Below are 143035 nucleotides of genomic sequence, written 5' to 3'. Positions count from 1 at the left end.
TAGCATCTTTCAAGATATCGGAGTTATCCCCTTTACCGAGACTTGCGTGTCCTGAGTTAATCTCAGACTTTATGGTCTCTGCTAGAGGGGGTCTCAGATTTCATGGTCTCAGACTCGCGGTCTCGGACTCTCGGACTCGGATAAGCAGGTCTCGGGTTTGGGCCTTTTCAGGCTGGGCCTGGGGACTGCTGAATAAATAGTGGGCTAGTCCATGACCCAACAGAATACAAAAAAAAAAAAAAAAATGGTTAAAGGTGTGGATGGCCGGCCGGCCATAGCAGGCACTATGGTGTTGTGCCAACCCCAGTGCCATTGGGGGTGGCCAAGACCACCCCCTGTAAGACTCCGGGTAGCCGTGCCACCCCTAGAGGGCCTCGCCTATCCACCACTAGGCCCTCCAAGGGTGGCACAACCACCCACAAGATTTTTATTTTATTTCATTCTATTTTGTTTTTTGTTTTTTAATTTGTAAGTTTGATAGAAAAAAAAATTTAAGAAAAAAAAGTGGTCTTTTTGGAAAACCTTGTCAATTCTCTCAAGAATAGCTATTTCTCTATATAAGAGATTAGTTATTTTCATGGAAGTTACTATTCATAGGAATAGGACCCTACCAAAGAAAATTATTATTATTCCATAAGAATAACCATTCTATTCCATGAGTCTATTCCACAAACCAAACGAAGCCTTAGAGTTTTATTAAATAACTTGTGCTCACTAATCACTCACTAAAAAAAATTGGGAAAACTTTATAAAACTCGCATGAACTTTCACTCGTTTTGACATTACTCCCAAAGTTTAAAAACTCTCAATTAAGGGTATCGACTTTCAATTTTTCTCAATCACCCCATTCTATTAGGATTTTTTATTAAATCTTATCAAAATTTTCAAAATGCCCATATATATATATATATATATATAGTAAAAAATATTTAAAAAGAATTTTTTTTTTTATAAAAAATAAAAATAAAAATAAAAAGTAAAGAAAAAACCTAGATCTTTATAATTTTTTTATAGAATGGTTTTGGAAGTTTTTTTTTTTTAATAATAATAATAACACAGCTATCGTCGAGCTCCGTAACTTGAGCTTGTAACCAAGTAGTGGGACATTAAAAGTGGGTGGAGGTATTGGGTGGACTGGGGTGAGGGTGCTCTGGTGTCCAAATGGTTTGTTCACATTCGTGAAGTCATTGGTGGCACGCACACCCCAACGCTTGGGTCAAAGGCCCCCATCCACTGTGGGTTGGGTAGCTTCTCTTTTTTTTGACATGTCCACACAAGATGGGGAAGTATGACTCAAACTAAAGACCTCCACTTCATTAGGTGTGATCCCAGCTAATTAAGCTACCTCTTAAGACCCATGAGTAGGGTAGCTATCCTTCAGGCTTATTCAAATAAAGACCACCGATTGGTGTGGCCCACTAATGAATTGATACCCATCCCAACGTGCTGCCTGGGTTTCCCCCCGGTACTAACAACCACTTTTTGAGATGAATCGGATTTATTTGTTTATAGTTTAGAGAGTTTTTTATTTGTTAATGCAAAAATGGGAAAAATGTTTCCTACTAGCAGATATCTCGGCAACCAAACACCTTTTTGTTTTTTTGCTTTCTTCAACTTTCTTCCCTATGTGACCGAGACAACACCATTCAGGCGGTATTGCCGTTGAAATGGATAAAATAAAAAAAACACCGAGATAAATGCTTTTTTTGTCCATGTAATTTGGGTTTTTGACAAACAGGTTCTTGAGTTTTAAAAAATTATTAACACTCTTTGGGATAAGAAAAAACAACAAATTAGTTTAAGTTGTTAAAAAAGTAGACGGAATCCATTAATGTTACACATCAACACAAATCATGAGCAACCAAAATGAGTAGTTTAACCACCCTCAAATATGCTCAGAGAAGATGATCAAACCACTCTCAAGGCCATAGGATGGCTCAGCCACCCCTACCATTTAGCATATTAATGGATTTTGCCGACTTTTCTAATGGTTGAATTAATTTGTTCATTTTTGCTTAGCTTAGTAAATGATTAATCACTTTTTAAAACCCATGGATTTATTTGTCAAAAACTTCGAAAAAAACCTTTACCAAAAATGTATCTTAAAAAAATGGAGAGAAGGTGATGTGACACGATTGTCCAAAACCCTAAAAACAGACGTGCTGATCCATTTAAAAAAAGAAAAAAAAAAAATTGAAGCAATTAATCTCATTTCTGTATATTTCACTTTAAATAAAAATGAGTAATTTCATGGTAAGAATTAAATATTATTGTATCACCATGTAATAAATATGTTAGCACGCTATTAAAAAAACCAAAAAAGTAAAGACATCATTTACACCGTCACTATATTATGAAAACCAGTGTTTTATCCGCTCACTTTCTTTCATGTTGCATCCCGCTAGCCTTGCCAACTGGTGTTTTTTACTTTGGAGGAAAAACGCTCAATGGCACACCATAACATGGAAAACCAGCGGCTACCCTATCATTTTCAATTTTCATTTGTGTTTGGGACTTCAAAAGAAGATTCACTCAAAATATCAGATTTTCTTTCATGAGGGGGCATCTTAGCTTGTGAACTAAACGAAAACATTGATTGAACAAAAGCATTCTTTGCATGTTGTTGCAAGTACACCACACTAGGGTTAATATCTTACAAAATAGAGGACAGAAGGCATTTTAACATGTCACCTATAAATCATACTCTGCACAAATCGCATTTCCTAGTGTTCTTACACCCAATTATTCCCAATTTTTGGAACCCTGGCTAATTGGGACCTAATCTCAGAAGCTGGAAAAATACAAAAAATAAAATAAAATAAAATCTTAGAAGCTGTAAAAAACAAAAAAAAAGGGAAAAAAGAGATCCTGCCTAGTTGTCAATTTCATAACTTACATATGCTGCCTTAGCCGTGGCACTATCCTCAATTTCCTAGGCTAGTTTACAGTTAAATATACAGTACAAGAGGAGAATCTGGAATCATTTACCCCTAACCCTACTCCTGCCCCTCCTATTGTATCCGCTCATTTTCTTTCCCCGTCGGTTCTCAACAATCCTGCTAGTCTGGTCTTCCACAGTGTGTTTTGAATTTGGCTGAGAGAGGTCCTCTGATAACTCTTCATATTGCATATTAGAACTGTCCGGACGGCCCTCCGCTACGCTATCGACATTTGGGACCTCCATAGAAGATTCTGTCAAAAGCTCACAGGTTTCTTCCATAAGGACATCTGCTGCAGCTATCGTATCATGGCTGGAACTATTGGGATTGTGTTCCGCATCACCCGGCACAGGATTTTGTTCTGTATCCCGTCCTGCAAGCAAGCTGAACAAGAGAAAGCCCGTTTTAGTAAAAATGGTTTAAAATAATGTAGCATTAGAAAAGAATGGGCCAACCACGCTTTCACCTGTATCCTGAAGAAGGGAAACCATTAGCAGCAATAGCACCTCCTGTTCCAGCAATTTCTTTTGATGTTAAGCATTCAATGTCATGTAATGCTGAATCTGAAATTGCATTCAGCAGTAGGAGAATTAACAGCAAGGAACACAAATTGACTAATTTTACAAAAGCACAACCCCATGTCAGGTGAATAAACAAATAAAGATATTAAGTACACCAGGAAATCAAAATCTACATGGGAGTCATTCAGAAACACTCTGATCTAACCAAGGAATCTAGGAAGGAGAAACTACACTAGACCGAGCAAACATAATCTAACTGACCTTTCCCACCCCGTTCAAAATGTGAAAAATAAGACACCAGCTAAAACAAACACTCAATATATTGTCAAGTCAGATTCAATAATCAGAGTCCAAGATTTATAAACAATATTCAGTATCTAGTGTTATAGCCTCAGTTCAAACTACATGTGACTAGTTAAACAAACATGTAGAACTAATTATTTATCCAGAAAAGAGAAAGATTAGATTCAAACCTTCTATTCTACCCACAACATCAGGACCCTTTCGACGTTGCACAAAAGCCATTGCTTTATGTTCAGCTAGCACTAAAAAGGCTACTCCTAGTATAAGAGGTATAATTATTCCAAGTGCTTCAGCTGGAATAGCTATGTACGGCTTAGATTTTATTCATTAATGATCTGACCTGGTCGACCCAAGCATGATATTTCACTAATGATCTGGCCCGGTCGACCCAATCATGATATTTCACTAATGATCTGGCCTGGTCAACCCAATCATGATATTAACGATGGGACCTTTTCTCAAAAAAACTCCAGATCCTTAGAAGAGTTGAAGATAGTGCAACATTGAATCCTCTTATGTTACTTTGAATGGAATCTTAGCCTGCCTCGCTTTCTTTACTCCATAAGGGCATAAACGAAGTCAGGGATTTGCTTCTATTAATCCAGAATAGGATTGTAAGTGAATAGAGCAGCTCGTGAACAAGCTTGGCTTAGAATCGGTTCATTTATTAAATGAATAGAGCTTGAATAGATTTTCAGGCTCATTTACTAAATGAGCTGAACATGCCAAAGCTCAGCTTGAGTCAGATTAGGCTCACGAACAAAGCTTATATATATATTATCAGTATAGTTATGTTAATATTATAATTTATATCTCTAATAGACTAGCAGTATAGTAAATATTTTTTTTAGAATATTAATGTGTCATATATTCAATTAGTTTAGTTGGATCCCAAGTATCCTCTTTCCCATAGGTAACCCATATTATATACCCATTTCACTTGTTGAACAATGCTAGTATCTTCCTTCATCAACCTCTTTGAAATCAAAGGTTGCAGAAATGAACACCTCGGAATAATTCTCTTCTCCAAGCTAAGCAGTAAAAGATTAGGATTCTTGGAAATTAGTGAAGGCTTCATCTTCAGTTTGCTCACAAAGAAACCCATCAATTTCTTGATCTTCTTCTCTGAAGCAATCATACACATGGTTTGCCCTTTAAATGCTTGATAGATCTCATCCTTTAACAAACCAAAACTTCTATAGGCTTCCACCTTTTGTTCCCACTGTTTTACTCATTACTGCCAAAGAACAGAAGGCTAGACCAAAAGCGGCTTATTTGGATCAAAACCCAATTTCATAGGTTCACTAACAATCTCACGAAACCAACAGCGACTTCGGTAGCAACAATTTGGGTTGAGAGAAAACATTATGTAGCAATTAAAGGTCAGCGCCCATCAGTGGGCAGGACCTCAATTGTTTACAGACAATCCATATCAGAAGCTCCCCACTCACAAAAAATGAGAACCCAAATATGAAATGGGTATTCTTGTCTTTGTTGAGAATTCTTGTTCTGTCTGTTGCATAGGAGTGTTGTGTATGCCTGTTTCTGTACTGTTTTCTCAACGAGTGTCTGTGAGTTCGTGTTGGTGTTAGCAGTGGTGGTGTTGAGAGAGGTTAGTTGCATCTCTAGTTGGTAAGGGACAGACTTAGGTGGTCGCTGGTCAGTGTATGGCACTGTTAATCGATCCATGGATTCCCTTTCCTTCTACAAAAGGAATTTAGGAAGCATTTAAAGAAAAACGCAGACTCCCATCTATTATCTCACTCTCTCTGCACTGCGGCCATTCCTCCCCTGCACCGCAATGCTCCCCAATTTAAGTCTCCAAACACAATTGCTTGACAGTGAAGAGCAATTGGACTTGAGAGTTGAGGGTGCTCATTAGGTGTCCCACACAAGAGAAAAAGATTAAAAATCCCCACAAGTGAACACTTACAAAACAGCAAGGTGCTTTCTTTTTCTTTTTGAGTCCCGCATCAATAAGAGACCACAAGAGAATGTCTATAAAGAGGGAGGCTAATAGGGGATTTGAAAAGGAGTTGCTGAAGCGTTCAAATCACGCTGAGCTCACTCCCATTAATATTAACATTGCTTATGAATAAAATATATTTGTTCTTTTTTTTATTTTTATTTTTCTAAAACCATCAAATTTTATGGTTTAGAATCAGAATTTATTAAAACAATTAGTCAAGCTTGGCTCGGGTTCAAGCTTAACTCGTTTGAATTTTTCTTTCGAGTTCGAGCTCAAGCTCATATAAACATTCAACAAGCCAAGTTCAAACAGGCCAACCTCGGCTCGGCTCAGCTTAATTTTTTTTTGATAAGTAATGATGATATATAAAAGAGCACAGAGGGGCGCAACCCATATACACGGGAAGTATAAACAGAGAGCGCCTAGGAGGGGGAGAAATGAAAAAGAAAATCAGAGAAGCTAATCACTAAAGGAGCTAGCCAAGCGGCCGTCCAAGAGTAAAGCGTAAATAAGAAGAAATGAGTCAATTCCTCTATGGTCCTAGTGGAATTATCAAAACATCTAGCATTTCTTTCATTCCAAATACACCACATAAGACACAGAGAGATCATCTTCCACACAACCGCGCTTCGAGAACGTCCTCCCGACCACCAGCTAGCAAACAAAGCCCTCACCCTGCACGGCATGACCCAATGCAACCCAAATCGCTGAAAAATCATGTGCCAAAGAGCACTCGCGAGCTCACAGTGGAGAAGAAGGTGATCGACTGACTCTCCGGTCTTCTTGCACATGCAACACCACTCCACAACCACTATGTTTCTCTTACGCAGCATATCATGAGTCAAAGTTTTGCCTAAGGCCGCAGTCCATCCGAAAAAAGCCACCCGCTGAGGCGCCTTAGTACGCCAGATGCTCTTCCAAGGAAACTCCTCTTGATTACAATCATTAGTCCAGAAAATAGACATACTATATCAACAAACTAAAGCATGCAACCCCAGGACGAATCTACAGTATGAAGCAAATAAGCCACATAGTTCAGAAAGCAGAAAATCAGTTTGAACAACTGATTCAAATTGGGAAAAAATATCAGGGACCAGCCAAATTTCTGGAGATTTTTCTTTTAGAGCAAGTAAAGGAAATTCATTGAAAATGCAAGGGGCACAACCCAAATACATAAGAAGTATACAAGATAATAACACCCAGAAAATCAAGAATGAGAAAAACGAGTACAATAATCTGCAAAGTTAGAGAAAAAGAGAAGGGCGTTAGCAGAGATCCGGGCTCATTCTCTCGCAATCCTCTAAAGCTTTGAGCATTCCTTTCTCTCCAAATGCACCACATTGAGAATTAAGGAATTACATCCCAAACAATATGAATATCATTCCAACCAACCCTTCTTTTTCAACATGGCATAACCCACCATACTCCAAACATTTGAAATACCATATTTCACAAATCTCTCACGACATCACAATGAAGAAGAAGATCCGGGGTTTTCCCGCTCTTTTTACACACACCACCAATCCATCACTAGGATGTGATGCTTGCGGAGATTGTCTAAAGTGAGAACTTTTCCTAGGGATGCTATCCAAGTGAAAAAAGCAAACCCCAATTAGACCTCCAAATGCTCTTCCAAAGGAGGAGTCAATAGTGGGAAGAACTTTGTAAAAAGATTTAACCTCAAAAGTTCTTTTTGAGGGCATCCCAACATAGCTTATCATCTCCTCCCCAACCCACCCTAGCCGAATACAAGACATTGAAGAAAGAGGAGATTGAGTCCACCTCCCAATCATGCACCAACTTGATGAAACTAATGTCCCAATGAACCACATTATTACTAACAACCCTAAGGTCAACCACTGGAGCATCCCTATTCCTAGCAAAACAAAATAATGAAAGGATTCCTTCAAAGGACGATATTTACACCACAAATCATACTAGAACCAAGTACGAGAGCATCACCCGCCTCAACACTAGCATAACTAGAGAAGGTGTCCCACCCCCTCCTAATTTGTTTCCAAAGACTCACCCCATAGGGTCCAGTGACAGTTTTTGTGCACCATCCACCCACCAAACTCCCCATATATATATCCACTAACTGCGCCAAAACGCCTCTCTCCACAGATAACCTCCCTAGCCACTTTCCCAATAGAACCTGATTAAATGTGGTCAAACTCCTAATCCCCAGACCTCCAACCTAAATAGGAGTACAAACCTTCCAACTAACAAGATGGAGTTTTGACTCATTATCCAAACCACTGCACAAAAACTCCCTCAGTAATTTTTCTAACCAATTAGCAACACCAATTGGGATAGAGAAGAGGGAAAGGAAATATATGGGAAGGTTGGAGAGTGTGGTCTTAATAACGTTACTTGACCACTTGTCTCTCGACCGCTCTTAGCCAAGTAAACTCTTTTTCTTCTAGCTAATATTCTCTCCATGTTCTCAATGAGAGTATCCCAAATAAATTTAGCCTTTGACGAAGCACCTAACAGGAAACCCAAATCTTTCATCGGCAAAGACGAGACTCTGTAACCCAAAATACGAGCCAGCCCACTCACATTCAGCACATTACCCACAAGAACCAATTCAGATTTAGCCAGATTAATCTTCCACCCTGAAGCAGCTTCAAAACAAAGGAGAACACATCTCAGGTATCAAACATGGTATGGAGCAACCCGACAGACAATGAAGGTAGACCCCTAGAACTATTGAAGAAACCACTAGGCGTACCTTAATCAGAATGGAGAACCGAACTGTGGACATGCGGTGCGCGATCCACTTATGCCATTTCCCCCCAAAGCCACATCTCCTTAACACGTAAAGCGAAAGGTCCCAGCAAACGTGATCATAAGCCTTCTCTAAATCAAATTTACACAAAACTCCCGTCTTGCCTAATTTGATATGGCTATTTTCAAGAGAATTTCAGGAAAAATAATTTTGATTTCTATAAAACAATTTTTGGAAAAGGAAAATTTACCAAGCCAAACATAGTAAATTTTGTAAGCTAAACAGCTACAAGACTTTACTTTTTCTTGTCAAAGCTTATATGCAAGCCCCCAAACCAACAGCTAGACCATGAAGGAAAATAAAAAGGGGAGCAAAAAGAAGATGATATTCGTGACCCATGCAACTTTTGATTGGGAGACGAAACTCATTATGCAGAAACCGATATTCGTGACTCATATAAAATCAGCGTAACTGCATCAATCATTTATATTCGTGACCCATATAAAATCAGCGTAGCTGCATCAATCATTTATAATAAATAGGTACCTCAATAAGTAAATGAGAGACGAAACTCATCATGCAGAAACTGATATTCATACAAATAAATGGAAGTCATTTAATGAAATCGGCAGAACTTATTAAGACATTGGGGCTTAAGTAGAAATTATTCAACATTTGCTTCAGGAAAGAAGTGCATGTATAATAAATACAATGATACATAAATAACAAAGCAAAAGAACATATAACTCACTGTACCCTATTCATTTCAGAAAATTTCAGAAAAATTAAAATTAAAAAGACAGTAAACAGCTCATAGGTCTAGCACAAAAAGAAGAGCTATAAAGCTAGAACTGTATGATATTAAGCACAAGTTCTGCACATCGTCAACACATAATGTAAAGACAATTTTATTTGTTTTTATTCTACCTTTCCTATAGGATGTAAACATACAATTTAAAGAGATTTCTATTTTAATTTTATTCCATCTTTCCTGGTTAAATGTTAGCATATATGTGGCGTTAGGTTCGGGGAGTTTAGCATTCCCCCTCATGTGAACTAGGATTCTCGGAAATGTGACTAAACCAGCATTTAAAAAAGATCATCTGATAGGATTCCCTGGAATATAAGATTCTCATGTTTGGTTTACTCCTAGACATCCTGTAGGATTTATTTATGTTTCCCTATTGTTATGTTTCTTTCTTTAAGTGCATAAAGTTTTTTGACACAAAAGTACTAAAAATTACATCGAAGAAAAACTCTATATAAACCGTGATTTTTGTCTTATTTTCCAATATATAAACTGTTTATACTGTTTGATTTATTTTCGTTATTTTTCATCAATGACTAATAAAACTTGTCCATTTCTTTATTTTTCATCAATAATTAAATATAACATGATCATTTCGTTTTTGTAGGATAAAATAGTTCCTCACTTTTATATACATTTTTTTATTTCTTTTCTTTATTTTTCATCTATAGCCAAATAAAACCTGTTCATTTCCTTTTTTTTGTGCAATAAAATAGTTCCTTACTTTTTTATACATGATCACAATCAAACCCATAAAAGTAGCATTAAAAAATAATCATAACAAAATTCTCGCAAAGAACTTTTCTTGTATAACCACGACAATATCCAATAAAAAAAGAAAACCAAATAGTAGCATCAAAAAGTTAAAACGTTTTGTAAGATTGGGGATTGAGAATGCGAGAGAATGTTTAGCACGCGCACAAGGTGTTTACTGCAACTTATTAATAATAAATATGGGGATTTTCGTCCTTTAGAAGAAAAAAAAAATTCTCAACATCGAGGGAATGTGAATTCCCATCTATTTAGAAGCAAAAGGCAATTAGGTTGGGAATCCTGATTCTATGCAACCAAACAGGGTACTCTTAGGATTCCTGGGAATCTTAAAAAATTACACCCATCCAAACACCAGAGTAATGTAAAGACAATCTCTAGTCTTTTTTTTTTTTTTTTTCTCTCCTGCAAGGCAATTGATTGGTCTAGAACTCTCACCTTGTATGGTTCCTCCCACCATAGAGTTACGTTGCTCATTTGTCACAATAGCATCCTTTTTTCCATCAACATTGACAGGACCAGCATCACTATGATACACAGCAACATAAAGTTACAAAACCAGAAATGACAATTACCTTACCAAGAAAAAGAAAGGGGGTGGGGGGGTGGGGGTATTAAAGAGAGTATCTATATTAAAAAGCTTCCAAACCACATAGGTATAGCATTTGTCCTAGGCCCTTGTATGCTAAGCTACAGTAGCAACAAGCAAGATTCTAGCTAGAAAATGCAACTCTAATTAATATGACGCCATTCCATTTTTCATTTGAATTAGTAAGATCCTTCATAAGGAGGCCATATTTATTTTGACACAATATAAAGGAAGTATTGATGCACTTTTAGAAGCTGATATATATATATCCACTTCATGTAATATAGATTTTGTCTAAGGGGGGTGGCTAAAAGTTCTTCATATCTCTGCAGGTAGAATTCAAGGGGTCCTGCTTTGTCTAGACATACAAGGTGAGTAATTTAAGATTTAAGACAAGATATAGGAGTTTGGCTCATGGGGCTACTGCTGGATTTAAGGGTCTCCACTTTCCCCCATCTTCGCTTTACAAATCAACTTATTTTGTTGTGTGAAAGCCTCTCACATTCAGATTGACGATCTCCCTTCCCTACAAATGACTTTAGCTAATACTCACGAAGCCAAAATTTTTGGTATGTTGAGTGAAAAAGAACATACTACTACAATTATAAAGCATCATGCATTAACTATGAAGTAAAACTCATGGCATATACATTACAATTTTAAAGCTTAAAATGTAAGACCGTATATGAAAAAAAATTACAACTAAAAAATAATGGATGGCAGCAGCTTCCTAAGAATAATAACCACAAACCAAAACACCCAACTAACCAGTGTGATACGGTATTCATATCTTCTGATGATTGAATTCCTTCTCCCTGGCTCACCATCCCTTCTGTGCCATCCCGTGAGCCTACATTAGATGGTTTTTAATTAGTTAGGGAAAAAAAAGCTCACATTAAGGATGAAAGAGAATCAACACACTTTGTACTCATGCATATGAACTATCTGACGGATCATATCAAGGCAACAAGTACAACAAAACAAGACAAAAAGCTTGTAAAATCATCCAAAACAGAATGAAAGTGTTAGCATGCTTGTGAACCTGATTGCATTGTTGGTGCACTTCCAATTAGTTTAGGCTTTTGGGTTGGAAATTCTAACATGTAACAGCCTGGTTGTTCATGAGGTTGGTTCAAGTATTCGTGACCCCCATTCTTTAATTTCAGTTTTCATCTCAGTGTTTGTTTGTGTATCTGCAGGCATATTGAAGGCCTGCATTCGGTTCAATGAATAGGTGGGCCTGACGTGAGGGGGCATGTTTTGGTGTTGGCGACCTTGACATACATTGCTCACCGACTTCCTATTAACTTAAACTTTTGGTTTGAAAGCTTTAACAAAAAGCAAATATGTTTCTCACAGTTGTCAATAAAAGCCAAATAGATAGCAAATGATCACAAATTGCAATACGTTTGTACAAAGAAAAATTTCATACTGAAAGCAACCACTCACCAAGATGGAACCACTCAGAATTGATTAGTCCATGAAAAGGTCCTCTAACATCCTCTATATCATTTTTAGTAAAATACAAAACGTATGCAATTTCAGGTTTTACATGCTTTAATTGGTGGATAACATCCTGTATTACAGCCTGAAGAGAAGCCTCACTGAAAACTTAGTCAAAGATAGCTTGTGGGGTGCCAGAGAGGGTTTATTTGCTGCCGAAAATTCGTGAATGGCGGGGATAGAGTATATTCTTTGGGGAACTGAGCAAAGTAATGGCATTCTTTGAAGCCATGAGAGAGCTTCCACTTTCTATTGACTCTCCTTCAGATGGGATGAAGAATGAGAAGAATCCAGGTCCAAGGCCGAGGGTGCTTCTTGAGCCATCGGGGGAGGAGGAACCTCCGAAGACATGGGATTATCCTGTGGGTAAGAACTGAGCTGTTTCAAATTCGTGTGGTGGTGCAGTCAATGGAGTTGGGCCTACTCATGCCGCAGATGTTTCATCACGTGATGCTACAATTGAGGGTAGAGTTGTGCAAAGCAAAAAGGAGGATCTGTTTTCTCTCCTTTGGGCGTGGAAGGGCAGTTTCAAGAAGGTGCTAGGAGATTTGGACCAGGTGATGGCCTCAATTTTGGTTGGGCAGGTGAAGGTTGGGTTGGGTCGTAAGCCCGTAGGGCGCAAGAAGGGTCCTTGGGCCTTTAGGCGAGCGCACAAGTCCAAACTCCAGTTTTATTCCAAAGGGCCTCTTAAGCCCAATTCCAATATTAAGTCCAGGTTCGACCCAGTTCCAGAGACGTCAGAGACTTCGATGAAGGATATGCCGGATGTTCCTCCAACGGTTAGTCTAGTCCCATGGAGGTTGAAGACTTTGATGAAGGATGTGATGAAGGCTCCTCCGATGGTTGGTTTAGTCCCGAAGATTTCGGCAAGGGTCTCTACTGGATCTACTCCGATGAGGTCTAGTGTCGCCGATGTTTCTTGGACAACAAGCTCGTCGTCAGCGCTCACCTAGATAATTCCGATCAGATTTTGACATTTTATACAACAAAGGCTCAACCCAGGGATGAGGGAACCATAAACCGGTGAAGAGTCTTCTTCGGCGTGGCTTTCTCAACCCTCTGTCCCTACCAGTTTCTATGAGTCCCAAGCAAGGAAGCTTCAGGTATGCCCTCCACCCCATCCACTCCAACGGTTTGGGTCTCTGGTGTAGTCTTGAATAATGGGTTGGCTCAAGGAGGGCTTCCTAGGACGGAGGATTCGCCAAGTGTTGTGGTTGAAGGGCCTCGGGCTTGGTCCAATCCCAAAAGTGGCCGATTGGATTCAGTCCATCTTCAGAGTTGGTGGATAGTGAAGAGGACGACATAGATTTCTGCGGTGGGGAAGACGGAGATTTTCCTTACCATTTGGGTGATTTCCCTCTGCCACTCATTTGGACTGGGCTTTGATGGGGGATCCATGTGGGGGAATTCCCCAAGTGTTGTGGTTGAAGGGCTTCAGGCTTGGTCCAATCCCAAAAGTGGCCGATTGGATTCAATTCATCTTCAAAGTTGGTGGAGAGTGAAAAGGACGACAAAGATTTCTGGGGTGGGGAAGACGGAGATTTTCCTTACCATTTGGGTGATTTCCCCTCTGCCACTTATTTGGACTGGGCTTTGATGGGGATTCCATGTGGGGGGATCGATGTCACCTTAAAGGCTACCCCTCGAAAGGTGAAGGGTAGATTTGTGGGTTTTCTTGTTGTATCGTTTGGGTTTCTTCTACTCCTTTTGGAGCCTCTTGTGTATACTGCTTGTGTACTTAGGAATGCCTTATGCTTTTTAATAAACAATACATTACTCATAAAATTTAAAATCAATCTTTCTTATCTCCACTGAAACCTCTAATAGCTCCCAGCCATATGAGTCTATAGAGACTTTATTGATACACATCCAATAGAACAAGCACATTCTTCCAATTCAACTTACTACATTAGAACTTTTCTCCAATCTGCTTCCTCCACCTATAAGCTGCTCATACCTATAGGCTTTCCAAAAACCAGCAGATAACTTCTTTTTTTTTTTTTTTTTTTGGGATGATTAATGTGAATATTATTGAAAAAGTGCAGAGAGGCGCAACCCTAATGCAAAGATATATACAAGAGAAACCCCTACGGAATATACAAAGAGCACATATTCAAGAACTCTTCTATAGTCGGGACAACAATACGGTGGTGAGCCAACGCCTACAAGTGTAGCATAGAGATCATATTCTTCCTCATCCCATCCACCGAACACTCCTTATCCTCAAACGTTCGGGCATTCCTCTCCCACCAAATACACCAAGTGATGCACAAAGGAACCATCCTCCAAATGACTTTAGAGATATCCCTACCCCCCACCCGATTCCAGCAAGCAAGCAAGTCGAGGAAACTTTACGCCATGACCCACTCAATACCGAACAAAGTAATGACATAGTTCCATAACCGAGTAGCCACTTCACAATGAATCAACAAATAATCTAAGGATTCCCCATTCTTCTTACACATACAACACCATTCCACTACCACAACACTTTTTTTATTTCCCCTAAAATCATAAAGTAATTTTTGCATGTAGGATCCTAACTGTATAAAGATTCTAAAATCCTAAGGGCTATCTCAGCTCAACTGATTTCAAATCTCCATACTGCCAGATAGAGTACTCATACTTCCAATTAACAAATTATGGTGTGCTGTGTAAAAATCAATTACTGATAAGAGGTAGTGTTTCACTTGTAGCCTATAAAAATTAACAAAAAGATAAAATGAATAAACACAGTTTAACAGCAATTTGTAACAAATAAATTAACAGAAGTACTAGCAAAGAGTCATTATGTTGCTTTGAGGCAAAACTTAAATGATCGTGATAGAAGATTACAAAGATCACCTTCTTTTTCCTCAATGATTCGAGTGGCTTCCAAATCCTTAACAACAAAATGGTAAACTATGTTAGATATTCTACAACTTGACCCTTATTAGCCTTGAACTATAGAAAACAATTCTAACATTTGGTATCCACTAGTTGCAACAAATTTGGAAAAATGAATATGAACAAATGAATTAAATTTCTTGTATGAGCCTAAGAAATGAACATGCATCCAAGTAATAAATAACAATTTAAACTACTAATCCACTGCTCAGGTACCTGATTTTGTTCAGAAGCAATTACAGCTGGATTAGGTGACAAAGCCTCCTTCTGCATCCCATCTTGTGTTGTCAAAACTGAAGGGGCAGAAAATGACATTCCCATGTCTTAGACTAATTTAATTTCTTTATGTTCTCCAAACTTAAGATAATTTTGACAATTAGGCAATCTATTCTGTGATTTATGACAGTAAATTACTGGAATAAGCCAAATAATTTCCTTCCAACCAGTAATTAAACGCATACCAGGGAAGCCATGGGATGTCGTTCGTTCTATGGCCAAGTTCAAAGATGCATCTACTGGTTGTGTAGAGGTCAGCATTTTATCTCCCATACTATCATCTAGTTTTTCAGTCACTAAAGAATTAGGGCTACTTTTATGTTCTAAAGAAAATGCAGACCGATCAATTTTGGAGGAAGGCAGCGTCCTTAGCATCTCCTCTGTTGCCTTTGATCGCACTCTTCGTATTTCCTCCTGGATATTCCATGACCCAGTGCCTGGAGATTCCCTTTTCAGCTGCATTCAATTTTAAGCACATGAACCACAATAAATTGAATCAGCAGAACGCAGAAAAGATAATACATCTAAATATCATTTTCTTTCTTGTGTTTTTTTTCCTTCTTTTAATCTATTAGGACTACAAACACAAGGGGAAAACTAGCACAAGATTGTTCCTTCTTACCAAAAAGTATGATGCCATTGTTCCCATGAATATATGTGATTTAACTTACCATTAACTCTAAAGTGCAAGGATGATTACCAGATAAAGAAAGAAAACAGAATAATTTGCTTCCTTTCTTTCATAGATGCTTTACAAGTAGAAAAATTAAAGGAGCAATTCCAGCTTAAAGGATGAACTCCATTTTGCAGACAAATATATATATATACTCTAAAAGCCAACAGGGCATTCTCAACCTAAAGCTCACCCACAAATCTATGTATAAACACGCATATAGATGTATGTACATACTCATGTATGCTTGGCGTGAGTTTTGGTATTCATAAGTTCATTTAATGAATATGCTCTCGTCAGTGCATGTAAGCACGTCCCGACATTCCTAGGCTGTCAGTTGGCTTCTTAGGCATCGACCTTAGTTTTTTTCTTTTCTTTTTGGTGTTCTACAATGCGTTTATCTAGACAGTTCATAGTGGAAGCTAAATGGTTTGAATTCACAATGGAAGAGGGGTTTTAACATTTCGCGTTTTGAGAGTAAGGGCATTGAGCAATCGGTATCCATGGGTAGAGTCTTGCTACCATGGAGTAGTTGCTTAAAGCACAGGCCTCAAAGGAGTTACAAAGTCCTCCAAAGCGGGTTCTAAAGCTTTTATTGTCCAGAGGTGTGTGCAAACAAATTCGGACGTTATTTGGCAGTTAAGATATATGCTGGTGGTGGTCAGAGGAACTTCGTGGTTGTTTCTAAAGGTAGAATTTTTCAGACATCCTTCAGTGATGACAGAAAGCTCCTCCGCCTCACTTGAACGAGGTTCCATCAGCGCCAGCGTTGATCAGCCACATTTCTCACTTTCCTGACCCATAATTTAATAAATTCCCCCTTTAAATTACAATCCATCACCCTGGCAGAATTCATTCATAAACTGGGCATATATTTTTTGTAAAGTGTCCACATACTTTCATCATGGAACAAGACCTAGTTTTCACATTGAGGGCATGTTTCTATTATTATCAATTTAAATACCAAAGTCTTAATACTACCCATCATAACAAAAGGAATAGAAGAATCAGCATCAAACACTATAATATACAGAAAATAATTTTGCAAAGGCACCTTCAAAGAGGATGTAGATTTCCCACCAACAGAAAATGGAGTTTCTTCCTTGTAAAGCTGTATCCCTATTGGGGATGGATATTTACATTCAACATGGTTTTCAGAAGGAGAGGCCCATGGAGGACGTCCCTGCATGTACGTTCTGGCCATATCCACTGGTGAACCAACTTCAACTTCAGTAAACTGCATCATTAAGAATCAGTTTTGAGATGCAACCAATAGGGCATTATGCCTACATAAACAAGCTTTTTATGTTTCAATAATTGTACTCCAGTGCCTTTTCTTAGAAAAAAAATTTTAAAAACAAAAAAATTCTAAATCACCAAGATGGTAAATATCAAGAAAAATTGACATATCTAACAATTTTCTAATGTAAACTCCTGGAGGCATCAGCAGTCATAATTGATACATTTTTAGCCTTTAGATTCAATATATTTCTATGTTTTTAAAGAGCAGGCATAGACATTTATAACCTTCAATTAAAGCATCATTACTTACATCAATGAGAGCTTTCTCTACAAGAAAAAATAGACAAATTATTGTGACATATATAGGCCCATGAATAATACAATTGCTAAACCCGCCCCCGGATTAGAAAAGAAGAAAAAAAAAACTACTACTCTTAACCCCCCTTAACTTTCAACTCCATTGTAATGTCCCCCAAACTAAAACAAGTTCAATTGACCCCTTAACTACTTGCCCCTTTTCACTTGGCCCTTTGATGTTCAAAATCGCAATGAACAAGACAGAGGCATGCCCTCGGTATAGAAAGTGAAACATTCTTTCTTTTCATTCGGCAAGCAGGAAGAGTGAAAGTCAAGTTTAGAGAAAAGCACTTCCACTGTAATGGGTTACAGGTACATGGAACTGGGATTGACTTAGAGAGAACGGATTGTGCCAGTACAGGGCTCGATAGGTAGCCTAAGTAGAATATCTCCTTTGTGTTTGGAGATGGCGAACACTAAAACCCATAATAAGGAGATAGGGTACAACACGAGAGAAATTGACTAGGGGGATGATGAGTACATCACCTATTTCCCTTCCTAAGGGCCATTGGCAAATCAAGATCCAGAAGATTGGAAGGCAAATGCATCATAGGACATCAAATGTCTATTATACCCACCAATGAGATGTATAAAAATACCAATATGCCTTAGATTAAAAAATCTCTGGCCGTGACCCACGGCTGGTTGTGGGTCTCCAGCGTCTCCTCTTCCATGGAGACCTACAGTTGGGTCTACTTGCCATTTCTTCGTGGAGTTCTATTATTTCCATTTTGCGTCACGAGCAATGTTCCATCGAATTTCACAAAAATTTCTCAATAAATAGAGCTAAGTGAAAGGAGCAAGTAGTTTGGGAGGTCAATTAGAACCTTTTTTTTTAGTTTGGGAGAACATTGCAATTAAGGTGAAAGTTTTTTTTTATATAAATAATTCCTTTAATTGAAAAGAGCAGAAGGGCGCAACCCTAGTACACAAGAGGTGAAAGTTTACGGAGATAAGTATTGTTTCCCCAAAAAAAAAAAAAAATGAACCACTGCCTAAGGTGGACAACAAACACCCACCTCACATAAATTAAGCCCACTTATTCTAGGCACTCTTGCAAAATGTCCTTGTGTGTCTCAGTAGTTGAAAATGAGCAAGGGTTTCTCTAGACAACTCAAGGACAAAAAAGCCACACTGGCAACCAAATGGAATGAGATATAAGCAAGAAAAAACTACAAGGAAATAAGTTACTTGGATAAGTAGGCTTACTCAACTTAAAACGTACTGAAATTGACAAGACGATGAAGTTATAATTAATACATTTACCAGAAAGCACCAAGCAAGTAAAAAGAAGGTAAAGAATTGATGACCACTATAGACAAGCTAAAACTCTGATAAAACTAGGGTGGACAGATATAGCTTTCAAAAATGCACTCATATTAAAAACAACAGAATAGTCAATACAAATCAAACTACTAAGAGAACACTGATGGAGGGTTAAAATGAATAAATTATGTGGAAATTCTGGAAAACAAAGAACAAATCAATCCAAGGATTCCCCAGAGAACCACAAGCACAGTAAAGTCCAGAAAGCTTAGTAGAAGTTGTATGAGGTATATAAAAGATATAGACTTGTAGAGAGGAACCCTTGAATCTGCAATATTAAAGAGTGACAATAGAAATCCCCAAGATGCAACTAGTCAATTCATATCATGTAAAAGTTAAAACTACAATCATATATTCCTGATCAAGGCACCAAGATCCAACACAATATAACAGCAATATATGTGTGTGCACAAACACACACGCACACACCCCACTTAAGAGACCATAGGAATGAGAGTTACTAACCGGTGACACCATAATAGAATTTAAAGTGCAGGTTCCATGATCCAACTCTGACTTTGAATTTGTCAACTTCTTCTCCTTTAACCATTTTTTTGCCTCCATAATGGCAGTACTGCAGAGATCAGGCATGTCCGTATCTGAAATATAATTAACACCCTAAGTCATACATGGGTATTCAGCAAGTTAATTTTTTAGCTTTGTACGAAATAACACTGCCAACTTTTCTGTTGAGTATCTCACTCAGTCTCCCATCCTCTGCAACTTCAGTAGAGGGCCAATCCACAACTCTTGATTTAATAATCATTATTAATCGATTGCATTCTTCCCTGGTCAAAGGTGAGAACCCCAAACTTGAAGTCAATTAAGTAAGAAAGATAAAAAAATAAAAAAATAAAAAAATGAATAATCCACAGAACATAATGTTACATGTCAATACCGACATAGCAGAACTACTCCTACCATTTCCTGAACACATGGTTCAGGATAATGGCAGTTTAAGGTTGTCAACAAACTGGTGTTCCCTCTATATGTATATGCATAAGTAATTTAATCTAATTAGAAAAGTGCAAAGGAACCCTAACACACATGAAGTATACAAGAGAACCCCCTATTCAAGAGAAAAAGAAGAACAACAAAGTTTAAAAACTCAGAAAAAATAATAAGTAGGCAAATTGGAAATTGTGTTTTTTTTTTTACTTATCAAAGTCAGTCTACCTCCCTTAAGATAAATAAAGCATTTTCCATCCAGCCAACAAACATTCCATTTTATCAAATATGTTTTCCAAATAGGTGTAGCCTTGTAAGACGCACCCAATCGCAAACCCACGTTCTTCATCGGCAAAAAAGGTCAACCCTTAGAAAAATATTCATTCATCAACCTTTCAGCCTCAATTACAGGTCGTCACTTTACAATAAAATCCATCTCCCAGATACCATCCAAAAGATCTTTTCTTTTTCTTCCCTACATTCCCAGACACCTCCTCATGGCTCATTCCATTATCTAAGTCTGATTTCAAGGCTTCCAACTTTCAAGCCAGTACATAGCTAAGAAATACTTGAAAATTATATGACAATCATCATGTTTTCCCCTGCTCGACAAAATCTTTTGATTTTAACCACATTTTCAAATTTAAAATACCTACTACCACCAGCGGATACAATACAATCCAAAATCAAAGGAAAATGATCTGACAGGATCCATTTTTTTTTTTTTTTTTGATAGGCAATATCAATGTATTAAAAGTGCAAGGGGCGCAGTCCATATACATAGGAAGTATACAAAAGAGCCCACATAGATCTAGGAATTCCGCAAGCGTTGAGACTTGAGAAGAATGCCACAATACTTTCCATGAGAAAAGTGTTTGGAGCACCCTTTTCTTCAACTCTATAAGTCCAAGTTCTCGATCCTCAAAACTGCGTACATTCCTTTCTCTCCATAAGCACCACATTACACACAAATGAGTCATTCTCCAGATTTGCAGAACTGTACAATTACCCCTTTGTCCTCTCCAACTTCCCAAGCTTAAAGATGACTTCCCAATGCTTTTTAGTATTGCTCGTGAGAAGGATGCTTCGGTGGCAGCCAACGTGGAGTTACTTGGCGGAGCTTATCAGTGGAATGTAATCTTTTGCAGAGAGGCTCACAATTGGGAGGTAGAAGTCGTTGCTTCCTTTTTCCAAAAGTTGCAGTCAGTCTCAATTCGAATGGGGAGCAAAGACAAATTGTGGTGGATTCCCTCCAAAAAAGGAATGTTTAAGGTCAAAGATTTTTCTGGAGCCCTATCCAAAGTGGAAGGTAACGGTTTTCCGTGGAAGTGTGTGTGGAGGACCAAAGCTCCCCCAAGGGAAGCTTTCTTTGTGTGGTCGGCAGCGCTTGGAAAAATTCTTACTCTAGATAATCTAAGGAAGAGGCAGGTGATTGTCATTAATAGATGCTGCATGTGCAAGAAAGATGGAGAGTTGGTAGATCACTTCCTCATTGCGAGGTTGCCCACACTCTGTGGAGCAACATCCTTAGCAGGCTTGGTCTGTCTTGGGTCATGCCTAGTTGTGTTTTGGACTTGTGCGCTTGCTGGTGCTCCACTGGAAGGACTAGGAGTGTGGTGGTTTGGAAAATGGTGCCTATTTGTATTTTTTGGACGATTTGGCGGGAGAGAATCAACAGGTATTTCAAGGATTTGGAAAGCTCTATGGATGAAATTTTACCTCCTTGTTTTATTCCTTGTATTTGTGGACTGTGGCATACCTTTCCCCTATGTCTCTTAGCTATGCGGATTTTCTTTCCCGCTTCTCTTTTTTCTAGTTAGGTGCTCCTCTTGTATATATCCAATGTACTTTTGAGGCACCTTACGCTTTTTAATAAAATATTCTTATTACTTATCAAAAAAAAAATTAAATTATTCAGGATAAAACATGAGCAGTGCCAAAAATCATGAGTACTTACAAACACACATGCACAGGCACTACATACATCAATGTGGTTCTTGCGATTCTTCCACCCTCACAATTACCTTTAAGGGGCGCCTCTTTTAATCCCACAACTAATAACAATTTCCTCCCATATTCTTAGGTATGATGTAAGATATTAAAATTTCAACTACAGCTTAAAGCCAAATACAACTACATACAATATCACCTTTGATCCCCTTAATCATAAATTGATGCGGAAGATTTAGTCTCATATTGTTGCATAAGTACACTGAAGTCCAAGATTCCAAGTGTAGGAGAGAATCATATGTATTTGGAAGGGTCAAAAAGATCTACTATTAGAGTAGTCAAACCGTTAAGAGATGCTATACTATTTTTTGCCATAAATTTTGGGTTCAAAAAACAAGGATATATTTAAAAATGCCTTAAACTACGTATAAATTACAAGCATAGAGTAGATGCTTTTGAAAAAAGAAATCGATAATTCTTTAGGTGAACCTTTTGTATACTTCCTAATGAAAATTCATAAGTGATTGAGACAGGGAATAACCAACTAGAAATCTAAACTTTAAAAAATTTAAAAATAAAAAATAAAAAAGGAAAATCTTAATTACCTTGAGAAGGTCTCCTGCATAAGTAACTGTTCAATTAGACACTTTGTCTCACTCTTGCCAAGTGGGGTCTGGGGCTCCTTCCTAAAGTACTTGATCATCTCTGATGACCCATCCTTCTGATACAAGAATACAAATCACTCAAATGTCTGAAAAAAAAAAAACATATTCACCCTTTGTCCTAAATTATTGTCCCACTTGAAAATGTAGAAGTTCGAAGGAAACCAGTAATACATGAGCTTCGCCTGCCTCAAATATTACCCTTTACTTTTACCTTGAAAAGTGAAAATGCAATCGTATTCCCTTCTAAGAAATACAATTGACAAAGGTTATCATAGGAACTGTAAAAAAATAATTCTTACATTTTCTGATAATGACCAAATATTTTGAGACAGCCACAAAAGGAAATGTAGACTATTTATTTAGGAACAGAGGGAGTAGTTGTCTTAATATAGAGCATGATAAAAGGAAAGTAAAGTGTTTGTGTGGTCCAAAAGAGTGTTTTAAGAATACCCGTTATCAAGGTAAACTTTCTGGAAGATATTAGCATCAGCAGAGCTAAACCCAGATTAGAAGTCGATAGGAAAACATGTCAAGAGCAATCTACTAAAAGAAGTCAGCAAAAGCATCAGTCACAGATTTTTTATATTAGCGCTGAATACATAATTATGTTTAATATAAACATATCAGTTATTGCATTTTTAAGTACACAATACAACAAAAAAAAAAAAAAAAAAAAGAGAGAGATCCTCATTTTAATTTTCCAACAAAAATTATTTTTCTATAGCTCTGATAACAAGTCATATCTTTCCTAAATTGGATGAATGAGGAATTTAGACAAAGGTATAGACAAAAGATCTGCAAGGTTCAATTGCGTCTTCTAGCAAGCTCATGCTATTTCAATGCACACCAATCAGATTCTCGATCTACTTGGGGTTCATTTAGGTTTGCGATTTCAAAAAATATGATTAAAAATAGCGATTCTAAAATGTACAATTTGAATACACAATTTTTAAAAACACAGTCAAGTGTTTGGTAAAATTGCAATTTGGCCTTTAAATAGCAGTTTAGCTTTTAAAATAGTGCATTTCTAAAAACACATCTCTTGCCTGAGATTCAAAAACGCAGTTTTTTTTTTTTTTTTTACGTTTTCAAACTGAAATTTTTGAGTGTAGCTAAAAGGCTTGAGAAAGTCCAAAGAGATTTCTTATGGGGAGGGATGGGAGACGAGCCTAAGCTGCATCTTGTAAATTGGAATCAAGTTTGTTGTCCCCTACGATACGGTGGATTGGCATTTGAAAGTTGCATCAGTTTAATCAAGCTCTTTTGGGTAAATGGCTTTGGAGATATGCGAATGAAAGTGAGGCTTTTTGGTATAAGGTTATCAAAGCTAAGTATGAAGACCAGGATGGTGGGTGGTGGACAAAGGAGGTTTCGGGTTCTCATGGTGTGGGTTTATGGAAGCATATTCGACAAGGTTGGACCTTTTTTGCCAAAGGTATACGGTTTGAGGTGGGGGTGGGTTCGAAAGTTCGTTTCTGGCATGATACTTGGTGTGGGGAAACCTCTTTGAAGCATGCCTTCCCGTCCTTGTTCAGTATCGCTAGACATAAAGAAGCTTGGGTGAAGGATAACTTTATTTGGAGGAATGGGGTTGTCGAGTGGAATGTCATTTTTGTGCGTCCCATACAGGATTGGGAGATGGATTTGATTTCTCCTTTCTTGGATCGGTTGTACTCTTGCAAGATTTCCATAGGTACTGTGGATCGGATTCGTTGGTCATCGTCTAAGAAGGGCAAGTTCAAGGTTAAGTTGCTCTTCAAGGCCTTGTCCAATTTTGACCATGAGGTGTTTCCTTGGAAGAGCATTTGGCGTACTAAGGTGCCTTTGCGAGTGCCTTTTTCAGGTGGACCGCGGCCCTAGGCAAAATTTTGACTCACGACACTCTGCGTAAGAGGAACCTAGTGGTAGTAGAGTGGTATTGTATGTGTAAGAAGACTGGAGAGTCAGTCGATCATCTTCTTCTCCACTGTGAGATCGCAAGTGTTCTTTGGCATACTATTTTTGATCAGTTTGGGTTGCATTGGGTCATGCCTTGCAGGGTGAGGGACTTGTTCGATTACTGATGGTCGGGAGGACATTCTTGAAGCGCAGTAGTGTGGAAGATGATCCCTCTGTGTCTTATGTGGTGTATTTGGAATGAAAGAAACGCTAGATGCTTTGAGAACTCCACTAGGACTATAGAGGAACTGACTCATCTTTTCTTCTTTACTCTTTACTCCTGGACGGCCGCTTGGCTAACTCCTATAGAGATTAGTTTCTCTAATTTCCTATTTCATTTCTCTCCTTCTTAGGCCCTCTCTTTTTATACTTCTCGTGTATGTGGGTTGCGCCCCTCTACGCTTTTGAATATACCATTATTACTTATCAAAAAAAAAAAAAAAAAGGCACTCCCAAATAATACACTTTCTGTGATTTGGTTTATAATCTTTTGGTCTACAAAATCGCAATCCCAAACACAATATTAATACATCCCCTCTCTGTATTTCAAACCCCGCTTCTTCCAAAGGCTGGAAACAAAATTTCCAATTTCAGCCTTTGTAAGTGTTTCCATCTGAAATGAGAATTTGCTATCAAAATTTAGCATAATGCCCTTAATATTGGGCTGGTATAACCATATAAAATAAGTTTGCAAAGGCCATGGAAAGGAGGAGTCCAAAGAGAGAGGACTATTTCTTGGAGCAAACTTCATGGGAATAGCAAATAGACCATACTGTTTATGGCCTTCATATAGTCTTGTATCCAATCTAAAATTGTCTGGAGTTACAACTGAGTTTTTGTTGCAAAGGGGAAAAATACAACTTGTCTGACCCAAGCGTTCATTAGCAAAACAGCTCAGCAACTGCTGGAAGAACTACAATAGTTGACTCTCTTTGCATCCTTACTGATTTGTTAACACAAATATACTTATGATTATGTATAAACATCAAAATATTGGGTATACAGGTCAGTCATATACCTATGGTAAAATCAACCAATTCTCAAAACAAAAAAACCATTGCTCTAACACAGAAAAATAATGCAGTTACCTGTGTCAATCCATTAGCCCTCCGAGTAGAGATATCATCATCATCATTCTCAATATCATCCTCTGCAAAAGAAATTAAAAGCAATCCTATAAAAAGGATCAAAAAGGAAAAACCAATTCTTCTTCTTGCCTAACTGAAGTAGAATAACTGCTAAAAATTTATCCTAATTATTAAAAGAGATATATGAGACATGGATTGATTCATATCAAAAGAATATGCTTCAATCTTGTTGACAAAGTCACATAGCTGAAAACAGAAAAGCTAAAGGGCCTCAAAAATTAGAGTCACTTATGCCTCTTATTGTAAATATCCACAGGAACCAAAGAAGCCCTAAATGAAAACAGCTAACATCTCATAAAGCAACTGTAAATGTTTAATCTAGTTAGTTGGTATGGGATGACAATAAGTGGAAATAAAATCTATATAATATTTATCTCAATCATTGATGAACTAAATTGAAATATTTAGTTTTTCTATGCAATTGGACAACTCAGCAGCAATACGACCCAATTAACTACTGCACTGTACATCTATCAAAATTTTAAAAATGTTGACAGAGCAACTAAAAGGTTCTAGGGAAAATAGTGTCAATAATGACGCAAGAGTTTATTGGACAAGCAAACATGCCTCAGACAGTCAGACTAAAAATATTTTCCAACATCAATGGAATCAAGATAAACTCCAAAAAAAAAAAAAATCATCTCGCCCTCCAATTTTAACACGCTAGGTATAAGACTGAATGTCAAAAAATTTTGCTTCTCCCCAAAATTCAGAAAAATGCAGAAAATTGTACGTCATTGTCCATGTATAAAGGAATTTGGACATAACGCTCTTAAGCTCTACCACCGATATCTCGCAATCTTCAAAGCTCATTACATTCCACTCTCTCCAAATGTACCACATTAAGCACAAATAAGCTATTCTCCAAACTTCTAAGACATTACGGCTTCCAAGATAACCTCTCCAAGTTGCCAACAACTTTGTTTCCCTTATAATCATGAACCATTATACATCAAAAAGACAAAAATCAAAACCCATAATTCTCTTGCCACTTCACAGTGAAGAAGAAGATGATCTATTGGCTCCCCACTTTTCTTGCACATACAACACCAATCCACCACCATGACATTCCTCTTCCTCAAATTATCCAAAGTCAAGATCTTCCTTAGTGCCACCGTCCACCCAAAGGGCACCACTCTCGAAGGGACCTTAACTCTCCAAATACTCTTCCAAGAAAATGGGGAATCAGCAGGAATAGACAACACATGATAAAAAGGAGCTTACTTCAAACTTCCGCTTTTTGAAGGGAATCCAACATATTTTATCCTCACTGCCTTGTCTTAGAGTACAAAAGATTAAAAAAGAAATGACCAAGTCCACCTCCCAATCATACATTGGTCTGATAAAAGATATATTCCACTACAAAACTCCATTAAAGAGCGGCATATGATCTGCCACCCACGCCTCCTTACACCGTGCAATACTAAACAGTTCCGAAAAAGTTGCCTTCAGGGCCGGTCACCACACCACAAATCATGCCAAAACTTGATCTTGGACCCATCTCCAACCTTAACCTAATCTGAAAGGCCCCACTGCCTCCATAGAACACCAACCTCCCCTTGTGCTATCATATTTGATTTCCATCACCAATCTCCACAAAGCATCCCTCTCTGTAGCATAACGCCATAACCATTTTTCCAATAGAGCTTGGTAAAACTGAATCAAACTTCTTACCCCCAAACCACCTGATAGCATTGAAAACAAATCTTCGACCAATTGACTAAACGAAACTTAAACTCGTCCCCAATTCTACCCTACAAAAAAGCCCATCTAAATTTTTTCAATCTATCCACCCTAATATATTTCCACACTCCCACTCTGAAAGGCCCCACTACCTCCTTAGAACACCAACCTCCCCTTGTGCTATCATATTTGATTTCCATCACCAATCTCCACAAAGCATCCCTCGCCATAGCATAACGCCATAACCATTTTTCCAATAGAGCTTGGTCAAACTGAATCAAACTTCTTACCCCCAAACCATCTGATAGCATCGAAGAACAAATCTTTGACCAATTAACTAAATGAAACTTAAAACTTGTACCCAATTCCACCCTTCATCGGCAAAGATGCCACACTACAACCAAAGAATACTAGCCAAACCTTCTACATCTCCAACAGGAACTAACTCTGATTTAGATAAATTAATCTTCAACCTAGAAACCACTTCAAAATATAAGAATAGACAATGAAGATGACAAAGTTGTTCATGATTTTCCATACAAAAAATCAAAGTATCATCCACAAGATGGGACACTAGAAACTCGTTATTATTTCTCGACCCCACTGAAAAACCTGATAAGAGCCCCTTGTCTGCTATAGCGGAACATGATCTATTACAAGTTCACCGGTATCCATGACACCAGACTCTCTTTGGGCATGCAGAGCAACATCCTAAACTTCCACCAAGTGGCCCGCCAAGAAGTAGACTATTCTGCCAGCACTTTTTCTCGAAGCAACCAATCACTAACCCTTTGCATCTCACAGTTCAAAACTACACTCCAAGAACTGATCGAGTGACCCTAACTACACCCACCCATCATCCAAATCACTACACCTTTTGCCTTGTTTCATTTCAATGAAAACATAATCTTTCTCCACCTTTGTTTATCTTCATGTTCTGCAATTGCTATTCATCATCAAACAAAATTACATACTAGTACGCTTTTATCTCACCACAAACACTACAGAAACCATCATCAATTCTCCAGAGACTATACCTAACGAAACTGAGACAAGGGGTGGAAGTCTCGAGTAAGTTTATTTATCTCTAAGGTTGCTCCTCATGCAATATCTGCTGATATAATTTCTTTCCTATTATTCTGGAAACAACAGATAATGAACTGTCCATATTTTTTATGAATCAAACCCTTCAAAAACACGCACTGTCAATTTAGTTCTCAATCTAAATAAAGTCATAATCACCAAATGTTTCCACTTCCCCAGCTTCCTACTACATTTCACCAACCCAGGCAGAAGCAAACCTGGACCACAAAAGGACAGGGCATCTTTCAGCTCAGTCATAGAAGCAACCATCCCTTGATTGTTTCCATACTAGATAGGAGAGAAATTGACCATTACGCATCCAAAATATGCTCAGCTCTTCGGTTTTTACTTTCTACCCCTAATATTCGCCAAATATTTCAAAAATTAAAATGCCCCAACCGCATTTCCTCCAACATTTTCCTCAACTTCTAAACACATAACCATAAAACAATAATAATTCAAAATAAACTGCTTCCACTACCTGTTTTCATCACCTTAACCATGACCTAAAAACCTAGAATTTTATCAGCCTCTCCCCCAAAACACTCCCTATCAAATTTCCTGCCCAATACACGAAATTACGGTAGATAAAAAGCACATACCTGAACCTGAATCGCCACCGGACGACGAGGCAGAAGAGGAAGAGGAAGAGGACGAGGTCTCGGAAGAGAAAACAGTGGAGAGTAGCTTCCCGGCGCCACTAACAATGATGCGAGAAGGCGAGTAGAGGAGCCTGGAGAGCCAACTAGGGTTTTCGGGACCATCCTGACTCGCCAATCTTGGCCGCTCGTACGGAGTCCTCGGCCCCACCGCCCGCCTAGCTCGCACCATTTTCCCTCCCGATCGGGGCTCCACGGCTCGCCGAGATCTGAAAATTGTTGCCATAGTTACCAGTAGAGAAAGAGAGAGAACAAAAAAAAAAGTTAGTTGCAGACGTTGAGGAGCACAGAAACTTTTTCCGTCTCTGTCGTGTTTTCAGGGAGAGAAAAGTGGGACACAGAGGCTGCGGATTTATAGAGAAATGATAAGCTGTTGAGGCTCGTAGGCGTAGCGGTTATCTTGGTTTAAACTTAAAACACAGATTATTTCATGTCCTTGCGCACGTTAATTTTGAAAACGAAAAAAGAAAAAGAAATACCCAATCAAGATTTGCACATTGTACACCTACTCTGTCACTATCCGGATATTAGTTTTTATTTTCTTTTTGGCAGGAAAGAAGAAAATATTACACTCTTGTTTTTTTATGAATAAAAATATTCCACACTTTACTTTCTGGAAAGGTGCTTTCGAATGTTTTAGATAGTGAAAAATTACACTTATTACCCTTGATTTTTCATCATTTTTGTAATTATTTTTTAAAATTTTTTTTAAAAAAAAAAAAGTTAATTTAGGGTTACCATTTTTAGAAGCTTACAATGTCAACCATTCCCAACTAATGATGTAAAATTTCCAAAATAACCTTATCCAAATTCAGTATATTTTTGTAATTTTATAAACATCTTATGAGTATTTTGAGAATTTCATTGTTAAATTACGGGTGAGATCAAACTCTCTTTTTAATAAGTGAGGTCCAACACGTGAAATATTTAATTTAAATTAGAGCTGAATTGACGTAGTCAAGGGTCGATCGTAGGACCTTTGGCTCTGATACCATGTTAAATTACCAGTTTTTCCAAAAATTTAAGTTAATAGAAAGAGGTAAATTTATTCATTTAAGTTATGATTTGAAGTGAAACGCACACATGAGTCTTCTCTCTAGGTTTTCTCTTCGAGAGAATCTGAGGTGAAGGTGTAGTCTTTCTCCGGTTGCGGGTGCAAGTGATAGTGGGCAAGAAGGGGAGTAATGGCAGAAGGGTTAGAGGAACTATATGGTAAACTCCCTTACGGGAGGAGAAGCAATTGGCATATCGATCACAAAGGGGGAGATTGAAGAAGGGAGAGAAATCGGGGTACGCTATTTGGTGGGGAAGATTGGTACTGAATGAAATGTCAACAAAGAAGCTTTTCAATCCATGCTCACGCAACTATGGACGATAAGGGGTTCAGTGGTTTTTCAAGAAGTTCAAGATAACGTCTGACTGTTCGAATTAAGTGATGGGGGAGACAAAAGGCGAATTTTGGAGGGTTGCCCATGGTCTTCTGACAAATAGATTCTGGTTTTGAACGAGTTTGACGGTAGCATGCCTCCATCGCAGATGCAGTTTACTCACTCACCTTTCTACGTCCAAGTGCATGACATGCCTCAGCTATGCACGACAAAAACAATGGCTACCAAAATTGGAGAGTCCATGGGGGAGTTGGAGGATGCTGACATTGTAGAGAACGGAGCAGGCTGGTTAGGTGTAACATCCCCAACCCGTTAAGGCTGAGTTTGCCACTTTTTCTTCTTTTACAACAAAAACTTTTACAAAGATCTATAAGGTCTATCAGAGTACTTGATTTTAAAGGATACGATCAATGTATAAAACATTGTTCAAGAGATTTTATTACAAGCGAAATTAGGCAACATTAAACTTTAGTTGCGGAATATCATATTATTACAATAACTGATATGAAAAGACTTTGAAAGTTAATAATTATTCCCGCCCCCATTCCGGCCTCCTATTCCAGTGTCCTTTCTACCTGAAAACAAGAAAATAAAACTGAATGAGCCCAAAGGGGTCCCAGCAAGTAAAATCCACAACCATAAATAATTTTACTCCTTGTTCTCAGTTTTGAAAATCATTTTCACAAATAAATATACCTCCAGCCATAATAATACATGTATGTACGGTTGCATCTCTCGTAGCATATACGTACTATTACATCTAGTAATAGATCATCGTCATAAATCATCTTTATAAATCATCATCATAATGCATCATTATAAATCATCATAGTATATCATCGTTGTAAATCATCATAGTATATCGTCATTATAAATCATCATAATATATCATCGTTAAAATTATATTATCATTTTCTCATATTAGGGCCCATGTACACTATTACATTACCCCTGTGTACGAGGGTTGCGGGTCCTTGTGACCATGACACTGAACTGAGGCCTCAGTCATGCCCGACCGTCAATTAACTCTTTTCTTGGTGCACTCAACGGTCATGTTGATGGAATACCACCTTCTGGCATAGTCTCCTTCAGTGGTTTCGCCACCATCCGAGTATCGGTACCGAACTCCTCTCATCCTTACTTATCTTGGGGCCAAAAATACTCTCATCCATACATGTGCCCTCATTTCATAAACATTTATCTCATCTCTTGTACTTTTCGTTGTACTTCTTTTGATACATCTTAGGGCAATATGTAGGAGGGTTTATCATCATTCTTCTTTCTTATAATCATCATCATTTCTCAACTTTCTTTTCTCAAAATGGAAACTTTTCCAAATATAAACTTGTTGTACTTAGAAAGCGTTTAAAGGAATAAAAACTTTCTAAATAATTCTTTTAGAAATCTTTCATGCATGCAACATATCTCCATGACAGGTAAATAAAATAATCATTTACAATTTGATACAAGAATGTATAAATAGCATGACATGAAGTAATTTTAGAAGGGGTAGTGAATTTACTTACTTCTAGACTGAAGCTAAAAAGTGGTATGAAGGATCTAGTTGCTCCTATCTGACTAACACCACTAGTATATCTTCTGAAACTAATTTCTCAAGTCTGTTCTCTCTCGTGTTCTTTCTTTCTTGCAACACTTTGTCTCGCCCTTTCTCTCTCTGTTTCGTATAAACACTTTCAGAAAGAAGAAAGACCGAGTAGAAAACGGAAGAAGGAAGAATATGTGGAAGAGAAGGGAGAGGAGTGCTGAAATTTGTGAAGGGGAAGAGCTCTATTTATAGGAAAAAAAACCAAATACTATTCTACCTTCCATTTTACTATTCCATCTACCAACACTATTATACCTACATTTATCCATTTACAATTCTACCCTCATTTTACTATTTCATCTACCAACACTATTATACTTACATTTATCCATCTACAATTCTACCCTCATTTTACTATTTCATCTACCAACACTATTATACCTACATTTACCCATCTACAATTCTACCCTCCTTCTACCAATACCATTATACCTACCATTGACTATTCTACATTCCCTTAATATTCTAGCTACCAATATAATTCTTCTTACCATTTACTATCTTATTATTTCACCAATTACCATTCTCTAATTATCACTCTCTATAACACCATAAATTTCCCAAAAAAAATCATTGTCTAAAATTGACATTAAAATAACATCATCATCAAAATAATCTATAACTTTGAAAATTCTGGGGCGCTACAGTAGGTGCCTGCAAATCCAGGTGAAGCTTGATCTCAGGCAGCATTTGGAAAGAGGTCAAGCTTTACTTCTTATGGGCAAATCGCACTAGGTGACGTTCAAGTATGAGAAATTACCGCTTTTATGTTTCCACTATGGTTGAATAATCCATGGTGCAAAAGGATGTCCAATTAAACCATTCTCGGGGAATAAAGCATGGGAAGAAGAGAAAAACTAGCTGGTGTGGCTGAGGACGGAGGTGCCAAGGAGGACTTACAGTGGTGGCTCTGAAGAAGGATTCACGCAGACAAGGGATGCGCCGACTGGCGGGAGCAAGAATAACGAGACCAATTCAGCTTTGGTAAGAAACGAAAACCGTAGCTGGGGAAATCAATTTCGAATGGAAGACAGCTGTGAGGGATCAAGTTCTTCCCTTAAGGAGAATGATCTAGGCGTGAATTCAGGGCAGCTGTGGGATTCGCACAATAAGTCAGGAAGGGAGTTTAATGACGCGATGAATTTGGCCCTTAACGCCAAGTGGCAAGAGGGCAGGAAGAGAATGTCAAAAGGAGCGGACACTTGCACTAGGGAGGGGTCAAGTATTACCGAAACATTGGTGAGCCCAAGAGGGAATGGAGTTTTAATTAATGGTGGTGAGGGAGATGGGCCACAGTCCACAAAAATAGGAGGAGGGGATTTGGAGGGCTTAAAAGATGGTGGGTCCAGAAAGATGATTCTAGGAAAATATCATATGGGAAGGACACAGGATGAGATAGAGGCAGAAATGTTAGCCGGCGAGGGGTATGTGGAGGAAGACAGAATGTTGACTGATAGCATGCACGTAGAGGGGAAATTATCAAAGGGCTGCAATTCGTTATGTGGCTGGAAGCGCAAGGCCCAAGCGAAGGGAGATAAGGGTTGTACCAACATGGCTATCAGAATTGGGCAGAGGAAGAGGAAAGAATTTTTGCAGTAGTCAACAATGGGGCTGGGAGACCAAAATAAAAAAAGAAGAAAGGGAGAGAAGGGATAGAAGGTGGTGCAAGAGGTTTTGGCGGAGGCTGATAATCATCCCCGCTGCTCACAGTGAAACTCTTAAGTTGGAATTGCCAGGGGCTTGGGAACCCCCGAGCAATTTGTGACATTTGCCAAATGGAAAAGGAGAAGCAACCCACCTTTATGCTTCTTATTGAAACCATAAGAAGAAAGAAATGGATGAAATGGCTGAGGGTAAAACTCAGATTTGCTGGATTATTTGTGGTGGAACCTATGGGCAGAAATGGAGGTTTAGCTATTTTGTGGAAGGAGGTAGAACAGTTGGAAATCCATAATTTTTCAAGAACACACATCAACACTGAATTAGCCCATATGTTTGTGCAATGTGTTTTACAAGATTATTTCCAAAGTTTTAGCCAACAGAATGAAGTAGATTTTAACTACTATGATTTCTCCTAATTAAATGCTTTCATTCCGGGGAGACTTATAATAGACAACATTCTAATTGCTTTTGAGGCGCTTTATTCAATGGATGCAAAAATGAAAGGCAAGCAAGGGTACATGGCCCTTAAACTAGATATAAGCAAAGCCTATGACAATGTGGAATGGGATTTCCTAGAGGCAATGTTGAGGAAGTTAGGGTTTGCTGATCGGTGGGTGGCTTTGGTTATGACTTGTGTACGAACTGTCTCATACTCGATGCTTATCAATGGGCAACTGTATGGGAAAATTAACCCCTCAAGGGGAGTACGGCAAGGAGATCCTCTCTCTCCCCATTTCTTTATTTTGTGTGCCGAAGGACTCACAACTTTGCTCAACAGAGCAGAAAGGGAAAGGAGAAAGGGGGATGGGTTTCCGTGATCTAGAAAGTTTCAATATGGCTTTGCTTGCGAAACAAGGATGGAGGCTAACCCAATCTCCAGAGTCTTTTGTGGCTAAAATATTTAAGGAGAAATATTTCCTAAATGGCAATTTCTTGGATTCATCTTTGGGAAATAAACCATCATACTCTTGGCATATCATTTGGAATGCAAAGAAATATCTACAAGCTAGGATGATGTGGAGGGTGGGAGACGGAAGAACAATTAATATTTGGAATGATAGCTGGCTGCATTCCCCACTACTTCTGTGGTACAAGCTCCAATAAGGATCATAAACAGAGAGGCCACAGTGAGTCCACTTATAGATGAATCGAAAAGATGGTGGAACATCCCTATGGTTGAGGAAATTTTCAATGGGGAGGACGTGGAAAAGAGTTGTGAGATAGCTTTGTGTCCAACTCGGCAAGAGGACAAACTGGTATGGGCGGGCAACAAAAGTGGTGACTTCACTGTTCGTAGTGCTTACCACATGATGAAGAAGGAGAAGCAAATGGCAGTGGGGACAAGTTCAAACTCACAATCTATGAAAACGTTATGGATGAGTGTATGGAGTCTAAAGGTTTCGAGGGTGGTGAAAACTTTTATTTGGCAGGCTTGCAGCAATATTCTCCCCACAAGGAGAATCTTCACATGAGGCACGTTATTGATGATCCAATTTGCCCACTATGCGAATCCTCGGTAAAGACAGTTGGGCACGTGTTGTGGAGTTGCCCAGCAGCGAGGGACGCGTGGTATGAGTGCAGTATCAAGATATCAAAGTGCTCAAGTGTAGAGGACACATTCACAAATATTCTCGAAATGTTGTTCGAGAGGATAGGGGCGGAGGAGATTGATTTGGTGGTAGGAGTGGCACGACACATTTGGTTAAGAAGAAACAAATATGTCTTCGGTGAAGGGTTTGAAGCACCTGGCGCCCTTCTTCAGCGTGCCAAAGACCAGCAGGAGGCATCGTGCAAGGCAAATCAGAGTAGGCATGAGCAACATCAAGTACCCAATACTACCTGTCGAGCAAGATAGAAGAAGGCACGGGAGGGAATTGTTAAAATCAACTGGGATGCTAGTATTGACAAACAAAGGAGGATGATGGGTGTAGGTATTATAGCAAGGGATCGTGGTGGAAGGTTTTTGGCGGCAAAGTGCATGAACCGTCCTCGGATCTCTGACCTTGCAGTAGCTGAAGCCTTTGCAGCTTGGGCGGCAGTGGAGTTTGGCATGCAGAAGGGCTATCCTAACATTACTCTTGAGGGTGATTCTTTGGAGGTGGTTAATGCTTTTCGGAAAGAAGAGAGTTACTAGAACAAGTATGGTCATTTGGTGGATGATGCAAAGATTTTTCTTCAGCAAATTCAGAAATGATGGATCTAGAACGTTAAGAGAGATGCGAATGAAGTGGCTCACCGATTAGCTAAGATGGCCCAGACTATCACTGATGATACTAGTTGGATAGAGTTTATACCCCGATGCATTAGGGATATTGTACTTTCTGATCAAAGAGTTTTGGAATATTAATATATTGGAATCCCATTTCAAAAAAAAAAAAAAAAAAAATCATTCATCAACCGTTTGATTTAATGCTAAATTTTGACGTAAGGGTTAATATTGCAAACTTCTAAAAGATGATAACCCTAAATTGATATTTTTTAAAGTTTAAGAATATGATTGAAAAGGTAATGAAAGATAATAGGTGGTAAATAAAGTTTTCCCTTTAGATAATCTATATCGAAAAATTGGAAAAATAATCATTTATACATCATGAAGCATTGCACGATTGAAGGACACATGTAAAATAAGAAAATTGTTATTGAAATCATATTGGCATTCAAAAATTAAGGAACCTTTAATATTTAAGTCAATTAAAAAGGTGGAATAGGGAGAGAATTTTCGAATCACCGAGGTTGTACCTTTTCAAGATGGTGAATCTTTTTATGTAAGACTCTTTGAATGTGGTTTTCGCTGGATGTTTATTGATTATTTACCACGTGATGGACTTGTTTAAATGAAATCTTTAGTTATTTATCTCCATGTCAATATCAAAACAAGGCTAACTAAGGAAATTGTTTGTTTATCCATATTTTTCTTAGATTGAACACTATTATCTCATACTTTCTGCTTGTATTAATTATGCTATCACATTTCATTATTTATCTCTTTCTTTATTATTATTATTTTTTTTCTTCTAAACAAGAGTATCAATTGCATATTCATTCCACAAATAATTTATTGTATTGGTTATCTACTGAAAAAACTTTTGCAGGGGTTGTTGTTGCCTTGCCCAATACCTGAAAACTTGCATTGTTTAATTATTACAGTTTGTCATTATGGGTACAAGTGAAGCCTTAGCATTGAAGAAGGTCTTGGTCAAACTCTCCTCAGAATGACTAGAAGCCACTCATGGTATGAGATCATGTGGGCTATCGCACAATGCTATGCCGAGGTCTCACAAGCGTGGGGCACCAAACTTGATGAAGTATCAAATAGTGAAGAGGCAATGGATTGAGCGTAGTTTGGCTTCAGAGTGTTCCGCCACTTTGAAACAAGAGAGGACTCATCTAGCTGGTTGGGTTTTCAACCAACCTACGTCCAGAAAGGCATGCTTCATAGAACACTTGTCAGTGTCCCAAATGAGCAATTCAGATCTAGATTCTAATGGTGAGTAACTATTTTTCTTTTACCATAAATATGTCATATTTTCTAGTATTTTTCCACTATCTAATTAATGGCTTGCTACTGGTGATGATGCGTAGGGGCTACAAATGGTTTGGACAATGCAAACTCATGCCTTAGTTCTCAACACACACATGCTGCCACAGATACTGTTGCTCCCCAAGGATGTCCAGCTTCTGATATACAACAATCACCAAAGAAGGCTCTCCATGCGACAATGACGAAAAACCTGTAAGACCCGAGAAAATGATTACGTTTCTTACTAGTAGCCTCATAGTAATTTGTGTTAATAAGTAGAATAAATAATGCATGGAATAATTTACAATAATAAATATAATAATAAAAATATTTGTGAGATAATAATATAATAACAATATTATTTAATGACGATATACTTATGTAATATAAGTTTTAAGTGATAAAGAGTTTAACAAATAATGATGTTAGTGTGACAATCGATTAATATATAAAATAGGTTAATAGTATTAGAAGAATAAAGTTTAATAATAAGTTATAGTGTGCTAAATGATTAATGGTAATGATATATAAGTTCTGGTTAGAATAAATAAAAGTAGTGTGGGGAATTAAAGAGAACAAAAAAGATAGAATTAATATGAGATGGGGTAATATAGCAATTTATAAAATATGATGCTTTAAAATAGAAAGATAATCGTATCCCATGCCACATGTCAAGCTGCCATTGGCGATTGGAGATACCTTATTTCCTTAGTTTTAAAAGAAAAATGCAAAAAGGCAAGCCTTTTTGGTGGGCCCCACGTGCAGCAGCCCCCTTCCCCATTTCCTTTCCTTTCTTCTTTCTTCCTCCTCTCATCTCTCGCACATCACTCTTATTTCTCCCTCTTCCTCCTTTCTTTCATCTTCTCCCTTTCCTCTCTACACACACACGCACACATGGCCAAGAGAGAGAGTGAACGACGGTGAGATTGAGAGAGAGGAGCTGCTGCCGTGAAAAGAAGAAGAAGATGAAGAAGAAGAAGAAGAAAGAAAATGAAAATGAAAAAGAACAAAAGTGGAATTTCCGACCCGAGAAAATGACTAAGTTTATTACTGGTAGCATCATAGTAATTTGTGTTAATTATTAGAATAAAAAATGCATGGAATAATTTAAACTAATAAATATAATAATAATAATATTTGTGAGATAATAATGTGATAACAATATTATTTAATGATGATATACTTATGTAATATAAATTTTAAGTGAGAAAGAGTTTAACTAATAATGATGTTAGTGTGACACTCGATTAATATATAAAATATGTTAATAATATTAGAAGAATAAAGTTTAAAAATAAGTTATAGCGTGGTAAATGATTAATGATAATGATATATAAGTTGTGGTTAGAATAAATAATAGTAGTGTGGGGAATTAAAGAGAACAAAAAAGATTGAATTAATATAAGGTATGTTAATATAGAAATTTATAAAAGATGAGGCTCTAAAATAGAAAGAGAATCCTATCACATGCCACATGTCAAGCGGCCATTGGCAATTGGAGATACCTTATCTCCTTAGTTTTAAAATAAAAATGCAAAAAGGCAAGCCATTTTGGTGGGCCCCACGTACAGCAGCCCCCTTCCCCATTTCCTTTCTTTTCATCTTTCTTATTCCTCACATCTCACGCACATCACTCTTATTTCTCCCCCTTCCTCCTTTCTTTCATCTTCTCCCTTTCTTCTCTACACACACACGCACACATGGCCGAAAGAGAGAGTGAACGACGGTGATATTGAGAGAGAGGAGCTGCTGCCGTGAGAAGAAGAAGAAGAAGAAGAAGAAGAAGAAAGAAAACGAGAAAGAAAAAGAAAGAAAGTGATGAACAAAAGTGGAATTTCCGACCCGAGAAAATGATTAAGTTTATTGCTAGTAGCTTCATAGTAATTTGTGTTAATTAGTAGAATAAATAATGCATGAAATAATTTAGAATAATAAATATAATAATAATAATAATATTTATGAGATAATAATATAATAACAATATTATTGAATGATGAAATACTTATGTAATATAAGTTTTAAGTAACAAAAAGTTTAACTAAAAATGATGCTAGTGTGACAATCGAGTAATATATAAAATAGGTTAATAGTATTAGAAGAATAAAGTTTAATAATAAGTTATAGTGTGGTAAATGATTAATGGTAATGATATATAAGTTGTGGTTAGAATAAATAAAAGTAGTGTGGGGAATTAAAGAGAACAAAAAAGATATAATGAATATGAGGTGCGGTAATATAGCAATTTATAAAAGATGAGGCTTTAAAATAGAAAGAGAATCTTATCACATGCCATATGTCAAGCTACCATTGGCAATTGGAGATACCTTATCTCCTTAGTTTTAAAAGAAAAATGCAAAAGACAAGCCTTTTTGGTGGGCTCCTCGTGCAGCAGCCCCCTTCCCCATTTCCTTTCCTTTCTTCTTTCTTCCTCCTCTCATCTCACGCACATCACTCTTATTTCTCCCTCTTCCTCCTTTTCTTTCATCTTCTCCCTTTCTTCTCTACACACACACGAACACATGGCCAAGACAGAGAGTGAACGACGGTGCGATTGAGAGAGAGGAGCTGCTGCCGTGAGAAGAAGAAGAAGATGAAGAAGAAAGAAAACGAAAAAGAAAAAGAACGAAAGTGATGAACAAAAGTGGAATTTCTGACCCGAGAAAATGATTAAGTTTTTTGCAAGTAGCCTCATAGTAATTTGTGTTAATTAGTAGAATAAATAATGCATGGAATAATTTAGAATAATAAATATAATAATAATAATAATAATTGTGACATAATAATATAATAACAATATTATTGAATGATGATACACTTATGTAATATAAGTTTTAAGTGACAAAGAGTTTAACTAGTAATGATATTAGTGTGACAATCGATTAATACATAAAATAGGTTAATAGTATTAGAAGAATAAAGTTTAATAATAAGTTATAGTTTGGTAAATGATTAATGGTAATGATATATAAGTTGTGGTTAGAATAAGTAAAAGTAGTGTGGGGAATTAAAGTGAACAAAAAAGATAGAATTAATATGAGGTGGGGTAATATAGCAATTTATAAAAGATGAGGCTTTAAAATAGAAAGAGAATCTTATCCCATGCCACATGTCAAGCTGCAATTGGCAATTGGAGATACCTTATCTCCTTAGTTTTAAAAAGAAAAATGTAAAAAGGCAAGCCATTATGGTGGGCCTCACGTGCAGCAGCCCCCTTCCCCATTTCCTTTCTTTTCTTCTTTCTTCCTCCTCTCATTTCACGCACATCACTCTTATTTCTCCCCCTTCCTCCTTTCTTTCATCTTCTCCATTTCTTCTCTACACACACGCACACATGGCCGAGAGAGAGAGTCAACGACGGTGTGATTGAGAAAGAGGAGCTGCTGCCGTGAGAAGAAGAAGAAGAAAGAAAAAGAAAAAGAAAAAGAACAAAAGTTGAATTTTCGACCCGAGAAAATGATTAAGTTTATTACTAGTAGCCTCATATTAATTTGTGTTAATTAGTAGAATAAATAATGCATGGAATAATTTAGAGTAATAAATATAATAACAATACTATTTAACGATGATAAACTTATGTAATATAAGTTTTATGTGACAACGAGTTTAACTAATAAAGATATTAGTGTGACAATCGATTAATAAATAAAGTAGGTTAATAGTGTTAGAAGAGAAAAGTTTAATAATAAGTTATAGTGTGGTAAATGATTAATGGTAATGATATATAAGTTGTGGTTAGAATAAATAAAAGTAGTGTGGGGAATTAAAAAGAACAAAAAAGATATAATTAATAAGAGGTGGGGTAATATAACAATTTATAAAAGATGAGGCTTTAAAATTGAAAGAGAATCTTATCACATACACATGTCAAGCTGCCATTAGTAATTGGAGATATCTTATCTCCATAGTTTTAAAAGAAAAACGCAAAAAGGCAAGCATTTTTGGTTGGCCCCACGTGCAGCAGCCCGCTTCCCCATTTCCTTTCTTTTCTTCTTTCTTCCTCCTCTCATCTGACGCACATCACTCTTCTTTCTCCCTCTTCCTCCTTGCTTTCATCTTCTCCCTTTCTTCTCTACACACACACGTACACAGGGCCGGCTCAGGCCCTAGGCGAGTTAGGCCCTCGCCTAGGGCCCCCAATTTAATAAGGCCCAAAAAAAAAAATTTGAGTTAAAAAAAAATTTTAAAAAAAAAAAGAAAAATTATTTTGGACCCAAAAAAAAAATTGAAGGCCCAAATTTTTTTTAGTAAGGCCGAAAATTTTTTTTATCAAAATTTAAGGCCTCAATTTAATAAGACCTCAATTAATAAGTCTATTATAAATTTTAAAAATAATTCAAAAAATAAATTAAAAAAAAGACAAAACATTAAAGCCTTTTGACATCATTAAGGCCAATTCCCTAGAGCTGACGCTACAGTACCCTAACGCCCTGACGCTACAGTACCCTATACATGCCTACCACATTCATTCATCATCATGGCCATTGGCCTCTCTCCAGAAATTTTTGTTTTTGATGAAAATATAAACGTTAGAAGAAATAAAATATTATTATTTATTTTTATTTATTATTTAGCCATATAGGAAAAGCCAAAAGCCAAAAATATAAATTGCTGTCACCATGGGCATTTTAAATATCAGTCTCTATATTTGCCACTTTACCTCTCCTCTTTGCTTGCTCTTTTCTGAGTTTTTCTTCTCTACCTATCTCATCATTTTCTTTTCCTCTCCGGCTCCGAGTGACTAAGTCTCTTGTCCTATCTTCAAGAACTGCTTCATAATTCATTTGCCAAATCAGGTTTTATTGTTCTATTTTTCTCATTTATTTTATTATAGTCATAATTTATTTTTGATAAATCGTGTTTGTTTAATTTGTTAGTATTCTTAATTAAACATGTTTACTAGAAAATATGCATCTGGATATGAAAAACTTAAAAAAAAAAAAAAAAAAAATAGATAAATTGATTGAATCTCAAAGAGGAGCTCTAAATAAATTTGTTATTAACAATAAACAAAATATTGAGGATAATTTAGGTGAAAAACTCATAAATGAACAAGAAACTCTTCAAAAAGAATTAGAAGATAATGAAAATGTTATTGATGTATCTAAATCTATTGCTACAAATATTTATGATCCTGGCCAATGGAAAAATATTGATGCAAAATTAAGGGATTTGTTAGTAGAAAATGGTCCAATAAGATACAATACTATAGATTTTCCTAAAGATGAGAACTCTAGGCATTTTTCTAATACATATTATATACGAAAATTATCAAATGGGGAGCAACATAATAGAAAATGGCTAGTCTATTCAAAAGATGTAAATAGAGTATTTTGTTTTTGTTGCAATTTGTTTAATTCAAAACCTAATAGAATGCAACTAGCTAATTAAGGAACTAATGACTGGAAAAATCTTAGTGCTAAACTAAAAAGTCATGAAACAACCAATGAACATATTACTAACATGAATGATTGGATTGATTTAGAAATGAGATTGTTAAAAAATAAAACAATTGATAAAAATGTCCAAGAACAAATTAATAAAGAGAGTAGAAGAATTTAGAAAAAAAGATATTAGAAAATCTTGAATATAAAAATTTAATCAGAAATTTTGCATCTCAAAAAGCGAGTAGAAGAATTTATATATATATATATATATATATATATATATATATATATATATATATATATATATATGTGTGTGTGTGTGTGTGTGTGTGTGTGTTACTTAAAAAAATAAAAAAATAAAATAAAATAAAAAATTGTTACTTAAAAAAAAAAAAAAAATTTAGGCCCAATTTCAAAGTTTTGCCTAAGGCCCCAAAATATGTTGAGCCGGCCCTGCACGCACACATGGCCAAGAGAGAGAGTGAACGACGGTGATATTGAGATAGAGGAGCTGCTGCCGTGAGAAGAAGAAGAAGAAGAAAGAAAACGAGAAAGAAAAAGACAGAAAGTGATGAACAAAAGTGGAATTTTCGACCCGAGAAAATGATTAAGTTTATTGCTAGTAGCTTGATAGTAATTTGTGTTAATTAGTAGAATAAATAATGCATGAAATAATTTAGAATAATAAATATAATAATAATAATAATATTTGTGAGATAATAATATAATAACAATATTATTGAATGATGAAATACTTATGTAATATAAGTTTTAAGTAACAAAAAGTTTAACTAAAAATGATGCTAGTGTGACAATCGAGTAATATATAAAATAGTTTAATAGTATTAGAAGAATAAAGTTTAATAATAAGTTATAGTGTGGTAAATGATTAATGGTAATGATATATAAGTTGTGGTTAGAATAAATAAAAGTAGTGTGGGGAATTAAAGAGAATAAAAAAGATATAATGAATATGAGGTGCGGTAATATAGCAATTTATAGAAGGTGAGGCTTTAAAATAGAAAGAGAATCTTATCACATGCCACATGTCAAGCTACCATTGGCAATTGGAGATATCTTATCTCCTTAGTTTTAAAAGAAAAATGCAAAAGGCAAGCCTTTTTGGTGGGCCCCACGTGCAGCAGCCCCTTCCCCATTTCCTTTCCTTTCCTTTCTTCTTTCTTCCTCATCTCATCTCACGCACATCACTCTTATTTCTCCCTCTTCCTCCTTTCTTTCATCTTCTCCCTTTCTTCTCTACACACACACAGACACATGGCCAAGAAAGAGAGTGAACGACGGTGAGATTGAGAGAGAGGAGCTGCTGCCGTGAGAAGAAGAAGAAGATGAAGAAGAAAGAAAACGAAAAAGAAAAAGAACGAAAGTGATGAACAAAAGTGGAATTTCTGACCCGAGAAAATGACTAAGTTTTTTGCAAGTAGCCTCATAGTAATTTGTGTTAATTAGTAGAATAAATAATGCATGGAATAATTTAGAATAATAATAATAATAATAATAATAATAATAATAATAATATTTGTGAGATAATAATATAATAACAATATTATTGAATGATGATATACTTATGTAATATAAGTTTTAAGTGACAAAGAGTTTAACTAGTAATGATGTTAGTGTGACAATCGATTAATACATAAAATAGGTTAATAGTATTAGAAGAATAAAGTTTAATAATAAGTTATAGTTTGGTAAATGATTAATGGTAATGATATATAAGTTGTGGTTAGAATAAATAAAAGTAGTGTGGGGAATTAAAGTGAACAAAAAAGATAGAATTAATATGAGGTGGGGTAATATAGCAATTTATAAAAGATGAGACTTTAAAATAGAAAGAGAATCTTATCCCATGCCACATGTCAAGCTGCAATTGGCAATTGGAGATACCTTATCTCCTTAGTTTTAAAAAGAAAAATGTAAAAAGGCAAGCCTTTTTGGTGGGCCTCACGTGCAGCAGCTCCCTTCCCCATTTCCTTTCTTTTCTTCTTTCTTCCTCCTCTCATTTCACGCACATCACTCTTATTTCTCCCCCTTCCTCCTTTCTTTCATCTTCTCCATTTCTTCTCTACACACACGCACACATGGCCGAGAGAGAGAGTCAACGACGGTGTGATTGAGAAAGAGGAGCTGCTGCCGTGAGAAGAAGAAGAAGAAAGAAAAAGAACAAAAGTTGAATTTCCGACCCGAGAAAATGATTAAGTTTATTACTAGTAGCCTCATATTAATTTGTGTTAATTAGTAGAATAAATAATGCATGGAATAATTTGGAGTAATAAATATAATAATAATAATATTTGTCGGATAATAATATAATAACAATACTATTTAACGATGATATACTTATGTAATAAAAGTTTTATGTGACAACGAGTTTAACTAATAAAGATGTTAGTGTGACAATCGATTAATATATAAAGTAGGTTAATAGTATTAGAAGAGAAAAGTTTAATAATAAGTTATAGTGTGGTAAATGATTAATGGTAATGATATATAAGTTGTGGTTAGAATAAATAAAAGTAGTGTGGGGAATTAAAAAGAACAAAAAAGATATAATTAATATGAGGTGGGGTAATATAGCAATTTATAAAAGATGAGCCTTTAAAATTGAAAGAGAATCTTATCACATGCCACATGTCAAGCTGCCATTAGTAATTAGAGATACCTTATCTCCATAGTTTTAAATGAAAAATGCAAAAAGGCAAGCCTTTTTGGTGGGCCCCACGTGCAGCAGCCCGCTTCCCCATTTCCTTTCTTTTCTTCTTTCTTCCTCCTCTCATCTAACGCACATCACTCCTATTTCTCCCCCTTCCTCCTTGCTTTCCTCTTCCCCCTTTCTTCTCTACACACACACGCACACATGGCCAAGAGAGAGAGAGTGAACCACGGTGATATTGAGAGAGAGGAGCTGCTGCCGTGAGAAGAAGAACAAGAACAAGAAGAAGAAGAAAGAAAACGAAAAAGAAAAAGAACGAAAGTGATGAACAAAAGTGGAATTTCCGACCCGAGAAAATGACTAAGTTTATTACTAGTAGCCTCATAGTAATTTGTGTTAATTAGTAGAATAAATAATGCATAAAATAATTTAGAATAATAAATATAATAATAATAATATTTGTGAGATAATAATATAATAACAGTATTATTTAATGATGATATACTTATGTAATATAAGTTTTAAGTGACAAAGAGTTTAACTAATAATGATGTTAGTGTGATAATCGATTAATATATAAAATAGGTTAATAGTATTAGAAGAATAAAGTTTAAGAATAAGTTATAGTGTGGTAAATGATTAATTGTAATGATATATAAGTTGTGGTTAGAATAAATAAAAGTAGTGTGGGGAATTGAAGAGAACAAAAAAAATATAATTAATATGAGGTGGGGTAATAGAGCAATTTATAAAAGATGAGGCTTTAAAATAGAAAGAGAATCTTTTCCCACGCCACATGTCAGGCTGCCATTGGCAATTAGAGATACTTTATCGCCGTTGTTTTAAAAGAAAAATGCAAAAAGGCAAGCCTTTTTGGGGGGCCCTACGTGCAGCAGCCCCCTTCCCCATTTCTTTTCTTTTCTTCTTTCTTCCTTATCTCATCTCACACACACCACTCTTATTTCTCCCCTTTCCTCCTTTCTTTCATCTTCTTCCTTTCTTCTCTACACGCACACATACACATGGCCGAGAGAGAGAGTGAACGACGGTGATATTGAGAAAGAGGAGCTGCTGCTGCGAGAAGAAAAAGAAAGAAAACGAAAAATAAAAAGAACGAAAGTGATGACCAAAAGTGGAACTTCTGACCCGAGAAAATGATTAAGTTTATTACTAGTAGCTTCATAGTAATTTGTGTTAATTAGTAGAATAAATTATGCATAGAGTAATTTAGAATAATGAATATAATAATAATAATATTTGTGAGATAATAATATAACAACAATATTATTTAATGATGATATACTTATGTAATATAAGTTTTAAGTGACAAAGAGTTTAACTAATAAAGATGTTCGTGTGACAGTCGATTAGTATATAAAATAGGTTAATAGTATTAGAAGAATAAAGTTTAATAATAAGTTATAGTATGGTAAATGATTAATGGTAATGATATATAAGTTGTGGTTAGAATAAATAAAAGTAGTGTGGGGAGTTAAAAAGAACAAAAAATATAGAATTAATATGAGGTAGGGTAATATAGCAATTTATAAAAGATGATGCTTTAAAATAGAAAAAGAATCTTATCCATGCCACATGTCAAGTTGCCATTAGCAATTGGAGATACCTTATCTCCTTAGTTTTAAAAGAAAAATGTAAAAAGGCAAGCCTTTTTGGTAGGCCCCACGTGCAGCAGCCCCGTTCTCCATTTCCTTTCTTTTCTTATTTCTTCCTTCTCTCATCTCACGCACATCACTCTTATTTCTCCCCCTTCCTCCTTTCTTTCATGTTCTCCCTTTCTTCTCTACACACACACGCACACATGGCCGAGAGAGAGAGTGGACGACGGTGATATTGAGAGAGAGGAGTTGCTGCCGTGAGAAGAAGAAGAAAGAAAACGAAAAATAAAAAGAATGAAAGTAATGAACAAAAGTGAAATTTCCGACCCGAGAAAATTATTAAGTTTATTACTAGTAGCCTCATAGTAATTTGTGTTAATTAGTAGAATAAATAATGCATTGAGTAATTTAGAATAATAAATATAATAATAATAATATTTGTGAGATAATAATATAATAACAATATTATTTAATGATGATATACTTATGTAATATAAGTTTTAAGTGTCAAAGAGTTTAACTAATAATGCTGTTAGTGTGACAATCGATTAATATATAAAATATGTTAATAGTCTTAGAAGAATAAAGTGTAATAATAAGTTATAGTGTGATAAATGATTAATGGTAATGATATATAAGTTGTGGATAGAATAAATAAAAGTAGTGTGGGGAATTAAAGAGAACAAATAAGATAGAATTAATATGAGGTGGGGTAATATAGCAATTTATAAAAGATGAGGCTTTAAAATAGAAAGAGAATCTTATCCCATGCCACATGTCAAGCTGCCATTGACAATTGGAGATACCTTATCTCCTTTGTTTTAAAAGAGAAATGCAAAAAGGCAAGCCTTTTTGGTGGGCCTTACGTGCAGCAGCCCCCTTCCCCATTTCCTTTCTTTTCATCTATCTTCCTCCTCTCATCTCACGCACATCACTCTTATTTCTCCCCCTTCCTCCTTTCTTTCCTCTTCTCCCTTTCTTCTCTACACACGCACGCACACATGGCTGAGAGAGAGAGAGTGAACGACGGTGATATTGAGAGAGAGGAGCTGTTGCTGTGAGAAGAAGAAGAAGAAGAGGAAGAAGAAGAAGAAAGAAAAAGAAAAAGAAAAAGAACGAAAGTGATGAACAAAAGTGGAATTTCTGACCCGAGAAAATGATTAAGTTTATTGCTAGTAGCCTCATAGTAATTTGTGTTAATTAGTAGAATAAATAATGCATGGAATAATGTAGAATAATAAATATAGTAATAATAATATTTGTGAGATAATAATATGATAACAATATTATTTAATAATGATATACTTATGTAATATAAGTTTTAAGTGACAAAGAGTTTAACTAATAATGCTGTTAGTGTGACAATCGATTAATATATAAAATAGGTTAATAGTATTAGAAGAATAGAGTTTAATAATAAGTTATAGTGTGGTAAATGATTAATGATAATGATATATAAGTTGTGGTTAGAATAAATAAAAGTAGTGTGGGGAATTAAAGAGAACAAATAAGATAGAATTAATATGAGGTGGGGTAATATAGCAATTTATAAAAGATAAGGCTTTAAAATAGAAAGAAAATCTTATCACATGTCATATGTCAAGCTGCTATTGGCAATTGGGGATACCTTATCTCCTTTGTTTTAAAAGAGAAATGCAAAAAGGCAAACCTTTTTGGTAGGCCCCACGTGCAGCAGTCCGCTTCTTTTTTTTTTGATGAATAAGGAATTTCATTCAAGAACAACCAATCCAAACTACAAAGATATTCCAATTACAAGCCTTCTCAAGAGGCCAAGACTTAGCCACGCTGGACTTCACACTTTCTCCAAGCAAGCCAAATGCATACAACAAACAATTTGGCAAAACCAGCACTACCAAAAGAAAATCCAAAGTAGGGCTGCTCTACAAAGAAACAACAAACAGAAACCAATCTGCAGAAAAACCACGCAGGGTCTAAAATAAAAAAAAAACAAAGCAAACCAACTTCAAAGACACTACTCAACACCAATAAAACCTCTCCAAAAAGAGACCAGCCTTCAAGAAGAAGAGCAAGGCCGAAAAATAGAATAACAAGCCTGCACAGAAACTATATCAGCAAGTCAGCATGCAGATTCCACAAAGAAGCTAGACCCAGGTTCTCTCTAGTTCTTGAAAACTTTCCCTTCCCAACAATTCTTGACCTCACCTCCCAAATTATCTTCTTCAAAAGCTGCTCCTCAGTATTAGGTTGACCAGAATGCATTAGCTCATTCCTAGTGCACCATAAATTGTAGATAACAGAACCTAGAACCAATCTGCTAAGAAAACCTTTAAGAGACTTTTTCATCCACTCTTGAATTCCTTTCTGCAGAAACTCATCCCAAATAATTGGAATATTGTCCACTCCACATCGAGCCATACAGAATTTCCAGATTCTATAGCTAAAACTGCATTCAAAGAACAAATGCCCCCTACTTTCAACTTGATTATGACAAAACAGACACTTAATATCACCTTGAAACCCCCATTTAAGCAACCTTTCACCTGTTACAAGTCTATCTTGTATAGCAAGCCACAAAATGAAAGCATGCTTGGGAATGGCATATGAGAACCAAACCAATTTCCACCAGGCAATTTCCTCTTTCTTCTCTCTCAGCAATTCCCAAGTTTCTGAACTAACAAATGTTCCCTTCCTAGATGCAGTCCACACAGGCTTATCATAAGGAGCAAACCTAATCTCAGGAAGCCTAGCTTGGATTTCAACCAGAGCATCAGATCTGGCTGGTCTCCAATGCCATTCTCCATTAAGAATTACAGAAGAGAGTTTAGCCTCCACATTGCTTCTAGCATCATAAACAGCCCTATGGCCATAAACCTCATATAGAATACCTAAAGGATGCCATGAATCCAACCAAAGGTGAATATTCTCCCCATTTCCAACTTCAAACTTCAAGATCCTTTTAGCTATACTCCTCAACTTCAAAATCTTTCTCCAACTCCAAGAACAGGTCTGAGGAAAGCCAACACTCCAGAAACTCCTCCCTTTCAACAAATTTTCTCTCACCCAGGCCACCCAAATAGACCCTAATCTAGCAAAAAGACTCCATACATGTTTAAGCATAACAGATTGGTTCCAAGTCTCCAACTGTTTCAAGCCCAAACCTCCTTCCTTCTTAGGATAACACAGCTCTTTCCAAGAAACCTTAGCCTTTGCAGACCCTTCACTCTTCCCATTCCACAAAAACCTATTAAATTTCTATTCAATAGCCTTAATGACCTTCTTAGGCAAAATAAAGATACTAGTCCAATATACTTGCAAACTGTAAAGCACAGAAGCAGCCCGCTTCCCCATTTCCTTTCTTTTCTTCTATCTTCCTCCTCTCATCTCACGCACATCACTCTTATTTCTCCCCCTTCCTCCTTTCTTTCATCTTCTCCCTTTCTTCTCTACACACACACGCACACATGGCCGAGAGAGAGAGAGTGAACGACGGTGATATTGAGAGAGAGGAGTTGTTGCTGTGAGAAGAAGAAGAAGAGGAAGAAGAAGAAGAAAGAAAAAGAAAAAGAAAAAGAAAAAGAACGAAAGTGATGAACAAAAGTGGAATTTCTGACCCGAGAAAATGATTAAGTTTATTGCTATTAGCCTCATAGCAATTTGTGTTAATTAGTAGAATAGATAATGCATGGAATAATGTAGAATAATAAATATAGTAATAATAATATTTGTGAGATAATAATATGATAGCAATATTATTTAATGATGATATACTTATGTAATATAAGTTTTAAGTGATAAAGAGTTTAACTAATAATGTTGTTAGTGTGACAATCGATTAATATATAAAATAGGTTAATAGTATTAGAAGAATAAAGTTTAATAATAAGTTATAGTGTGGTAAATGATTAATGGTAATGATATATAAGTTGTGGTTAGAATAAATAAAAGTAGTGTGGGGAATTAAAGAGAACAAATAAGATAGAAATAATATGAGGTGTGGTAATATAGCAATTTATAAAAGATGAGGCTTTAAAATAGAAAGAGAATCTTATCCCATGCCACATGTCAAGCTGCCATTGGCAATTGGAGATACCTTATCTCCTTTGTTTTAAAAGAGAAATGCAAAAAGGCAAGCCTTTTTGGTGGGCCCCACGTGCAGCAGCCCCCTTCCCCATTTCCTTTCTTTTCTTCTATCTTCCTCCTCTCATCTCACGCACATCACTCTTATTTCTCTCCCTTCCTCGTTTCTTTCATCTTCTCCCTTTCTTCTCTACACACACACGCACACATGGCCGAGAGAGAGAGTGAACGACGGTGAGATTGAGAGAGAGGAGCTGCTGCCGTGAGAAGAAGAAGAAGGAGAGGAAAGAAAATGAAAATGAAAAAGAACAAAAGTGGAATTTCTGGCCATAGATTGTTGTTGGGTAAATCTCTAACCTTCCTCTTATGATTTTCTGTTCTATCCATTAGATTAGAAGCTTGAAATCATAATAATTTGGGGAACTTCTAATTAGGTCCGAAACTTGGGGAATTTTAATTAGAAGCCTAATTCCTAAAATTAGCTTGGGGCTTTTATGTGTTATTGATTGCTATGCATTATTCAAGTTTTGAGTTATTTAATTAATGGGTTGAAACTCTAATTTTACCTATTGGTAAAGTATGAACATAAACCCTAATTTTATATGGTTTGTTTTAATTTGGGGCTTTAGGTATGTGAACACTAGGAATGTTGTTTGAATGGGTTAATTACATTTAAAGTGTAATTAACCCTAGGCTTTCATGGGTTTAATAAAAATTGATGAATATGGGTTTAGGTTCTAATGTCATATTAGAATCATGGTAATTATTTTAAGTGTTTATGAGTATTATAAATTGGGGTAAACGACATGAGAATGGATATATATATACATGTTAGGTATGATAAGGGAGTAAATGAGTATTTAATGTAATGAGTAGTAAATAGATAAGTAGATAGAATTCATTAAGTGTGTGTTTAGTAATCAAGTTAATACATGGTGTAAGAATATGGTAACCTTGGGTGTCTTAGTGTAAAGCAATTAATTAGAATAAGACCTTAGTTGTGTTGGCTTATTTGGAGGGTCTTTGTTGCTTAGTTAAAGTCTAGGAGAGTAAGCGATGTAGTGAGAGATGCTTGTAGAATGCAAGTATCTTGGTGAAGTTTGTGTTATTAGAGCCTATAATAGAGTTTAACTATGTGTTTATCATGTAAATATATAGGTACTCGCAAGTGGGTCAAGGTTGCTAAGAGAACCCAAGTGGATCAAGGTAGGTATTTTACTTACTAGGCAAAGAGATAGTATGTTTTCAAGTGTAAAAGATGTTTTGGATGAATGATTGATACAATGTGTTTTGTGATTATATGACTATTGACGATGTTCTATTAGATGTGTTGGATGAATGTTTGATATAATGTTTCTATGAGCTTTTATGGGTTTGCAAGATAATGTGATGATTATGTTGTCATGAGTATTTCGATGGTTCGTTTGGTTTATGACATGATTCTATGATTTTATAATATGAGTTATGATAACATATGAGTTCAAGGATTTATTGACATAAACATGAACATGGCATGAGCAAATGAAACGGAAACGGGGTTCAAGTCCGGTAGTGATTGAGTATGATCTCACTACCATAGGGTTGGCCTCATGATGGAAATGGCACAAGATGATGAACATGGGCATAAGTATGCATGATTGCATGAAAATGATGATAAAGGCACGGTAAACCGACTTTACTTTGTAGATGACACAAGTAGCGGCAAGCAAAGTAAGGTTAGGGACAAATGATGTCAAAGGAAAGGTAACTGATCTTACTTTGTAGATGGCCCAAGTAGCGGCAAGCAAAGTAAGAACGGTCCTTGTTTTGTAGATGGCGCAAGTAGGGGCAAGCAAAACAAGGATTAGCCTTACTCTGTAGATGACACAAGTAGGGGCAAACAGAGTAAGGACAAGGACAAATAACGTTAAAGGAAAGGTAACTGGTCTTACTTTGTAGATGGCACAAGTAGCGGTAAGCAAAGTAAGGTTAGGGACAAATGATGTTAAAGGAAAGGTAACTGGTCTTACTTTGTAGATGGCCCAAGTAGAGGCAAGCAAAGTAAGAACGGTCCTTGCTTTGTAGATGGCACAAGTAGGGGCAAACAAAACAAGGATTGGCCTTACTCTGTAGATGGCACAAGTAGGGGCAAACAGAGTAAGGACAAGGACAAACAATGTTAAAGGAAAGATAACTGGTCTTACTTGGTAGATGGCACAAGTAGCGGCAAGCAAAGTAAGAACGGTCCTTGTTTTGTAGATGGCACAAGTAGGGGCAAGTAAAACAAGGATTGACCTTACTCTGTAGATGGCACAAGTAGAGGCAAGCAGAGTAAGGACAGGGACAAATGATACACAGAGAAACAAGAATGACAATGATGAACATGAGTTTGCATGGCATATGAATGTTATGATGATAATGATGATATATGATGCTTGCATTGTTGCTTATGATGATTTTTATGCTAGACGTATCGGTATGCATACGAGACAGGAGATGGTACCGTGCGTATGTATATCGTTATGGATAGACGATGCATGGTGACTTTCCATATGTATTATTGCCAAGCTATATAATTTGTAAGTATGTATAAAGTTAGATGGGTTAGTATGCGCATGTTCTGAGAGCGGAAGATCGGGCATACGTATACTTTCACAACTGATCTAGTATGTTTTCAAATGATGATTCTTTTTGAAAGCCTAGTGAGTTCTATACTGCTGAACGTCTCTATTTCATGCAGACAGCGGGCTCATGAAATCCACATGCATCATAGGTGGTGGTGATTCCCATGGTGCAGATAATGTTGTTGATGCAGATACAGGGACTCTAGATGATGATTAAGTGGCTATATATCTGGGTTACCATGGTGCCTGGGGCCTGGATACATTGGGTGTTTATTTTGTTGGACTAGTTGATAGTCCTCTTTTGTAGAGCATTCATGTATATGCTTAGACATTATCATTTTGTATATGGCTCGTGTCGCATCTGACACTTTTGTATAGCCATTCTTTTGTATGTAAGCTTTAATCACTTAGATGTATTAATCAGCTCTGATGTGTTATGTATGTTTAACATTATTTATACTCTGCTGCAAAGGTATGAACTATCATTGATGATGCATGTAGCTCTCTGTGTGGCATATGATATTGTCAATCAGGTTAATGCATGGATTCATGGTATACTGTGGTATCGCCATGCCACTGTGACAAGCCGCTTTGTTGTAGGTAACGCTTTTTTTTTTTTAAAAAAAATAGTCACGTTTTAATCAAGCGGGTCGTCACAAAACCAGTTTGCAGAAACTATTTTTAAAGCACAAAAGAAGACATTTTTTAACCATGTAAGATAAGATTTTTATCATGATGTAACATTTGGATATCTTTGGTGCTATGTTTTCTTAGTTGCTCATATATGCTATCTTCTTGTTTGTCATTAGGGTAAAGCAAATCCTTTGAAGATGCAATAGGGAAAATGAAAGATTTAAAAGTATACAGTATACAACGTGAATGTGAATTATGCAACTCAATATTTTCTCCCTCCCTTGTAACTCCCCATTTACTTACCAAAAGTCAAGTGCAATATGATATATCTGTTTGTAAGGATCCCAATGAGCAAGCGCTTTACTTTGATTTTGCAAGACAAGCTCTTGATGTACCATATGTAGTACAATGGATACTATATTTTCTTGTTGACTTTCTATGACCAGAAAGTTTTATATGTTATTTCCTCATGACAAAAAAAAAAAAAAACTAAAATGAAACTAATTTTCATCTAAAAGACTTGAGATCTCACAATTATATGTGATGAGATTAATTAATACTTTTCACTTGGCAAATATAGGGAATGAAAAATTGCAAATAGAATGATGCTTACCTTTAAATCTTTTTTAGAAATAATAATTGATTTTTTTTATTTTTTTTTTATATACATTTGGCAAAAGAAATGGGAAAAAAGAGAAAGTTTTGCAATTTGCTCAACTTTTGCATGTAAGTCCAACATAGAGTGAGGGGTTCCATTACTAAGAGCGTGTTTAATATTGAGTTAGGAAGTAAAACTTTTATAGTTAAAAAGAGCTTTTTAGAAAGAAAAAATAAAAAATAAAAAAAAACTTAAATTTTAAGCTTTTTTCATAATTGCATTTTGGCCATTTTTAGAGTATAAAGTTAAATTGTTTATTTATTTATTTATTTATTTTTTTTTTTTAATAAAAAATGAAAACTTTTTATTTGACACAACTTTCTAAGTTTTGAAAATGTTTTTTACCCTCTCTAGTTTAATCATAAACAAACTTTAAGTAGTTCTTTTTTTAATGCTAAGAAACATATTGTATCAATATTATATTAGGGATATCTGCGCAAAATTATATAACTAGAATTATTGCAAATTGAATAGTGCATCCTCCTGGTTAAGTTTCACGGCCTTAGGACATTTAACATGTGATTTAGAATTTTAGTTTATGTAGATTTAGTAAAAATGAGAGAGATAAAAAGATTTTATCTTGATACTATAGACTATGTCTGAAACAAGTAAAAAGAGGATTTGCATGGGTAGTCACATGAAATCATAAGTAGTTTGGTGTTAGCAACTTTGAGAATTTGTTTTCCACCTCTTATTTAGGTTGGATGTGATATATTACATCATCTTACAGGTCAAAAATTGTAAAAGTGATGCATATTTTTTGTTTGAAAAACAGTCTAGGCTTTTGTTTGGAACTTACAATAGTCTAATATTTTGCAAATAATGTATTATTGTTTAAGGATTGAAAATGCTAATTTTAGTTGCTATTTTGGTCTAGTTTCTTAAGCTAATTTTAACATATTAGCCTTTTTATTTTTCTATAATGCTTAGCTTGTTGGTAGGGGTATTCTGGTTTTTGTCTTTTTCTTTTTAGAAACTCACTCACTCGTTTAAAGTCAAGTCAAGCTATTCAGCTTAAAAGCCTACCTTTTTAAATTCCTAAAGTAATCTTTCACGTTTTTCTCACACACTCATTTCAAAACATAGAAATATAGGCGTCATATATTCTATTTATCCATTTATTCACACTATTAACGTATTGTGCTGGATACTTGTATTGTGTATTGTAGAGTTCAAGTGTTTTGATAGTTATCTATGAGCATTTGCAATACAAAAACAACAACACACACACACTCACACACACACACACACACACACACATGCACATCATCTAGATATCAATTGCAGAACTTTTCATTATCATGTTCTTCTCTTCATAATTCTTATGGATACAAATCTGCACAGGAGGTATAATAATCAATTTTGTTGTGGGAAGATGCTATCAAACTAATTCTCTTTTTAATCTCCTAATTCTCTTTTGCACTCATTTTCTAAAGCTCATGTATAAAGCTATTATGCTTAGAAACAAAAATAAATGTAGCTATTATTTATCTATTAGCATTACTATTTGTTTTGTATTATGTTGTTGGCATCGATCTACCATTTCTCCTTCATTGACAAGATTAAATGTTTACTTGCAGAGATGTCAAAGATTAAAGCCCAAATGAAAAAGGGCTGAAGTTGATGAGGTAGAAGCAAAAATGAAGCGACAGTAGCAGGAAACAGAAAGAGAAGCTTTTCGAGCTGCGCTTCAAAAGGTTACCTTCTTCTATCTAATACTTGTTTACATTTCTAGCATATCAAGTATATTTTTCTACATTGGGTTGGAGTAGTACATGATGTTGTGCACCTCCTTGCAGATGACAAAAACTGTTGGTTTAGAAGACAATCTGTGGGCTCAGAAAGAATACGATATGTTGATTGGGTCTTCTTGCTCCTATGATTGGCCTTATGAAACAAAAAGAGAAGCTTTTCGAGCAACGCTTCAAAAGGTTACATTCTTCTATCTAATACTTGTTTACATTTCTAACATATCAAGTATACTTTTCTACATTGGGTTGGAGTTGTATCTAATGGTGTGCACCTCCTTGCACATGGGTGCATGCAAGCTGCACATGGCAACATGGGGGAAGTCCACTCTGCAGAAAAAACGTGGGTGCAGAAGATTCCCACGCTATAGAGGTGAGTACAGCGCCAGACGCACTCGTCCAGCCTTGCCCGTCCGGACGCCCCTCCCTGGCCGTCTAGATGCCCGCTTGTCAGACAGATTATTAATTGATTATTTGAAGCTAAGTTCGCATGTTCTCTTGAGCCTATTTAAGTGGGACTTAGGCTCTGTTTTTCACCAAGCAAACAAACCTGAGATAGAGTGTTATATTGAGAGAGCCTTTGTGCGTCTATGTTTGTTTCATTGATGTGCTAAGAGAGTTAATGTTTATGTGCTTTAAAACCATACTCTCTTAAAGTGTTTGTATTTGTTTCAGAGCTATACTTGCGTAATCATTTGTGAAGAAGAAGTAGTCTATCGGAAGAGCCTGGTAAAAGAGTATCACTGTGGAGAAGATTCAAGAGCGTTGGAAAACAAGTTGTAGGCTTGTTATCTCTTACGGAGCTAGAACTTACTAAGGGTTGTAAGTGTCTCTTGTATGTAATCTCGTGAGTAATTTTCTTATAGTGATAATCCTGGGTTTGGCTAACTCGTAAAGGTTTTTCCTTTTAGAACGGTTTCTAAAAGGTTTCATCTTCATCACCAAAATACTTGTGTTCATTTACTTTAATGCATTACATATGTTGGTGATTGAATGTTTCTTGCTTCATAGTTTTAATTTCGCATTTAATTTGGCAAACACCTATTTACCCCCCCTCTAGGTGTGTTTGGAGTCGTTATTGTCTTTTCAATTGGTATCAGAGCAGGTTCACTCCGTGAAAGATTAATCTCCTGAGTGTAGATCTTCAACTCTATCTCTAATATGGATGCATCTCAGTTTATTGACTCTTATAATTTTAATGAACTCAAGATCAGTGCAAGATTCTTTATAATGATAATCGAAAGTTATTTAAATTGCACAAAGAATTGTCTTTGAAGTTGATTGATGTTAACTGTAGGGCTGGCAAAACATGTACCTCATATGACCCGTTTATCTTATGCATGTTTTTTTATAATAAGGTTCATCTAGGCGTCATAAAGAATAGTTACATGCATAAGATAAACGGGTACCTATTTTGTCAGCCTTAAATGTTAAGCATGTAGAAGTCTTTGGAAGATGAATTGTCTGAATCACATATCTTGATAGACACTTTGAAATATGAGAAAGAGTCTTTGAATAATGATTTGTCTAAATCACATGCCTTGATAGACACTTTAAAATTTGAGGTTTCTATGCTTGTTGAGAAGATTATATCACTTGAGAGTGACTTGAAAGTTTCTAAGGAACTCTCACAAGATTCCTTTAGTGATAATCTGAAAAGTTTTCTTTGTGTTGAAGAAACTGTTTCTAACAAGTCTAGTATAATTGATGATAAGTTGAGTGTATCTACTTCACATGCATGCTTCTAATTCTGAAAATGAGATTTTGAATGTTAAGCTGTGAATGTTGAAGAAGCTAAGGCTAATATAGCCTCCTTGGATGAGGGCAATTCCTGTTGCTTGAATAATTGTGTGAAGCCCAAATCCAAAACTTCTTCTAAGAAACAAACTCAAGCCAAGTTTTTTCCTACATGCCACCACTATTGTGAGATTGTTGGTCACATTAGACCAAACTGTTTTCAGTTGAAATCCCAAAGACCTTGGAATAATTCGGCTGCTCCAAAGAAAGAAAAACATGCAGCTGCTGCAACTCCTCAAGGTAAGGAAGGTAAGAAAATGTTTGTTAAAATTTATGCATCTTAACCTAAGCCTAGAGTTGTGCATCCTCCTAGACATGTACCTTCTCAAAGGTTTGTTCCTACATGTCATCATTGTGGTAAGGTTGGTCACATTCGACCAAAGTGTTTTCATCTTAAACATGTGCATAAAAATGAGAATTCGTACTCTAGAAAAGATTATGATGGGATATTCATGATGATGAAGAAAATGTTATCTAGGTTAGATGAGATTGAGAAGCATAAAAAATCTGGACCTATGATCACTCAAAGTTGGGTTAGGAAGGATGATACTACTCACCCATTTAGGGGGAGTGGTTATGAGCTCACCATTGGTTAGGCGAGTCTTTCACATGCCTAGGATTGTTATCTTACATTCTTTGCTTATCCTAGTGCATGTTGTTTTGTTTTGCTTTGCTTTTTTCTTTGTGAGCATTTATGTTTTGATAATTTCAAAAAGACAAAAATATTTTGTTTTGGTTTGTCATATGCTCCTTGATAGTCCATTAATTTTTCATGTTTCTTTCTTGGTTCATTATGTTTTAGAATGTTCTTAATAGGCATGAGATGAAGATTTGCTCTTTGGACTAGTTTTGTGGTTACCTAAGCCTAAGCTTATGTGAGTGACACCCTGTAAATTTTATAGATTTAAAATAGAATTTTAAAGCATTTTTATGTGTATTATAAGTGCTATTATTTATAGATAAATAATTATTAGAGAAAATTACAGTTTACCCGCCCAAAGTTGATAGTGTTTTTCAATTCGAACACCAAAATTTTAATTTTTGCAATCCACCCCCACAAAGTTCCAATTTTTTTTTCAATTCGACCAATATTATCCCAAAATTCTCATATTGCCCATAATTTTAATTTTTTCTTTAAAAAAAAAAAAAAAAAATTGGGGATGCAAAAATGGCCAGATGGCCACTCCGAATTTTTTTTTAAAAATTTTTTATAAAAAATAAAATAAATAAAAATTAAGGGCAATAAGCTTATGTGAGTGACACCCTGTAAATTTTATAGATTTAAAATAGAATTTTAAAGCATTTTTATGTGTATTATAAGTGCTATTATTTATAGATAAATAATTATTAGAGAAAATTACAGTTTACCCGCTCAAAGTTGATAGTGTTTTTCAATTCGAACACCAAAATTTTAATTTTTGCAATCCACCCCCACAAAGTTCCAATTTTTTTTTCAATTCGACCAATATTATCCCAAAATTCTCATATTGCCCATAATTTTAATTTTTTCTTTAAAAAAAAAAAAAAAAAAAATTGGGGATGCAAAAATGGCCAGATGGCCACTCCGAATTTTTTCTTAAAAATTTTTTATAAAAAATAAAATAAATAAAAATTAAGGGCAATAAAGAAAGTTTTGGATACAATTTGTCAAATTGCAAAAATTTGAAATTTTGGAGGGGTGGATTGCAAAAATTAAAACTTTAGTGTTCGAATTGAAAAATATTGTCAACTTTGAGAGGTAAAATGTAATTTTTCCTTATTATATATATATATATATATATATATATATATATATATATCGTTAAAATAGGACTTGTGAGGGATTTTTTTTTCCCTTAACCTATTCACTCTTTTAGAACCTAAAAGATATTTAACTGTTTATCTAAAAAAAATCTCATATTCACTGTGGCCTACAAGAAAGGATATGTCCACGGGTCTTTCTTCCATTTTCTTCCCTGACACTTGTAACTCATGAAACATTCTTTTATAGCCACTTGGAATATACTCACCTTCTCTTTGGCTATTTTAGATAAGCCAAAACTCTTATCTTTCCTCACGTACTCATAAACTTATCTCAAAATTTTCTTTCAAACTTGGCACATCAACGTTGACTAATTTCTCAAGGTAAGAAATTTCTGCTCTTTTTTCCTGTTTATCATTCTATCACCTTGAGAATGTTTTTATTTCTTGCTTGATATGAGTTGAATATATAGATATTTATGTCAATTTTCTATATTCCTCCTCCTAAGTTTGATTCATGTTTATTATTGTTTTATATTTCACATTGGTATTTGGATCATGAGAATTCTAGTGGAAATTTATGGGTTAATGGAGTTTTGAGGTTTGATTTTTGATTTTTGTATTCATTGGGTTTTTGTTTAGGATTTCTATTGGATAATTGTTTTAAGAATTCTGTAAAAGGCTTATTATATGAATATATTGTTGTTGGGTATGAGTTCTGTAGATTTTATATATCACGTTCCAAAAAAAAAAAAACTGTTTATATATTGGGAAAAATCCATTTTACCCCCTGAAGTTTCAGGTGTTTTTCAATTTGAACCCCAAAGTTTAAAAATTGATAATGTACCTCCTTAATGTTTCAAAAATTTTCAATTTAAACATTCCGTTACAAATTTTCGTCAAATTGAACGGAAATCTATAAAATTACTTAATTTAGGTTTTTTTTTTTATATTTTAATTTCCGTCAAATTTAACGAAAATTAGTAACGGAAGGTTTAAATTGAAATTTTTTGAAACATTAGGGGGTACATTGCCAATTTTTAAACTTTTGAATTTAAATTGAAAAAACCTTAAAACTTCAGGGGGTAAAGTAAATTCCCCCCCCCCCCCCCCACCCCCCTAATCTAGGTGTGTTTGGAGTCGTTATTGTATTTTCAATTGTAATATTAGAGAGTATAGGTGTTTGAAAGGTTTAATGAAATCATGAAATATTTTGTTACGATTCTAGTGTCTTATGTGGGTTAAATCTAATCTTGACCATGTGTATATAAATTCTTTGACACCATTCCCTTGCACTCTGGTTTTCAAGGGTGAGTTTTCTCCGAGATTTGTATCATTTGGTATCAGAGTTAGCCATTACGTTGAGTATGGAATATAATGAGTTGCTGCTTTCTGGTTGAGTCATGAAGGAGGCGACCTATAGGCCGGATTAAAATATCTTGGTACTATGTATGAACAGAGCATTAAGTCATTAAATATTGATAGATGTGTGGAGCCGCCAAAAGAAAAATGGCTACCATCAGGTTAGTGTCAATAGAATTGACCGTCGTGGACATCGACTACGGAACGTGGTGGTATGTTACGATTCTAGTGTCTCATGTGGGTTAAGTCTAATCTTGACCATGTGTATATAAGCTCTTGGACACCATTCTTTTGCAAGCTAATTTTCAAGAATGAGTTATACCCAAGGTTTATATCATGTTCACTAAAAAATATCATTTAATATGGGTAGAAGAATATTTTATTTTTATTCATGATGTTGTAATCTTAGAGAGTATTGTTGTTTGAAAGGTTTAACGAAATCATGAAATGGCCATATTTCCCATAGTTTGAGTTATCTCACTTGTCACATTTTTAGGGTCCTTAATTCACGCTCTTAAGTTTGGCATTGTGATTTTATAGATAAAAAAAATGCGATTTTTAGCTAAATAGTTGAAAATAGACCGTTTGAAATTGCAGTTTTTAAAAAAATTGTGATTTGAAAACGTAAATATGTCTTCTCAAATTGCAGGTAATGAGATTTTTTTTTTTTTTAGAACACAAAATTTTAAAGGGTAAATTGAGATTTTGATAAAAAAAAACTTAAGGTCTGTTTGAGATTGGGGTTTCATTTAGTGTGATTTTAAAAATTGCATTTTTGAAATCGTAAAGGAGTTTGGTAAAACATGTTAAAAAGTTTCTTTATTTTCTTATCAAATATTTGTTATGCAAAATTGTGATTTTCGTATAAATTCGTGTCTTTTCAAATAAGCACTTCCTAATTTGCTTATAAAAATTGTATATTTTTTTTCCTATTTTAGATTAAGTATTTTTAAATTGTAATGTCAAACGCCTTATATTTTACAATATCTTTTAAAAATGCAAATTATTCGCACATAATCACAATTCTAAACGTGCCCTTATGTTACCTTAGATATTTGATGCAAGATGTCGTATTCGGGCCCAAAGGCCCACCATAATCGCAAAGCCCATAGCAATACCGAAGCGCTTGCGCAAGCGTCTGGCGGCTGATCTTTCATCACCATTTCACTGTGTACGAGCCGTCGTATCTTTCATGCTTTGCAGGAATTTTTCTTCTGTGACAAAAAGGTATCTCCCCCACATTCAGACCTCGTCATTTACACCTTTTCTTTTTTCCCTCATTCTCTGAATTCAGATTGAATCGCACAAAATGCCTGGGCTAACCTGCAACTCGTGCAACCAAGAGTTCAACGACGATGCGGAGCAAAAGCTACATTACAAGTCTGAATGGCACCGCTACAATCTCAAGCGCAAGGTCTCCCTCTTTTCCTACTTAGATACGTTTACATAGGTCGCTTATTGATGGTTATTAGGATTAGGGTTTAGTCGCCGAAGATCTGTTCTATTCTTTTTCTTCTAATTTTTTTTTGTGATTTTTTCAATTGCTCTACCTCTACGCTAAATATTTTCTCTGATAGACGGTAAGAGAAAATAGGAATTCAATTTTATATATTATTTTGAGAAAATGATTAAAATTTGCGCTTTTCTGAGACTTTATATTTATATTGAGCTGATGGATTTGGTCTTCGGGGGCAGAGCAGTTTTGACTGTCAGATAAGAAATTCTGTTTTGTTTTCCTTAGGGTTTTCTTGTCAACCAAACAGGGATTGGAAAATCCGTTATTATTATACTTCATATGTATAACTGTTTCTTCATTTTCGTGTTCTTCTGGTATAATATAAAGTTATAGTTCGCGTTATTTCATATGTATCGGAATTTTTTTTGAGGGAAAATCTACATGTAAAATTTTGGTTTGTTTTAGATTTTTTATCTTTCTTTTATTTGAATGTATAAGTCGGTGATTGCTTAATTGTTTGAAGGTATTTTTTGAGATAAAAGTCACTGGAACCTATCATTTGTCATGGGCATTAGGTGACACTAATCTTGGTTAGAACAAGAGATAAATATTTGTATTATAAGTAATTCAATCTTGTAAGAAAGCACAAAGAGGGTGCAACCCAACTACACAAGAAGTATACAGGAGAGACACTCACTTAGGGGACAAAAAAGAACATAAATCCAAAAATTCCAAAAAATTAGAAAAGTGAGAACTACTATAGTAATCATTCACTATTCTTACAAAATCTTCAAAGTTTGAGGAGTTACATTTTCTCTAGATACACCACATCACACAAAGAGGGGGCCATTCTCCAAGCTTTTAAATTGTAGTGGCTACCAAACTAGCCTCCTCAACTCGCCAATAACTCCACCACCCGTTGGGGGGCATTACCCACTCTATCTCAAAAAGAACAAAATCTGAAACCTACAGGCTACAAATCTCTAGCTACTTCAAAATGGAACAGAAGATGATCAATGGATTCACCGCTCTTCCTTACACAAATACCAGTCCATTACTATGACATACCTTCTTCTTAGATTATCCAAGGTTAAGATTCTCCCTAATGTTGCTTCCAAAACAAAGAAAGCCATTGTCGAAGGTGCCTTGCTTCTCCAAGTGCTCTTCCAAGAAAAGAATAGCCATTGGGGCACTAAGCACATGATAGAAAGCTCTAACCTCGAATATCCTCGCCTCCTCGTCTCAGCCCAATAGAGTACAAGAGGTTGAAGAATGAGGTAACCAACTCCATCTCCAAATCATGCATGACTCTGATGAAGGTAACATTCGACTGGCATGAGTCATTTGAAAATTGCATATGGCCTGCAACATGCCTCCTTAAAGCGAGCAATGCTAAACAACAACGGGAAGGTTTCCTTCAATGTCATATCTCCAACCTACAGGTTTTACAAAAAATCGGATCCTAGACCCGTCTCCTGCCTCAAATCTCACAAATATATAAAAATCCCCCACCCCCTCCTAATGTTTTTCCACACCCCCATCGTAGGACCCATGCACTGGATTGGAGTTCCACTCACCCCACAAGCTCTCGTAATTAGCTTTCACCACCACTCTCCACAAACCTCCCTTTCCATGGTGTAACGTCAAAGTCATTTCCCCAAAGGAGTCTTCTTCCTCTTCTCGACATTGCCAAACACCTCTTCATTCCATTTTTTCAAATCAAGTTTTAAGGCTTTTAGTTTTCGAGCCAAGACAAAACTATGGGATCCTTCAAAGCTATAAGACTGCCATGGCTGATTCACCCTCTCCACAAAAGCCTCGATTTAAGCCACATATTTTCAGACTTAAAATGAAGTTTGAGCTAAAACATAACATGATAATTTCCATGCTGGACAAAAAGTGTTTGAACAAAGTTTTGTGTTATTTCTTTAGTGATATTAAATCTTGCTAAAATGAAGGAAACATGCATTTATTGTGGGAAATTGGGATCGTTAACGCATTTTGTATTGCAATCTGAAGTGTGTCTTTGTGGAATTAATTTCTGAGAATAAGAACTTCTAAATGACGTACGTATTTCTTTTGTATTTAATAAATATACAGTTTTTGTGCATCAGTATTTCTGGAAGAAACAGGTAGAACCCCAATAGTTTATGAAGCTGATAGTGTTAATTTCTCTCTGTTGAAGTTTTATTCACTGGCAACCATTGCTTGATGTTGTTTCATGCTCACTTGTCATCATTGGCTAAGTTCTTATCTAAACTTATAAATTAGCAACGTAAGCAACTATTTCCGGTACTTCAACATTATAGCTCATAAAAGACAATTGTAGCTGCCAGGAGATTGTTGAATGCTCAAAAGGTATAATTTAATGCCCAAATAAGTTTAGTCAGTAAATCTTAATTTCTGGTCTGAGAAATAATTTTCTGGTATTCTTTGATTGTTTTGCAAGTGAAATTTTATGCAGTCACACACCTGTTTGATGAGCTCAAATCCAAATTGTTTATTCTCTTAAAAAAATAAAGGTAGCTGGAGTGCCTGGAGTGACTGAAGCATTGTTTCTAGCTAGACAATCTGCGCTTGCTCAAGAGAAAAGCCAGTCAAGTGAAACTCCAATGCTCTACAGTTGTGGTCTTTGTGGGAAAGGATATAGAAGTTCTAAGGCTCATGCTCAGCATCTTAATTCACGAAGTCACATCATGCGGGCTTCTCAAGGAACAAACCAACAAGAAGAGGAGAAGGCAATAATTAAGCCACTTTCCCGACGTGTTGTGAATAAGCCATCCCATCAAAGGGCGATAAACAATGAAGGAAGTGAAGAAAGCGAAGATGAGTGGGTGGAGGTTGATCCCGAAGAAGAGTTGGTTGGTGAGGCCACTAAGTCCTTAACTGAATTGAATGTACATGAGCTTGCCTCTGACAATGATATGGATGATGATGACTCTGAGGAGGAGTTGGATCCATCTTGTTGCTTTATGTGTGATCTAGAGCATGATACCATAGAGAGCTGCATGGTTCACATGCACAAGCAGCATGGGTTCTTCATTCCCGATGTTGAGTATCTAAAGGATCCAAAAGGACTCCTTACTTATCTTGGCCTTAAGGTACTGAAGCACATGCTATGTTCTTTCTTGTTATAGATCCTTATTTTCATTTTTTTTTTTAGTTAGGATTTGATTTCATATCTTTGTTCTCTATTTTTTTTTTCTTTCCAGGTCAAGAGAGATTATATGTGCCTGTACTGCAATGACCGCTGTCACCCTTTTAACAGTTTGGAAGCAGTTAGGAAGCATATGGTGGCAAAGAGTCATTGCAGAGTACATTATGGTGATGGTGATGATGAGGAGGAAGCAGAGTTAGAAGAATTCTATGATTATAGCAGCAGGTTTTTATCCTTTCTGATGACTCAGCCTCTATGATATTCTTGTAGACCGTCTTTTTCTTTGTTCATTATTAACACTTATTCTAGTTATATAGGTTAATTATATCTAAGCTCACATGTTTTTTTCTTTCTCCTTTTTTCGGTTACAGTTATGCGGATGGGCATGGAAAACAGCTGGTTGCTTCAAGTGATGTGGAGAACAATGTAGAACTTGGGATTGGTGGAGCTGAGCTAATCATAACCAGAAGATCTGACGAGGGTATATCAACAAAATCACTTGGCTCCCGGGAATATTTGCGCTACTATCGCCAGAAACCACGACCCTCACCCTTGAACAATGTGGCGATTACTGCAGCTCTTGCCGCAAGGTTTGCATTTGCTCCCCTTATGTCAGCCCTGTGTCTGTAGGAAAACACATGGCCTTGGCCTTTTCATAAGCAACAAAGCCAACAAGAAATGAAATCAAATGATGAAAATATTGAATTGTATTTTGATTTCAGGTATAGGAGCATGGGGTTGGCTACTGTGCAGTCGAGAGAACAGATGGTGAGGATGAAAGTGATGAAACAAATGAATAGGTCGGGAGTGGAGGCCATGCGCACCAAGATTGGAATGAAGAGCAATGTCATCCGGAACCTGCCCAAGAATGTCACACACTAGTTCTAGGCCAACCCTTTTTCTTATTCAAGTAATGTACTCTGTTGAAATTAAGTTTGTATCCTATGAACTTGCACTTCTTATTTCCTCTGCAATGTGGGATTTGCTCAGACATGGTTGGATTGATCCACAATATGCTATCAAAGAACAAGTTCACAGCCTTGTTTTCTCCTGGGTGAGAAGTAATTTACTTAATACTTGTTGATGCTTCTTAAAGGCTGTTGGGTTATGATGCTGCCTGCAAACCTACTTATCCTCCAGTAATTTGACTGGGTTGGGGTGAGGTCAAGCAGAGTATTATATCTCTGGCAATCTGAAGAAGGAAACGTTCTTGCTAGTTTAGTTTAAAATCAACATAATTTATGGGTACATGATCAAATAGTTGATCTTCTGTCTCATCTTCTTGATATTTATTTGTTGTGTTTCTATTGAATTGTTTTGTACCGACCGGGGTGGGGGGGTCGTTGGGGAATATGATGAAGTACTCGATCTTCTTTCCCTTCCTTGATATATATATATATTTTCTTCTTCTGAGCTCCCCTCGATATTCGTTTCTTATGTATCTACTAGATTGTTTTCTATTTAGGGGGTGTTCAAATCAAAAGAATGATCTTAAACGAAAATCGTAGAAAAATGTACTATTTGAAAGTGCGTTTTTTTAATTGTAATTTTAAAAGTTAAACTACAATTTTACCAAACACTTAACTGTATTTTTAAAAATTATATTTTTAAGTTACACGTTTTAAAATAGTTATTTTAAATCCAACATTTTAAAATTGTAAATCCAAATTGTGGCATCGTGGGGATGTGTGCAGACTCAGCGAGTTTGAACTAATTTTATGATTGTAGTTGCTATACAAGTAAAAATTATATAAGGCCAAATCTTAATTTAATAAATTGGGTTCAAAGAATTTTCTAACCAATTTAAAGAAAAGCTTTATCTCAAGAGAAATGTTACTCAACATTCCAAAGTGTCAATCTCTTAGTATTTTCTTTGTTTTTTGTTTCTTTAAAAACAAGTGAATGTGAATGTGTTAGAGCACTCCTAGCAGTCTCACCAAAATCATTTTTTGATTATTTTGATGAGTCAATTTAGCAAAAGTGATTTAAATTTTCACTTTTCAAACTCACAATTTTAACTAAAATAAATGGTGAGTAAATAGTACTAACTAACTCACCAAATGAATAAAAATAGTATAAATTTTCTATTTCCTTCCCTAATCTTTGAAAAAAGTTAATATATATATATATATATATATATATATATATAAAGAAGTATTTGAAAAGGAATATTTAAATAGAATAATGAAAGTTGATAGTTAAAATAGTGAAGCTGCTGAGGGTGCTTTAAAAAAGTGGGTAGTTAAAATAGAAAAAAATGTACTTTTAGTTATTTTGGTGAGTAAATATAGACAAAAATACTAGAAAATAGATACTCGAGAATGATGAATAACGTTTCTTACAATGATATATATCTCACCAATATTTTACTATTATTTCACTATATTGATGTGATAGTGATAATTCATCTTTAGAAAGACCTATTAAAATCTTCAAGGGAAAACTTAATCGACTGGAGATTATGCTTTACGAAGCGAAGATCACTAGTTTGAAACCCACTTCCCCATCTTGTGTGGACATGTAAAAAAAACAGAAAAAAGTGAATTGACATTTCCACGTCAACTTAGGGATACATGTAAAAAATTTTACGTTGCATGCCATTAGTCTTGCTCTAATTGGGAGGAAGGAGAAATCCAAGAAAGTCGTGGATTTGGAAGTCCCAGCCATCCGATCTCACCCAGGTAATATATTCGTCCATCTGATTTCTTTCTCTCTCGGATTGATTGCTTTCAGAAATCGTTCTGGGATTTCGATTGATACTATACTTGCATTTTTCGCTTTAGTATATTTATTTTTAGTTAATAGCTTCGCTAAGCTTTTTCGCTGGATCCTGATTTCGGCTCTTTGATTTGATTCGTTCTTTTATAATGAATTAGCATTGCAAAGAGATTTCTTAAAATTGAAGCCAAAATTAAATGATAGAATTTGGGTTATTGAAGATTTTTGTACTCCAATTGTGCCCATGATGTAAGAGTCGTTGGCGCAAATTCATACCTTTGATTTGCCCCCTTCTTGTTGGGAGACAAATTTGATCCCTATCGTGATGAAAAGATAGAGGAAACGAATGAATGGATGAGTAAATCTTTTACTGAATTAATAATGCTTTTCATAGTGGGATATGGGTAGCTGGGCTTTTGCTTAAACCCTCAAAACATTAAAGCCAAAATTCCATTTTGATTTAAACAATAAGAATCAAACAGTTGATATAACCTTTTTTTGGCTGCTGAAGAGAACTATAAAGAAGAAAGAAAATTAGTTTTGAACGTTATGCTCAACTTGTATGATTTTCAAACAGTATCATCACCTTCCTGGTATTGGTTTCTTTATTAGTTTAATGTTTTTCTCTAATGTTCTATCATAGGCTCAATTAGTCCTTTTACTCAAGGGAATTCTGCGCCTTCTAGTTTCTTATGTTTTTTTTTTTTTTTTTTTTTTTAGATATATCCCCGGAGAAGAATTTCAAATTTAACTAAAATTAAGAAAAGAAAAAAAAAACAGTAAAAGCTAATATTTTTATATTTAGATTGATTTTCTTCTCCAAGGACCAAAACCGTGTGAGCAACCAAACAGCAAGGGAAAATGGGTTTGAGAATATTTTCATTGTACAAATTCCAATTGTCTATATTTCTACTGTTTTACCTGTTTACAATTGACATGGACTTATTCTAGCTATTTGGGACTGAAGACATGAAATTTTTTTTTAAACATTCCACATTTTAAACACAAAAGTGAAGAAAACTATAGGAAGTTTGCAGTTTAAAATCTCAGACAACAACTACTTATCAAAAAAAAAAAAAAAAAAATCTCAGACAATAAATGTATTGTTCGGCTGGAGGTCTTGTACATTGCAGTAGTTACTGTGTCATGTATGTAAATGACCGGATCACATTTTGTCCTGATGAGTTTTTCTTCTTGCTCCAGTTGAATAATACAAATTAAAATGGCCCGTCGAGCTCAAGTCCCCAATAAAAGCTCAGCACTTATTGCTATGATTGCCAATGAGGTATGGCGAATGTAGTTGTTTGTGAGTTTGTCTTGCCTTTTGTGTTGCTGGCTTATAACTATCTGGAAGTTAATTTGACATTGAACAGATCAACGTGATTTTTACCATAGCCACATATACAAATTTCATTTGAAAAAGAAAGAAAAGGATTTATACTATGATGTATCATACAATTTGATCATATTTGAGTAACATGTTATCTTTGCCCATAGCGTCATATAGGGAATTACTGGTTCCGGGCATCTACTGTAGTTATATGGGTGAAAAGGTCAGACCATACAGTTTTATATATTCTTATTTTCTCCATCAATTCATGCATTTTCTTCCTAGGTTATTATTCATTTTAGTTAGGTTCATGGAGCATGATGCAAGAATTCATTAATTTAGGACATGTTATGTAGTTCACATCATATAAATCTTGAAGATTGTTCTCATGGATGATTTTGTCATTTAGGACACTGTAACTGGATTCTTGCTGGCTGGTGTGGGTAATGTCGACTTGCGGAGAAAGACAAACTATCTTATTGTTGATTCAAGTATGCATATGAGCCTTATGATGGTGGATTATTGAAATTTGTTATTTCATGTGTTTATTGAACTATTATAGCAACAGTAATCATGTTTTAATTCTTAGTGAGTTTACATTTTATCTTTATGATTCTCTTTTGTGTGTATGTATTTGGACTTGCAAAAAAATGAATTTTTTTTTTTTTTTTTTTCTCTCTCGATTAAAACAAGAATTAATATTTTTTTTTTTATTACTAATTAGCTTCAGTTTGACAAGGAGGAAATGCTTTCTTTTTGGGACGCATACCTAACAGATTTTCCATTCTGCCTTTCTGATGTAATCCTAAATTAAGTTGCTAGGCTTTTGGTGCTGATATGTTTGCTATTCCCTTCTTTAAAATTTCTTCATGGTCTATGTAAGTACTTGTTTTGCTGTCTTGTCAAGGTTGATGTGTCCAGCTTGCAAACTAAATAATAGCTCAACTTCCCCATTGTTGGATGTCTAATTAAATACGGTCTTCTTTCTACTTAGTTGATCGTACTAGCCTACCACTTTCAATTCCTCAGGATTTTATCCAGAGTGTTGGAGTATGTTCATGCCTCTCATTTATTAATACATGGTAGCTTCCCCATGGCTACTTGCTAAAGGGAATGTCTGTTCACTGGTTAGGTATTTTGCATAATCTGGAAGGTGTATGAGGTTTGAGTCTTGAGGAAGGGTCTGGAATGAAGCATAAGGCAGATGCCCGGGGTGCAATTTGAGACTTGATTACTTTGCCTCAAGGTCTAAGGTTTGATCCTCACAAGTGTAATGATTTTTGGGATGCTTTATGTGTGATATGCATGCCTCAAGATAGTGGTCTTTGTTTATAGAATTGAGCTGTGTGTGTAACTGATACAACATGGCATAGTGGGAAGCTGAATCTGCACACATTAGACTTCATAACTCTTCTATAAATCCTAGAAAACTTTTAAGAATTATAGATCAATGGGGAAAAACTCTTGCAAGAGAGTTCTTATTGATAAATTTGATAGCAAAAATACACTGGGCAGCCAAGTTGTCCTTATTATGCTTAAATAGAAATTAGGAGCACAACCTTTATTAAAATAATTACAAACTCACTCTTTCGAATATCGTGTGAGTGTCGAGTGGAACTCTTATCACAAATTCACTTGAGCGAAGGTTGAGCTTAATCATTGAGAAAACTTTCTGTTTGTCTCCCGCAGCATCTCACTCGAGTAACTGTTGAGTGAACCTCGTGCGAAAGCCTTGCCGGAATGTTGCTTGAGCGACCATCGAGCAAGTGTTGCGCGAACTTTCTGCCTCCTGCAGAATTGGATGCCCACACTTCATAAGCTCTCCGCTTTGCTCAAGAAACCCCATGGGGCCACGTGTAATTTGGTCTACATCATCCTCCATGGATTGGGGAGAATTTGCCTTCGAATTTGAGCTGTCATCTAATGAATTACCATGGAAGGAACCTTATGCTTGACGGTATCCTCGGGGCCCTTTTGAATCTGAAAACTAGATTCTCTACCTTTATGACTTCCCTCTCTGGATTGTTTCAGTGTTGACTCTTTACATCCCATCTTCATTTCATCATCAATCTTGTATATTGCCACATCCAAGCTCTTTGTAACTTTAAGCTGTTGTTCTGTTTCTTAAAGCTCTGTTGTCTTCTTTCCCAGAAAATCTTATCCTTTGGAAACTTGATTGCATGTTTGTCAGTTAATCCATTAACTTCACCCTGCTTTTCTACAGACTCTAACACCCCACCAATGAACCCCTTCCTTGCTAAGAGATTTGGACTTTTCTCTTTCGAGGGTTTGGGCTCGATCTCTTTACGCGGTAGGGGTACAATCTTCACCTTATCATATACCATTCCGTAGATATTAGTCTTCCATCATGTATTGTTGCCCTATCAAATTGTCATGGTCTATCCAATAGAAGGTGGCAAGCATCTATGTATCGCTTTGCACGGGTCTGGAGTTTACTCGACAATGATAAGTACACGACTAGCCTTGTGAGGGATTTCCAGTCATTAAAAAAAAAGAAAACTAAGAGATGGTGGGACTCTAAAAAAGGATTGTTAAAACTTGAATTAGGTGATACTAATCTAATCACTTGAAACCGATTTAAAAAAGTATTCTATGAGAATTATTTTCCAAAGATAGTAAAGGTTAACCTTTCTAGCTAAAAAATTCAGGAAGTTCAGAGGGTTTTGGGGTACAAGTTCTTGAGGATTTTCAGAGGTGTCATATCAAGAATATGCTTCAATTATGCTTGATAAACTGGAACTTCTGGATATATTTAAGGATTTAGACTCGGTTTGTTTATTTGTCTTTTCTAAAGGAGTTTTATTATGGTATTGGTATTTAATATTGATTTGTAATAGATGAATTACTGAGGTTATGATTTTGATTGTTTTGGGAGAAACGCCGGTTTGATGTTTTTGTGTTAATGGAGGTTGTGGATGTTAGTTGCTCAGGTTTGCATGTTGTTGAAATATATTACTACAAAGTTTGGTAATATTACAATCATTGTCACTATCATGCACATTTGGAGTTTTGGGTGTGATAGTTGTGGTATCAGAACAATCTAGTAACACCATGTGATGCTTGCGCACTACAACATGAAGTGAGTCGTGATGAGGACGTCAAGGATTTAAGCGGGGGAGATGATGACGCCGATGGCTTAAAAGTCCCATATTGGGTGAATGAGATTATGAAGTTGTTACACGGGGTGTTAAGTCCCACATTGGTTACTTACTAGATGATATTGATCTTTATTAGTGATGCAAGGAGCTCCAATTACTTTGACTAGTCATTTTGGAATAATACCTTTTTTCCCTGGTTGTGACATGCAGAGGCTAATAATACCGTTAATTTGGATATACTTTACTTTGATTACTCTCCTGTATAATAAAACCCTAGGTTCGAATGCTCATGCAAATGATGGAGCTTTAGTTAGTAAGGGTTGATGCGTCAAGGTTTTCTATATGATGGAATTGGAACAGTGTCTTCAATGAATCACTTTCAAAGTAAATTCCTCCAAATTTTATATCTTATGATGGCAATTGACGTGTCTTTTCATTTATGATAGGACTGTCATTAGAAAGTCAGAGATGGCTGTTCAGATATCTGTTAGTGTATTTTTATTTGTGATCCTAAGAGTAGAAATAGCAATATATAAAATTCTTTCAGTTTCATTGTTATAAGTAGTCAAAATTAAATGGCTGATCCTGTATCTTTATTAAGTGCTTTTTATTCAAATGGAACTAATCTTGTATATACTACACTAAACCAATCTACATCCTGTACCTTACAAGGAATATGTTGAAGACTGATTTAATATGAGAAAATTTCATTCTTATCAATTTTTAAGCAAAACTAATTGGTTCCTATCTTCTGTATTACTGTTATTTGCATTTTGGTTTCAGAAACAACAGTCAAAGAGATTGAAGATGCATTCAAAGAGTTCACGTCAAAAGAGGACATTGCTATTATTCTAATCAGCCAATATGTAATCTTTCTTCTCACACTTTGAGCATGTAGGTGGTCGGCACAAAATGGTCAAAACCAGTTTTTTCTTTTTTTGGTATTAAATGTTTAGAACTAGTCATGAGAGCAACAACAAAATTCTAAAATTTCCTGTTGTATGATTTTCTTGTCCAATTGTATTGTTATCTAAATGCATTTGCAAGCATAGAAAGGGATAGAGGTTGTTGTCCTGATTAGTCTGGCAAGAGCTTAGGTGTCTATCTAGGTGGTTGCTTACTGTACTAGTGATGTGTTACATATATAGTATGTGTTACATTGTTCATATTTCTTCAAATTTGTTATGACTCTTAAGGCCCTGTTTGTTAAACAACAGGGTGTTCATGCATTTTGAATAAAAGAAAAAGAATTATGATTGGTATAGAAAAGTGAAAAAGTGGTATAAAAATTTTGTTTTTTAGTGATTTTTTTTTATTTGAAAAGTAATAAAAAGTAAATGGTGTGATATAAAAAGTGAATGATGCGATATAAAAAGTGAGAATGTTTTTATGTTGATTTTTTTGAAAGAATGAGGTGAATAGTGTTTAGGGGAGTGGTGGTGTTTAACAAACACCACCTAAGATTTTCCATCACAAACTAACTCTTTTTCCTCTAAACTTATCAGGTTGCAAACACGATAAGGTTCTTGGTTGATAGCTACAATAAGCCAGTACCAGCTATTTTGGAGATCCCTTCCAAGGATCATCCTTATGACCCTGCTCATGATTCAGTTCTTTCACGTGTGAAGTATCTCTTCTCTGCTGAATCCGTGGCATCCGGACGGCGTTGAATATGTCTATACTTTCTACCGTTCAGGTTGCAGACGCTATCATTCTTCTAGTTGAGAACTACATATGTGCACACCATTGTATGTCATGTTTTTCATTTCACTTGCATTGATTGATTTATTTGGCTACTTTATATTCCTTTTTTGTGCCTAATTATGAATTATTGAATGCAATTTGTGTTCAGGTTATGGTGATAATAGGAACAAGTTGCCATGTTGAATGTTAAGAAGATAGGAGTTCATCCTTTTCGAACTACAGTTGCTTCTGATCCTTTGTGTCCATTCCTTTGTTTTCTTAAGATTCTTTTAGTGTTTATCCTCCAATTTGGGCAAGACACTGCAATTCTTAGCAACTTAACGAGTGGTTCACCTGCTTGTCTGTATTTTTACTTTTAATTCATCCCAGAAGTGCAACTCTAAAGGAATGCTGAAAGCAATTCATAGTAAAAGTTGCCATGTTGAATGTTAATAATGCACGGTATATTAGATTGGTTTGTATCAATTAGTTACAAACTAGTTTGTAACTAATTTCTGTCCTTTCTTTTTATTTTTTATTTTATTGAGCGTTTCTTTTACGGGCTTTATACAATAATGTGTTACAGGCTTGTGTTTGAGAAAGGGTAACGTGAATGAATAGGGTATTTGAGGTACCCTAGCCTCCCAAGTAACTACAAGAGTATCAATACTTAACAGGTCTTCAAAACCTGATCAAAGGTTTTTTTTTTTTTTTTTTTTTTTTTTTTTTTTTTTTTTTATTTGGAATAAGTAAGAGAATTAATTATAGAAGCACAGAGAAGAGGGAACCCTAAAAAAGCTGGTAAAAAATTATTGAGGTTTACAACACCCATCCCAACCTGGTGGACCGGAATCCCAACAAAAGCTATTGAAGAGTGGCTTCTGGGTCATTTGAAATCTAAAATAATAGCTCCAACAAGCAAAATGTAAGTAATGATGAGATTCTCAACAAGCAGGAACAACACAAACACAATAATAGTGATAGAGGAAGTGATGAAGCGGAAAATGCATCCTCATTTAGTGTATATTATAGGTGCCTTGGTATAGAAAGCTTCGTTTCGATTTCAACTAACTTGAAAGCATCTTCCCAAGTAAAATTGGCTCTTATCTTGGTCTTGGAAGGTAAGAACAAGAATAAGACCAAGTGCTCACCGTCGCATACTCAGGGTAATCAACATTATCGGGGAAGTTTTAAGTTGACAGCCTGAACATTCTGGTGCCAAATATCTAATAATCAGTTGGGCTTGAACTTATTTGTTAAATATTGAATATTCAGATCCTGAGACACAATGCATTGAAACTGAGACCAGTTCCCAACATATAATGCATTGAAATCGGCCTTCAACTATGTGGATTTTACATGGCGGGTTTGTGTTGGGAGACATATACAATCTTAAAGTGAATTTTCCATTTCTCCCCGTAAGAGACAACCGGTTACTAGAAGAGATAAGCTGCAATACGCTAAATTTTAGGTTTTTGGTAGCAGTTCCCATGTGACAACAATTGAATGGCAATGTCCATGTACCTTTGGATATGTTATTGTTCTTTTCGGATACCTACAAATCTTTGGTTAATAGTTTGTATAGAGATACTATGGTGGAATACAGCATATACCAGATGTTTCATCCATTTTTATATGACATAACCAACAGGACAAACTTCATTCATTTAGTGGTAGATTACAGAATCAAGGACGAGAAAATTTTGAAGCGAATCTAGATATGAGTTATTGTGATTATGAGTTAGATTTATGGGCTCATAAGCTCAATACTCATTTCTTTCATTCGGTCGATGGAGGGATACAACTATTAGAATGTACTACAACAGAATCCTCTGGTTAATGGGGAATTGTCATCAACACTATTCAGACAAATATCTGGTATGTATTAATTTGTTTTTAAACAAAAATCCAACACAGATACATAAGAAAAAACAACAAAATTACAAGAAAGTAGTGAAAATCTAAGACCAAAAAACAGTAGCATCAGAAGCGGAGGCGGAGGCGTGGAGGAGCTCTAGGAGGCGTGTGAAAGACACACACCAGCGAAGCTTGCCAGGGAGATCTCGAGGACCACTCGAAACAGCCGGAAACAGTGTGGATGGTCGGAGGAACACCACACGAGCTGCCAAGGGCACAACAAGTGTCGGCACGTGTGGGCCATATTAGGAACTCAAAGCATTTTGAGTTTCTGTAACTGCGATCGAGCGCTTCTAGTAAGTGCGCTCGACCACACTAACAGAGCAACAATAATGAAACTGTATGTAATTGCGATTGATCGCTTTAGTAACTGCGATCAATCGCACTCGCTATACCGTGAGCTGCTACTGATTGTTGAAGAACAATTAGAATAGTTAGGAATTAGTTTCCTTTCTGTTAAGTTGGTTTGTATATAACAACTTTATTGTTATGTAGTTAGCAGTTAGTATATGCTATATATACACTGTAAATGTAAGAAACTTATTCATTCAATACGAACAGAAGATTCTCTGTCAATTCTTGAGTTTACAAATTTTTCATTTTGTTAAGTTTCTGTTCTTGTTATGGTATCAAAGCCCTTCACGAGTTTGTGAAGATTCATCAATGGAGTCTGTTCCATCATCCTCAAGTTGCGTTCCTTCTATTCCTTCGTCTGGCCTTTCTTTACCTGAATCCAGTCCATTTTTTTTTTTTCACCAATGCTAATAATGCATGCATTATGCTGATATGCACACCTCTATTTGGAGATAACTACAGTTCTTGGAGTCGATTCATGCTCATGGCTCTTAGTGCCAAGAAAAAGATTGAATTCGTAGATGGTACTTTGAGGAAATCAATGAGCACAGCTAGTGCTGAGTTTAGAATTTAGACTCATTGCAATGATCTGGTTGCATCATGGATTATGAATTCCATATTGAAGGAGATTACAACTTCTCTCATCTACACTACCAATGCTGAAGCTATTTGGTTGGATTTGAATGAAAGGTTTTCACAAAAAAATGGTCAAAGAACTTTCCAATTGCAGAAGTCTCTTTCCACTCTCACTCAAGACAACATCCATGTAAGTCAACGTTTTACTCGTCTTAAGGCATTATGGGATGAATTGAATAATTTCAAACCTCTGGATTTGTGTGATTGTTGTCATTGTGGAAAGATGAAGAAAATTCTTGATCTTCGAAGCCAAGAATATACAATTCAATTCCTTATGGGTCTTAATGATTCATATTCTTAGATCAAGGCCAAATTCTTCTTAATGATCCAATTCCTTCTATCACCAAAGTTTTCTCTTTGATTGTTCAAGAGGAAAAATAGAGAGAAATTTCTCTTAGTTCATTTTCTCATAAGACTGCTGCACTCATGACAAGAACTCCACAAGTTAGAAATAGGTTTATTCAACCTGCAAAACAAAGCTTTGTCAAGAAGGAACATCCAGTATGCTACCATTGTAAGATTCCTGGACACACTGTAGATAAGTGTGACAAGCTTCTTGGCTATCTTCCTGGCTTCAAGTTTACAAGAAACAAGATAGCTCCACATTCAGCCAATTATGCTCAAGAAGCTACCAATGTAGAAGAGTTTTGTCCTCAACATTTTTCTCCACAACTGCCAATCACATTTGATCAATGCCAACAATTGATGAGCGTGCTGAAATAATATTCTCCAATGCCATTTGTAATGTCTTCATCAATGCCCTCTTTCATGTCTCCAGCTTCCACAAACACAGTAGGCAGTGTGCATAATCATGATCATTTCTTTTCAAAGACCACAAGTTCTTTTTCTAGCATTGATCTTATTTTTCAACATTTTCTTTTTTCTGCTAATTCAGTTTACCTTCCTACTCAAAGTGATCCAAAACACAGTCATTGGATCCTAGACACGGGTACTACAGATCACATGATTTGTTCTTTGTCATTTTTTACTTCCATTACAGCTTTAGTTTCCTCTCATGTCAAATTACCAAATAGTACAGTAGTGTCTGTTACACATATAGGAACTGTCAGAATTTCAAAGAGTCTTACACTCACTGATGTGTTGTTTGTTCCTTCTTTTACTGTTAATTTGATTTTTGTCAGTAAACTCATCAAGATATTACATTGTTGTCTTATCTTTCTTGCTGATTTTTGTTTCATATAAAATCTACACCATTGGAAAACGATTGGGGTGGGTAAGGAGCAAGGTGGCCTATTTCATTTACTGTAGCAACCTGAGAGTTTGATTTCATCACCTTCTCCTTCTTTTTCACATGTCTTTTCTACTCAAATAACAGCATCATCAACTGATGTGTGGCACTATAGGCTAGGACATCCTTCTCATAATAGGTTACAATTGTTGCAAAGCATTGTACCTGAAATCTCTTTTGATTCCAAACATGTATGCACTATCTGTCCACTTGCTAGACAGCATAGGTTACCTTTTGTTTCAAGTTCTTCTATTTCAGTTTCCCCATTTGATTTGATACATTGTGATATTTGGGGACCTTTCTTTACCAAATCAATAAATGGTTCTAGTTATTTCATAACTATTGTGGATGATTATAGCAGATTTACTTGGGTGCATATGTTATAACATAAATCACAAACTAGAACAATTCTTCAATCTTTCTTTCATCTTGTTCAAACTTAACATAATACTAAAATCAAGTGTGTGAGATCTGATAATGGTTCTGAATTCAAAATGGATGATTTTTTTTCACAACATGGAACCATAGATCAGCTTAGTTGTGTTGAAACACCTCAACAGAATTCTGTTGTTGAAAGAAAACATCAACACCTGTTGAATGTGGCTAGGTCTCTTAGGTTTCAAGCTCATCTTCCTTTACCTTTTTGGGGAGATTGTGTTCTTATTGCCACACATCTCATCAACCGAATTCCTACTCCAAATCTAGCAAATAAATCTCCTCATAAACTCTTATTTTCACAACCTCCATCATGCTCCCAGCTTAGAGTCCTTGGTTGTTTAGCATATGCTTCCACCTTAATTAGAAATCGTACTAAGTTTGAACCTAGAGCTGTCCCATCTGTATTCATTGGTTATCCATATGCAATGAAAAGTTATAAGCTTTACAATCTTTCCACAAATATTGTTTCTATCTCAAGAAATGTTATTTTTCATGAATCAATTTTCCCACATGCCTCCAATCTTACCAATCCTAATGTAGATGGCCGTTTTAGTTGTATTCCAAATCTTCATATTGATTCAGTCAACATTGACCACTCTCCATTACTCAATGACCCTCATTCCCTCAATTTGAATTCTCCTATTGCTATTTCATTATCAAATACTAGCTCTTTTACTGATATTCATTCCTCAAATCATAATTCCCTTGCTTCAGTTAACAACTCCGTTAACATGCATTTAGATTCTACCTCCAATTTTACCATTCCTGTTGACCAATTTTCTCATCCCATTATTCAAACTAGAAAATCTTCCAGAATGAAACAATCTCCAAGTTATCTGCAAGATTATCACTGTCACTTGGCTTTTTCTCCACCTCTTTCCAATTCAATGGTTAATGATTCTTCTTCCATTTCTGATATTCCTCATACATTGTCTTCTTTCATTTTTTATGATCGTTTATCTTTGAATCATAAACACTTTTGTTTGTCCATTTCATCACAAGTTGAACCACAATTTTATCACCAAGTTGTTTCTAGTCTAGAATAGAGATATGCCATGAAAAAAGAGATAGAAGCTCTTGAGGAGAACAAAACATGGATTGTCATTGATTTGCCTACAGGTAAACATCCTGTATGTTGCAAATGGGTATATAAAATCAAGCACAATGCTGATGGCAGTATTGAGAGGTACAAGGTAAGGTTAGTTGCCAAGGGTTACACCCAAAGTGAAGGATTGGATTATCATGAGACCTTTTCCCTTGTAGCTAAGATGACCACTGTCCGAATCTTATTAGCCGTTGTAGCTGCAAAAGGCTGGATTCTGCATTAGTTGGATGTGAACAATGCATTCTTCATGGGGATCTTGATGAAGAAGTATATATGACCATGCCACCTGGTTTTAGTACTAAGAAGGAGTCTAAAGTGTGTAGATTAACCAAGTCTTTATATGGCCTTAAACAAGTCTCAAGACAATGGTTTGCTAAACTTTCTACCACAATTCTTGGTCTTGGTTTCACTCAAGCAAAGTCAGATTATTTCCTTTTTACAAGGGTTCAAGGGTCTTCTAACATTGCATTATTGGTGTATGTTGATGATATTGCAATTGCAAGTAATGATGTTGAAGCAGTAAAGGTTCTACTTCCCTTCTTAATGAAAATTTTCGTTTCAAAGATTTGGGCACACTGAACTTTTTCTTAGGTCTAGAGGTTGCTAGATCTGATAAAGGGATTGTTGTTTCTCAAAGGAAATATGCTTTAGAAGTGTTACAAGATTTTAGACTGTTGGCTTCCAAGCCAGCTAAATTTCCAATGGAGCAAAATGTGAAATTGTCTAAAAATAGTGGTCCTTTGTTAATTGATCCTACAAGCTATAGAAGTCTTATTGGAAGGTTACTTTACTTGACAGTAACAAGACCAGACTTATCTTACTCGGTTCAAACCTCGAGTCAATTCATGGATAAGCCTTGTCAGCCACATTTGGATGCAGCACATAGAGTTCTCAGATATATAAAATTTGCCCAGGGCAGAGATTATTTTTTCCTACTATTTCAAATTTTAAGATCAAGGCATTTTCTGATTCTGATTGGGCTAGTTGCCCTGACAGTAGAAGATCTATCACAGGCTTTTGTGTGTTCATGGGTGACTCTCTGATTTCTTGGAGATTAAAGAAACAACAAACCATCTCCAGGTCTATGGCAGCTGTTCCATGTGAGTTAACATGGTTGTTCTCTCTTTTGGATGATTTGCAAGTCTTATGTTAGAAACCAGCTTTGATTTTCTATGATAACCAGGCAGCCCTTCACATTGCTGCAAACCCTATTTTTCATGAACGAACCAAACACATAGAGATTGATTGTCATTTGGTTTGTGAGAAAATTTAGTTGGGGCTACTCAAGACATTGCATGTTCCATCTCATCATCAATTGGCCAATATCTTCACCAAACCTCTTGGTTCTGCATTGTTTCATGATCTTTTGTCCAAGATGTATGTACATGATCTCCACCATCCATCTCGAGGGGGAGTATCAGGAACTCAAAGCATTTTGAGTTTTTCTAACTGCGATTGAGCGCTTCTAGTAAGTGCGCACGACCGCACTAACAGAGCAATAATAATTAAACTATTTGTAATTGCGATCGGTCGCTTTAGTAGCTACTATCAATCGCACTCGCAGTATCATGAGCTGCTACTAATTGTTGAAGACCAGTTACAATAGTTAGGAATTAATTTCCTTTTTGTTAAGTTGGTTTGTATATAACAACTTAATTTATTGTTATGTAGTTAGCAATTATTATATGTTATATATACACTATAAATGTAAGAAACTTATTTATTCAATATGAACAGAAGATTCTCTCTCAATTCTTGAGTTTACAAATTTTCATTTTGTTAAGTTTCTGTTCTTGTTAGGCCACAAGCTGGCGCGTGGTGGTCGGATGGTGGCACAGTTGGTGGTAGCTAAAAGCTGGGTGGCCTAGAATCCCAGTGGAGTGGCACATTTTTGGGTTTGACTTCCTGAAATTTACATATCTAATTTTTGAGAAAATCAAATCCTAAAAATTCACAAAGTTTGTAGAGGCGGAGGACGACTATAAGAAGCTGAAACTGGGTGTCTAGCAGTGAAGAAAGAGCTAATGGCGATTTTGGACAAAGATCGGACCTCCAAAGAGTCGGATAAAACCTCTAGGAAGGTAGAGAAAGCCTCCAAAGTGGGGGATAAAACCTTCGAAGAGGAGGTAGCAAGAAGTAGGGGGAAAAGGTTAGGAGGAGGGAGCCATGACTCCCTCCCCCCAAGTCTGAGCTTTCTTTTGGATGAGAGAGAACATAGAGTTTTTCTTTTTTTCTGAGAGAAATATGAAGGGTGACGTTTGTACTTGCTAACTCCATTTTAATCAATAAGTGTTGTACCATTTGTAATACGAATTAAAACTTAAGTTGGTAAAAATAAAGTTGCTAAACTACGTGGGGTCAAAATATTTAACCATAATAATTAAGATTATACTTATGCTGGAATCATTATATACGTATACTGGAATAGCAATTACCACCAAGATGTAAAACCAAACAACACTCTTCCCTCCACCAAATAACCCAATGCACAACACAAATCGCAAAACAGAGACAAACTTGTAGCGCCAATGGTTGTACCACAGCTACCAGCGTTCGCCACTACTGTAGAGAACGCCATCAGCCACTGATTGCCATTCCCACACGCAGCCCAGCGACACTGATCTAAGGTTGCAGCCCCGTTCAGAGCGTTACCCACCTTGATAGTAATCACAAGCACCTACACATAGCGAAAATCAACCCTTTTTTGCACAGGTAAACTACTCCAGAAAGATGCACAGTAGAAACCCCCCCACCCAAAAAAAAAAAAAAAAAAAAAAATTGCACTAATACTAGATGAGAGAACCCAAGGGCTTTTATGAATTAAAAATCATAAAAACACTGAAATTAAAGGAATACGTTATGGGTCTGGTGGGTTAATTGTTAGTGGGCATGTTAATTGTTTATGGGCAATTATCATATTAGTGGGCTGTGCCTTGTGGGAAGTTAACAAGTTAATGGGCAGTTATTTTGGACTCTAATCCTATTTAATATGGGCTCAGAAGTAAGGAAAAGAAGAACGAAAAAGATGATGTTCGTATTATGTTGTTAGGAGAGTAGCTGTCTCGGTATACTGGAATAGCAATAACCACCAAGATATAAAACCAAACAACACTCTTCCTCCACCAAATAACCCAATGCATGACACTAATTGCAAAACAGAAACAAACTTGCAACGCCAATGGCTGTACTGCCGCTTCCAGCGTTCGCCACTACCGGAGAGAATGCCGTTAGCCACTGATTGTCGTTCCCGCACTCAGCCTAGTGACACTGATCCGAGGTTGCAGCCCCATTCATAGCGTTACCCACCTTGATAGTAATCACAAGCACCTACGCATAACGGAAATCAACCCTTTTTTGCACAGGTAAACCACTCCCGAATGATGCACAATAGAAAAACTCCCCCCCCCCCCCCCCCCTCTCCGAGTGCCAAATTGCACTAATACTACATGAGAGAACCCAAGGGCTTTTATTGATTAAAAATCATAAAAACACTTAAATTAAAGGAATATGTTATGGGTCTGGTGGGTTGATTGTTAGTGAGTATGTTAATTGTTCATGGGCAGTTATCATGTTAGTGGGTTGTGCCTTATGGGAAGTTAACGGGTAGTTGAGGGTTGTGCCTTTATGGTAAGTTAACAAGTTAATGGGCAATTATTTAGGACTCTAATCCTATTTAATATGGGCTCAGAAGTAGGGAAAAGAAGAACAGAAAAGATGATGTTTGTATTATGTTGTTAGGAGAGTAGCTATCTCGAATTAGCTTTACCTTTGTTTGTGTTTCCATTGCAATTCAATCCCAGATTACTGTCATTTAATCACATTTCCTTATTTTCGATACTATTCCAAATTAGAACCCTACCTAATAATCAATCGCTTTGAGGGGATCGAACCTCCAATGACCGCTTTAAGGGGGTTAGGCCTCCATAAATTGCTTATAGCAATTGACTAAAATTATTCTCTTTGATGGATTTGCCATACGGCATCTATATCATTTATAGGGGACAAACAAGCCCAACATGGAAACAAAATCAAAAGAAATGTAATAAGCAAGCGTACTTAGCAATCATAAATTAGGAAAGGGATCATTTGAGAATCCTATCAAATGTTTGGTGATTTGTAGAATTTGGAAGGGGGACTGTGCATGTGTTTTGGGATTTGTGAGAATGCATTGGTGTTTCTTTGAATGCCTATTCCAAGTTTAAGACAAAATTTTGGATGGATTGCGAAAGTATGTGGCAATTTTTTTTTTTTTTTTGATAAGTAATGTTGTATATATCAAAAAGCGGAAGGCGCCCCTAAGTACACAGGAAAACCTACAAGCCCACAAAAAATACCCTAATTAAAGAGCCTTGAAACCCGAAAAAAATCATATCCTCACAAGGCAAACATAAACCCGCAAGTTACCCTACCTTAGCGGCTTTGCCTCTACTATACCCATTACCTCTAGCCTCAAAGTTAATGGAGCATTCCAAATTTTTAAGCTCCATTTTCCCCTTACTATTAGATATAGCAATCCCATCTTCACAATAACGATCCTCTTCAATGATAGAAAAAAGATCCTTAAGTCTTTTCTCTTCACTCCCAAAAGACAATCCCAAAGTGGGAGCGACTTCCATCACATTGAGCACCACCTTGGAATATCCCTCCACCCCGGCTGACAGAAAGGCTGCCACTGCCTCAACCAACAGCTTCTTATACATCTTCTTATTCAGCTGCGCACCTATATTGTTCTCCACTCTCCGAGAATACCCCTACTTTGACTTGGAAACATAAGGATAAATAGGTGTTCCATCCTTCGACATCATAGGGCGAGAGAGTCTAAGGCTCATACCCAGCTCAGCTGCCCCTGAGGAGGAACCACCAAAGCACTCTGGAAAAACTGTCTTCGAGACAGTATGAGTGGCCTGTAACCCTGTTGTCAGAGGACCCAACTTCTAAGGAAAAGCATAAGAAACTTCCTTATCATCCAATATTGATGAGGATGGTGAAGGAACAGTTCTCGGCCCAAAAAAACCCAACCGAAGCAAGCCCTTCGCCAAGGAAGGATTACAAATAGCCTTACCAAGATCCTCCTCCAGGCGATACAGAAACCATCGCAACCTCCACCTTCTCTATTTCTAAACTCACTAAGGCCTAGAAACTAATCGGACACTCCACTGCGGAGGCAAGACCTTCACTAAGTTCGTCAGAGGGCCCTGAAACCATTGAAGCTAACACTAGTGACTCAGGGACAAACTCGAAACATCAGAGACAATCACCCTGGACCACCTCCGACACCCTCGTTGTAGCAGCATCCCCAAGACTTGCAGCATGACTTGGAACCACCTCATCGTCCGATAGATGAACAAGGCCCGCCCGACACCTAGAAAAGGGCTCTGGATCTAGACCAAACTGAATGGGCCTAACCTTCTTAAGAGATACCTCTGTCCTAGCCCTCAACTTTAAACTACAGAAGTGTTTGGGCCTTAGGCCCAGCCCGGTAGACATAATTCGAGGACCTTCTTCAGTGAATGCAGAAGCCTCATCATCTTCACCACTTGAAAAAACCGTGGCAAAATCTTGAAAAAACCGCTTTTTTTTTTTTTTTAATGTCACGATTTCTCTCAATTTGTGTTGAGGTTTTGGGTGTTTGAATGAGGGGGGCCAAATAAGAAAACCTCTCATAAGCCTATGACCTTTAAATTTCTTCGAAGGAATGATTAAGTTATGATTTGTATTGCTGGAGTTGGAGCCTGTAAGCCCATTGCATGTCTTTTTTTTTTTTTTTTTTGTTCAATTCATATGTTGATACTAATGGTTGATTGGAGAATATATTTGATATGAATGGTTGTTTGGATATTTATTGTGCAATTTCTGTTGTAGTTTGTCTGCATTGTCTCCAAATTTTTGGATAGTTGAACTGTGGTAATGTTGTGGTTAATGGATTACAATGATTTTCATAGTGTCGTGCATAGAGTTTTTGAATTATGGTGTACGTTTTTGGTGATATGAATGGGGATTTGGCATTGCAGTGGCTGAAAAGCATAATTGTTGCCAGGGGTTTATTTTGTAGCTGGAGAAAACATTGAGCAAGATTAAAGAAAGCTATAAATGTTGAAATATATATAAAATATAAAATACTAGAATATGAAAGAGAAAGGAAAGAGAGAGTGTAAGCGGAGAGACACGTGTGGGCTACATCTTGTATATTTATCGTCTCTTATATTTGTTGAATTGTCTTAAACTAATACATAAATCTCTATTTATAGAGAGGCAATGAGTAATGAGCAAGAAACCCAAAATAAACCCTAAAATACATAAGGAAATAAATAAACCCTACATTACAAATTAAATAAGGAAATATAAAATATTCTAACAAAGGAAATAATATATTCTAACATTCCCCTCAAACTCAAGGTGTAAGCTTGAGTTTGGAAAAGAGAAGAAATTAAAGGCATCCAAAGTTGATGGCTGGATCAAGGCAATGCCGGTGAGAAAGGCTGAAAGTGATGGCCGGAGAAAAACCGAAGAATGGAGACAAGCCTCTAAAAGAATCCAGTGAAGGGCCAAGTCGAAACTGATAATGAGGCTAGAGAACAGAAACTAGCTGTTAAAAATCCAGTGAAGGACCGAACCACATTGTGCCAAGATTCGCTGACAAGAAAGATGAGAAAGGCTGAAAGTGACGACTAGAGAAATACCGGAGAACAGAGACAAGCCTCTAAAAGAATCTGTTGAAGGGCCAAGCCGCAACTAACAATGAGGCCGGAGAACGAAAACTAGCCGTTAAAAATCCTGTGAATGGCCAAACCACATTGTGCCAAGATTCACCAATGAATAAAGTCGTGGATCACAACAAAATTGGGAGATCGTCATAAAAGAATGCGGAGAACACACCAGAGAAACGTCATAAGATTTTTATTGAAAGTCACAGAAACAAAAACGTGGCTTTGATGTCATGTTGAAATATCTATAAAATATAAAAATACTAAAATAAGAAAGTGAAAGTAAAGAGAGTGCGAAAGCAAAGAAACACGTGTGTGCTACATCTTCTAAATTCATAGGCTCTTATATTTGTTGAATCGTTGAATTGTCTTAAACTAATACATAGATCTCTATATATAGAGAGGCAATGAATAGTGAGCAAAAAACCTAAAATAAACCCTAAAATAATAAATCCTACATTACAAATTAAATAGAGAAATATAAAATATTCTAACAAAGGAAATAATATATTCTAACAATAAGATTTGGAATTAGTCCCCAAGAGGGAGCTCAATCGGATAGGACCACGCTTAATAAAGCGGAGGTCACTAGTTCGAATCTCCCTCCCCTTCTTGTGTGAACATGTCAAAAAAAAAAAAAAAAAAAGATTTGGAATTGTCATTAGCTGCATGAAAAAAAATAAAAAAATAAAAATAATAATAATAATGTTTGAATGGAAATTTTCTGCATGTGTTGGACCTATGATACCACCTTTTACTGTAATGTCGATTATATTCTAAAACTTACACACGTGGAAATTTAGAAGGCATTTTGGGTGGCCGGATTTCACTTGAAGTTGTGCAAATTTTTTTGAAAACTACCCATTTGGAAGGAACCATCGCTACCTTGATTGTAAAAAAAAAAAAAAAAAAGGCGATGATTTTAGTGTCTCTTTATTCAGATTTCTTGGTGATAAGTGTAATTCTAGTTGTTTGAATTATCCCTTGTTGTTTTGGGGTTAAATCATGTATGAATATGTCTATGATGCTTTTGCGATAAGTAATATGCATTGGTTTAGGGGTGGACAAATTAACCGCATATCTGTCAATCGACTTTTGTGGTTCAAAAATCGATATGAATTTTTAATACCGATATTGGTTCAGTTCAATTAATCAATATAATTTTTTTTTTTTTTTTCAGTTAACCGAACCGAACCATTCTCACATAGTAAAATGGCATTGATTTGACATTTAAAATATATATATATATATATATATATATATATAGTTGAAACTCAAAACGACGCGGTTTTAAACTTGAATATAAACTAAACTTTCAGGTCTAGTTCCCTAAATGACGTGGCAAATTTTTTAACGATGGATCATTTAAAAAAAATCTAAGCCGTGAACCGGCTCCTTTCGTTTCCTTCCGGTCTCCAGTCTCCTGCGTGCCCTGCCTCCTGCCTCTCTCTCTCTCACGCCGCGCGGCCGTCCCTCTCCGGCTGCCTCTCTCTCTCTCTCTCTCGCCTACCGCGGCCGTCTGTCGACTCTCTCTCTCTCGCTTTCTCGTTGCAAGCGGCAAGCCGTCGTGTCTCTCACTCGTCTCCCGTCGTGTCCGGTGGCTAAACTTCACCGTTGTCTCCCTCGCTTTCTCGTTGCAAGCGGCAAGCTGTCGTATCTCTCTCTCGTCTCCCGTCGTCTCCCGTATTTTTCAGGTATAAATTTTTCGAGTTACTTCATTTTCTTTGATTTTTTTTTTTTTTGAACTAATTGAGGGTTTAAATTTTGATTCTTTGATTTTGCATTTATTTTCGAGTTTGTTTATATTATTAGGATTTAGGAATACTTAGGAATGAAAATGATAGATTTTTAGTTTTTTAGGCAACCTGGATCTGATTTACGCTACCTTGATTTTTCCTGCAAATAAATTTTCTTCTTTTGGATAAGCATTTGCTAATTGCTGTAATTATTCTTGAAATTTGTATTGCTGTTGGGCCCTTGTTTTTCTTCTCTGTTTGTGTCAGGTTTTGGTTGTTTAGGACCTTTAGGTATGATGCATAGGCTGGGTGCATGGGGTGCATTCATTGGCTTTTTTTTTTTTCAGAAGATTGATTGTTGTTTGATTAAGTTTTTTGCATCTTATATTCTTATTGCTTTCTTACTTGATATTACTTATTCGTGGTCTTTTATTCTTTTATATTGATCATTATGTTTATGTTTTGATTTGTTTGATTATTGAAGGAAGAACATTTAAGGAATTGAAGGTAATCCATGTTGGAGGTGGCTTAGTTGAGACTTTATTTATTATTCTTTGATGGATTCTAAGTTTGCCAAGGCTTGGGATTGTCTGAATCTACCCATTTTTGTAGGTTCTATGTAGAGAATCAATTTTATATCCTGCAATTTTCCATTAAAACAAAAGTTTCAAACTGTTTATTTATTATTCGAAGTTCTTTCTGAAAATATATGTGAAAAAAATACATATATTTTGCCTTCATCAAAGCTTGTAAGTTTGTAACCAATTTGTGAACTGCATACTAATTTTTTTATTGTACCATATTTTTTTCTTCCCTCAGAAACTGAATGGAGGATTGGGTTTTCTTCTTCTAACACTTTGAAGGTTTATGTTTTCAGGAAAGGTTTTCAAAGATTTGGTCTTGGGGTTTTGAAGCGTTGCAAATATGAAGAAATTGGGGACTGTTCAAAATGAAGATGTTAATGAGAAGGTTTATACACATGTAAGGAATAAGGAGAAGGAGAAGGAACAAAAGAAGAAGAAGGCAAAATTGGAAATTAATGACAACGAGAAGGAATTTGAGAAGGCTAGGGAGAAGGATAAGAGAATTAATGATGGTGAGGAAGTTGGTGAACTTAGAGAGGTTTCGAAGGAAACCAACATGATAGGAGAAGAGAACATGAACGTAAGAATGAATGACAACAAGGATTCGGAGTTGGGAATAAGAAGAGAGAAGAAAAAGAAGCATCGAGTGGAAAAGAGGGTGGCTTCCTATATGAATGAACTCCTTGAGAATAATAACAATATGGAAGAGCTAGTTAAGGGGCAGGCTTACTCTGAGAAAAGAGAGAAGGATGAGAGGAAAGATGGGAAAGAAGAGAAAAAGAAGGAGAAGAAGAAAAGGAAGAGGGACATGGAGAGTTGTGATGTTCTAGTGAACAACTGTGTGACTGGAGGAGATGTTGGAAAAGAAAGGGAGCTCTCAGATGGGAAAAACTTGGAAAAGGCCAATCCTTTCAAAAAGAGAAGGAAAGAGAATAAAAGCCACAATGATGATCTGGGAATTGGACTACTGGAGACCATCACTGAAAAACCAAGTAATGAAAGCAAGGGAGTTGAAGATAATGGAGTTAATGCACGTTCATCTAGGAACAAGATGGGGGAGAGAATTGTGCATGCCATTAGTGCAGTAGATGGAGACAAGGATGTGAAGCAGAAAAAGAACAAGAAGAAGAAGGAGGAGAAGAAGAAGAGGAAGGCCAAGTCAGATAAACAGGTTTCAGAACAAAATGATGATAAACGGGTTGCAAGAACCAAAAAAGGTGTTGAGAATATTTATGAAAATTCTACACCTGGGGGCACATCTAAGAAAGTCAGATTCTCTGATCATTTGGAGGAGGTTTTTACTTTATCTGATGGTCCAAGTGTTGCAAAGAATGATGACAATGATGGATTAGTACGAGGTAAGAGGTTTTCACAAGAAGAAGATGAGATGGTTAAAAAGGCTGTTTTCGACTACATAGCAGTACATGGCTTAGGTGATGAAGGCCTAAATATGGTTCTCCACTGTAAATCTCACTCTGAAATAAAAAATTGTTGGAAGGAAATAGGAACAGCCTTACCTTGGAGGCCTTCCGAGAGCGTATATCATCGAGCCCATGTTTTGTTCGAAAGGGGTGAGAATCGTAAATGGACCCCTGAAGAGTATGAACTTATCCGAAGTTACCATGAAAAACATGGATCAAAGTGGAAAAAGTTGGCTGATAAACTTGGCAAACATAGGTTTCATGTAAAGGATACATGGCGTAGAATAAGATTGCCAAATATGAAGAAAGGACGTTGGGAACAAGAGGAGTATCAAACCTTATTTGACTTAGTTAACATGGATCTGCGCATGAAGGCCTTAGAAGAAAAGAAAAAAAAAAACTGGAAGCAAGGTATGTTGCGAGATGATCTCTCTTGGGAAGCCATTAGTAACAAGTTAGGAACCAGAAGCAGTGTTCTTTGCTGCCAGAAATGGTATAACCAATTAACATCACCTATGGTGCGTGAAGGTGTATGGGCCAACACTGATGACTACCACCTAATAGATGCTCTTTATAACTTGGATGCTTGCTGCATACAAGATGTGGACTGGGATAATCTGCTTGAGGATAGGTCTGGAGATGTATGTCGAGAGCGATGGGACCAAATGGTCAAACACATTGGTGAGCATGGCAGCAAGTCATTTCCTGAACAAGTTGAAATCCTCTCACAACGGTATTGCACAGATGTACTTGAAGCAAGAGAGAACTGTGACAGGAAGCCTGAAGTTTAGTGAGGGCAATATCCCTATGAGGTATGTGAGTGCTGTTTGAGCTACTGCTGCTGCTGCTGAATCCCATATATCAAAGTGGCATCCTGGGTGTGAGATTACTCTTTTTTCTTTTGCACTTCTTTTCTCTTTCGTATCCGTCTTTTTTTTGTCCTTTTTGAGATGACCAAAGAAAATTACTATTTATCTTGTTTTGGAGAACTGCTACTCAGGACTATGAGGGTTGTGATTATTAGAAGAATGCTAGCTCTGCTATCTTGTAAGTTGTAACTGCCAAGTATTCTATGAAAACCTTTTGGCATTGTATTAGATTAAGAAATTTGTGTTCGAATCCTCTTAGGTGCAACCGTGCAAACAATTCTTTGAGGCCAGCTAACTGGCGAAGTCAGAGTATTATCCGATCCGTGTGGAGGGGACACTTGCACGGGTCCGAAGTTTACTCGATAAGGGTAGGTACATGAAAGGATTCTGCCTTGAAAGAGTTCCTCGTCATCAGAAAAGAAATTTGCATAGAAGTAATACATTGAAAAGTTCTGATCCTATATTTCTTTGGGATTCCTCTTAGGAAAAAAGAGGATTCTTTGATGAGACTTTTCTTTTATTCTTCTTCTATTTGTATGCTTCAGAAGGCAATGTTTCCAATATTAATAGGGTGTGTTCATAATGATTATGAGTATAAATAAGTATTATTATAGTCTTTTTCATTTTAGGGAAAATGTAGGCTCAATGATCAGCAGTAAAAATAATTGGTGTTTTGGGACCTTTTTAGGATGGAATTGCAAGTTTATACACAAGTATCCAAATTTAAGTGACTACACAATAAACTGAAGGAAGTACTAGAGCTAGCCTTAGATACATGTCCCATTAATTGAAGGTACTACTAGAAAAACGCTTAGGTACTGTACTGTCTAATAAACAAATGGTATCTCTCCACTTCTCATGTCCAAGACAGAGAAGGTGCTGCCAATGAAACTCTAGGTACATGTCCATTAAATTATAAGTACTATTAAAGTTAACCATTAGATTCTAAATAACCCTTAGATTCTACTTCAATAAACAGATGGTACCACTCCAACTTCCCCATAGACATGTCCAATAAATTGGAGAGGTGTCATGACTTCATCTTCTCATATCCAACACAAAAAAAGATACCATTTAACGAAAAATCAGGTACAGATTCAATCAAATTAATGTAATATTAGAGAAACTTTAGGTACCATTCCAACAAACATAAGGTACTATCTTTGGATGATGGGTTATTTGACTCAAATGCTAATAGGTTACTTATAGTCAGTAGACTATAATTATTTTCACTCCTGATCATTTCCCCTTTATGATGTTATTCTTCAATTACATTCACATTTTGTTAGACTTTGTTTATTTTTCTTTCTCCTTTCTCTGTCAAATGATAGTGTTTTTATGTGGTATTGTGAGAGAAAATCTAGTTGTTCTTTCTCTTTTGTATTTTGGTGAAGTGGTTATTGCAGCATTTCTCAAGTCTCTAGTGTGAATGTGGCAACCTCGCTAAGTAAGTCATCTTCAATTGGTGAAATGATCATAGCTTTGCAAAGTTGCAATACTTTTTTCTTCTTGAAATTGATCTGTATACAAAGTCAAAAGGTGTATCTGTAGATCTAGAACTCAGACAAAGCCACTTATCTTCTGGAAATTAGTCTGATTTGCACATATTTAACAATGGACATGAAGGAAAGGCATAAACTTTCCTCTTTCTAATTCTCTTGCCTAATGAGCCACTATTGCTTGTGAAGAAATGCACATACTAGTGTGCATGACGAGATGTTGGTGACAGAAGAAAGAAAGAAAAAAAAAGAAAAAGCATCATTCTTCTAGTATTAATCTTCCTTAATCCAATGCTCTTTAACAGACACGATTAGAAATTAAAACAATTTGTTTTGAACAATATTAAACATAATTAGCATCAAACAGTAAGATAAATATTCATTACAAAAAGCAATAAACTAATTGATGGCTGTGTGTATTTAGGTTGGCTGGTGGGGTTGGTCGGTGTTTGTTGTTATGATTCTATTGGAAGACTTTGAGTAAACTAAAAAGCAATAATAAGGTTCTTCAAGTATATCATTATGCACCCTCTGCTTTTAGGGCGCATGGCTAACACCATTACTCATCTTCCCACTTGAATGGGCCTAATGAGGAGGAATTTTTTTTGGTTAAGCCTCAGAATAATCACTACTTTGCCTTGACAAAGCAATGAAAATCACCATTTGATTTTGGATGAATTACCTTTGGATTTTAAATTCAATGGTTATTTCACTGTTACGTGAGGGAGTACGCATTTGGGAATATAAACTTGGAAGTTTGTGTATCATTTCTCTTAACCCATTATATGTATTGGTGTGGCATGGTGTGTTCACCTTGTTTTACTGTAGGCCTCTCGGAGATATGTGTGCCCAAGCAAGGGCAAAACCACCTTATGGCTTGAGGGGCAACGTGGTCTCCCAAAAAAATAATTTTTATATATCCCTCCAAATATATATATTTTATAATTTCGTCATCCTCAAACTAAAAGTTCTAATTCCGCCCCTATGCATAAGCTCATACATTGGATGAGTTTTAATTAAGTTGGGAGTTCTATTTCCTGAAAAATAACAAATTTGTCTTTCAAAATGGATTAAGAGTAACTCCAATCTATTAAACTGATTTTATTAAAATGCGAGTAAGAATCACATACTTTACTACAAATGTTTGAGCTGCAGAAGTTATTTACAATCCAATTTGGAAGAAAACTGCTTTACTCTAACCTATTTTTTGGACCAAGATGGGCAAGAAGAACCTTTGTATGTCAGTTAACAAACATTCCCTAACTTCATTCTCTGTTTGGTCACAAACTTAGTGAACATTTCGCAAACACGGCTCAATTATTGGGGGATATCGGCTGCCCCTTTTCTTACTCCATCTGCGTAAGCTTTATTTTATTTTTTAGTCCTTGATTGATATATTAATTATTAAAAAAAAAAAAAATGTGAATGCTTCATAAAATGGGAATCCAATTGCGTGGACTTTTAGGATGAAAAATGTCATTGCTGAAGAAATCTGAGGATTATGTTTCTTCAAGCAAGAAAAGAAAGAGTGCCAAAAATGAGATTATTGCTGCAAACAAACACGGCTCAATTACGGATATCGGATTAATCTATTAAAAAAGTGATTTAGACTTTGTTTGGGATTGTAATAAAGAGTTTAAAATGGTTTTTAGTACTTCAAAAGTCAAACTAAGCGAACAAAAAGTCTATTTGACAAAAACATTTTTTGCTCGAAAAAAAGCTCAAAACTGCGTTTTGGTGGAAGCTTGAAAATGATGTTTCTTTCTCTAAAATGTTCTTTCAGCTTTCTCTATAAACAAAAACTCTATATCCCAACATAATCCCAAATAGCTTATTTAAGTTCATAAAATGGGAATGTAAGAGTGTGGACTTAATTACCTCTACAACACTAGGAAAAAAAAAAAAGTATATATTTGTTCATATATTTCGGTATAATATATTTATATGACAAATTTGATTCTATAATGGGGTATTTTTTTTCACTTTGACTCGGGATTCTTTATAATTAAATGTCTGAATTATACGTAATTCGAACAACCTCGAAGAAGGATTACATGACCATACTTCGAGCAAATGAGCTTCACGAATTGTTTAGGGGCAGCTGAGTCTCGCAAGAAATCCTTTTCCTATGGGAATAGTTTAGGCAACTATTTGTGGCAGACTTCTGTAGCCAAGACATTGACTGACAAGTGCTTTCTGAAAGAATCCTTCCAAGACGGCATCTTTTGTCCTTTAATATTCTTCCAACACCAAACACAGGGGATGTCTTTATCAGGCATATAAATGGGATAATACGATAGAACACGGAAATTATTTGGCTGGCAACAAGAAAAAGACCACTTGCCCAATTGTTATGCACCTGAAATGACGTTTTGCCCCACCCCAAATCCAATTTTTGGTGTAGCTTTGATTATTTATAGACACATTTCTGAACTTGACCCTCTTCCAAGGTAAGTATGGCCAAATTATAATGGCAAGGGCTGTAATTTACCAAAAACACAAAGTCCTTTACCTAAGCTAAGCATGTTAAAAGTCAAAAAAAAAAAAAAAACATTTATCGACAAAAGCTTTATTTTTAAACTTTTACTAAAAATTTGTTTTAACAATTTTTAAAGTAAAAAAGTCAAATAAGTACTTTTGAAATTTTTTACCAAACAATCCAACTTTTGTTTAGCATAGGTTTTTATGTACTTTCATAGATTTTTAGGTATTGAAAGTACTTTTTAAGCTCTTTACCACAATCTCAAACAAGTTCTTAGGGTTAATAAAAGTATTCCAACTTTTACTAGAAGTGCCTTGTAAAGCGCAAATTTCTAAAAGAGTTGTAGTAATAAAAGCCATAGCCCCAAGCATTTTTCCATTTTATAGGGGATTTAAACTATTGAGATCTTCCTAGTTATGTAACCATCTCACAATGGTTGAAGAAATAGAAAAGGGCTGCTCAAACCTGCTTGAAGGATAGCCTGAAATTTGTTCACGCTACAAACAATCTTTGGTAAAGAGTTAAGTCATATAATACTTCCAAGTTCTAGCTTGGCCATTGCTTTGGACTTGACTTTTCTTTTCTTTTCTTTTTTCTTGTTTCTTTAAGTAAAGCTTGAGACAAAATGGTAGATGTTAGCTATGCCAGAAGTTGGTGAGCAGAAAGGTTACAGAACAAAATGGTAGGTTTATCAGCAAACTTTCCATAGTTATAATACTTCTCCCCATCATCCTTCAGACTTCTATCAGAGTATAAAAAAAAATATTTATAGCAAAAGAGAAATGTTGAAGAGTTAACAGAAGGGATCACAGCATAACCACATGTTGAGTTCATTCAAGTCTAATCAGCATATCCCATCACAAATGTAACAAAGATAAGATTCCAGATGTAGCTTTTCCAACTCTCAACAGCAAGCATAGAAGGCTTTCCACTTCCGGTGGATCTCTCTCTCTGTTTTTCGCTTCACTTCTAACCAAACACTGTGAAAGAAAAACGATAAGTTATATGACTCAAAGAGACATAAACATAGCACACTCAAATGTGCTCTCCCACCTCAAGCAATGAAGAGAGGAATTGTATTGTAATAAAAAAAAATTAATAAAAAGCGGGCTATGATGATGCATTGAAAATGTAATTACAATTTAAGACCCCAAGAAAAGGTCAACAGAGATTCGATTGGGTAAAAGAGTATCCATGAGCAGCGCATACCTAACTGTCGTAAAAGCGGGAACGGCGTCTTCGAGAACTGTGAATACAACAGCAATACACAAATTTTTTATAAAAATATGAAACCAGGAAGTGCTCTGATATTAACTAATATGCATGCTAATGTCCATATACATACGTATCCCAACCTTACTATTCAAGGTTACGACTTCAATATGAAAACCTTTTCAAAACTTGACCACATCAATAGTGTCATGCATGCTAAAATGGTACCACATCAATAGTATCACTGATAATAGTTTGACCTGGTTCACATCAAAATCACCCGTCACAAACTATGCCAATACATTAAGGAGTCAACCTTACCAACTCCAAAGTCAAAAACAGAAACACAAAGCCATTATAAAATCAGGTTGAAATTCCGCTTACCCAACTATGGATAAAATATCTTGAAATTTAGATGATTATATTTGTTTACAAGAAACTTAATTGGCTTGTCAATATTTGCCAAGTTAACTTTAATCAACATCTTAAGATGCATTACAAGATGTTTCACATATATACTATTTGTTTTAAACTCTTTAAGGTTCCTACATCACAAAGAAATTGATCTCAACATTCAAAAGCCAGAAATCTGATTAATTGATAGATAACATCAATCAGTAAAACAAAGCTTGAAAACCAAAGCACAACAACCATAAAAAGCATCTGATAAGAAAATTGAGATATGGAAGAAGCACTACAACCTGCGATGACTGGAGCTGCCCCTTGAGGGGATATTTGTACTCACAAACTCATCATCAGTCTCATCTACCCTATAGTCAGAATATTCTACAGATGTTACAGAACCCTCATCAGAAATGGAAGTATCATAACTTGTACGGCGATTTCCCCTTCTTGTATCACTAACTCTTGACCTTCTTCTGTTTCTAGAATTCCTGAAGTTATCAAACACCTGATACAAGATACAAGAGGTCCACCAGTTCCCTTCATCACCAGGAAAGTCCTCAAACTCATCTCCAGTTTCATCATCCCCATATTCAATTACATAGTCTCCCAAAACCACCCCGCGTGGGACTTCTGAATGAATAGTGCTCAAAACATCTATGATCTCAGAGGACTGCTGGAAATTCTCCCAATCAAGCTGCCGAGCAGGATCAATCTTTGATGGACGTGCATGAGGGTGTTCCAGTTGAGCATGTTTTTGTAGTTCTAAGTATGTTCCCCTAAATGTACATCGTTCCTCCTCACAACAACGCTTCTTTTCATCCAGATATAGACGGGCCTTATCAACAACCACCCATCCAGTAACCTCTCCTCTACACAAGGGACAGCTTGGTTTATCGTTGCCTTTGGATACCACTGGCTCAGTGTTTTCCACAGGAGTCGCATCAGATGTTGAAGGTGATGACATACCGTAAGCACTTTTGAACCGGTCCAAGCAATTTGAGTGCAAATGGTCAGTGTCACAAACAAAAGGACGACACCCTTTCCCATAAGATGAGCATTGGAGGAGTACACCATTGTGAGGGAAGTCCAAGCATATAGGGCAAATCACATCTTCCCAATTGGTATTTAATTGGATATCGTCCGTATTGGATACATTGGGTTGACATCCTCTTTCATAAAAAGGTCTTAGGGCCATGAAGAGACTTTTCACTTGAAAATATACAAGCAGATGGCATGCAGCTCACTCCTAGATAGAAATTGTCAATCAAACGACAACTTGATGGAAGTATCAAGGAAAAAAATCTAGCCAAGCTTTTGCGTCAAACTAAATAGATCGAGTTCTTGAAGTAGTACAACATGCTATTATACAAAGCTGCATACTAAAACATAACACTAATTAGAATTCAGGTGAAAAGTGGAAGACATGAGGGAAAATAGAAATTTGTTTAAAAATGTAAGTTAAACTTAAATTCTCCTCCAGGGAATATTTAAAAGAACCAAAAACCATATAGAAACTAAAAGACACAGAACTTCCTTGATTAACAGGACTAGTTGAACCTATCATAGAACATTTCAGAAAACATTAAATCAATAAAGACACCAATACCAGGAAACTGAGAAGAAGCATTTTATTCATTAAGTTCAAAAAAAGTTAAACACACATACAGACACAATTTTCTTGTTGTAAGCAAGAAGTGCCACCATTGTAGGCAACACCATTTTAGGAGAACTCTAAGGCCCGTTTGGTACGTGAAATAGACCCCTAGAATGGAATGCCTATTCCTATGGCATGGCTATTCTTTTGTTTGGTTGCACATCATTCCTAGGAGTACCTATTCCTCTTAAAAAAGAGGGGAATAGCTATTCCTTGAGGAATGGAATGAGTTTTCCAAACAACCCATTACCTTTTTTTTTTCTGCAAAATAATTAAAAAAAAAAAAAAGAAAGAGAAAATCACATCTGCAACCTCTCTCCGTCTCATCGGCCAAATCCCCAACCATACCTGCCTCCTCAGCCAACCTCATCTCCTGCGTCACATCTGACATCTCCTCCTCAACCCCTACTCCTAAGCACCTCCTTTAAACCTTTCTGCACATTTCTAACACCATCAGAAATCATATTTCTGATTTTCCCATAACAATTCTAGAAGCATTGGCTTCGCTCTCAAATGACTTCAACATAAGCATCACAACAATTCCAATCACACGGAAATGTCACATCATATAAGGAACACTAATTATCACAAACTGAGGAAAAATTAAACCAAAACATCCATAGATGTACACAAAATGCTTGAACATGGAAAGGGGAGAAAAAAAATAAAAAAGAATTAGCCCTAACCCTAAGAATCTATCACATGAAAGAAAGCATAAATACTTGAACAATTCCAGGTTTTATATATATATATCATGGGTATTTTAGTAATTTTGGTACAATGCCAATGAAAACATGTGTTGTCACCAAACTACGGAATAGGAATAATTATTCCATTCCACTTGCTTTCATTCCTAGTAATAACTACTCATTTTCTTAACAGAATAGCCATTCCACGTACTAAACAAGTCCTAAAGATCCAAAAACCAACATTAGTTTATTCCATTCAATAAGATGTCAGAAACAATGACCATGGTAAGCTATATATCATCAGTTTTCATATATAGCAGTGCAAAACGATACAAGCATTTGCAACACTTTTCACTGAACAAACAGGGTACTGTCATCTCTAGGTCATTGTTCCATAGGGTTAGTAAGACAGTTAGGCTTTGTATGAACACAATATCATTAATGTTATATAGAATTTTCAGAGTCAGTAATCAGTATTCAAAACATAAAATTAACAAAACAATCAAATGAAGTAAGCCTAGTATAACCATAAGACCCTTTCACTTTCTGGGAACCAAACAACATTTTTTTTTTGATAAGTAATGTTTATATATCAAAAGCGCAGAGGGGCGCAACCCTAGTACACAGGGGGTATACAAGGGAAACGATTAGCTAGAAGAAGAAAAAAGAACAAGAAAGTCAGGATAGCTAATAACTATAGGGGCAAGCCAAGCCGCTGTCCATGTGTAAAGTGTATGGAAAAAGAAGGCCGTGAGCTCCTCCAATGATCTCTCAGAATCCTCAAAGCATCTCTCGTTCCTTTCTAACCAAAGGCACCACATAATGCATAGAGGGACCATTTTCCAAACAACAGCACTCCTAGAGCGGCCTCCCATCCACCAACAAGCAAGCAGGCCCGCCACCTTGCTAGGCATTACCCAAGACAACCCAAAACGACTGAATATGGCCTGCCATAAGGAACGAGCAGTCTCACAATGAATGAAAAGATGATCAATAGTCTCCCCATCAATTTTGCATAAGCAACATCTATTGATCACAATGATATTCCTTTTCCTGAGATTATCAATTGTGAGGATCTTCCCTAACACCGCCGTCCAAGTAAAGAAAGCCACTCTCGAAGGAGCCTTGGTGCGCCATACGCTCTTCCAAGGAAAAGGACTTGCTTCTTTGCTTACCAGGATGTTGTAGAATGATCTAACATCGAACTTCCCTTTTCTCGAAGGGGTCCACCAAATTTTGTCCACCCCTCCCCTACTCCACTTATGATCAACATAAAACCTAACATTCAAAACTCAATTTCTTTTCTTCTTAATAGTTCTCTTCAGCAGCCAAAAAAAGGTTATATCAACTCTTTTGATTTTTATTGTTTAGATCAGAACAGAATTTGAATGCTTAATTTTATGGGAGGAAATAAATCGACAGACTCTCGTACCAAACTAATTTATTAAAAAAAAAAAATTAAGCTTGATTTTTTGAAAAAGTTGGATTGCTGATATTGTCAGAAGAGATAACAATTCAACACTAACATGTATGAGCAGCAATGAAATACACACTAACGATATTAAAATTAAAAAAAAAAAAAAAAAAAAAAAAAAAAAAAAAAAAATTGGTCAACCTCCTAAAATTTTCAAAACAAAATGATCCAATTAACCATGTTCCATCAGTTGAGAAAATATAATCCCAATCCAAAATCATTGGTATTCAATGAATTTATCAAAGACCCCGTGGGCCAGTACTAACTGATAGACGAGTACATATTAAGAATGCACCAAAATTAACAAAATCAATCAATCCACGATCATAGGCATTCACCAAAACGATTCTAAAAAGTAAACACTGAATAAAATGAACTAAAATAAAAAGACAAAATGAAAATTTGTTAAATCCACAACATGGGTATCCAGTAAAATCAAAAGAGACCCATTACATAACTAATTTTATTATTATTCAGAAAACATACACACACACACACACATGAAAAACTGAGACATGCAAGTGATAAACAACATAGAAATCGAACATAACTCACCATATATTGAAATTCTGGGCTGGAATTAACAAACCCAGATAGAGATAAAGCCTTAAACGGAACTGGACAGAGAGAAAGACAGACTTGGTTCTCTTCGGTTTGTGTGGGCGATTGGGGAAGTCAGTTTCAGACTCTCAGGAGCAGTATTGGGTAGGGTCTGTTCTCTTTCTGTGTCTCTTTCTTTTACAAAAGAAGAGGTTAAAAAAGGTAAAGTACACCCTCTAATGGTCATTGACGATAATACCCTTTAGCATTGACTAAGAAAAACTTTCATTATATATTTACTCTTCTTTTTATTTTATTTTATTTGATTTTGGTCTTGTTTTCAGCAATTGAACATTTATGGGCGACAAAGTGTTCACACTTTTTGATGCACAACTTGGTTGGGAAAATTTTTGAAATTTGTAATTTTTATGTGTATTTTTAATAGAATTAATTGAGTATGAATGCGACATCTATTTTTTAAAGCATGTATAACATCTGATAATATGAATTGTTGCTATCTTACCTTTAATGTAGGTTAAGGTTGTATATTTAAAATCATATTTGTTACAATGAGATAGACGTAAGTGTAGTTTGAAAACTAAACTAACTCTATACAAGATAATAAGAATTATCTTATTATTTGAACTATCAAGCATTTGAATTGTTGTGATCTTTATCTTTATTATCTTGAAGAGAGGTTGATAAGAATATGTCGCTAACCGCATGTAATTCTCGTATGTATTTTAAATGCACGTCTAAGGATGGAACCATGCACCTAGATTTTTTTTTTAAAAAAAAAAAAATCCTAGTTCCGTCCTTATGAACATCCATGTTGTATATTTCAAAGAGGTCAATTTCCGTGCATTTCTTATATTACAATCCTCATATGTTCTAAGGATATGATCCAATTTGCCAATGACCTAAAAAAAGTTCTCATATTATTCATTTCAAATTCAACTCTTAACATTTTTATTTTTTTACATCACGGCAATCATTTTTTATTATTATTTAAATAAAAAAATCACTACAAAACTTTTTTTTAAAAAAACTTTTTCATACCAAACATTCTTACTTTTTCCCACATTAATCAAATCTTGTCATAGTTCCAGACCACTAAACAGTAATTGTCCACTGTCCAATGCCAAACAGTGTCTCCATTTCAATTTAAATAAAAAATGTTATCATTTTCTAATTTATCATTTTATTTTGTATCGCTTGTAATTGTGCCACAAGTAAAGCTATAAACTGTTTTTTTTTTCTTCTTCTTCTTCTTCTTCTTACTCCTACAACTTTTTTTTCTTCTTCTTCTTCTTACTCCTACAACTATCTTACAATTATGATGTGAAAGTTTCAACCAACTCTTGAAGCATTCTTGTTACCGTACAACAAAGAAGAACACATGAATTGGATGGTTTAGTAGGATAAATTTTACTAATATCACATAATAAACAATGCTTTTAGTTTATTCCAATCACTTTTCTTACTGAATACATTAAAATATGATACAAATCAACATAATCTTGAAGGCCATGACAATGATAGCGATAGTAACCATAAGATATAAAGTAGAGATGTGCATGGTCTATGCTACTTATATTTGACAAATGGACAGGATGGATTGTTTAGGACATGGTCTTCCTTTAAACATGGTTGAACAAAATTCCTTCAATTCATTTTTTTTTTTTCAATTATTTCCTGTCCAAGATGCACGTGATTTTCACATATATTTTTAAGCTCATACATTTTGAATAAATATTAATTTAATACACTAAGAGCATGTTTGGTGTTGAAATAATGATTGAATAAATATTAATTTAATACACTTAGAGCATGTTTGGTATTGAAATAATGATGAGGCGGAAATAACAACGAGAGTGAGAGAGAGAAGATAACACAAGGAACTTACATATGGTTTGGTGTTAGACATCTACGTCTACCACTTGAAATAATCTCCAAGACTAAATTGATTTGTGCTCATTAACTTCATATATTTACAATACAAATGTCTCTATTTACATGGTAGTAATTAAGTATGATATTCAAATTTCATTGATTTAATTACAATCAGCCCTTAAAAAGAGTATTTTAATATTAATCAAATATATACGGAATCTATTTGGGATTGTGTTGAGAAGTAAGCTTTTAGAGTTAAAATGAGTTGGTTTTTTTTTTTTAAAAAAAAAAACCCTTCAATTTTAAGCTTTTTGTAAATGGCCATTTTAGAGTAAAAAAGTCAAAAAAAAAAAAAATTGAAATTTTTTACCAAATATGTCAATTTTTTGTTTGGTACAACTTTTTGAGGTATTAAAAGTACTTTTTACCCTCTTTAACATTCACATCCGGCTCAGCAAAAGTTTAGCTAAATTTAGCCAAAATATAACTTTTTTCTATTTTAAATATTATCTCTTTTAAAGTACTTACATCCGGCTCAACATTTTAGTTATCAACTTTTAATATTTTATTTAAAATTTATTATACTTTATTCTTTATGTTGTTCTACGAGTAATGAGAGAGAAGTTTAAATGATTTTTAATTAGAAGACGGAGGATAAAATAATTTTTTTATTAATAAGATTATACATTGTTAAGCTATAGTGCTCAACAAAAGTTGTTAAGCATTGTAGCTCCTCAGCAAACTCTTGGCTAGTTTGCTAAGCCGGATGGAGAATGATTTTAACACTATGGCTCCACAAAATAGCCAAAATGCTATTTTGTTGAACCGAATGTGAATGCTCTAACGCAATCTTAAACATGCAGTAAGAGCTTGTTTGTGATTGCGTTTGAGAAATAAAGTTTTTAAGTTATAAAAAAAAAAAAAAAAGTTTTTGGCAAAAGTTTCATTTTTAAACTTTTGTCATTTTTTTTACCAAACATGTATTTTTTTTTCAAACAGATTTTTTTAGTGTTAAACGCACTTTTAAGCCATTCAAACGCACACCCAAACATGCCATAAGTTGGAGAAAAGTAATAGACTAAATTAAATAATCTAACCCAATTATAAAAAATAAAAATAAAAAACTTTGTCAAATTCTTTATCAGCATTTTCTTTTTAGAAAGTAAAGTTGTGTTAAATTTTTTTTATTTTTTATTTTTGCCAATGTTTGGAGAAAGAGAATGGGTTATGATGTTACTTTACTTTTACAAAAGGAAATACATGCATGGACATCGCAATAGGGAAGAAAAAGGCGTCATTAACTTTTTATTTAATTTTTTTCATATTTGAAGTAGAAGACAATTTACTCATTAATTAATATGCTACACTCCATACTCTTCCTCCATACAAGTCAACAAAACATTACGTACACAATTAATATTTCGTTAATTTAAAAATAAATAAATAAATAAATAAGTAAACTTCACTAATTATAAATGCAGAGAGCGAGAGAGAGAGAATAATTTCTATTGGCATCAATGATATTTGATTATTTTCTTTGTTTTAGACTGAAATGGCGCAGCCGTCATTACACCTGGACCTTACACTTGTCACGCCACGTGTCTCCAAGTCAAGCACTCCCTCGCAATTGCACGTTTTTTTGAAAGTCAAACTCATTGAAATGTTTTCATTTTCTTCTCTTTGAAGTGTTTTTTTATAGCAGAGAGAGCAACGGTATAAACCTGTCAATACGAATACAAATTTCTATTGCTTTTGTAATTATTTGCCGTCGGAATTGAACTCTGCTCTCTTGTGAGTTTTCACTTTTTCTTCTTTAGGTGAGATTTTTTTGAAGACTTTTTTTTGTCTATCTTTTGTTCACATTTATCTCTCGTTTATCTTCTTTTATTTATTCGCTGGTTTCGTCTTCCTGGTTTACTACTATGGACACCACTACTATTTCATAAGATACTCTCCGATCGTTGATTGAGATTTTTTCTTCCTCATATGAGAGAGAGGTTTCACTATGAATTAGAATTAAGAAAGAATTTGTGACCCAATTAAGATTACCGATACGGATCATGTTCGGATCCGGATCCCTTCCACGTAATTCGGTCAGCATGTACATACAAGGGTAGATACAAAGCTCACCTACTCTGACCAGCCCGGAATATGAAATCCACCAATCCGAAGTTGAAGTGCCCTACACCTACCCTCCCCGTTACAATTTGGGTTTCACATTTGAGGAAGGGTGCCCTACACTTGCCTTCTCCGTTACAATTTGGATTTCAAATTTGAGAGGACCACAAACTTATAGGTATCCAATTTGCTAGACTCCGGGTTATGGACAAGCACCATGCTTCAATTATTATTGTGTACGTTTAAAAATCTCCGAAAAATTGACCAATAAACAGAGCAATAATGCATGATATTAGCCATTGGGCCAGTAACTGAAAAGGACATTTTTGCTAGTATCATGCCCTCCTGTAAAAAAAACTTCTCTAGCTAATCCCAAAATAATTTTACCAAAAAGAATGTCGGTAATGACAATCAAATGCGACACAGAGAACTTCAAGTAATGAATAAATAAATAAATATATTATATACCTTGTGACCCAGGAGAATATTGCTTAAAGAATCAATAAATATTACAAGGTACAGGCATGTTCGACCCACAGATTTCTTGTATAATGCACATACAACAAACAACCCCCCAAAAGATTTCCTTTCATTCACATTAAAATCGACAGAAAACTCATGAGCCCATCACTGGTTCTGTCACCAGGTTTTTCCGTAGCATATAACACAGTTGAACAGTTCTGGCGTCTAAAGGGAGATAAAAGGGAAAAAAACAAAATTTGTTGGAATGGTTAATGCAACACTACAGAAGGCAAAAGATCTCATAATATATTGAGGAATCTCTTAGGTTGAGATCGACTAATCCTGCTGCTCCTCGATTACTCGGGTTACGATCCCGAGAGCAATTGTTCTTCCTAATGCTCTTAGAGACGCCCTCCCAAGAGCTCTACAACTTGAAAACTCGTCCACACACACGGGTCCTTGCAAAGCCACCTGAAGTTGGAAGGAAAGAAAAAAATGGTCAAAACAAAGCTTGATGCTACAACCCAAAAACAGTATTGGACTAATTAACTTTAGATTAAAGTAGCAAAACTTTTGTCATCTTAATTCACCTCAATAACTGCACTTTGCTTTGCAGTAAGGCAGCGAGGTGCCTTCTTTGTCACCTTGCCAGTCTTTGGATCAAGTAAAGACACTATTCTGACAACTCTTGCAGCTTCCTTTGCATGGTGTACATGAAACTCCAACTGTTCATTCCACTCAGGATTATTTTGTTTCCATAAATCAACATAATGAAAACAACATAGATATACGTTAGGTACACAAAAGAACACACCTGAGAGCCAATCAATATCGGGGTTGTAACATCCAAAACAAGGACCTTCAGTTCCAAATGTTTGGAAATAGCAACAGGAAAATCAGGGTGACATAGCACCCCCCCAGCCATCACATGGCCCCCATCAATGCCTTGAAGACCAACAGTCACATTGTCTCCAGCTCTTGCAAGTGTACAAGCCTGAGAGTCGCGTTCTAAGGAACGTACCGACCCTACATTTCCTGACGGCATAACTAGAACCTACAATTTCACACACAATACAGTTATGGCCATCAAACTAGGAAAATAAATTATGCTTCATGTAAATAGAGTACTTTCAACTAAAACCATCGATCTATATCATAGGCATACAAAACAGGCATCTGAATCCCACACTACATGCATGAAACTGTAATCCAATCATGTGGATCACTTCTATCAAGGTAAAAAAAAATACGGACTGCCAATTTAATAGGTATATCGATCAAACCAAAGATCGCCAGGTGAGACAGTAAAAACACAATCTAAACAAATTTTGAGCCATCTCCTCTTTCCATTTGGAGACCCACATATTCAATGTTCTGAGATCATCTGTCACTTATAGTACATTATGCTAGATGCAAACTCTACATTTCAAAAAGAAAGACAATTTATAATAGTAACTATTGCAGAAGAGTTATCATAGCATAAAAATTGTGTAGTAAATATCTAAAGAGGAGTGCTACACATCCCAAAATTTCCTCCCAAATGATGTGTCACCATCTCATGAGATTTATTATTTTGGAAAGTGTGTCACCAACTCATAAGATGGTGACACATCATTTGGGAATAACTTTTGGGAAGGAAGTCTTGGGATGTCTAGCATTTTCCATATCTAAAAGTACATTTAAGCACAAAGGTTTTCATTGAAAAAAAAAACATGAAAGATGGAAATCAGTAAATGGTGCAATATAAGTTGATATTCTCACAAAGACTAATTTAAGACGTTCCTTGTATAACACTATGACAGTGTGGTCTGCATGCCATCAAAGAAGCTTAGCTTCACTCAACTATAAATGGAGATTCTTAAATAGCATAAGTCTATGATGTTAAAATAATGAAAGTATGTTGGAGAATGAAAAATTGAACCCCTTAATTAATTGATCAATGACAGCTTCCAATACCACCCGATGTGTACCTTGGATCCACTCCGAAGAGCTCCAGCTTCTAGTTTACCACAGGCGCACACCTGCCCCATTGTAGGCAACTTAATAACATCACATATAGGCATAACTAGGGGCTTTGAGAAATCTCTTGTGGGAGGTTGGAGGGAATCAATTGCATCCAGCAAATAAGGTCCACGATACCTGCATTTCAATTACCTTGCTCAATTTTCAATATTTGCAATATCAGTTGCATTTCATAATCTGTATGAGAGAGTCCATGATATCGGAGACAAAGAAAGCAACTAACCCAACATGAAGATATTGAAGGCACTAAACAGAACCAGTTGGAAAATAATTGTATACCAATGATGCTAATATACTATCTCATTATTAAGTCACTTGATTTTATTGTAAACGATTGGCATACTTGATTTAACCAAAACAGGGATGTCAAGCATCATCCTATTAATGTCCCTTTGCTTTTATCTGTTACTTTCATTCACCTTTTATATTAACTTGAACCATTGGCACGTGACAAGATACCAGAATAAATATTAGCTCATTCTCTCTTCTACTGCTTTATTACTTTCTACCTAGAGAAAGGTTTTCCTGGGAAGGGGCAAAAGAGAACATGAAAGGAAAGAAAGAGCTTCGAAAATATGATCCAGAATAGAACTTATTCAAATTTCTCAATCTTCACTGCCTCCTCAGTACTAAAATCATGACATTTTTAAACCTTAAGATTATAATTCTTAGGCCAAAAAACCCAGGATGCTATAATCCTTTTTGCTTTATTTTTTACTCTGAAGTTACTACCATCTAAACTCTAGTCTTTGGGCCAATGTTGTCAGAGGCCAAAGGCCAGCTCAAGGTGTGAGGCCTCTAAAAGGCAAATTACTCGGTGAAGTGAAGCTGCCAAGTTCTAAACATAGTTTGTATACACATTTAATGCACTGGAATATCATAATCAAGTGACTCTACGTGTAATGGATCTTTTTTCTCTCACAATCGTTTTGCCTTTTTGCATCTTACTGACTTGGTAGGATCCACCAAGCAACCAATTTTATTTGATTCTAGTGACTCACCTTTGCTAATGACAAAATTATCCTTTTACTGAACTTTAAGAAGCCATTTCACTAAAGAATTATTTGGTCCATCTTTTAATTATTGGAACTTTTAGAGAGATGATCACCTCAAGCACCTGGAACTTTATGCGAAAATAGTGATTCTAGTGGGGCGGTTGCCTCAAAGCTTCAGAGATGCCTTGGTGGCAACTTGCCTCGCCTAACGCCTAGGAAAGCACCCAGCTTGCCTTTTGACAACACTGCTTTGAGCATGAATATGCAGCCTATTATCACATTTGTATTTCTAAATGCTAGCAAACTCCAAATTTTGGCTTGCTTTTATCCAGAAGTTGCTAATTGTCAAGACTCTAGAATATCAACTTTGAGCACAAGTATGCAACCTATCATCACATTTTATTTCCAAACGCTTGCAATCTTTGAATTTTAGTATGTATTTGAAGGCACATTCTCATTTATCTATGGCCTAGCCCCATGGTACACCTCACACCCATAACTGTACTACAAATAATATGAGCTGGTTGGCTAGCACCCTTAGTGATTAGTTTCCCCGATTTCCTTTTTATGTTTTCTTCTTCTTTTTCTCCCTTTTAGTCGCTCTCTTGTATACTCCCTGTGTACTAGGGTTGCGCTCTTCTGCGCTTTGATAATGCATATTTACTTATCAAAAAAAAAAAAAATATGAGCTAAAAATATCAACATGGACAACTAATCTCCGATTCAATTCCTAGAGACAATAGTGTGACTGATTTTTTATGCAAAATCTATATCACCAAATGGAACTTCATCTCATTAATAAGCAGGAAATCTGAAATCATCATTTCTTTTCTCCTTAAGTTGAATACTGGTACAATATCATTTCCAAAATTGAATATTATCTAATGTTCAGTTGCTATTTCCCCATGGTGTAAAAAGATTTCATAGATAGGAAACTCAAAGATCTACAAGAACAAAAGGATGTGACAAGGAATCGGAGGAAAGCAAACTCACCAGGACAGCAGACGAACATCAGAAGGAGCAGCCACCAAATTTTGATTTTCCATGGCACTCAATGGGATCCATGATATAAGAGAATCTCTAAACCCACAAGTACGTAGAAAGGTTCCAAGTTGTTGTTTAATCAAATCAAACCGTTCCTTTGAGTAATCCACGGCATCCATTTTGTTAATCACAACTATAATTTGATCAACACCAAAACTTCTGATAAGTTGTGCGTGCTCCCGTGTTTGCCCCTTAGCATTGTCCATACCAGCTTCAAATGCACCAAACGAGGCATCTATGACAAGAATTGCAGCATCAGCTTGTGTTGCTCCAGATATCATGTTCGGAACAAAATCCTTATGGCCTGGTGAGTCAAGCACAACAACATGATACTTTTTGGAATCAAAATAAGCAACACCCACTGTCATAGTTATTCCCCTTTCCCTCTCTTCAGTGCTCTCATCCAATGCCCAGGCATAAGCAAAGGACCCTTTGCCCTGGTTGAGAAACAAACACCACATAAATACAACAAAATCATGCTTTTAAAGCACCCACAGACAAAATTGCAGGGATTATACCTGTATCTTTGCCTCCTTTTCATATTTGTGCATCTCTTTTTGGGATATTCGGCCCAAGAGGTGTAGTAGTCTACCAGAGAGTGTTGATTTTCCAGAATCAACATGACCAACCTACAATGACAGATTGAACAAAATGACATCAGTGATATGTCTAGATAATAAATCAACTATAGAAGAGCTAAAAGGCTAGATCTCCTGGATTATAGGACTGGGTTAAAGGTCGACTTACAATCGCAAGATTCAGTTGTGTCAATGTATCTTCAGCTTGGTCAGGGAGCATCCACTTTTCAGGTTTATACTGTTCCTTTGAATGAGTGACTGTAGCATTAACATTATTTGAAAACCCAGAACCAACACCCAAAGCCCTTTTATTCAAACTATTGGTAAGGCTTTCTGGCTTGCCCCCACTCACTGAAGAACTACTGCTCTCATCTATTCTATCATGTCTGCCTTTTAGATTCAATGCAGGTGAGTTATCAGAGCATTTATCACTCGATAGTTTGTTTCCTCTATCATTCTTCGAATTATTGCTTGCGTCGACATTGTAATGTTTTGGCATAGTTTCCAATGAGCTATCCGAAACTTTTACACTCGATTGTATATTATGAGCTCTGTTCTTCGAATGATTGCTGTCATCAAAAGTATCTTGTCTGCCTTTTCGCATCAACGAAGATGAGATATCCAACTTTTCAGCACTTGCTTTTGTATTAAGTAGACCATTCTTCTCAGTGATGCTTGAGGAAACTCTTGAAGATTTCAAGTCCGCAGAGTTGACTGCAAGTAAAAGTAGTAGACAAAGAAAATAAAAATTTTAAACTTGGGATATCCTAAAAGAAGTGTTTTCAAAAGAACTATTCAATCAATCCAGCCAGCTCAGAATTTCTCAGAAAACTAGAGGATGCGAAAAATTCTTGATACGCAAAAAATTATAGTTTGCCACTGGAGGTGTAAGTCAGGAAGGTTTTGATCTCAATCCAGAACCAACCACTAACGGGGTAATTCTTAGCCCAAAATCAACTTAATGGCCATGGGTATAAGTACCAAACCAATTCAAACAATTCAAATGTTGGAAATACTCAGTTTGGCAGGAATTATTTTACCATAGATTTGTTACATTAAGATATCTAAACCAAACCACTTCAGTTCAGATACGACACACGCACACACTTATCAACCACACCAGGCCATTACCGACATAGTGAAAAAACAATAAATAAAAAGCAAATACATCAACTTACAAGCCACCCATACAGAATAATTAACTTTATTGCCAACGGTCTTTGCCTCTTTGAACCACCATTGGCATCTCCACCTCCATAAACAAGGGGTCAAAAATGAGGCTATGTATGTTATTCCTTACGGATGCATAAGTTGTGCTTGCCAAAAAACCCTTTATTCATATGGAGCTATTATAAGGATTTAGGGCCAACTCTTCCAGAGAATGATTGTCCTAAAGTGGTGCACCGTAGACCCCCAAAATGCAGGTCAAAATTCTCCAAATGCTAAGATTGTGTTACTACATCCTTCCACATAGATTAACCTGTCCGGGAATTCATTTCAAAGGTAGACTTCCTCGCTAAAATAAATGCAATTATAAACTTCAATGCATCTTTGCCAACAAAAAACAATGAGTTTCCAAATTGGTGATCTCATATTATGCTATCACTCACGTTATTTAAATCAGTCATCACAAAATAAATCTCCAACATAATGGACTCTATTTGCCAACTTTAGTCATGTCTTTTTTTTTTTTTTTTTGGTAATTGAAATATCATTAAAAAGCACAAGAAAACGCAACTCAAATACACATGAAGTATACAAGAAAACACCTAGCTAGAAAGAGAAAAACAATAAAGAAAAACATGAAAACCAATCAAATTAAAGAAGTCTAAAGCAGCTACACAGTGGTAAAGAATATAGGAGGACTTAAAATCCACCACTGTCCTCTCGCGGTCTTCAAAAATCCAATCATTTCTTTCCCTTCAAATACACCACAAAAAGCATAACGGTACCATCTTTTGAGGACTGCCACTCAACCCTCTCCAACAATCGAAAAGGTCAACCGCTATTCTAGGCATAACCCAAGTTAGCCCAACACGATTAAAGATAGCACTCCATAAGGCACTAGCAATCTCACAGTGGAGAAAAACGATGATCCACAAACTCCCCACACCTCTTACACATACAAATCAATCCACCACAATCACATCTTGCTTCCTTAGGTTATCCATGTGAGTATCTTCCCCAAGGTGGCCAACCAAGCAAAGAACGCCGCTCTCATGAACCCCTTATTCCACCAAATACTCTTCCAAGGTAATAGAGTACCATTATGGGGGACTGGACATTATAGAACGATCTAATATCAAACAACCCCCTCTTGGAAGGGACCCAGCAAAGCTTTTTTTACCTCCCCATCTCACTCTAGAGGATCATGACAAAATTGAAGAACGAAACAAAGACATCCACCTCCCAATCATGAACCGCTCCGATAAAACTTACGTTCTAGTTATGGGAGCCACTAGAAAGCTCCAAATGACCCGCCACAGAGGCATCCTTAACATGAGCTATACTATACAAATCTAGGAAAGCTTCCATGAGGGCTTGATCTCAACACTACAAGTCATGCCAAAATCTAATCTTGGAGCGGTCTCCAACCTTAAATCTAGTATGACTAGCAAACTCCCCCCAAGCCCTCCTGATATTTTTCCATAACCCTACCTCATACAACCCATGAACCTCATTAGAACACTACCCACCTCCACAAGCTACCATACTTAGAATCCACTACGACTCTCCACATAGCCTATCTCTCATGTATATAGCGTCATAGCCACTTCCCCGAAAGAACACGGTTGAACAAGAGCAGGTTTTGAACCCCCAACCCACCCTTAGAAATCAGAAAACAAACTTTGAACCAGCTTACTAGATGACATTTGAACTCTTCACCTAGCCCACCCCACAACTTTAGTCATGTCATAACCATGACATTATGCATTTATACCACTTAAGCATTTAAGTTGGCAAAAGTTATTCGTAGCATAAAAGAGGGCCAATAATGATTTTTCTTTTTAATATATAAGTAAGGAAATTCATTAAAAGAGCAAGGAGTGCAACCTAAGTACACAAAAAGTATATATAAGAGAAACACCAAGCAAATCAAGAACAAGAAAAAAGAGAAATCTACATAGCTAGAGACATGGAGACAGGCAGTAGCAGAGATCCACTTAAATAAGGCTTTAAGAAACAAGTTTGTACATAGAGAATAATAATGAATTATGCTAATTGAAACTAGAATGATAACTTGTACCATTGTGTTAACAGATTCCACAGAACTCAAAAGGAAAGGATACTTCCATACCAATGAGAAGGATTGTAAAAATTCTTAACTTTGAAGTTAGTTTAAAGATATAGTGCTCCTAAAGCTCTTTCCATTACTATTTATTTTATCAAAAGGGCTTTTTTTCTTTTTTCAATTTGAGTTGAACTTTCAGAGAAAATATATTTGCAACCACAATAGGATACCTTTTGAACCCATTTTGGCAGAGCGCAATCCATTAGAAACCAAATCATCTGGGGATGGAACATCAAACTTGAAAGAGGCTGTATTGTTAACATAAGTAACGTTAGAATATATCTAACAATGTACTATAGCTATTAGCAGGAGAAACTACAAATTTTTAATTAGGACATAGTACTGATGGATTCAAAGTATACTCAACTACAAGAGGAATGTTTATTCTAGTTCTATAGATCCACATCCTGTTTTCAGACATGTGCGGACCTATATTAACATGGTGATGGCTACAAGTACTAAAAGCCTTATGGAATTCATGAAATTGTCCTTGGATATTCATATGCCTGTGGGAGTTATTGCCCTCTTCCTTCACAAAAACATCATTCTGCTTTTGAAACAATACATCCGTTTCGGGTATCCGTTGCGGCAATGATGCAAATAGAGAAGTGGCCATTTTGGATGCTCCAGAATCTTTGCACATGCCCTCAACTGCATGAAAGAGATCTACTCCATAAAAGCAGAACAAACTTTAAAGAAAACCTGACAAAGACGCTAGAATAAGGGAGGTACTAAGATGGATACAAACTGTCTGCACGACAACCTTGATACAAAATTTTGTTTGATATGGTAGATCTTGCCCAAAACCAAACCCAACACATGCATTTTAAATTTTCCAAAAAACAGGGATGGTAGAGATATGTCCCATCAGACATTAAATATCAGTAAAGGTCAATCCATTCAGAAGCTGAGTTCCCAAAGAGTAAGATGATACGAATTATAATAAGAAGAAACAATTGAATACCTGTTTGCTTATCCCTATTGGTGCCAGCATTAATCAACGGATTACGAAGAACCCCACAAATATCACATGCAGAGAAACTCTCATCATTATCATAAGTGCAAATGGAACAACTCCAAATCCCACGCTTTGTAGTTCCTTGCTTTGACTGAGGTGGCTTGCCTGTTACAGAAAATAAACATCAGGGGGTTGATATAATGAGAAGCATGTATATTCATCAAAAAATAATAATGAGAAGCATGTATTATATCAACATAGGATCCACGTGTCTGAGAGCTGTATTTGAGAGCAAGAAAATAAATAGAAAAATACCATATTTTACAAGATAATTAGTATTCCATGAAGTTTGCATTCTAGTAACCACTACCAGAAAGTGGCCTTGACATCTACGAGGATGTTAAAAAAATAAAATAACAAAAAACAACACAATTACAATTACAACTATCGTTACCATTACCTTTGAATGAAAACACCTTTGCTACTAGAATTGAACTTAAATAGGCATGCACCTTAGTGCCCTTTTCTACAGGCATGGAAAATAAGCATTTTGCCAAACAGGGAAAAACAGGTTAAACATCATGCAAATTGAGCACACATTACCGGATTTGAATTGTCTAACATTGACAATGGGCTGGAGAACAAGTGACTAAGAGCAAAAAAAAGAAAAAAGAAAAGAAAACAGAGAAAAAGGAAAAGAAAGGAAAAGACCAGCGTGAAAGGAGAGCTTCAAGTTAATAAGGTTACTGACCATCATCTTCTACGTCAAAATCATGGTCATTATCATAATCATAATCTTCATAGTCATCGTAGTCTTCATCATAATCAATTCCATAACTTACTTTACGAGGCATGGTCCTGGTAAGCAAGAGAGAGAGAAGGATATCTCGATTAGAAATGTAAGAAACAAACATAATACACATGCGAAATGAAACAAAGCAACCTTGACTGCAAAGACCCACATACCCTAAAGACGTGGAACATCAAAAGAATCAGTAATTTAACGATTCATTGGCCAACCAAACCTACTGCGTGTTCACTATATTATACTCCCAGCAAATACAACCTCAATCCAATAAGCGACAACACTTATGAAGTAAAAAGCTTAGCTCCAGAACACAATGCTTTCTCCTTCTCCAAACATGAATGAAGCTGCACAACAAATATTAATATAAAACTTTTAGTTTATTGGTAAAGCCTGTATGACCATCATCTTATTTGGGTAGTACCATTATATTAAATTCCAAATATTTGGGCATAAATTATGTGAAATAAAACTAAAATCAATAAAAAAAAAACAAATATATAACCTGCGCCTAAAACAGCCAATTGGGTGAGCTAATTGAAATAAATATTATTCTGGGGGGGCAAAATAACAAACATTCTATGATTTCCTTGTCTTTTCCTCCGTTTTCTCAGCAACCAAACGAGGAGTGAGACAATTGTAATGAATTCCTGTAAAACTCGTGGATATATATATTCACACCAATGAATAAAAAATATTTCAAAAAATAATCAAACCAATTTCATTGGCTTCTTTGCCAAGCAATGTCCACAAAGGAACGGAGAAAATTCATGCACAAAATGATTCCGCCTAGAATTCAAAATACCGATAAGGAATTTCGAAAGAAAAAAAAAAAAAAAAAACAGCTAGGGTTTGTACGTTGGAGGAAGTAAAGCACAAGAGAAAAGAAAAAGATTAGGGCTTCACCAGGTAGAACGGTGATGCGAAGCAGGGCATCCAGACAGGCTTCCGCTTCTTTCTGTGTCTCTCTCGCTCTCTCTAGTAGATACAATGTGAAACGAGGTAAAAGGGTCGGTGAATGCGAAATAGATGGAAACGTTTCAAGTATGCATGTGAGTATTTTTCCGAGTATTAATAGATGGGAACCTTAAGTAAAATACATGTTTTTCCGAGTATTAGTAGAAAACGTTTTTCAATGCATTAATAATAGATGGAATCGAACCCTCAGTTTAGCTAAAAGACCAATATTAGCTATATTTAGTTATTATTGCTCTTTTTTTAGCTCCAACAGAGTAATTTATCATTAGCTATAATAGCTAAATTGCTATAGTGAATAGCAATTTAGAGCTATTCACTGTAGCACACTAGATGAATAAAATATTGTTTATTTTTCTTTTGTTTATTGTTTCTTTATTTCACATCTTTTCACCCAACATCTTTTATTTCTTCTGAAGAGCTCTTCACATCTGCTACATCTCTCTCTCAAACACAAAATTGATCTCTTTCGCTCAGAAAATTTATTCACACAGTTGAATGAAAAAATTGAATGCAAAAAAAATTTATTTCATGGAAACACACGGATGTAAACACACAGAACAAATCAATTGCAGTTGGATGAAAAAATTTATTTATGTTATTAATTTTAAGAATTCGTACATGCATGTGGGATGAATGTTTCTCATATGTGTTTATTTTTGTTTTTATGAATGATTTTTATATGTGTGTTTGTTTTTTTCCTTTAGTTAAGTGTTGGCAATAATATAATAAAAAATGATGAGAAATAATATTTTAAAGCAAGTAGAGAATGAAATAGAGAATATGTTGGAGTGTAGTGAAAAAACAATAGGTAAAGTAAAGAATTGTACTTTTTCACTAGGTAAAATAGCTAATGCTGTTAGAGATGATGTTTTTATCCGTGCGAACCTCTAAATATGAAACGTTAAAAGAAAAACATGTATGTGAGAACCTTAAAATAGATGGAACCTTAATATGTATTTTAAGGTTCACTTAAGAGTTATGATATGATATCTGGCTATAAAAGCGAAAAACGAGAAAAAAAGAGAAAAAGAAAAAGAAACAACCATAACTACCATGGCAACGAACTCAAATTTACTTATCAAAAAAAAAAAAAGGTTCACTTAAGAGTTATGATATGATATGGGTATTTTTCTGTTTCCACTTTTTGTGGTGAGGCGTTTGGCACATATAAAAAATCACAAATATTTTTTTATGTTTTTATTGGATCATAGAAAGCTATAAAAATCAATATTTATTCAAAACATAAAAATATTAATATAATTTAAAAAAAAAAAAAAAAAAAAAAAAAACTAAAAAAACTAAAAAATTGAGTTCCGACAGTAGTACATTAGGACACTGTTGGGACATCATTGAGACACTATTGGGACTCTGCAATAAATACACACAAGTACATGTTCCGGTAGAGGCTGAAAAGTGTCATAGCAGATTCTAGCAAGCCCAGCGGGGCTCAACAATGTCTTGGTGAGTCCTTATAAAGTCATCAGGACGAAGTCTCAATGATGTCCCGATAAGGTCTTGGTTGGGCCTTGCCTTTCAAGTTACAACTCGATTATACATTATATTCTATTGAACTTATACTTCAACTATATCAAAATAAAACAAAACAACAAGAATCCAAGGCTTGTGTCAGTTGTGTGTTAGAGGGTGTAAACATGCAAGTGACTATAATAGATCTTCTTTAGAATTAGATGTTAGTTCCGTCTAAATCGAATTCATTAATTCCTTTAAGAGACAACGTTGTCTGTTTTAAAATCTCTTCCATTTAATCTTCACCATCTGTTTTTTAAAGGCAGATATCATGTTGTTTTGTTTTACAACACTAAAGTTAAATTCAATAAAGTTTATACTCTATGAGAGTATAAATGGACAAATACCATTTTTTGTACTCATTTGCCACACTTATTTCATATCGACTGATGTGACGTATTTTAAGTGACTTTCATTTTATGTTTTTAAGTGACTGGTATGAGAAGCCACTTAAAGCACGTTACATCAGCCGGCATAATAGCAGTCAAAACCGTGAATGAACAATATAATATAATTGCGTTAAGGCCAAAAGACTTGAGACTAACGCTATACATCCCCCCATTATCCCCATCCCCAAAGTTAATGTGGAGTTATCTTTTGTAGCATTTGGTGCATAAAGATTGACTTTTTAGTTGAGATGACCACACCACATCAACTTTGAAAGAATGGGAACCATGAGATTATGAATAGAATTACTCCGACTTGAACTTTTTCTATTTGGATCGAATATGTTATGTCAATTATTCACACTTTTGATACTATCTAATATAAGAGTTAATCTCTCAAAATCACACATACGTTTCAACGACTCAAATGCCCTGCAATCCACAAAAGAGCTTCAAGTCTTCCTATGCCATTAACAATTGCATCATCCATGCATCTTTGTAGGTGAAGGTGCACAATGTGCTCCCTTGACACTTTTTTTGTAGAATAATGCTACAAATTCCTTGTGTCACTTTGTGTCTTTTCAAAAATGATGTAGTTCTTAAAATCACAATTAGCCTTTGTAATTGATTACTATTGAATTTTGATCAAATGATGATTTTAAAAGCCACCTTATTTTTGGAGCGACACAAAAGTTACATAAGATAATTGCTCATTTTTTGTGCCCACCTCTCTAATTTGTGTGCACCTTTCATAATAGCAAGTTCCAATTGCATCAAGTTAGCAATCTTGTAAGTTTCAGAATGAATGGATTCTCAAGTCCTCCTAGATGGGCTTAGATCCTTGAGGCTGTCCATCAATATATCCAGCTACCACAAAGGCCACCTTTTGGTGAAAAAAAAAAGTATCCATCTCTGCAATTAGTAATGCATTTAAAATAAATCCATATCCAATTAAATATGTGTAGCAGTTTTTCAATCTTCAGATCTTGCAAATCCTGATTTCGAAACAATTTACATCCAGCAGGAGTCGAAGCCCTCACCAAGAGAATGCCAAATGTAACGTAAACCATTTAAGTAGTAGAGTGCCAGCATGGAGATTTGGAGCCATATCATTGACAACATAACATTTCTTAAGATTCTCGCCCATGTATATAAATAACAAAACTGCTTGGACCTACAAAATACACCTCCAAGCAAAGAAAAAAGAGAAGGGGGGAGGGGGAGGAAGAGGGGGTATCTAAAAGAAATCATCTGCAGCCATACAAATTCAAAATTTTGAGAACATAACTCGTAGGCAATGCCCCTTCTCAGAAACAGAAGCAAAAACAACAAAGGACAAACCTCTTGCTTGATGAGAAACAAAAACCTCTTTCATCTTCCACTCTAATAACATCATAACCTCTGCTTGCTGTAATTCCCAAATCTTCGAGAGACCGAAGCATCAGATAATGCGTCCCATACCTACAAATTTTTGATCATCAATACCAATTACAAAACTTTCAGGAAAACAAAATTCAACAACATAACAAAATATTAATAAAAAAAGAAAAAATCCACTCACTTCCATTTTCCCCTTAGAGCCTCCTATAGCCAGCAAAAAGGGATTGTCCTCTGCGAAGGAAATGGAAAAGACGGCTCCCTAACAACATCCAGGACAAAGCATGAGAATCTATCTAGAGAAGTAAAGCTAAAACAACATCTTCACTAAATGCTTTTTACCTCATGACATTAGATATAAGAAAAACTATAATAATCACTTACTGCTTTAGGATTTACAGATGCAACACATGAAGGTTGATTGTTTGACAAATCCCAAAGCTTTACCTGCATCAAAGGAGCACCCAATGAATGAAAAAAATACTAAGGGTTTACTGAGGGTCATGAGAAATAATACTAAAATAACAACAAAAACTACTATAAAGATACCATTTTATCCTCGGATCCAGTTGCAAGAAGCTGTAAAAGAACCCATCACGAGGGAGGAGGAAGTTAATAATCTAAAAGATCTGAACAAAACGTGAGAAAGGGGGAGGGGGAGAGAGAGAAGAAAAGCAGGTACATACATTAGGCGCTGAAGGATTATAGGAAACTGCGCAAACAGCTTTGTCGTGTGCATGGAGAGTAAAACTTGGTTTTGATTCAGAAGCTGCATTAGACTTAGCAACCCGGACATCAAAACCTTTGACAGTACCATCTTCAAGGCTCACCTAGGAGGACATTTGAATGATTATGAATTGATCTTACTGCCTCTCCAACAAAAAACAAAAGTCTAAAAAAAAATCTTAGATGCAATAACAGTGTCCTCAGACAAAGACACATTTTGCTTCTTAAAAAGAAAAAAACAAAAAATAAATTTTTTTTTTTTTTTTGATAAGTAAAAACAAAAAATAATTGAAATCACCAATCGGAAGATATTTCAGATAAAAGGGTAAATCACGTACCACAAATGAGTGCTCAGTGTGTGGATCCCATGCCAAGCTTTCTACATCAGCTGCAACTGACCATTTATAACCAGAATGTTCTGGTATTCTGCCATCCTTCTGCAATTCAGAAATATCAAAATACATCAAGTCACTTTATCTTAAAAGCAATACAAATTGGAAATTAATAGACTAAGTCAAGCTCCCAAACTCTCATGTCACCCATCTCAAGCAACACAAGTCCTCCATTAGTAGCTTGTGTGGAGGCGCACATATGCACATACAATTGACATGAGGATAGCCTAACAGAAAAAAAGAAAAAAAAAAAGGGTAATGCAGGTAAAAACTTTATTACCATGATTACTGTACGATCAAAAGATCCACTAAGAATAACTTGTGGCGCGTGATAATTCCATGCAACTGCTTGAACCTACAATGATTAGGAAGAAGAAGGTAAAAGTAGAAACTCATTAGACTTGACTACTGCAGAGTTCATTAAGATTTTTTTTTTCATTTGGGAGTATTAATGGTACTCCATGTGGATCCAGAATCCCCTGCATTCATGTTTACGCTAATACTATAACATTGCAACTATGCAGAATATCACATGATTATGGGAAAATGGCCTGCCTGTATGCATACTAACAGATTCCGAAGGAAAAAAAATTGGTTGAAATATTTTACCCCAATTATATTTGAGCACACAAAAATTTTCTGGATAGAGCATTTATACGTTACAAACCAAAAATTGTATAAGCACTTGCAACCAATGCAGATATTGGAAGTTGATTTCTGCATAAGTCAACCAGTGTCTCTTGTTGAATATTGATACATATACATAGTGATCCGTCCATGTCTTGGAATGAGAATGAAAGTGGGTGATTTGCATGTGTGAGAGCTTCTAGCATCTCAGTGATAGTATCTCTCTCCCCCATCAGTCCTTTTTGTCTATCTTCCTTTTTCTGATCAATCAATTAGTTTTTCAACCCTAGTCTAAAAGAAGTATCAAGCACAAAAGGCAGTGGACCCATCAATATAATCAATCAAGCCATCAGTTTTGTTTTTAACAAACCAAACACAATTACTAATACCAAAATCCTAAAAATTAGCTTGAAAAGAAATAAACCCTTGCAGTCTCTACCTCAATAATCAATTTCATCAGATTACCACCCTTAATTTATCTAACAATTGGTTAGTACTCAATATACCACCAAAAGGAGCTTCTAAGATAATACCTATATTATTAACACTTCACTAGGCAGGTAGATAACAGCAAATCTCTTCTAATTTATCACACGACCATGTCATGAATAGAAAATATACATAATTAAGGCTTAATTCTGACCTTGTCCGTATGATGCTCCATGGTTATATTGCATTTACCAGCAGCCACATCCCAGATCTTAACTCGTTTATCAGCACTTGCACTAGCAAGTATATTCCTGTTTTAAAAAACAAAAAATGCAAAAGAAAAACAGAGAATTATATCAAGTATATACATCCAAATGAAAAGGCCAAACAGAGAGCAGATGGCAACCTGTACTCCTTGTTCCAAGCAAGACCAAGCACTGGACCCTTGTGACTGTCTTTTTTGTATTTGGTTGATGTCTAACACAGAGCAAGTGAAAGAAAATTGGTAAACAAAAGTCCACAAGATATTATATATTTATCATATCTATGAAAAAATAAATCAGTCAGAAGATGGAAGGCATACCTTCATATTAAATTACTGTAAATTTTTATGATAAGTTGATATAGTTTTTCTTTACTATCCTACTCCATTTCTATATTAGATAAATAGAACTAGTCTAAACACCGCTATTTTAAGATCTATTGGAGCATTTGTCAATCCAACATCTCTAACACCATTTCTGTGGATTACAGTCTGACCAAATCCCAAATATGGCAGATTGAGTGGATGAACGAAAAGGTTAAGGACAGTGAAGAGTTAAAGGACGAAGATCGTTTGGTGCTCTTGCAGAACATGGAAGAGGATTTTCGTTGGGAAAATAAGGTAGCAAGCGAGGAGGGGCTGTTGGAAGGTGATGAGGAGGAGGAGGAGGATCAAAAGGTAGCGTCGCTGAATGAGGTGAAAGAGGATCTTAGTATAACGATCTCATGGCCTGGGACTAAGGGCAAGACTATTACGTTGCAGTGCCTGGGCAGGTTTTAAGGGTTGTTTGGGTGATTTTGGGGAGCTCTTCTGAGCATAGGGGTGGTTATGGGTTGTAGGTGCCAGGGTTGTTTTTTGGGTTTATGTTGGGTTTTTGGGTCTTTTTGTGGGTTTATGCTAGTTTCCCTTGTATACTTATTGTGTACAGGCGCTTGCGCTTTTTGATATATACAACAATTACTTATCAAAAAAAAAATTCTAGATGCTTACAAGGCATGTCCAACATAGACAGCTGCATTGGAGCCATATGAAGGCATGCCCATGTTTAATACCAATATGTCCCATAAACAAAAATGCCTAAAAACTATGTTATATATGGAAATCACAGGTCAAAATCCACCAAGCATTGGCACATCATCAGACCATTAATATCTCTTCTTCTTTTTTTTTTTTCTTTTTTTTATATTTATAAATAATAATTATTGAAAGAAAAAGGCAAGACTATTGATATCTCACTTGGTACAAAGATAAATGCTTTCTGGATTTTCCTAATGATAGTAAATCTCTTGAATTATTATGACATGCAGTTTTCAGTTTACTAACAATTGGCTCTCAGCAGGATCACTGGGAACAGGAAATTTTTCCATTTCTGCCTTTAAAACATTTCCATGTGTACAATATATACAAAATTCAGGGGTAAAAGAAGCTCGATGGAGTTTATGAAAACACAACACAATATGCTTACAACTATTAAGCCAGATCAGCAGACATATCATTCACATGTCAAAGTCTTAATTGGCATCAATCTTGGAATGGATTTAGTAACGGACCTTTTTTCCCTTTTCCTTCTTTCCCTTCTTCTTCTCAGCAATGCCACCTAATACTACGCATGGTTGTACTTCATCAATCTAAGAACAAAAGAACATAGTAAGAGACTTTGCAATAACATCTCAACTCAACCTATAATATAAATAGTTTAATATCAATAACCAACATACAATGTCAAGGTCCCATATTTCAATAGAAGGTTCCATGGAGCCAACAGCTATGAAATTCCCTGACAACATAAAGAAGGCTATTAAAGATAAAACAACTGCAGAAATTTCATTAAAAGAAAAACAGTAACTTCAAGTATAATATAAGTTGCTAGCAGTGGCAACTATCCTTTATGATGCCATCGATTAATTTCATCAAAAAGAAAACAAATGGTTAAGAAATATAACATGCTACATTTATTTTCTTTTTTAATAACAATGAGTATTGCTTGTTATGGTTTTCCCTTCCACAAAAATTATTGATAACGGAGTTTCTGTTTTCATATTAACAGCTACTCTAGGAGGAATCTCTATGTGGGACTAAAGATTCCATAACTACAAGCGACTAATTTCTAGCTCAGAGTAGCAAATTTCATTGATTTTAAACACTTAAAAATCTATAATTTCATTAGAACAAGTATTGGGAAACATTTCCATGAAAGATTTCCAAGCAATTCAATTACAATCAGATCACCATATCAACCAAACTTGAGTTCAAACCATTTGATATGATGGCAGATCAAAATTGAATCAGATCTGAATCCTGACCAACCCTTTAACAACCATCTCTTCATTTCATTAGTAAAGAAGAAAAACATGTGGAAAGAAGTACAACTGTAGAAAAAAAAGTGCAACAGTCCTCTAGCATGAACTCCAAACTTCAACCAAAATCAGTATGTCACACCTTTTTCTCCACCTTTAAGTGGACAATCAAGCCATGCAGTACAAAGTGGATCAGCTGAAATGATGATATCATGGTGAACATACATGTTTGGAACACCATCTTCAGATTCCTCGTATATCCAAACCTGCAAGTAGACAATGAGATCACTCAAGAGTGCCTGAAGAATTGGGGGGCTTCCAAGGATGGCTCAGCATGCATTGGCATGAGAGAGAGAGAGAGAGAGAGAGAGAGAGAGGAAGTATTTTTCAGCTATTACATGCCTCGAGATGACTGACATCATCCTCATTACTACGTGCACAAACTATGACAGCATCCATTGGATTAATAGTCATGTCCTCAACCTCTTCAGAGTCCTCGTCCTGAAAAGGAAGACAAAAAGAAAATAATGTTCTAGAACCTCAAGGAAAGCAAGCAACAAAAAGCCGTACCTGAAGGAATCAAACTTACATCGTTATCTTTCAAATATGGATCCATTTCATTACTTGGGTAGTACAGGTCCCCTAGCCCTGTGCTAAATAACTCGATGCCTGAGGTAAGCCATGAGAAGATACAAAACTTGTAATACATCCAATATGGCTTTTTCTTTTCTTTTCTTCCTTTTTTTTTTTTTTTTCTTTCTTTCCGCGGGGTGGGGTTGGGGGTGGGGGGACTAGTCACATCCAATTATGAAATATGTTGTAGTGTTATTAACAAAATCATTTACCAAAGAATTTATGCAAGTTACTCAATTTCATTCATTTCACGATGCTTTAAGGTCAACACAAATCAATATTTTGACACTTCAACATTAAAAAAAAGATAAATATAAAAGAGAGAGGGAAAGCAGATGGAATACCATCATCCTCTTCATCGTAATTTTCCATGTCAAGTTCCCTCAAACCATTGGTTACATCATCAAAGCTGGTCGCCAACTTTGAGCTACTGGAAGTTCTGCCAAGTGCATCTGCTACCTCTAATGCACAGGCAATTTCGTCAGTCTGCTTGGCAGCATCAACATCCATCTCTTCATCATCTTCTTCACTCTCACAATCTCCACTGCATAACCCAAGAGCCTCTCCATAAGTATACAAAGCCAAGAATTTGACTAAACTCATTTTTCTTTTGTCTCTAGCATTAGATAACGTTTCTTTCCATATATCCAAATCATAAGAACGGCGCCATTATGCGCTGAAAACTTGAAGACTACTACAAGTCTTAAATAGCCATCACAAAAGCATATTATTTCCTCGGTGCATTCAGACCGTCGCTTTAATGATTAACGAGAAATCAATCAACCGTAGACAGCTAAAACGTGCGCAAACGGCCACCAATTGCCAAATAAATTTGCTTATTGAGCAACAAATGACAAAGAATTCCGAAAATCCTCAACCTTAGCATAAATAAACTCAATTACTTCAATTTCCATAATATATTTTATTTTCGTTCTACTTCTACAATTAATAAATAAATGAGTGAGTGAGTGAGTGAATGAATGAATGCTCTTTCAATGATAAAAATGGAATCATAGGCTTTCAAAACTGTGGTGAAAACCAGTTCAGTTGTTACCTTGGCTCCAAAGCGCCGGACTTGATCATCTCTTCGATTTCTTCTTTGGAAGGAGGGTCGGCCACGGCAGGCACAGGCTTCGGAGCGCCTTTGGGTATCCAGGCGATGGATGATATCATTGTTGTGTATGATAAAATGAAGTAAAGAGAATGGTTCTGTCTTGCGCTGCTTCTCTCGGTGGAAGGCGGTTTGATGTGAGGTTTCAGGGAAAAACCTTAGCTCTGTTTGGCAGAGAGTTTTTTGTAATCGCGAGGCTGGATACGAAGCATGCACCTATTAGGTTATTATTCTCGTCGCAAGCAGCAGGAGTCGGCAAATACCCGCCCAACCCGACGAACCCGCCCCGCCCATCCCATTTTCTCTAAGAAAAATGTGGATCCGGGTTGGTTTTTCAGTTACCCGAACGGAGCAGGTTGGGATTGCGGGTTTTGTTTTTTAAAAACCCCGGATACCCGCCCGCATTAACCTAAGAAAAACATGGATCCCGCTTGGTTTGTCAAACTCTCAAGCCTCCTTGGTTAAGGATTCTCTTCAATCCAAAATAGGCTAGAGAGGATTTAATTAATAACTAAGATCTCTGGAGATCCTAAGGTCATCAACCAGTCACGTGGCGCATTAAAAAATAATAATATTTTATTATTTTACTTTTAAAAATAATAAGAAATTAAAAACAAATATATTAAAAAAAAAAAAATTAAAAAAAAAAAGATGACCATCTTAGCCACATGCATGTGGGTTGCCAAAGCCACCCCCAAAGGCCAAATCAAAAAAATCAAAAAAATTGATTTAGCCCAAAGCCACCCTAAAGCCACCCCCAACCGGCCCCATGCCTTAGGGTGGCCGGTGGGAGTGGCGTCGGCCACCTCCATGGGCCGGTTGAGGGGGCCACTCTCAATGGCCAAATTAAAATTTTTTTGATTTTTTTGATTTGATCATTGTCCACCACCTCAAAGGCTATGAGATAACTTCGACCACCCCCTACTAGCCCATAGGGTGGCGACCCAAAATGTGGTCGCCGGCCACCCACCTTTATATATATATATATATATATATATATATTTGTTTTTAATTTTTTATTATTTTATTATTTATTTATTTTTAAAAGAAAAATAATAAAATATTATTTCTTAATGTGCCACGTGGCGGGTTGATGACCTTAAGATCTTGAGATATCCTAGCCATCAACTGGATCGTCTCCGGTCCCTCCCTCTCCCAAACTCCCTCAGTTGTCTCACAAGTCACGCCTCCCTCTCCCTCAGCCTCACTCTGCCCCGCTCCCGCTCCCGCTCAGCCGTGCTCAGTGTCCACCGGAGCTCCGATCACAAAGTTTGTTTCTTTCATTCTCTCTCTTCCGATCTCTCTTTCGTTCTCTCTCTGTCTCAGTCTCAGGCATCGACCTCTCTCTGTCTCAGCCATCGAGTGTTATTTCAATTATTTCAGATCGAGTGTTGGTATTCGTCTTTGTTTCTAACAAGTTTATTTCAATTATTTCAGATCAACCTCTCTCTGTGTCTCAGCCACCGACCTCAGGTAACAAACTTTGATTTAGGTTTTCTTAATTAGTTTTGGTTAACATGTCTTATTTTATTTTTCATACAAGAATTCTACTGTAAATGAGAAAGTGTGCATTTATACTTTGTAAATTGCAGTGTTTTATAAATTGTTGATTATGTTTTTTTCTCACGTATTGTAGAAAATTATATCCTTGTGATAGAGTCTAGTGATGGTTGTTAAATACAAAAATGATGCCCTAGTTTTTGTATCTATTAGTATATTTTCTTCCTTCTGTATTGCTTAGTATATGTGTTTGTGTATATATACATATATATATCAAATTTGGTTTGGGTATAATTTCAGTTGGAACGCTTTTCACTATTTATCATCAGTTTTCATATATAGCATTGCAAAACGATACAAGCATTTGCAACACTTTTCACTGAACAAACAGGGTACTGTCATCTCTAGGTCATTGTTCCATAGGGTTAGTAAGACAGTTAGGCTTTGTAAGAACACAATATCATTAATGTTACATATAATTTTCAGAGTCAGTATTCAAAACATAAAATTAACAAAACAATCAAATGAAGTAAGCCTAGTATAACCATAAGACCCTTTCACTTTCTGTAAACCAAACAACATAAAACCTAACTTTCAAAACTCATTTTCTTTTCTTCTTTATAGTTCTCTTCAGCAGCCAAAAAAAGGTTATATCAACTGTTTTGATTTTTATTGTTTAGGTCAGAACAGAATTTGAATGCTTAATTTTAAGGGAGGAAATAAATCGACAGACTCTCATACCAAACTAATTTATTAAAAAAAATTAAGCTTGATTTTATGAAAAAGTTGGATTGCTGATATTGTCAAAAGAGACAACAATTCGACACTAACATGTATGGGCAGCAATGAAATAGACACTAAAATCTTCAAAACAAAATGATCCAATTAACCATGTTTCATCAGTTGAGAAAATATAATCCCAATCCAAAACCATGTTTCATCTAAAATTAACAAAATCAACCAATCCACAATCATGGGCATTAACCAAAACGATTCTAAAAGGTTAACACTGAATATTCGTGCTTCCTTTTTGTGTTAAGAAGGTTAATTTATTGAATCATTTTAACAACGTAAGTGCAAAAAACATACAGCTTTTGAGATTGTGGGATCACACAGTTATACTAGCTACATGATGAATGGTTTGTGCATACATACAAAACATGAAAGCATCATTGTCGTGACTGATGTTATTTTATTTTGACATTGGATTTTCCATGTTTAAGATAGGGGCTCCACTGTGTGTGTGTGTGTTACTTACCAATCTAAAAAAATATACTTTCTGCTCTGTACATGCTCACTTTTTTATTCCTTGTACCATTCTTAAGATTTATTGTTCTTTTAATTGCAACATTGTTCTCTTTTGACTAATTTTCTCTTTGTTTCAGTGTGATATAAAATGTCTCGAAGGTATGATAGCCGCACAACGATATTCTCTCCAGAAGGTCGTCTCTACCAAGTTGAATATGCAATGGAGGCCATTGGAAATGCTGGAACTGCAATAGGGATTTTATCCAAGGATGGAGTTGTCTTGGTTGGTGAAAAGAAGGTCACTTCCAAGCTCCTTCAAACCTCAACATCAACTGAAAAGATGTATAAGATTGACGACCATGTAGCTTGTGCTGTTGCTGGAATAATGTCAGATGCCAACATCCTTATCAACACGGCTAGAGTCCAAGCCCAGCGTTATACTTTTGCTTACCAAGAGCCAATGCCTGTTGAGCAGCTTGTCCAATCTCTCTGTGACACCAAACAAGGTTACACACAATTTGGTGGGCTCCGTCCATTTGGTGTTTCATTTCTTTTTGCAGGTTGGGACAAAAATTTTGGTTTCCAGCTTTATATGAGTGACCCAAGTGGAAACTATGGTGGTTGGAAGGCTGCAGCGATTGGGGCAAACAACCAGGCAGCACAGTCCATGCTTAAGCAGGATTACAAGGATGAAATCTCAAGAGAAGAAGCAGTTGAGCTTGCACTGAAAGTGCTCAGTAAGACAATGGACAGCACCAGTCTTACTTCAGATAAGCTAGAATTGGCTGAAGTATTCGTCTTGCCTTCTGGAAAAGTGAAGTACCAGGTATGCCCACCGGAGTCGCTGAGCAAGTTGTTAGTGAAGTTGGGAATGACCCAACCTACTGCCGCTGAGATATGAATTTCAGGTATACCCTGCGTTTCTGTATTTTTTTTAGATATGAATTTCAGGACTTATTGGCACATGTTGCTGTTTGTGTTTAACGTTGTAAAACCAGATTATGGATTCTTCCTCTGGTACAATTGGTCGTTTATTTGATCATCTATGTTTGACTAAATATAGAGCTTGATTTGGACTAGAAATACTAAATGAGTGGACTTGTCTAGCTTGCATTGCAGCGTTTCTAGGATGCTGCACAATATGCTAATGATGTAACAACACTACAAATGTTGTTGAAAGATTATGACAGGTTTGAGGGGATGCTTAATCACCATTAACTTTTCTTAATATATACAAACAGCATTTTGCCCTATTGGAAATTTTGAACTTGAAAAGGTTCTAATTACAAATGGGACTCATTCTCGCTATCTAGTTGCTACCTCGTGCATTTTATGAAGACGTATTGTTTATAGCTATTTTACGTTAATTTCGAAACTAGGATGCCAGATTGAGTCCCATATTTTGTCACCCTAAGCTTTGCAGCCACGGATATTCTTGAGGAAATTCCAAGCTAATGGAATCTAAGGGATGCTACATTAATGGGAATTGCTTAGGACCATTCCACTGTTCGTTCGCAGGCGCAGATTGATTCAAATGGGGCAATTTGTACTCGCCTGTAGGGTTTAGGTTGTGTTGATGCATGACTATATATGTCAATCTTAATTCGGCCATTTTAATTATAGGAGTTAAACACTTTAACTTTACCCCATTAATATTGTGTTGAGTTTGTGTCAGGTTCATAAGTCGTATCAAAAAGTTAGCCCTAAATATCATATAACGAGTTCGAATCGTGTTGGAGTATGAATAAAAGATTATATAGGTCAATTTTAGCCTGATTCATTTAATTAAATAGGTTAGGGTATTCAACTTTAACCTAACCCGTTAATTTCATGTTGGGTTCGTGTCAAATTTGTTAAGTTGTGGCAAATTTTATCTCTTAAATTGACTACCACAATCTTAATCATTAAGTTCTCATTTTACTTTATCCATTGATTGTTGTATGAATGTGAATTGGTATGTTGGGTGGAAAACGAGTCGACTGGTTTCCAACAGTATTTGATCTCACAAACATGGAAGTGTCTTTTAGGAGTTGATGTTACCACACGATGTACACCTTCAGTCTCTGCATCCTCAATACCACACCAATTCTCATAACCGATTGTACGAGTCAGTTGGTTATTGGAAGAATAGATGATCCTTCACCTTACTCAGGTTTCTCCTCCGATTTTCTTGATGTAATCAAATTTCATTGAAAGGATTAGCAAAGCAAATTTCCAGAAGTTCACATGTTTACTAACAATAATGCTAAGCAAATTGTGCGTGTATGTCTCTGTTAATGAGGAAGCCTTACCACTTGTCCCCATTATTTCTTTCTTTTCTTCGCAAATACAAAGGAAAAGGGGAAGGAAAAGAGAACATCAAATAAAAAACACAAAAGATGGGTGGAGCAACCAAACAAAAAACCCCAGTACAATTAGAAAGGGAAGTTACATAAAATAAAAACACTTTCATCACCAACAGAGAAAGTACATAAAACCCACTCGCTTATTTCAAATCATTCCAACACCTACTTTATGCAGAAGATCAAAACCTACATGTTTCTTACATAAAAAGTGAATCCTCTTGTTCTTCATGGTGTCATTTCAGGGAGTTTTCAATGTCAATCACGAACCGGTACTTGACATCTTTCTTTAACAGCCTCTCAAGAGCTTCATTTGCATATTGAATTGGAACTACTTCGATCTGAGGATATATTTTGTGAGCAGCACAGAAATTTAACATTTCCTGTATGTCTTTCGTACCTCCAACTCCACTTCCAGTAATGGTTCTCATTTCTGTCAAGAGGCCAACACATGGAGTTAGTTCAATAGGTTGGAAATTTCAAGAACCTCTTGAGTTAGAAATAGCTGTCAAAGTTTTCATTCAAAAAAAGTTGAAGATAAATTGACATGTCTCCTTAGTGTGTGATTTTCACGTGCATTGTTAATAGACCGAATCAGAAGAATTTCCTTTGACTCGATTTGGAGAAAAACTTTATCCTTACCTAGTAAAAGGCCCAAAGGGTTGAACTTGAGTTCACTCGGTGCACACACTACGACCAGAATGCCAGTAGTCTTTAAGATTGATATGTATGGATCAAGTGGGTGTTCACCAGATGCTGTGTCAATTATAAAGTCAAGTGACTTAACCAGGGCCTACAAAAAAAAAAAAAAATACCATCATCAACTTTAGTATTGCAAATATGCTCCCAAGAAGACAGAAGACTAGTGCGTTTTACCTCCATCTCCTTTTGGTCAGATGAAACCACAAATTTGTCTGCACCTAGAAGACTCAGGGCTTCCTCCTTCTTGGATATGCTTGTGCTAAAAACTGTTACATTCAACCCAAAAGCTTTCCCAAACTTAACTGCCATGTGGCCTAGACCACCAAGGCCAATCACTCCAAGAGATTTGCCAACTTGATTCATCTTATGGCGCATCATAGGAGCATAAACAGTAATTCCAGCACAAAGCAAAGGCGCAGCTGAAGCCAATGGATAGCTATCAGGAATAGTATAGCAGTACCTGCAGATTTAAGACCAAAACAAAACTAGTGAAAATTATTCCATTTCTTCGTCATCTTCTCAATCGACATCAAAGACACGATGAGTAATCGTCTCGTTTTCCCTTGTTGGGAACGGAACCAAAATTTTTTATTCAGAGGGCCAAAGTATGAATGAGTGACCAAATCGATCACTCTCTGCAATGTTGAACATTGTATGTGAAGGATACAACATTATATAAAGTACTTGCCTTTCGTGGACAACAATGTAGTCGGAGTATCCTCCTTTGGTGATTGTACCATCCATATCAATGCCGTTAAAAGTGTAAACAGCTCCCTTTGCACAATGAACTTCTAGCTTTTTGTTACAGAACTCACAATCTCTGCAAGAGTTAACGTAAGTTCCCACCCCAACATGGTCGCCAACTTTGAAACGATGGACGTTGGTGCCAACCTCTTTCACAATCCCTGCAATCTCATGTCTGGCATGCAAATAATCAATATTGATACATCAGTTTAATGAAATGTAAGATGTTACGATGCTATGTGTTTCGCATGGCTTTAGTACAATCTTAATCATATGTATATAAATTTTTGGACATCTTCTCCTTGCAAACCGATTTTCAATGATGAGTTATACTCAATGTTTGTATCATTTGGTATTAGAGCCAGCAACTCGCCGAGTATAGGATGTTACGACTTTGTAATCGAGTCACGAAGAAGGAGACCTATAAGCTGGAGAGTATATCTATTCGTCAACCCCCATCCTTCCAAATCCTACGTGGTGTGGTCCTTAAGTAAAAAACTAATCTCCCTACACTAGATACTATAGAGGACCACACCATATAGGCTTTGGGAGGATAGGAAGGGGTTGGAGGTGACATATAACATTATTTATAGGCTAGATTGAAATGTCTTGGTATTATGTATATGTATAATGTCAAGTAATTGAATACTAATAGATGAGCGGAGCTGGTAAAAGAAAAAAGGGCAACCATTGAGTAAGTGTCGATAGAGTAGGCCGTCATAGGCGTCGATCTCTAAGTGTCACACATAACTTAAATACAATCTTAACCGATGTATATATAAGCATTTGGATACTATCTCCTTAGCACTAGCAGCATATGCCTTATATGCCATTCATTTTCTTATGTTTAAGAAAAATTTCAAAAAAACCACAAAAACTTATTCACATCAGATTCCCTACATTTAACCAACCCTCAACGGTTGCTATAGTGTTTCTCAATGTATAGGAAACCAAAAGTTGTTTTATATACATTTTTTTCTTTTTCTTTTCTATTCAAAGCGGGAGAAGGGGAAACGATGAATATATACATTATTTTAATATACAAGTTCCCTACCTACCCTCAAATTTTCACAAAATTTCAACACAATTCCTAATTAAAGGCAAAAATATGAAAAATGAGAGAGAAGAAAGATAAATGTTTATATTATATACATTATTTTAATATAAATATTTATCTTTCCTCTCTCCTTTTTCATATTTTTGTCTTTAATTAGGAATTGTGTTGAACTTTTGTGAAAAAAGTGAGGGTAAGTAGAGAACTTGTATTTTGTACAGAAATAATATTTTAATGGTATATGAAAAAGTAAGGGAAGTTATTGTAAAATATATTTGTATCCTAAACTTAGAGAAAGTCAAAGGAAAGTTGCTCCTAGTGCACAAGCATGTTTTCAAGATGAACTAAACTCAACATTTGTCTCATAAGAATTACACAGTATCAATAAACCAGGGCACATACCCAGGCACTACAGGATACTTGGAGTCTCCATGTTTGTTCCTGGTCCAGATTACATCGGCATAACAAATTCCAGAGTGTGTGATTTTTATAGAAACATCGTCTCTTCCAACAGCCCTGGATAAAGTTTTGCAAACCAGTTAATCAATCTCTTGACAGGAATATTTACTATATGTAGCAGAGCAGTTCAGCACACAAATTCATGCATGGTTTTTGAACATCAAGAAGAAAGAAAACCAATTATTTATATATATATATATACCTTCTGGTGAATTTGTAAGGTGAGAGAACTCCAGATGCATCTCTTGCGGCCCATCCAAGGCAGTCTTCATTTGAACTTGCAGAGCTCATTGTAGTTTTCTTAGAACAATAAGAGCTAAACAAACAATAAAAGAAAATCATCAACATTCTATCTGTCATCCACTTCAAAGTAAATTGAACTGAGAAACCATTTCATGATCTCCATTAGATTAAAAAATGCAGTGCAATTTGAAAATTAATAAAAAAAGATGGCTCACCAAGAATACAGTGTGACAGAGAGATCCTATGATATGTACTAATATAGTAGTAGTATGGGAAGTTGCTAACTCTATCTTCTATTTATAGTACTTCACTTTATATTCTTGAATATCACGCAATTTGACAAGTTTTTCATCAGATTTAGCCGTTAACTTTTAACAGCAATACTTAAAAATATCAAAATATCCCTGATTTTTTTTTTTTTTTAAAAAAAAAAAAAAAAAAAAAAAAGCCAAAGACCCCTTGGAATTAAGGATAAATTTGCAATTTTATAAAAAAGTTAGGGTATAAATATTATTGTCTCACTGCAATTGAAAGTTCATGAATTTAAATTAAGAAAGTTTTAGAGATTTATCAAATTACTTGATAATTCAAGTGTTTAAAGTGAAATTATTTTTAATATAAAAGAAGAATAACTGCCAGTATGCAGTGACCTCATTTGAGAAGCTTTTATTGAAAGCTTGCCATGCTGCCAACTCCTGTTCCCAATACGGACATCAGCTCTGATCTCATCATTGATAGGCTTTGAACGTTTCCTCTATGGGATTGGTTCGATTTGACCCCACGAGGCACGAAACCTTTGTGTTTGCATTTGACTGGATGCCTGTTAGAAACTTCTGTCATCTCTCTCTCTTTTTCTTCTTGATAAGTGTGATAAATTGTTAGCTACTATAATAATCATATCTGTTTTGACTAAACCATTCATATTTTTGTCTTGCTTCACAGGGATATGATTACTTCTAAATTATAGCAACTTTGAAATTGACTCTCCAACGAGTCAAAAGGAGCCATCTTCCTCTATACTTCTAAATTATAGCAACTTTGAAATTGACTCTCCAACGAGTCAAAAGGAGCCATCTTCCTCTATACTTCTAAATTATAGCAACTTTGAAATTGACCTCTCCAACGAGCCAATAACTCTAACACCTATTAGGGCATTACCCATTTCATCCCAAAAAGACAGACGATCAATGCCACAAACAATATATTAAGGAATGTGACACAAAGTGGCACAACTTTTATATATATATATATATTAGGATAACTTTACTTTAAATTTCTGAATTACCACGCGATTTGATAAGTTCTTCGAACTTCAAAACCTCTCAATGTGAACTCATTAACTTTCAATTGCAGTCAATTTGAACCATTCCGTTAGATTTTAAACGTTAAAAGTGAGACAATAACATTTATACTCCTGACTTTTTTATAAAATTTTAAATTTACCCTTAATTTTAAATTAAAAATTAAAAAATATATATTATTAAAAAAAAAATCATAAGGTGACCCACATTGGGCCACCTTGTGAACCGTTTTTCTCAATTTTTTTGTTTTCCATTTTTTTTTCAAATTTTTGTTCTTAATAAAAAGAAAATTTAAGGGTAATTTTGTCTTTTTAGGAGTTTTAATGGCAAAAATTGACGAAAGAGGTAAATTGACTGCAATTGAAAGTTCAAAGGTTCAAAATGAGAGGTTTTGAAGTTCAATGGGAACTTGCCAAATCACGTGGTAATTCAAAGGCCTAAAATGAAGTTACTTATATTATTTTTTACAAATGTGCTTTTCTGTCCAAATCAAATATAAAAAATAGCATATTAGATGCTAATATATTAATAAATACAATGAAAAAACACCCGCACTTTATATGCTAGTTCCATATAGTAGCACAACAATAATAACATTTCCAACATGAATCTCTCTCTCTCTCTCTCTTTCTCTCTCTTCCTCCCTCTATGCTCACAATACAAAAAGTATACGAAGAAATCAAAGCAACTTAACAGAAGTGCTTAATCCAGCAAACTACATCTGAACTGGCCAACAGATAGAGACAGCTTCTCTGCTTTCATATCTGCTGATAAGGGAAGAGGACTAAGGCCTCGTTTGGTAAACCCCTTCCCCTCCCCTCAATACTATTTACTTCATTTTTTAAAAAAAAATTAACATCAAAACATTCTCACATTTTTTTCACTTTTTATATCAAATCATTTACTATATACATCACATTATTTACTTTTTACTACTATTTAAATAAAAAAATAATTACAAAATAAAATTTTCACTTTTCCATATCATTTTTTTACTTTTTTTATACCAACCATTCTTATTTTTTTCAAATCAATCCACTCAGCTACAGTATCCAAGGACAAGAAATTTACCAAACAAAGCCTTAAAACTTCGAGATGGGCCATAGAAATGGGGAAAGCTGTTGGAACCATCCACAATTTCATGCACATAAAAAGGTCCTTCAACTTTTATGTTAATACACAATCAATCTAAAAACAGAATAACATAATTAAGCTTTTCATAGAACAATCATGGTCTCAAGAATCAAGTATTTAAGTTCTGCAACATATTGTTGCTCAGTATTCCATCCTTCAAATCCCACATTTGTCCTTCCTCTCCATAAAGCATCGATTCGAAGCAAGTACAAATCCAACTTGGTGTTCAAGAAAAAATTCTGTAATGTTGACTGTACCTGCAAATCAGCCACTATATGGTAATGGAGAATCAGTTTTACCCTCAAATAGAAATATTGCATTAATATAAAGTGTTTAAAATATTATTTAAATTACTAAGTTTATCTTTTGAACTTTAAGCTCTTAGGATAAACGATAATTTAACATGGTATATCAGAGTTTGACCAATGTCTTCGTTTCTTAATTCATCTCCTGCCTCAATTAAATAGATTGCACTAATTAAATGATATAGCAATTAACCGCCCAGATTCTTGGGTATAAACCAGCCACAGTGTAATTAAATAATTATTCTTTTATTTTTTCCCTTGTCCTTTGAAATAAAAAAACCAATAGCACAGATATATAAAAGACAGTTTCAAAATAGATATATTCGTTCAAAATAGCACCATTATTAATGAAAAAAAAAAAAAAAAAAAAAAACAAGGTTCTTGATTTCATATAAATAGGACTTTCAATGAAAGTTTTGTTAATTTTTTTCAATAGACTATTGTAGTTCAAGAAAAATATCAAAAATATATATATTTTTAGCGATAAAGAGTGGATAGTTATCTCGAAAAGAAAGCAAAACATGTAGATTGACAACAATCTGAGTGTAAAAACTAAAGACCTGATGGAGACAGCTGAGATGGATGAATCCAGAAGATTTGTCAAGTTCTCCACCGAAGATTGGATTGGGAATTTGGGATACCCAGCAATAGTGTGAAAATTACCCATCAATTTTTTTTTTTAAATCTTGGCTATTCATTTTCATCAAACAGCCACCAACCCGCTACGTGTCCCACTCAATATAAAATAATAAAATATTATTTACATTTAAAAAATAAAAATAAAATAACTTATTAAAAAATATGGGATGGCCTGCCACCCCATCCCAGCCATGGGGGGTGGCTTCGCCGGTTGGGGGTGGCTGCAACCACCCCCTAGGCTAAGCTGACGTGGCCGGCCATCCCCTATGGAGAAAAATGGGGTGGCCGAACCATTATTTATTTTATTAATTTATTTTATATTTTATTTTATATTTATTTTTTAAATATAAATATTGTTTTATTATTTTATATTGAGTAGAACACGTGCTAGGTTGGTGACTATTAGATGAAAATTGATGGCCAAGATTTAAAAAAAAAAAAAAAAAATTGATGCGCAATTTTCCCCTACTGCCAGGGATCCCAATCGGCTTCATCAATAATACCTTAAAGATGGGATCTTTGTTTTCTAAGAGGAATGATAGGGACCCAACTTTTTTGTCCAACAAAAGTCCAACTTTTTTGTTCAACAAAAGTCCAACTTTTGTCTTATTTATTTTTTAAAAATAAAATAAAATAAAAAATAGAAAAAATGTTTGAAGCAACCCTATCTATTTTTTGTCTTTCTTTTATTTGGTATTTTTAAAAAAATGAAAAATGGTATTTTTTTCATAATAATGTCATTTTTTTAAGAAAATGTCATTATTATGAAGAAAAATACCATTTTTTATTTTTTAAAAAATACTAAATAAAAGAAAGGCCAAAAATAGATAGGGTTGCTTTAGACATTTTTTCCATTTTCCATTTTTTTTTTTTAGAAAAAAAAAAAAGGTAAAAGTTGGACTTTTGTTGGGCAAAAAAGTTGGGCCTTTAGCATTAAGCCTACCACTTCTCTGCTCACTCGCTTTTTTTATGTCAATAGTGATTGGGGTTTGAACCGTTTCCGGACAACCGTTAATATTTCATGCTTTTTGGCCCATAAGCATCTCCAGCAGCATTAGGTATTTTACTTATTGAAAAGTACAATTCTTTACTTTACCTATTTTTTTTTCACTACACACTCTAACAGATTCTCTATTTCATTCTCTACTTGCTTTAAAATATTATTTCTCATTCTTTTTTTATTATATAATTGACAACACCAACACATATGACGAACATTCATATCACATGCAAGTACTAATTCTTAAAATTAATAACATAAATAAATTTTTTCATCAAACTGCAATTGATTTGTTTCCGTTTGTTTGTTTCCATGAAATAAATTTTTTATGCATTCAATTTTTTCATTCAACTGTGTGAAGAAATTTTGTGAGCGAGAGAGATAAATTTTGTGTTTGAGAGAGAGACGTAGCAGATGTAAAAAGGTGTTCAGAAGAAATAAAAGATATTGGGTTAAAAGAGGTAAAATAAAGAAACAATAAACAAAAGAAAAATAAACAATATTTTATTCATCTAGTGTGCTACCGTGAATAGCTCCAAATTGCTATTCATTGTAGCAATATAGCTATTCTAGCTAATGGCAAACTACTCTATTGGAGCTAAAAAAAAAGAACAATAATAGCTAAATATAGCTAATATTAGTCTTTTAGCTAAGCTGCTTGAAATATTCGCTGCACAAGTGTTCTATCCAGTCTTTTCCTTTTTTTTTTTTAATCTTTATAAAAAACGATTTAAATCATTATGACCAATTGCCAAAACCTATTTAAATCATAATAATAATAATAATAATAATAATAATTATAAATAAATAAATAAAATTAGTCACTATATTTAATGTCATTTTCAAATTGCAACTTATTATTTAAATCTTATTTCATTATTCTTCATTCTTTGGACCGTTAAATAGATTCTTCCATCCAAAAGGCAGCGAGCAATGAAATAAATTTTTATTTATAAGAAACGATTTAAATCATTACGACCAATTTAATAGCTTTTTCAAAGAAAAATGGGATTTTAGGTTTTAAAATTTTGCTAACTACATTCGTATCAACCAATAGACTCATGATCCTTGTTAAAATATCACAAACTTTCTACCAAAGAGGATAGTAAATCCCTGCAATAGAAGTTTAACTAGACATTAAATTAAATGAGAAACTCTTAACTTAACCTACTTTGATATTTTAACACTCCAAAGGGTAAATCTTTGCCTAATTTGCATGATCTTATTTATGAGAATTTGTACTTCCTAATATTTTAGATTTGAATCATATTAGTGGTACTATAATTTTCATTATATTTTGACGTGGCACTTGTCACACCAGTTACTGGCGTAACAAGTAACATAATACACAGATTATTACATCAATTTGTATGAAATTATAATCAAAATTGTAATGTCCTAGATACTTGTCTTTGAACTTTAAGCATGCTTGATAGTTGATCCAATGGTGATGGGGCATAATCCTTGACCTTTCGCTACAATGTTTAGCCAACATTGTAAAGCATTTTATCATAAAGACTGATGGGATAATTTAACAAGAAATGATAGATGTCCAAGATGTGATGTTTGACCAATGGTTACGTATAAGGTTGATGTTACGTCTCTTGTTCGCAAAAGACTCAAAGTAAGAGTGTTACATTAATAATTAAAGATGTGTGACACCCCAAATTGTGTTCTGAATGCACAAAAATAAAAAAAAAATAAAAAATAAAAAAACCAAAGCTGAATCAACAATTAGTAAATTTGTCATAGGCCAATGCAACCTTTTTGTATGAGCATGAATGAGTTATCCCTAGAAAATCTTGATTAATCAAATTTCTCCAAGAGTTACAGCTAGGGATGTCAACCCGGTTCCGGTTCCTGGTTATTGTACAAACGGGAACCGGAACTGGGGTACCCCAGTTATTGATTTTGGGAAACCGGAACTAGGTGACCAATTCCCGGTTAACCGGTTGGTTCTGGTTTGTACTCGGTTATCCGGACCGGGTAACCGGTTTTTAAAAAAATTTGTATTTTGAGCTTATTTTAGGTATTGGGCCTAAAATAAGCCCATTTTTTGCACACAGTTGGCCCATTTTAAAAACAACTATTAGCCTTTTTGTCCCAATAAACTAGGTTTTGTTGTGATTGTTCCAAATAATTTTTTTTTTTTTTTAAAAAAAAAAACTTAAAAAAAGCCCAAAAATCCTAAAAAAATCAATGTTTTTGCCTATATGGGCCTTAAAAAAATAAAAATCCAAGTTTTTAAAATGCCAAAAAAATCATTTTAAAAGCCTACCTAATACATAATAGGAAAATGCTAGGTGTTCTCATAATGTTCTCCCAACTGTGATGTGGCTTTTAAAATTACCGTTGAATCATTATTGACTTTTAATCTATTGGTAATTTTAAAAGCCACATCACAATTGGGAGAACACTAGAAAAATACCATGCATTTCCCTACATAATATATGTAAACAAACCAACAACAAAAAAAGATATCACCTCACAACAACTACAAACCTAAAGAAAACAATAAAAACAAGTACTAAAAACTAAAAATAAAAGCAATATATATATATATATATATATATATATATATATATATATATATATATATATCACCCTGTTACCCAGTTGGCCGGTTATAACCGGGTGCCAAAAACCGGAATCGGAATCGGTTCCTCGATTCCCCGGTTTTCCGGTATTTTTTGACACACCTAGTAACAGCTCATTTGAAGCATTAGATAAATAGATTCCAACAAATGGCCTTCTTTCTTTCTCTGAACAATTTTGTTTGCTAGGATGTTTCTAAGGATCAATTGTAGGTTTTCAATTTAGAAAATAGGGTTAACTATTTTATTAGTACCTCGGTTTACATGTTTTTATTTGTTTCCCCCTATGTCTTCAAAATAGCCAAATCTGATACCTCACCTATGGAAAAATACAAAATCGATACCTCGTTAAGTTTCCGCCAGTCTCAATTAACGGAATTCCACATCATCTCCATTAATATTGCGACACGTGTCCTAAAAATTAAAAATAATAATAATAAAAAAGTAAACCTAAAAAAAAAAAAAAAAATTGAAAATTTGTGGGGTGGCCGGCCACCCTTTTTTTTTGGGGGGGAGGGGGGGGGGTTGGTCTAGGGGTGGCCGAACCACCCCTAAGGGCCTTGGGGGTGGTTCGGCCACCCGCATCATTCCAGCCAAACCAAACCTAGCCCCCATCTCAACCCATCTTTGCCCCCATGCAACCGATTGTCCACACCAACCTATCGTCATCATCTTCATAAAAAACTGAAACATCTCACATTGCTAGATTTTGTTCCATATAGTTGGAACAAATCAAATTGAGATCAAACGTTTCACTCATTGCATAGATTGAAATAGAAGCCAGTTCGACAGAAAGCTTTTGAAAATGCAGTGCACCTTGGTAAATAAGAAACAAGATAAATACAGAGGTTAAACGAGCATCCCACACCCAAAAGGTGCCCCACATAGGTCTTCCCTAAAACCCCCTAGTAACTAAGGTAAACAACGTAAAAAAAGCACCCATTTCTGTACCGGTTCTGGAAGAGCGAAGAAAAAGGGGATGTTTTGTTAATAGGAAGAAAGTGTTTATAGT

At 35.6% G+C, this 143035-nt stretch overlaps 9 protein-coding genes and 1 pseudogene across 23 annotated transcripts; 5 read left to right on the top strand and 5 right to left on the bottom strand.

Annotated features, from left to right (window-relative positions):
• Positions 1-2596: 2596 nt before the first annotated feature.
• On the bottom strand, positions 2597-29339 carry LOC132191138 (flocculation protein). Of its 2 annotated transcripts, none has more exons than XM_059606153.2 (13): positions 28912-29339; positions 25484-25545; positions 22398-22513; positions 19597-19682; positions 19360-19493; positions 17024-17206; positions 15482-15752; positions 15237-15313; positions 14979-15015; positions 11400-11481; positions 10481-10569; positions 3406-3448; positions 2597-3323 (listed from the first exon to the last, which is right to left on the bottom strand). In XM_059606153.2, exons 1-13 carry the CDS (start codon positions 29192-29194, stop codon positions 2981-2983), a joined length of 1806 nt encoding a protein of 601 aa, XP_059462136.1. In that variant the 5' UTR covers positions 29195-29339; the 3' UTR covers positions 2597-2980. The 2 variants fall into 2 exon arrangements, with proteins under 2 accessions (XP_059462136.1, XP_059462135.1); XM_059606152.2 differs by having other exon boundaries at positions 3406-3502; positions 28912-29337.
• LOC148583629 (uncharacterized) lies at positions 12313-13709 on the top strand (annotated as a pseudogene).
• A 31011-nt stretch (positions 29340-60350) lies between the features above and the next one.
• Positions 60351-67067, top strand: LOC132189205 (Zinc finger protein 622). 2 transcript variants are annotated; one of them, XM_059603815.2, is made up of 7 exons: positions 60351-60437; positions 62467-62586; positions 62710-62829; positions 65394-65972; positions 66084-66253; positions 66400-66618; positions 66751-67067. In XM_059603815.2, the coding sequence occupies exons 3-7, from the start codon at positions 62725-62727 to the stop codon at positions 66908-66910; spliced, it is 1233 nt and encodes a 410-aa protein (XP_059459798.2). In that variant the 5' UTR covers positions 60351-60437; positions 62467-62586; positions 62710-62724; the 3' UTR covers positions 66911-67067. The 2 variants fall into 2 exon arrangements, with proteins under 2 accessions (XP_059459798.2, XP_059459797.2); XM_059603814.2 differs by having other exon boundaries at positions 62467-62642.
• A 1565-nt stretch (positions 67068-68632) lies between these two features.
• Positions 68633-75432, top strand: LOC132189204 (V-type proton ATPase subunit F). Of its 3 annotated transcripts, none has more exons than XR_009441015.2 (6): positions 68633-68709; positions 69950-70031; positions 70486-70567; positions 73979-74061; positions 74701-74943; positions 75048-75432. XR_009441015.2 is itself a non-coding variant. In XM_059603813.2 (6 exons), exons 2-5 carry the CDS (start codon positions 69969-69971, stop codon positions 74863-74865), a joined length of 393 nt encoding a protein of 130 aa, XP_059459796.2. In that variant the 5' UTR covers positions 68633-68709; positions 69950-69968; the 3' UTR covers positions 74866-74891; positions 75048-75432. The 3 variants fall into 3 exon arrangements, 1 of the variants encoding a protein (XP_059459796.2); XM_059603813.2 differs by having other exon boundaries at positions 74701-74891; XR_009441016.2 differs by lacking the exon at positions 68633-68709 and adding an exon at positions 70244-70299 and having other exon boundaries at positions 69983-70031.
• Positions 75433-88670: 13238 nt separating this feature from the next.
• LOC132190248 (uncharacterized) lies at positions 88671-92143 on the top strand. Its single transcript, XM_059605181.2, has 2 exons — positions 88671-88975; positions 89895-92143. The coding sequence occupies exon 2, from the start codon at positions 89942-89944 to the stop codon at positions 91811-91813; it is 1872 nt and encodes a 623-aa protein (XP_059461164.2). The 5' UTR covers positions 88671-88975; positions 89895-89941; the 3' UTR covers positions 91814-92143.
• Positions 92144-96557: 4414 nt separating this feature from the next.
• Positions 96558-102021, bottom strand: LOC132190524 (E3 ubiquitin-protein ligase, putative (DUF1644)). 5 transcript variants are annotated; one of them, XR_009441143.2, is made up of 4 exons: positions 101862-102021; positions 97786-98868; positions 97012-97118; positions 96687-96852 (listed from the first exon to the last, which is right to left on the bottom strand). XR_009441143.2 is itself a non-coding variant. In XM_059605543.2 (4 exons), the coding sequence occupies exons 2-3, from the start codon at positions 98682-98684 to the stop codon at positions 97082-97084; spliced, it is 936 nt and encodes a 311-aa protein (XP_059461526.1). In that variant the 5' UTR covers positions 98685-98868; positions 101862-102021; the 3' UTR covers positions 96687-96852. The 5 variants fall into 5 exon arrangements, 4 of the variants coding, with proteins under 4 accessions (XP_059461523.1, XP_059461524.1, XP_059461525.1 ...); XM_059605543.2 differs by having other exon boundaries at positions 97082-97118; XM_059605540.2 differs by lacking the exon at positions 97012-97118 and having other exon boundaries at positions 96558-96852.
• Positions 102022-106288: 4267 nt separating this feature from the next.
• LOC132189330 (Translation elongation factor EF1A/initiation factor IF2gamma family protein) lies at positions 106289-117043 on the bottom strand. 7 transcript variants are annotated; one of them, XM_059604023.2, is made up of 13 exons: positions 116920-117043; positions 116175-116360; positions 115960-116066; positions 115215-115373; positions 114619-114901; positions 114421-114500; positions 111128-111672; positions 110899-111009; positions 110330-110817; positions 108290-108458; positions 107134-107373; positions 106910-107044; positions 106289-106790 (listed from the first exon to the last, which is right to left on the bottom strand). In XM_059604023.2, the coding sequence occupies exons 3-13, from the start codon at positions 116060-116062 to the stop codon at positions 106656-106658; spliced, it is 2448 nt and encodes an 815-aa protein (XP_059460006.1). In that variant the 5' UTR covers positions 116063-116066; positions 116175-116360; positions 116920-117043; the 3' UTR covers positions 106289-106655. The 7 variants fall into 7 exon arrangements, with proteins under 7 accessions (XP_059460006.1, XP_059460011.1, XP_059460007.1 ...); XM_059604028.2 differs by having other exon boundaries at positions 114421-114498; positions 114680-114901; XM_059604024.2 differs by having other exon boundaries at positions 116238-116360.
• Positions 117044-120000: 2957 nt separating this feature from the next.
• Positions 120001-126962, bottom strand: LOC132189874 (uncharacterized). Its single transcript, XM_059604692.2, has 16 exons — positions 126702-126962; positions 125992-126191; positions 125604-125683; positions 125417-125515; positions 125157-125280; positions 124436-124494; positions 124268-124345; positions 122862-122932; positions 122670-122766; positions 121680-121754; positions 121346-121444; positions 120968-121111; positions 120831-120860; positions 120666-120728; positions 120466-120543; positions 120001-120365 (listed from the first exon to the last, which is right to left on the bottom strand). Exons 1-16 carry the CDS (start codon positions 126818-126820, stop codon positions 120297-120299), a joined length of 1485 nt encoding a protein of 494 aa, XP_059460675.2. The 5' UTR covers positions 126821-126962; the 3' UTR covers positions 120001-120296.
• A 930-nt stretch (positions 126963-127892) lies between these two features.
• Positions 127893-130564, top strand: LOC132189463 (proteasome subunit alpha type-4-like). The gene is made up of 3 exons (XM_059604200.2): positions 127893-128027; positions 128196-128231; positions 129644-130564. Exon 3 carries the CDS (start codon positions 129655-129657, stop codon positions 130405-130407), a length of 753 nt encoding a protein of 250 aa, XP_059460183.2. The 5' UTR covers positions 127893-128027; positions 128196-128231; positions 129644-129654; the 3' UTR covers positions 130408-130564.
• A 1358-nt stretch (positions 130565-131922) lies between these two features.
• LOC132190273 (putative cinnamyl alcohol dehydrogenase 1) lies at positions 131923-135346 on the bottom strand. The gene is made up of 7 exons (XM_059605210.2): positions 135266-135346; positions 135010-135123; positions 134751-134864; positions 133239-133469; positions 132725-133010; positions 132491-132641; positions 131923-132281 (listed from the first exon to the last, which is right to left on the bottom strand). The coding sequence occupies exons 2-7, from the start codon at positions 135096-135098 to the stop codon at positions 132085-132087; spliced, it is 1068 nt and encodes a 355-aa protein (XP_059461193.2). The 5' UTR covers positions 135099-135123; positions 135266-135346; the 3' UTR covers positions 131923-132084.
• Between the last annotated feature and the right edge of the window lie 7689 nt (positions 135347-143035).

Source organism: Corylus avellana, chromosome 9 (genome assembly GCF_965113065.1).
Source record: "Corylus avellana chromosome 9, dhCorAvel1.hap1.2, whole genome shotgun sequence".
Classification (NCBI taxonomy): Eukaryota; Viridiplantae; Streptophyta; class Magnoliopsida; order Fagales; family Betulaceae; genus Corylus; species Corylus avellana.
Note: the sequence above shows the minus strand (reverse complement) of the source record. Positions and strands in the feature narration are given on the sequence as shown.

Excerpts from the sequence above, each read along its gene's own strand:
- LOC132190248 (XM_059605181.2), top strand. The coding sequence starts at position 89,942 with ATGAAGAAATTGGGGACTGTTCAAAATGAAGATGTTAATGAGAAGGTT.
- LOC132189463 (XM_059604200.2), top strand. The coding sequence starts at position 129,655 with ATGTCTCGAAGGTATGATAGCCGCACAACGATATTCTCTCCAGAAGGT.
- LOC132189330 (XM_059604023.2), bottom strand. The coding sequence starts at position 116,062 with ATGCCTCGTAAAGTAAGTTATGGAATTGATTATGATGAAGACTACGAT. Across the intron at positions 114,501-114,618 it reads AGAATAAACATTCCTCTTGT|AGCCTCTTTCAAGTTTGATG; the intron begins AGTTGAGTATAC and ends TGTTAACAATAC. Across the intron at positions 107,374-108,289 it reads CTCTTCGGAGTGGATCCAAG|GTTCTAGTTATGCCGTCAGG; the intron begins GTACACATCGGG and ends GTGAAATTGTAG.
- LOC132189874 (XM_059604692.2), bottom strand. The coding sequence starts at position 126,820 with ATGATATCATCCATCGCCTGGATACCCAAAGGCGCTCCGAAGCCTGTG. Across the intron at positions 125,516-125,603 it reads CATATTTGAAAGATAACGAT|GACGAGGACTCTGAAGAGGT; the intron begins GTAAGTTTGATT and ends CTTCCTTTTCAG. Across the intron at positions 122,767-122,861 it reads GCTTGGAACAAGGAGTACAG|GAATATACTTGCTAGTGCAA; the intron begins GTTGCCATCTGC and ends TTTTTAAAACAG.
- LOC132191138 (XM_059606152.2), bottom strand. The coding sequence starts at position 29,194 with ATGGCAACAATTTTCAGATCTCGGCGAGCCGTGGAGCCCCGATCGGGA. Across the intron at positions 19,683-22,397 it reads ATGCAGGAGACCTTCTCAAG|GGAAGAATGCAATCGATTAA; the intron begins GTAATTAAGATT and ends ACCTTTGACCAG. Across the intron at positions 10,570-11,399 it reads ATGAATACCGTATCACACTG|TGATGCTGGTCCTGTCAATG; the intron begins GTTAGTTGGGTG and ends TGTGTATCATAG.
- LOC132190273 (XM_059605210.2), bottom strand. The coding sequence starts at position 135,098 with ATGAGCTCTGCAAGTTCAAATGAAGACTGCCTTGGATGGGCCGCAAGA. Across the intron at positions 134,865-135,009 it reads CCTTACAAATTCACCAGAAG|GGCTGTTGGAAGAGACGATG; the intron begins GTATATATATAT and ends AACTTTATCCAG. Across the intron at positions 132,282-132,490 it reads CCCTTTGGGCCTTTTACTAG|AAATGAGAACCATTACTGGA; the intron begins GTAAGGATAAAG and ends GCCTCTTGACAG.
- LOC132190524 (XM_059605540.2), bottom strand. The coding sequence starts at position 98,684 with ATGGCCCTAAGACCTTTTTATGAAAGAGGATGTCAACCCAATGTATCC. Across the intron at positions 96,853-97,785 it reads GGCAGCTCCAGTCATCGCAG|TGTTTGGTTAGAAGTGAAGC; the intron begins GTTGTAGTGCTT and ends TTTCTTTCACAG.
- LOC132189205 (XM_059603815.2), top strand. The coding sequence starts at position 62,725 with ATGCCTGGGCTAACCTGCAACTCGTGCAACCAAGAGTTCAACGACGAT. Across the intron at positions 62,830-65,393 it reads GCTACAATCTCAAGCGCAAG|GTAGCTGGAGTGCCTGGAGT; the intron begins GTCTCCCTCTTT and ends AAAAAAATAAAG. Across the intron at positions 66,254-66,399 it reads TTCTATGATTATAGCAGCAG|TTATGCGGATGGGCATGGAA; the intron begins GTTTTTATCCTT and ends TTTCGGTTACAG.
- LOC132189204 (XM_059603813.2), top strand. The coding sequence starts at position 69,969 with ATGGCCCGTCGAGCTCAAGTCCCCAATAAAAGCTCAGCACTTATTGCT. Across the intron at positions 70,568-73,978 it reads CTATCTTATTGTTGATTCAA|AAACAACAGTCAAAGAGATT; the intron begins GTATGCATATGA and ends TTTTGGTTTCAG. Across the intron at positions 74,062-74,700 it reads TTATTCTAATCAGCCAATAT|GTTGCAAACACGATAAGGTT; the intron begins GTAATCTTTCTT and ends TAAACTTATCAG.